At 41.1% G+C, this 144,179-nt stretch overlaps 6 protein-coding genes across 15 annotated transcripts; 3 read left to right on the top strand and 3 right to left on the bottom strand.

Annotated features, from left to right (window-relative positions):
* Positions 1-5,368: 5,368 nt before the first annotated feature.
* Positions 5,369-13,491, top strand: pnn (pinin, desmosome associated protein). Its single transcript, XM_037746682.1, has 9 exons — positions 5,369-5,526; positions 5,950-6,027; positions 8,008-8,079; positions 8,963-9,038; positions 9,252-9,346; positions 9,477-9,552; positions 10,087-10,242; positions 11,192-11,330; positions 11,499-13,491. The coding sequence occupies exons 1-9, from the start codon at positions 5,414-5,416 to the stop codon at positions 12,806-12,808; spliced, it is 2,115 nt and encodes a 704-aa protein (XP_037602610.1). The 5' UTR covers positions 5,369-5,413; the 3' UTR covers positions 12,809-13,491.
* Positions 13,492-14,060: 569 nt separating this feature from the next.
* gemin2 (gem (nuclear organelle) associated protein 2) lies at positions 14,061-19,051 on the bottom strand. Its single transcript, XM_037796785.1, has 10 exons — positions 18,729-19,051; positions 18,314-18,398; positions 17,077-17,166; positions 16,668-16,727; positions 16,337-16,453; positions 16,085-16,129; positions 15,912-15,980; positions 15,428-15,538; positions 14,719-14,777; positions 14,061-14,499 (listed from the first exon to the last, which is right to left on the bottom strand). Exons 1-10 carry the CDS (start codon positions 18,851-18,853, stop codon positions 14,460-14,462), a joined length of 801 nt encoding a protein of 266 aa, XP_037652713.1. The 5' UTR covers positions 18,854-19,051; the 3' UTR covers positions 14,061-14,459.
* A 315-nt stretch (positions 19,052-19,366) lies between these two features.
* On the top strand, positions 19,367-44,495 carry ctage5 (CTAGE family, member 5). 5 transcript variants are annotated; one of them, XM_037796784.1, is made up of 30 exons: positions 19,369-19,582; positions 19,760-19,893; positions 21,012-21,098; positions 22,131-23,636; positions 23,688-23,765; positions 23,883-26,853; positions 27,057-27,302; positions 27,577-27,677; positions 31,068-31,199; positions 31,384-31,405; positions 31,595-31,683; positions 31,988-32,059; positions 32,814-32,924; positions 33,083-33,154; positions 33,273-33,377; positions 33,650-33,772; positions 34,885-35,073; positions 35,766-35,856; positions 36,003-36,070; positions 36,169-36,239; positions 36,324-36,425; positions 36,553-36,649; positions 36,902-36,969; positions 38,074-38,159; positions 38,296-38,409; positions 39,574-39,732; positions 41,849-41,995; positions 42,213-42,265; positions 42,352-42,535; positions 43,245-44,495. In XM_037796784.1, the coding sequence occupies exons 1-30, from the start codon at positions 19,471-19,473 to the stop codon at positions 43,454-43,456; spliced, it is 7,602 nt and encodes a 2,533-aa protein (XP_037652712.1). In that variant the 5' UTR covers positions 19,369-19,470; the 3' UTR covers positions 43,457-44,495. The 5 variants fall into 5 exon arrangements, with proteins under 5 accessions (XP_037652709.1, XP_037652710.1, XP_037652711.1 ...); XM_037796781.1 differs by having other exon boundaries at positions 19,367-19,582; positions 22,131-26,853; positions 43,245-43,460; positions 43,783-44,495; XM_037796782.1 differs by having other exon boundaries at positions 19,368-19,582; positions 23,688-26,853.
* Positions 44,496-47,416: 2,921 nt separating this feature from the next.
* On the bottom strand, positions 47,417-53,515 carry brms1la (BRMS1 like transcriptional repressor a). Its single transcript, XM_037747110.1, has 9 exons — positions 53,364-53,515; positions 52,007-52,165; positions 51,622-51,712; positions 51,373-51,500; positions 51,194-51,273; positions 50,831-50,927; positions 50,599-50,688; positions 50,403-50,467; positions 47,417-50,305 (listed from the first exon to the last, which is right to left on the bottom strand). Exons 2-9 carry the CDS (start codon positions 52,143-52,145, stop codon positions 50,207-50,209), a joined length of 789 nt encoding a protein of 262 aa, XP_037603038.1. The 5' UTR covers positions 52,146-52,165; positions 53,364-53,515; the 3' UTR covers positions 47,417-50,206.
* A 1,530-nt stretch (positions 53,516-55,045) lies between these two features.
* Positions 55,046-138,328, top strand: ralgapa1 (Ral GTPase activating protein catalytic subunit alpha 1). Of its 6 annotated transcripts, none has more exons than XM_037747297.1 (47): positions 55,046-55,250; positions 56,054-56,161; positions 60,899-61,009; positions 61,152-61,201; positions 62,442-62,499; positions 62,945-62,988; positions 63,155-63,332; positions 63,563-63,678; positions 64,841-64,979; positions 65,059-65,267; positions 65,453-65,776; positions 66,026-66,199; positions 67,151-67,222; positions 67,382-67,530; positions 67,694-67,817; positions 68,549-68,695; positions 69,170-69,260; positions 69,574-69,738; positions 71,891-72,037; positions 73,740-75,611; positions 79,077-79,201; positions 79,335-79,569; positions 79,773-79,958; positions 80,955-81,119; positions 81,206-81,399; positions 81,502-81,600; positions 81,830-81,985; positions 82,776-82,904; positions 83,073-83,198; positions 84,974-85,032; positions 85,820-85,928; positions 88,556-88,666; positions 89,056-89,124; positions 89,898-90,035; positions 90,263-90,446; positions 91,804-91,922; positions 92,075-92,194; positions 92,967-93,603; positions 94,671-94,786; positions 95,244-95,368; positions 99,931-100,002; positions 100,814-100,937; positions 101,771-101,926; positions 105,984-106,142; positions 109,409-109,536; positions 129,459-129,583; positions 135,229-138,328. In XM_037747297.1, the coding sequence occupies exons 1-47, from the start codon at positions 55,208-55,210 to the stop codon at positions 135,372-135,374; spliced, it is 8,433 nt and encodes a 2,810-aa protein (XP_037603225.1). In that variant the 5' UTR covers positions 55,046-55,207; the 3' UTR covers positions 135,375-138,328. The 6 variants fall into 6 exon arrangements, with proteins under 6 accessions (XP_037603225.1, XP_037603227.1, XP_037603228.1 ...); XM_037747300.1 differs by having other exon boundaries at positions 55,051-55,250; positions 73,740-73,943; XM_037747298.1 differs by lacking the exon at positions 55,046-55,250 and adding an exon at positions 55,676-55,828.
* A 1,491-nt stretch (positions 138,329-139,819) lies between these two features.
* LOC119504277 (insulinoma-associated protein 2) lies at positions 139,820-143,789 on the bottom strand. The gene has a single exon (XM_037796328.1). It carries the CDS (start codon positions 143,028-143,030, stop codon positions 141,102-141,104), a length of 1,929 nt encoding a protein of 642 aa, XP_037652256.1. The 5' UTR covers positions 143,031-143,789; the 3' UTR covers positions 139,820-141,101.
* Between the last annotated feature and the right edge of the window lie 390 nt (positions 143,790-144,179).

Raw genomic sequence — 144,179 nt, 5'->3', positions numbered from 1 at the left:
AATGCTCCCTGCTAATTTTAGTTTGTTCCCTGCTTTGTTCAGAGCTCAGACAAAGAGCTTGTTCACGTCTGGGTAATGAGATTATCATGTTAGTGTTATGCAAGTTGAAAAAAAAACAAATCTTTGTGTGTCCCACAGTTACCATGGAGGTGACAAAAAAACAACATGCGGGGTGACGTTCAATTATTTCCCAGCACCGTGTTGATTAAAGGGCACCTATTATGCTTTTGTGCTTTTTTCCTTTTCTTTAGTGTGTTATATAGTTTTTTGTGCATGTAAAAGGTCTGCAAAGTTACAAAGCCCACACCAAAGAAAGTTACTCTCCCCCACAGAAACACTGCTCCTGAACTGCCTGAAACACCTTGCTTGAAGTCCCGCCTTTTCTTCTGTAACGTGATGATGTCACAAAAATAAAACATTTGCATAACGGCTGGTTTGGCACACTCTCAAACAAAGCTAGTTAGAGCGGAGTTGGAGCTGAGTCCAAAGAGTTTGGTTCAGTTGACCAATCACAATAGTGGGCCAGCTGACCAATCAGAGCAGACTGGGCTTGTCGGGGGGCGGGGCAGGAGCTCAAACTGCGTTTCAGACAGAAGGTGAAAAGAGGTGCTGCAGCACAGCTGGTATGAGAAAAATAAAGTGTTTTTTGATAATTATATCATGTAAACATGTTCTAGTAGAAACCGAAAATACGTAGTATTAAGTAAGTATGCACCTGAAAATGAGCATGATAGGTCCTCTTTAATGCCAAAGACTTAATCAACTTCACTGAGGTGTGTCAGACACTGGAATAGGAGAAATTATTAATATATCATTCAGTATTTTTATATTGTTGCAACTCCTACTAGTCTTATAGATGACTTAAAGACAAGTTATTTTTAATGTATAATTTTTTTTGACAAATTGTTGAAACTGATCGTGCTTTTGAATGAATCCCTTTCTTTAAAAAAAAAACCTACACATTCCATTTTTTTCTACATTAACTTAAACATTTTGAATAAAACAAAACATCTGACATAGGCTATGATAAAAGTTATGTTTTCAAATGTAGCAAACAAGGAGAAAGTTAAGTGAGTTCACAAACAACTACAATGGTAGCAACACACACACTGCCACAGTATGTCGTAATGTTGCAATGCCCTCTACACACAAGGCAATCAGCAGTGAAACAGCAGAAATCCAACAGTGCCACATGCAGACATGACCCAGGAAATGAAATGCTGTTTGATGGTTGGTTCCCACTTTGATATGCAAGAGATGCAAGAGCCGGATTCAAAAGGGTTTTTATTTTCAATCTCGGACTCTCAATTTAGAGCGGGTGTTCTCGGCTCACTGCTGTTTGTGATGCAGTACGAAAGAGACGGGCAGACGAACAGAACCTGGCTGCCAAGAGAGGAGAGTACGCCTTTACGCTGTGACTCAGGAGAAATAAAACAACATGAGGAACACTTTGCTCTATTCTACTCTAAATATGAGCTAAACACAAACATACTTTACAAATCTCTGAAAACAGAGATAAGTTTCCAGATTGAAGTTCGGTATAAAATTGTGTATTCTCTTTGTGGGAAAAATCACAATGTAGTGTCACACTATGTATAAACATAAACATGTATTTTAGCTTTGTCTAGTAAATGCATGTGCCATAACTACTTTGATTGGTTTTTACAATCCCCAATTATTACAAGTTGTTGGTTGTTTGTCTATAGGTAAACATTCATAAATGATGAGTTCACTGACTGCTATAGTACAAGTTATGGTACTATAATTCCTGGGGATCTTGTGACTTCTGACAGCGGGAGCACTCCTAGAAACACTTCACACATGACACCATCCAGCTCCAGGAGAGAGTCATAATTAAAGATTTCCTGTATCAGTGATTCTCAAAGTGGGGTCCGCTGACCCCCAGGGGTCCGTGGCATTCTGTCAGGGGGTCCACGGAATAATTTGCCATAAATTATAAAATTGTGATGTCACAAATATACAATATTTAGACCATTTCAAAGTTTTAAAACTAAACATTCTAAATGGGTCCCAGTTTATTTCCTGTTGCAGTGAATGTCATCAGCCTACATAAAGTAAACATGGACCCAAGCTGTTGCCTAGCAACACAATTCTGTTGCAATTCGATTGAAATGTACTAAAACGGAGCGTTTCAGACAGATACAGGTATATTCAGGCCGACAGTATGAGGAAAATAAAGGTTTTTTTTAACATTAAAGTATGTAAACATGTTCTAGTAGAGACACAAAATACAAATATGAACCTGAAAATGAGCACGATATGTCCCCTTTAAGGCAAATGTTATTTTTAATGACCATATTGTTACATTAAAACATGTTTTAGCTAAAATTAATTTAAAATTATACATAGAATACATATATCCCCTAATCGCAGGCGTTCTTTTGACCCCTCACTTTCTCCTCTGTGTCTCAAATGCAAAACCAAAATAGGTACCGTAACCCATTGCCTTTGGTCGTGTCATAAATTACAGAAGTACTGGTCTGAAATATTATGTGAAATGGAAAAGATATTTGATAAGGATTTAGAAATGAATCCAATGTCTTTGGACATTGCACAATTTTAGGAATCCCAAGTACAAATATGAACTACTGCAGCCAACAAAAGGTTATGTAACATTCTTACATTTGCTGCTAGAAAAAATATATTACTACAGTGGATTAGTGATAAGAAACCCTCTGTTCAAGGCTGGCGTAAAGTCATATTTGAGATGGTCCCTTTGGAAATATCTTACAAATATTCTACATGCCAAAGTAGATCAGTTCCACTCATATTTGGCAGCCCTATCTGAATTATATTGGACCTGATCTCTCCTCCATTATCTCACAAGGAGTCTCTTGAACATGAACTCATATATCCTGTGACTTCCCTGCACTATGGACTATTTCCTATGACCTCCTATATACAGACGTAGGCAAAGTTGTTGGTAACGTTCCGTTAAAGAGAGAAAAACCCACAATGGTCACTGAAATAACTTGAAACTGACAAAAGTAATAATAAATAAAAATTTACTGAAAATTAACTAATGAAAATCAGACATTGTTTTTGAATTGTGGTTCAACAGAATCATTTTAAAAAACAAACTGATGAAACTGGCCTAGACAAAAATGATGGTAGCCCTAGAAAAGATGTAAAATAATGTGACCATAGGGACATATTAAACTAAGGTGTGTCCTGTAAATAGCATCACAGGTGTCTTCAAACTTGTAATCAGTCAGTCTGCCTATTTAAAGGGTGAAAAGTAGTCACTGTGCTGTTTGGCATCATGGTGTGTACCACACTGAACATGGACCACAGAAAGCTAAGGAGAGAGTTGTCTCAGGAGATCAGAAAGAACATTATAAACCTTCATGTTAAAGGTAAAGGCTATAAGACCATCTCCAAGCAGCTTGATGTTCCTGTGACTACAGCTGCACATATTATTCAGAAGTTTAAGGTCCATGGGACTGTAGCCAACCTCCCTGGACGTGGCCGCAAGAGGAAAATTGATGACATATTGAAGAGACGGATAATACGAATGGTAACCAAAGAGCCCAGAACAACTTCCAAAGAGATTAGAGGTGAACTCCAAGGTCAAGGTACATCAGTGTCAGATCGCACCATCCGTCACTGTTTGAGCCAAAGTGGACTTAATGGAAGACAACCGAGGAGGACACCAAATCATAAAAAAGCGAGACTGGAATTTTCCAAAATGCATATTGACAAGCCACAAAGCTTCTGGGAGAATGTCCTTTGGACAGATGAGACAAAACTGGAGCTTTTTGGCAAGTCACATCAGCTCTATGTTCACAGACGAAGAGATGAAGCATCCAAAGAAAAGAACACTGTACCTAATGTGAAACATGGAGGAAGCTCGGTTATGTTATGGGGCTGCTTTGTTGCATCTGGCACAGGGTGTCTTGAATCTGTGCAGGGTACAATGAAATCTCAAGACTATCAAGGCATTCTGGAGCGAAATGTGCTGCCCAGTGTCAGAAAGCTTGGTCTCAGTTGCAGGTCATGGGTCCTCAAACAGGATAATGACCCAAAACACAGCTAAAAACACCCAAGAATGGCTAAGAACAAAACATTGGACTATTCTGAAGTGGCCTTCTATGAGCCCTGATCTAAATCCTATTGAACATCTGTGGAAGGAGCTGAAACATGCTGTCTGGAGAAGGCACCCTTCAAACCTGAGACAGCTGGAGCAGTTTGCTCACGAGGAGTGGGCCAACATACCTGTCGACAGGTGCAGAAGTCTCATTGAGAGTTACAGAAATCACTTGATTGCAGTGATTGCCTCAAAAGGTTGTGCAACAAAATATTAAGTTAATGTTACCATCATTTTTGTCTAGGCCAGTTTCATTAGTTTGTTTTTTTAAATGATTCTGCTGAACCATAATTCAAAAACAATATCTGATTTTCATTAGTTAATTTTCAGTGAATTTTTATTTATTATTACTTTTGTCAGTTTCAAGTTATTTCAGTGACCATTGTGGGTTTTTCTCTCTTTAACGGAACGTTACCAACAACTTTGCCTACGTCTGTACACTCACCGGCCACTTTATTAGGCACACCTGTTCAATTGCTTGTTAACACAAATAGCTGATCAGCCAATCACATGACAGCAACTCAATGCATTTAGGCATCTAGAGGTGGTGAAGACGACTTGCTGAAGTTCAAACCGAGCATCAGAATGGGGAAGAAAGGGGATTTAAGTGACTTTCAACGTGGCATGGTTGTTGGTGCCAGACGGGCTGGTATGAGTATTTCAAAAACTGTTGATCTACTGGGATTTACACGCACAACCATCTCTAGGGTTTACAGAGAATGGTCCGAAAAAGAGAAAATATCCAGTGAGCGTGGACGAAAATGCCTTGTTGATGTCAGAGGTCAGAGGAGAATGGGCAGAGTGGTTCGAGATGATAGAAAGGCAACAGTATCTTAAATAACCACTCGTTACAACCAAGGTATGCAGAATACCATCTCCAAACGCACAACACGTCCAACCTTGAAGCAGATGGGCTACAACAGCAGAAGACCACCCGGTACTAGCACCGTCCACTTTATTAGGTACACCTTGTACCTAATAAAGTTGCCGGTGAGTGTATATGTTTTTGATCTGAGCTGTACCAGTGTTTATTTGTTGTTGTTTTTTTTTAATTATTATTATTATTCTTATTGTGTTTGTCAAAATAAGAAAAAACAATAAAAAAAAACAACTAGAAAAACAAACATGTTTGAGCTATCTCTTTGGGATATATACAAACTGAGCAGCAGATGGCGGTAACGCGCTACAACCTCGCATCCAGTCTGCTGCTGGTTGGTAAAACCACGAAGAAGAAGAAAGCGAGCAGGCGAAGATAGAAGAAGAAGAAGAAGAAGAAACACGTGATTCGCGCTAACCGAAAGCAAGATGGCGGTGGTGGTGCGGAGCTTGCAGGACCAGCTCGAGAAAGCGAAGGAAAGCCTGAAGAATGTGGACGATAACATCCGCAAACTAACGGGACGTGATCCTAATGAATCCAGGTAAAAGAAAGCACCGAGTGGTTATTTAGTTTTAGTTGTATTTGCTAGTGATAAAGCGAAACCAACCTGCTAGCATGGAAACGACTAGCCGATATGCTACTAGCATGAGTCTGTTAGCTAGATAGCAAACATTAGGTTGGTTTATGCGAGCTGGAGCTACACAAGGTCGCAGTAGCTGTTCCTAAACTGATAAATAAGACACATACATGTAGTAAATATGAACTGCTCTTAACATTGTGGTGAACATCAAACCCAGTCGGTTAACTGCTGCGAGGCCCTGCAGGCGTCGTCACGGTGTCTCTCCAGATGTACCTGTTTAGCGCGCTAGTATCACATGGCTCTGCTTCTAACGAACTAACCACATCAGTACCGAGAAAACAAGACCATTTAGTTTCATTGTGTTTCTCTCTGTGTTTCCTGCAGACCGGGTCAGATCCGTCGGCTCAGCGGCCCCATGGCAGGCCCTGGTGGAGGTAGAGGCAGAGGAATGAACCTGCTCAGGTAAAGCTGGGCTCCACAAAGCTGTGTACAGAAAGCTAGGCATATATGACGACTTAGATAGTGGTAGATATCGGGAGGTGCAAGCTAAGGCAGCTTTATTTGAATAGCACATTTCAGCAACAGGGCAATTCAAAGTGCAAAAGAACATCAAGACATATTAAAACAGTTATAAAAACATTAAAGATTAGAACATAAAAACAAGCTTAGGATAGAAGCTAAAATAGAATATAACACACAAGAGTGAAAGCTGTAGTGCAGTATATAAGATCATTGTCTGGTTTCATAAAAGGCAGCAGCAAACAGGAAAGTTTGAAGCTTTGATTTAAAAGCTTCAAACTTTTTCCTGGCCTTGGAAGTTAATTTTTCAGTGCATAATAAGTTTATATATTGTAATTTTAGTCGTATATTGTTTTTCTTCAAATGGCGTGCAAGCCATGTAAAATATAAATTATAAAGCAAGCTGTGGAGATTAGATCCATGCCTAACCGTAAAATACACATCTTTTCAAACCACATTTGTGAATTTGGCTAATGAATGAGCCACCAACTGGCATTTACTTGATTGATTGGTTGGTTTATTAGTAGATGGAGTATTAATCCTTAGATAGATAGATAGATAGTTACTTTATTGATCCCGAGGGAAAGTTTCCAGCATCACAGTTCCATAGTGCAAAAACATGTTAGTAAAAGGGCAGTAAAAAAGTTAGTAGTGCAAAGTACAAAAAAATAGTCCAGATATAGAAATACAAGGAGATGAAGAAAAACTGTTAAAAGTGAATATAGGTCAGGGTAACAGCTGTGATACACGACTATTAAAAAAGTGAATATAGTGCAGAAGAGACAGTTAAAAATGAGTATAGTGCAGGGTAACTCCAGTAGCTTAGTCTATGAAAGTGCACTGTGTGCATTATTATCTGTCCTGCAGACCGTCCTCCTTTGGGAGGGGGGACAAAGATGATAGATGGAGTATTAATCTGTAGCATTGCTTCACCTGATTACTATCATACAACAGCAGGTGTACTTAGTGGGAAGAGGCTGAGGAGTTGAAAAGCACAACAGGTTTTAGATTGTAGATTTTGTTTTCTGCTGTTTGGTAGATTTATATGAATTAAAACATGTTTATATGAATGTGAGTATACTAAATAGTAAGATGGTAAACTGAACACACTAATATATCACTATATAATTCCACTGCACCACAAACTACAACTTCCAAAGGGACCATGAAATTGAATCACCTCTCTAAAACAGTTTAAACTAAAACTGGACATTATTGGTGCCTTCAAATGGGGTCGTGTTTACGAGTTGTGACGTGCTTGTTGACTTTGTGAGAAATGGCGGAGGCCGTGGAAGTAAATTTTTCAGTTCATAAGTAAATATATTGTAATTTTAGTCGTATATTGTTTTTCTTCATGATTACATACTATGTCTGAGGAAAATCTTGATATTCCCAACGGCCTCGTCTTTTTTCTCTGTCATTATGCCTTTGCATTTACTGCATAATGTTACCCACTTGCTAGCTTGCTAAATTGTTAGCCTCTGTGGCTTCTAGTCGCCGATAGTAATGTTAATATTTCTGTTGCTTATCAGAGGTGTTCTCATGACTTAACCACTTTAACGCCGAGCACATGTGTGCACGACTTCCCATGTTGTAAACACAAGCTCACGAGTTTCATTTGAAGGCACCATATAGCCTACATGAAGGTAGGATGTATTGCAGGACCGTTGCTGCATTAGTTTTAGATTGGTGTACCTAATATATTGGCCTCTGAGTGTAATATACATTCAGTAAGTATTTGCACAATGATTGCCCTATATTGGTTTGTGAAACAAATAAACTATAATAGAAATAAGAGAATAATATATCTGACAAAACATGCAAAGACCATTGATTTGTTCTTACCAGCATGGAAATCCATCAGAGTTGATTGTTTTAAAGTGCCTGCTTACGTCTAACCACCGTCTGTTTGTCCTTTCCCAGGCGTAGTCTCTCAGACATGGGAAGCGGCGGCCCCCCTGCCAAGCAAAGGGACATAGAAGGAGCCCTGCTGAGGTGAGGTTTTAATTTTTTTATATGCTTATGCATCTAACTGTTATACTAGCAGCAGATCTGCACACAATTTATGATGATAAAACATCCCAATATAGCTATGTATAGAGTACGGTCTAAGACCTGCTCTATATATAAAGCGTCTCGAGTTAACTTCTGTTATGATTTGACGCTATATAAAATAAATTGAATTGAATTGAATACCATACTAAGTATAGAATCATGACTGTTTAGCTTTTAGAATTAGAGAGTAGATTAGTAACAAATAATAATAATCAATTGTCAACAAAATGTAACCAGTTTTATTAATTGAGTTTAATGCTGATATTGGGAAATATACTATTTGCTGGTATAACCGTTTTTTAACAGTTTAATTTTAACGTAGCCCCTGGACGGCCTCAGGCCGAACAGCAATCAGAAAATATGATGGCATTTACTCTTCGTTTTGTGCCAGTCTTGCTGTCTTTCAGTTATTTTGTACCTCTTTCTTGTGTTAAGATCATACCCCCGGAGTAAGTAATTGAATCACTTTGGCCCTGTTCAGACCTGGCACTAACATGCGTCTTGGGTTATCCAATCACAAGTGGACCGCTCAGAGTATGTCTGTTCACACCTGGCATTAGAATGCGATCGGATCTCAATGCGTCCTCAATGTGTTTTGAGTGCATTCACACCTGTACTTGGAGGTCCACTAGTGATCACATCACCCAGGATGCATGTTAATGCCAGGTCTGAACAGGGCCTTTGATTACTCATGTTCTGACAGATGTGAGGCTTCAATTAGCAGAGCTGACAGCTGTGAGAGCAGCAGTTGCTATATTTACATAGACTGTGAAGTGTCTGTCTATTACAGGCGTCTTATCTTTTTGTGTGTGTGTCTCTGCAGGCTGGCGGGGGACCAGAGGGCCAGGAGAGACGCGCGTCACGACAGCGACGCCGAGGATGATGACGATGTCAAAAAGGTAAGAATAAAGAGTTAATCTCCTGTGTGTTGGTAGAGCTGTTCATACATGCAGCCTGTGGGGGTGAAAGTTTAGCATTTGATGTGTTTTGGGTAGAGCAGCCTCTGACAAGGCTGACAATTAATCGCAAATATTAGGAGAAGCTAAGACATGCAGTGTTTTGAAAGACAAACGCCTAACAATTTGCTCTTTCATGTTTTCTTCTTCCCCCAGCCGGCGTTGCAGTCGTCTGTGGTAGCTACCTCCAAGGAGAGAACACGCAGAGACCTCATTCAAGATCAAACCATGGATGAGAGGGGCAAACAGAGGTAAGGCCAACATGAGCTACGAGCTCGCTGTCGTGATCTTTATGATCACATTTGTTAAATTGCACCAGCAAACAGAAAATGCTGAACATTTCAGCTGTGTGTGATGTTGGGTTTGCGCTTTTTTGTTCAGGAATCGGCGTATGTTCGGCCTGCTGATGGGGACCCTGCAAAAATTCAAACAAGAGTCCAACGTCTCCACAGAGAAGGTGAGGAAAATCTATCCGGTTTATTAGTGAACTGTTGAGCTGACTGCCATCGAGGAGGTCAGGCAAAGCAAATATTCAGACTTCCGTCATTCATATTAGCTAATGTCATCCAACAAGGCAATGACAACAAAATGCCCCTGAAATATTTTAATCCAATCATGCTTTCATTAAGTTACTAAATTAAATGGTGGTTTTTTAGCTAATCTGTCACTGAAACAAGAATTTGGTTAATTCATGTGCTCTGATTTCAGAAATGAAAAGTAATGTATGTGAAGCAGGGTCATGGTGTTTCAGTGTATTGTCTCTGTGTTTTGTTAAGTACTTAGTAATTTTTTTAATATATATGTTTTATTTAAAATGTGTGATTTCCATTCACTTCCCAATAGCATCCACTGAAATGTTGGGGAAACCCAACTGCTGACACATTATTTATACAATACGTTGGCTAATAACTTGATGCTTGTGCACTACAACTGTGTTTATCGTCCTCTCCGTAACCCTGTCTCTGTCCACCTTCTGCTGGTGTCCCCACAGCAAAAGCGGCGTACAGAGATTGAGGCGAAGCTCGAGGTTCAGGCTGAGGCTGAGAAGAAGAAGGTGGAGAGTGATAAGAGGGAGCTGTTCGAAGAGAGGAGAGCCAAACAGACTGAGCTGAGACTGCTGGAACAGAAAGTGGAATTAGCTCAGCTGGTAAGAAAATACCTCTTACAGTGCGTTCACACCAAGCGCAAAGCGAACTTTTCGTGCGGCGCAATTACAATCAAGGTCGATTTTGCGAACACACAAAATTTGCGTCATTTGTCTATTCGCGCAAGTTGAAATTTTTGAACTGGAGCGAGACCCTATCAGCGTCGAGATTCTTCTGCTGTCATCACCGACAACCTGATGTAGTGTAATCAGAGATGGAATGGAGGACAAACTTACTGTTGCCATTTACAGGCACACAGAGCTACGATAGTACATATCTGTACAAAGACCGGACAAAACTGTGTATGAATGTATGTGTATAAACCACAGACTGTCTATGGTATAAACAACAACGTCGCTGCCGTATTTATGCCTAGATGACGTTATGCTGTGTTACGAGTGTTGATAGAGCAGCTACAATGTTAGCATAGCCTGGCACTGATCGTTCCGAACTCCATTCAGAAAACAGGCATTTTAAAAGTTGTTTGCTTGTCGTCTTGCGGACAGACCTGACCAAGCATGAATTCAGACTTTTTACAAATCAACATCATTGTGTAGTTATTTCGGCATCCTTTTGATCCGTTTATTGCAATTAAATCACAGCAATATCTGTTTGTTTTGGGTTCGTACCGCAGTAGTGACGCGTGGCTTGCTAGGTACAGTCAGTGCAATGGCACTGTATGTGGATACAGCTCGCCCAGATGCAACGGCGTTTTGTTTTCTGACATATCTGGGACTTCCACATTGTGTACAAAGCAGCAACAGTGGTTATTTCTTCCATGGTTGATGGTGGAAAGAAAAATTGTTGGCGGAAATTTGCTTCGCTCTTGGTGCAATGCCGTTTTGGAGCCAGTAGAAACAAGAGACATTGAAAACTGAAAATAAAAGGATCAGAGAGTTTGTACTTTCTTTGCCAGAACTGTATTTAACCTTCTCTTTCCTCCATCGACAGCAAGAGGAGTGGACCAGCCACAATAACCGTCTGGTGAAATACATTCGTACCAAGACCAAGCCTCATATCTTCTACGTACCTGGTAAAATGTGCTCCGCCACACAGAAACTCCTCGACGACTCCACCAAGAAACTAAATGGTTAGTAGGGTTCTTCTTTTGTCCATGCTTTTAAGAGATGAAGAAGTTTCTTGTACTTTTGAAAGACTTTAGATCTTTACGCTATCCAGTCACCCAGAGAAAACAAGTTTGTGTGTGTTTATCGCGTTGTAACCTCTCTGGATCTTTGGTTTTGTTTTTTCTGGACAGTTGTGTTTGAGGAGAGGCGTGAGGCTTTTGCCGAACACCTCAGCAAGATGGAGTCCCGCCCCCGGCGACAGCCGAACCGCGACCAGGACGGCAACACGGCAGCAACAGGGATGGACCACTCGGCGGAGGGTAAGCCAGCAGGTCAGGTAGTTAAGGTGGCAGGTAACAAGGGGGATGCAGAGATAGAGGAGGAGGAGGAAGAGGAGGAGGAGGAGATGGAAAGGGAAAGGGAAAAGGAGAGGGATAGAAATGACAGACAGACAGAGAAGGACAAGGGGGAGGAAGGGGTGAAGGAAGTGTTGAAGATTGTGGAGGAAGAGGTGGAGGGGATGGAGTTGAGTGAGGAGGTGAGCGAGGAGAAGAAGGTAGGAGAGGAGGGGGTTAAAGACGTAGAGGGGAGGGGGGAGAAGGGAGAGAAGGAGGCGAGTCCAGGGTCAGAGGAGATGGAGATGGAGGTGGGGGGCGGGCCAGAGCAGGGGGACGGCAGGAAGGGAGAGGGAGAGAAGGGAAAAACAGACAGGAAACAGGAGCCCACAGACCTCCAAAACGAAGAGACCCAGGACTACCAGTCCTCTGAACCACCAGCCGTAACCAGCCAAGAAACACCAAACACAAGTCACCAGCCCCAGCTCAGCCACGCTGCAGGGGAACCAGCAGTAAAGTCCTCTGAGACCAAGAGATCCTCTCCAACCCCAGAACCCCAAACAGGTGCCGAACAGCTGCCTGGGCACGATTTCACCATCCCCGGCCTCGAGGTCCAGAACTCAGCAACTGAGAACCAGACGGTGGAAGAGAAACCAGGGGACGAAGCACCCCAAGAACTGCCCGCGACCCAGGAGGCCCCCAGCGTTCCCCCCGCACCCTCTAAGGAGGGAGAGGACGCTGGGAGAGGGAGGAAGAAGGTTAAGGAGCCAAAGAAGGGCCGCACTCACAGCAAGAGCTCCTCCTCTTCCACCTCGGGCTCCTCCTCCAGCGGAAGCTCCTCCTCCTCCTCCGGATCCAGCCGCTCCTCTTCGTCGTCCTCCTCCTCCTCGTCCTCGTCGTCCAAAAGCAGCAGCCGAAGTCGCAGCCGAGACAGCGGCAAGCGCAAGAGGAGGCCGTCGGACAGGGCCAGGGACAGGAAGAAAGGAGGAGAGGAGAAAAGCCACTGCAAGAGAGGAGGGAGCAGCGGAGGAGGAGGAGGAGGAGGAGGGAGGGACTCAAAGGGAACCAAGGAGAGGAAGAAGAGGAGGAGCGAAGAAGGGAGGAGCAGGTCGTCCAGGAGCGATAGGGAGCATAAAGATAGAGACAGGAAGGACAAGAGACGCTAATCTGGTTTCTCATTTAGCTGCCGTATGGTAAAGCTGGCAAACGCTGAGGGAAAATCAACTATTTACTTAATGACATGACAAGAGTTTTTAAACTAGCTTTTTCCCCTTGAAAACGCCACATAATGGCTTTTTGAGGTTTTAACATACGACGACATATTTTCTCAGTGTAGGGATTTATAAGTCGATTTCATAAAAGAAATTGAAAACTGGTTATAATTTTTCCTCCGTTTTCCCTTTACTTGGCAAAAGAAATGTAAACTGGACTCTTAGTCTCTAATTGGACCGCTTACTAAACAGGTTCGAGACTATTCGAGACTCCATTTTTTAGTCCTGCCATTTTTATCTTCGGCTTGACAATGTTTTAAAAAAAGGTCTTTGTGGCGCTACAATGAAAAGCTGGTGTTGAATGTTTGTTTATTCATCCTAATCATAACGCCATAGGCCGGGGCATGGGTGGTTATGGTAGCAGTAACCATTAATGTACAGTAGTTGTGTTTTCAAATTGATGTGACAACGCTGTTAATCCTCATTTATTTCCACTATTTGATCAATGTCAAAGCCCTTGTATCTCCACCACGTGGGTACATGTGTGATTTGCTCAAATGCTGGTTTTTGAAAGTTTTCTTCCATTTTTTTGTACCGACTGAAAATCTGCTTCAAATTAAAGGTGAGGTAATAGTGAACATGTGTTGTGTGGTATTTTTTTTTCAGTCATTAAGGCTGCAACTGTTTTCAACTTTATCATTTCAATAAATCAGTTGATTTCCCATTAATTGTTTGGTCTGTTAAATGCCAAAATACAGAAAAAAAACCTTTATTGTATTTTAGCCACCTAAAAAAAAAATCAATATAAGTATGTGTATGCTATATTTAGAATATTTTCATCACTTTACTTTGCTGTCAGACAGCCCTTTCCAACAGGGAACTGAAGTCGTTATCTATGCTCTCTTCAAAGCCACGATTGATAAAAACAGTAATTTTACCTTGCAGAAGTTGGAGTTGGTCTACTGCTGCATTGATTGATTGGTTAGTTTGTGACTTTGGTGAATCCAAACTAAAATACCAAAGTCACGCAAATGTTAACCAATCATTCAGATTCATTCTCTAATATATTACATTTGATTGTTGGTAATCTGTGCAGTACTGGTGTATTTGAAGTGTTGGACCTTGCCATTTGTCTAGCTAAAAAGTATTTATATTTGCAATATAAGGGCTGTAACATTTATGACCATCAAAAATATCCACATAAGTATTTATCCTACAAATCAGTTTAATAGAAAACTTTTGCTTTACATCCATAAATCTCAGAACTAAATTCACAAATAAACAAAAACGATAATCATCTTATGCTTTGGTTGCTGTCCAGTTAAATCAGCAAAGATCCAAATGACTTGAAATAATCCATGTTGTGAGTTCATGATCCAGTCCCTTTAGTTCTGTCATCAACTTTCATCACGACGTGCAGAATCGCCACAGCTCCCTGAACGGTTGTTTGCACTGCTGCGTTCCTGGAAAGTTCTCTCCGCTGAGTCGCCGTAAGTGTCTCATTGCTTCGCTGTGCAGCCTGCCGCCTGAACGCTGCATCGGTAACAGGTCATACAACATACTCCTCCTTAATGTCTTAATATTGGTCAACAGTTCAACCCTGTGCTCACTCCGGCTGGTCTGCCAGGTCATTCTGCTCAAAGTATCTGCAAGAAAGATCAAGATAAAATGAGCATAATTGCATGCATACAGTGTTTAGCACACACATTATATATCATTAAAATTGTAATATGTTGGTATAATCACTCTAAACAAATTAGATATTGGTAGTTGGGACCACAAACTCTTTAAAACCTCTTACTCTCTTTGTTGATATATGAAATGTTATGAGACCAGACAAATGTTAACTACTCAGTGGTAGATACCTGGCAACAAGACAGATGAGCAGGTTGAGGGCAGGCAGTTTCTCATCCTCCTGACTCTCCTGTGGAATCATAAAAGCAAAAAAACAAATGTTAAATAAAAAATAAATAAGAAAACAGTTAAATTGTCCATTTGTAGATGGTAAAGTTTATCAGCCTATTTTATCTGTAGTTTGGGATTTATCCAATAGTTATCATTACTGTCAATACGTACTTTATTTTTTAATATTTATTTAAATGTATTTTATTTTACTTTGTTTTTTATTCTTTAGCCTTTTTGCATCGGTAATGGGTGAGGGTGGTTTGGGGGAAAAAAATACCAAAATATGAAAACAATTTTTTACATTTGTGCTCCATTTGTACATTACAAATGGAGCACAAATGTACACCTGTTGTTACTCCCAATAAATTATTACGGAAAAAAGAATAGATTTTATTGAGTGTGTTTGGGAGAGTCAAATCGTGTGCGTGTGAAAAAAAATTGCGAAATACATCAAAAATCCACAGAGTCCTTTAGCACATTAGGCAATGCCTATGTCCTAGCTGTTAAAACTAAACAAAAATGTAATCACAAACAAAGCAGTCACAATAATCACTCAAAATCAATCAATCTTCTGCAGGGTGGTTTTAGCACCAAAGATAGACAAAAGGAAGCAAAAAATAGCAACTTTTAGAAAATAGGAGCAAAGCAGTGGTAGAAGCTAGATCCTACCAGCGTGCTGCGGAGCTGAGCACATCTCCTGGCCAGCTGTCTGATGGAGGAGTGGGCTTCAGGCAGCAGAGGCTTCTCCAGGCAGGCCAACAAAGCATACAACCAGCGACCCTATGACATACAAACACAGGAGAATCAGAACAAGTTCGCGATTATTCAGTAAAAACGTAATAACATTGAGTGAACCACCACCTTTCATATTTCAAACGGAAAGGATTAGAATGGACAAGCTTAAAAAATGTAGAAGTATTTCTTCTCCACATTGGGTGGTCAATTGAAGAAGAAAAAAGCAGATACACAGTGTGGCTGTAACCCTTTTACTGGACATGCTGACATCCTGTTTATCTCAATATTATACCAAAAAAATATTTTTGTCATGTTCTGTGTGTAAACTCCTTTGAAAACACTTCAGAACAATTACAGTCATTCTTGTATTGAAAACAATGAGCATAGTGTGTGGAGCAACTTAATAAACTAAACTCACCAACTGTGGAACAAACTCGTGTTCCTCACACCAACAGATGAGAATGTCCAACACCATCAGCACTGTGGACTGCAGACACACAGAGAGAGATGGTTCAAAACTAATACTTAATCAGAGTGTTGAGCTGGTTCAGCGTGGGAGCTGAATGTGTAAACCGGGAGGTTATTATTTACCTGGTTCAGTCTGCTGACTATGGTGAGGAAGGGAGGGAAGCCCACCTGAGCACAGACACATGCTTTGATTATTATATTATATTATATTACATGCTCTTATATGATTAAAAAAAAACTTTATACGTTTCAATAGTTATTACTGGGATCAGTTTAGATTTTAAAGTGACAGTTGAAAATTTCACAGATTTTTTAAAATAACAATATCTCAATAAATGAGTCTTGATCCTTCACACAGACACACAGTCATACTACCTTGCTATAGTCCAGTGCTGGCTCTGGTTCAGCATCTGTGTGGCAGGACGAAGTGCCCAGATAGACCGTCTCTCCTAAACAAAATCTCTTCCAGCCCTCCTCATCTGTTAGCTTTGGCTGTAGGACACACATACAAAAATATGAATTTATAATAAATGCAAAAAATTTCTTCAGTTTGCCCCGTCTTATATGCATATCTATTTCAAATTTCTAGTGATCAGCATTCTGCTCAAACTCAGAAACAGATGCTCTCGTGGTGACACCTCAAATGTGACGGTAATCAATTGTACACTTTTTAAACTATTGAATGAACTCCACGGCATCTCCTCACCATCAGTACGTTGTCATCCAGGGTGTGGCTGCTCCAGTGATCCCTGTTCTTTGTGATGCTCTGAAGGCAAAACAGTTTGACTGTGAAAACAGATCATGTAGTGCTCTAGAGTTTGCATGCCTTTAACAGAACACAACTCTGCCTTTTTTTTTTTTTATTCCTGCCTAAAAGCATCATTGCAACACATTTGAAAACAGGCAAGTAATATTTCTTTTATTATCCTATGACATTGATTTTCAGCAGTGAATTGCTGCTTTCCTTTGTTTCATATTCTAAATCAAATAAAAAAAATGTTTTCCAGTTCAACAAAAGATTTGAAGACATTGCTTCAGGTTTTGGTCCTTTGTAATATACATGTGATACATTTTTTGAACTCTAGTAAATAAGAAAGGCCTGGAAATTGTTTTACCTGTCTGACATCTGAGAAGTTACTGACTTGGCGCTGCTGCCAACTGAGGCTGGGGGAGAAACCCACTGGGGCAGCATGGCAACCTGCCACCTGAAACACACAAGACAATGAATAGAATACATTTTTCTCGTCCCACCTCATCTCATACATGCTAACATTATCCAAGTGTCCCACTGTAGCTCATTTTATACTTTATGTAAGCAGTAGGGCTATCCCGAATACTACTTCTTTGGGTGAGAAATATTCTAAGCTATTCAAAGCTTTGCAGAGCAGCGTGGCGCAGGAGGCTGACATGTTCTTCTGGCTGTTTGTCTCCATCTCCCCCGTCTCAGTGCCCGGGACAGTGCCGCTGCCGCACTCTTGTACACACACGCACCTCTACACAAAACAAACAGTGATATCCGTCTGAGAATAACTAATAATAATTCATGTTGAATATAAATAATGAATAATGTTGTGGTATTATTCCTTATTTCATGGGTTATTTTGGGATTTATACATCATTATTACATACAAGCATTCGGATCAGCCCAAGTAAGCAGCCTGACTACTAATAAAATAGTGATTGGATTGGATTTGTATATTTAAAAACAAAATACTTCAATAGATGATTAATTCATACCTTAAAGGTCCCCTATTATAAAAAAGTGAGATTTTCATGTTTTTTTATTATAAAGCAGGCTTAAGTCCTATAAAAATACTGTGAAAGTATCGAAAAGCTCAATTCACAGGGAAATACAAACAGTCCGTATTCAGAAACTCTGCATTTGAAACAAGCTGTCAGGATTTCTGTCCATTTGTGATGTCACAAATATACAATATTTAGACCCTTTACACAGATTTAAACGTAAACATTCTAAATGTGTCCCAGTTTATTCCTGGTTGCAGTGTATGTGTGTCATCAGCTGACAGGAAGTACACATGGACCCAAGCTGTTGCCTAGCAACGCAATTCTGTTGCAATTCCGTCGAAATGGCTAAAACGGAGCATTTCAGACAGAGGGTAAATACAGGCATATTCAGGCCGTCAGTATGAGGAAAATAAACATGTTCTAGTAGAAACAAAATACACGTATGAACCTGAAAATGAGCATAATATGGGACCTTTAACTCAAATGCAGTTACTCAAATATAGAACAGCACAAATGGCATCAAAAGGATCATTCAGGTAGATACTGCACTCCCATGTTTATGCATTAATTTGTTCATTTGAAATGACATAGTGTGCATTCACTCACAGAGGCATTCACTGTTTGTTTCTTCTTCAGTTTCTTGGGGTCAATCTGAGCAACCACCACCTCTGGACACAGCGACGCCTCCAACCTGAGGAAAAGCACACACACACACCGTTCAAGCACATCTGATACTAGTTACTCTACTCACAATCATTGAAACAAAAAGTAACATTTTACAGTCATGGTATTTTTTTGTGAGTAGAGTTGAGCAAAGCGTGGAAATGATACGTATTGTAACACTGGCTTTCACAGTAAAAGTCTACTCTCTGATACATGAACCTGAAGCTGACTGATGAGACCTCCACTAGCTACACTATATCCGGTGGCAGCAGCAGCAGCAGAGTAGCAGGCTAATGAAGTCACACTAATTCTCCACTGTCCAACCGGACAAAGAAGGAGTTATTGGAGCTGAACTTACTGGACTTGTCTGAGGTACTCCCGGGGGTTTCTCGGCGGTCCCTTCAGGTCCAGCTCCTCAGCAGCACCGGCTCCGTACTCAACGGGCAGCAGCCTCGGCATCAACTCCTCCACGTCCGACTTCATTTTCAACCAAATACAAGCTAATTTCTACCAAAACATATGCGGTAAAATGTTGCCAAGTATGCCAACTAATGAAGTGCCCACTTACAACACCAAAACAAATCCTCTAGCGACCGAAAACAATGTGTTTATTCACAGCTGGTAAAACTACTCACTAACTAGGTAGCCATCTTTATTGGTAACGCGGAGTAATGACGTCGTCTTTGTGCGCGCGGCGTTGGTTGTTATGGTGCCACCACGTGCGAGTTGTCATCTTTTTAGATAAAAGGCCAAAGTCCATAAAATGAGCACAATGTGGCCTGCCAAAACAATTATACTTGTTTATTTATTTCACAGTGAAATGTCAGCTTATACTTTCTACTTTCTACTATTTAAATAAAATAAAAACCTTTGACCAGTCACCAGGCAGATAATGTTTTGTAATGCAGCTCTGGGATATGTTAATGATTATCCTCACACTAGCCCCTATATCTTATCTCAGCTCTCTCATTTACTTTTCTGTATTCATGACAGCAACAGTTTTAGAGGCAATGTCCACATGCCAGCACGACTGGTCGGAGGTATTTTTGGAGTTATTATGGACATTTTCTCTCTAACACACTCCTGTTAAAACAACAAGAATGGCTTTTAACACAATCCTGTGGGGTGCAGGCATAGTTTTGGGGATTTTACCTCAATTAAATCTGGGATTGCTGTCTGACTACAAGATCTGTGGAGATCCTGAGTGTGAAAGTAAGTTTAAAACTGCTAGAATATCATTCTGGTTCATGATATACATACACTTTATATGTAATTATGTTTGTTTTCAAAGCTTTCTTTGTGATGATAATTGTTCTGTTTTCATTTATACATTTAATCCATCCAGCCATTCCAATCTCTTTTTGCCATTGTGTGTGTGTGTGTGTGTAGGCATGATGAGCAGAGTGCAGGCCGTCAGGGACCACCATGGTGCGGACTGCCGTTTCCTGAGCTTCAGACGAGGAAACACCATTTTGGTTTACCACAAACTGACCGGGAAGAGGGAAGACCTCTGGGCAGGCAGTGTGAGTGATATCTCCATCTCGTTCTCTGTCTCTCTCTCTTTAAAAGAGAATGTAATGAACCCAAAACAATCCCTCGTCTCAGGTTCTTGGTTAAAGAGATTAGCCTTGATTATAATACAGATAGTTTAGGTTCTCAGCACTGATTGGCTGAGTCATGGTAAATACAAACTTCTGTGAGAGCACTCCAGTTTGTTTATAGAATGATTTAATTATGTACTATGACAGAACAAATGAGTGAATAATCGGAAACACTGACATATTAATGTGCTGACCCCAACATCACCACTACCTGTGTGTCTTTTATTTTGGTAATCACTTTACTTACTGTATATAAACATAACATAACATTTCATTATTGATTAAGATGGAAAATTATTTTCTTAAAATGATGATACACATGACACAGTTCCTCACAATGATTTTTGAACCTTGGTGATTCAAATTTCGCTGCAAAATCCGCTGCTGCTTTGAATGGCTTTTGGCTTTAAGCAAAGACTGAATCAATGTAAATGTCTATGTTATTTCTTTAACTGTGGAGTGTTTAACAAAAATGCACATCTGAATACATACAAATCTTTGTTAGGAATCTGTAGAAACATAGGAATGAGTTGGATAGACTGTAAGTAGTTCTGAAGGTGGGAAATTGTCAGGATAATGGAGTACACAATTATAGTTAACTCAAAGGATTTAGGATTTAAAAATAACAGCAATAAACAGTCAACAACATTGAGCTAAAGTGATTGTGTGTGTTTTGTGTACAAATATCTTCACATACAGTAAGCTCACATATACAGCAGATACAGATATTTGGTATAATGTTAAAACAGATATAACCACTGTGATACAAAATTCACACTGCATCAAGAGTCACCTTTTTTACAGTCAAATATTGTATTTCTATTGAGTTCTTGTACAATGTCTTTGTGTGCTTTGGGGAAATCAGGCTCACACTTATAGCCTCTTTTCTGATGGGATTACAGCTGTTAACAACATCAGGATTTTTTTCATTTGCGTCACTTAGCTATTCTTCTTATCTTCCTGATTGTCGTGTGCTCCCTCTGTCCTTTCTTCCCCAAAGACAGAACTATGATGGCTGCTTTGCTTCCTTTTGATTTCAGATTGACAGACAGTTTGGCTATTTCCCAAAGGATGCAGTGCAAGAGGAGCAGGTTTATGCTACGATGGAGAGAGCAGTGGAAACACAGGTAACTAGGCTTTCACTTCAGTAGCTCTTCAGATTAGAGGCTTTCAACAAAGCACCCTCTTTCATAATAACTTATAGCAGGTAAATAGCACTGTAAATAAATAGAATAAACTGGTGTACTGTCATATGGTATAGTATTTACCAGAGGTGGGACCAAGTTATTGTTTTGCAAGTCACAAGTAAGTCTTAAGTCTTTGCACTCAAGTCCCAAGACTGACAAGTCCCAAGTCCATTCCCAATCAAGTCCCAAGACTGACAAGTCCCAAGTCCATTCCCAATCAAGTCCCAAGTCAAGTCCCAAGACTGACAAGTCCCAAGTCCAGACATGCTAGTCCAAGTCAAGTCACAAAACTGACAAGTCACAAATCAAGACTCAAGTAAAGACATGCCAGTCCCGAGTCAAATCTCAAGTCAGGTCCCAAGACTGAGAAGTCCCAAGTCAAGTTCCAAGACATTCTAGTCCTGAGTCAAGTCCCAACTCCTAAACTTTGAGTTTCGAGTCTTAAACAGGTCATAATGCAATCTTCACCAAATGTAATGCTATTTGCGTCTCCATCTGTCATTTTCGACCCGCACGTTTTGCATACTGCAATTAATTTATTTGTTGATCACCACATAGTTTTTGTATACAAACATAATTATCTTGGTATAATTTTTTTCAACTGGCACTCAGTAACATTAGATCTTCCTGGTTCTGTCCTGCAACTTGATTGGATGCGGTCGGATTGGTTCAAACAAAGTGGGTCTGGGGAATTAACTAAATTAAATAAGTTAATGATTCAGGAAATGAAGGGAAATTAATTCATTTGTGGAGTATTTTCAAATCAAAAGGCTCAAGTCCAAGCAAAGTCACGAGTCATTGGTGTTAAAGTCCAAGTCGAGTTGCAAGTCCTTTTTGATTTTGTGAAGTCTGAGTCTGACTCGAGTCCAAGCTTTGTGACGAGTCCACACCTCTGGTATTTACTCCGGAGTTAGTAGTTGTTGAATCTCTACAAAATAAAAGCCTTATTCCTCATTTCCTCTTTTCATTCAGAAATCTGATTTCTTCTGTATGGATGAGTCTGGTTACCCCATTGACTCCAGTCATCTGGACGATGATGATGATGATGATGATGATCAGAAAATCCAGAACCAGGGGTCAGAAACCACCCAAACTGCTCCATACACCGATGACACAAACGCTGAAGGTCCTTCAACATCTGAAGATCCCTCTACAGAATCTCCAGTTTCAGCACAGGAAGCTGACGGCATATCGGCAGAAGAGGACGAAAACAAAAATGTTGGTGACGCTCTCAAGGAACCACAGGAGATTCCCGCGGCTCCGAACGAACAAGGTGGGTCTGCCCCCTCTACCTGGCTTGGTTCTTCAGTGACAGGATGGTTAGGTCTAGCTAAAGAGGAAGAGGCTGGCAGTTTGGCAGAAGGAGAGAAAAAAGATGAGAGGAAAGAGATGCAGGCCGAAGCTTCTGTCGCTTCTTCAGTGACGGGATGGCTGGGGTTTGGAAGAGAAGCAAAACCTGATGATGCTGTGAAAAGCAGAGAAGAAGAAGGAGAAACTGCTGATTCTTACGTTTCAACCATGACTGGGTGGCTTGGCTATGGAGGGGAGAAAAAAACAGATAATTCGGCAGAGAAAGGGCAAGATGAAGAGAGAGAAGATGACGAAGAACCAGCAGAGACATTCAGGAGCAGGAGGATGTCTCTGGACCTAGAAGGCAGCCAATTACATGAAGAGGAGAAGAAAGAGATGGGGACATTGGATTGGCTAGGAAACGGATTGTCAAGCACGCTGGGGTTTGGCCTGACCAATCAGGAGTCGGGGCATGAGACAACACCTGAAAGACAGGCCAAGGAGACAATCCAGGAGGAGGAAGGACAGCCAGCATCTGGTTCTTGGTTGGATATGGGGATCGGGGACATGTTAGGCTTCGGGAAAGACAAGAGTGAAGTTGAGGAGAGTGAAGGAAGTGGTTTTAAGGAGACAGAAGAGGACAAAACCTTAGAAGAACTGACAGGTTCAGAGAATGATACCAGTCAATCTCAACCAGTACTGATAGAGGAGGTGAGGACAGAAACTAGCAATGAATCAAAGGTGGATGAAACTCCAAAAGACCAGAATGCTGACAGTAATAATAGTGATATAGGTACTTCAGACAGTAGGAGGGATAGTGTCTTACCTGAAGACGCAGCATACAAGGTCGATCTAAAAGATATTTCTCAGGCTGTAGGTGGAATGTCTTCAATGCTCAACAGCAGTAAGGAGGAAGAGGAATATAATGTTTCAGATGATCACAAGAAAGAGAAAAAGGTCCTAGATGAGGGAAGATCTGCTGAAATGGAGGGTCAAGATCATCAGATGCCCAAAACAGCAGAAAATGAAGGTGAGGATAATAACAGAGAGCCAGGAGAAGACAAAATGAAAACTGAAAGAGACATGGATCAGGATTTTTTTACACAATTTGACAACAATTTAGGGCCTGACTTAAGTTCTGTAGGCAAGGTTGAGGAGGACAAAACCGAGGACGTGGATGTAGGCGAGGTTGAGGAGGACAAAACCAAGGGCGTGGATGTAGGCGTGGATGTAGGCGAGGTTGAGGCGGACAAAACCGAGGACGTGAATGTAGGTGAGGTTGAGGAGGACAAAACAGAGGACGTGGATGTAGGCAAGGTTGAGGAGGACAAAACAGAGGACGTGGATGAAGGCGAGGTTGAGGAGGACAAAACCGAGGACGTGGATGTAGGCGAGGTTGAGGAGGACAAAACAGAGGACGTGGATGTAGGCGAGGTTGAGGAGGACAAAACGGAGGACGTGGTTGAGGAAGGTGCCCAGATCCTAAATCAGATCAATTACACAGAAGAATCCACCGATACATCTGTTGCAACTGGTGCTAGTAGTGATGATCGTGAAGGTGAAGGGAATAATGCAGGGACAGAATTTTCCACGACTCAGACTGATGACTCAGCAGGAGAGAGCGGTCAGTCTTTGTTGTCATCGGGCACAGCTGTGGAGAGAAATGAACCGATCTCCAATGAGGATGACATTTTACCTGCTCACAGTGTAGAAACCAGTGTTGATCACTCAGATTCAGTAGCTGTGATTGACGATAACACAGAAACAGGGACACGTCAGGGACAGTTAGGACAGCAGGGGGAGGGCAGCTCTCAGGAGTTTGGAGCATCCCATTCTACCAATAGAAGTACTGAATCTATGTCTGAAAATGCCTCAGAGGAGGACAGAAGAACGTTTTCCACTAGTGAGAGCACAACACAGATAGAAAACAATGCAGATCAGGACTCAACCGTGTCTCAACGGGAGGCCACACAAAAGGATGGTGATGGACACGAGCTAACGGAAGCTGTTAAAGACACTGAGAAAGATAGCGACGAAATCAGCCTCCAGCCCGTCCAAACTGAGACAACAGGGTTTGGGAAATATATTGTGAATGAAAACGGTCTAAAGTCAGCTATAGGCTCTGAAACTGAGACTCAGACTGATGAAGTGGAAGAGTCAAAGGACGAGGAAAAGCAGGGGGAGATAGAAGAGTTAAAAGAGGAGGGGAAACAGCAGGAGGTGGAGGACTTAAAAGAGGAGATGGAAGAGGAGAAACAGCAGCAAATGAGGGTGATAAAGGAAGAGGGGAAACAGGAGGAGGTGCAGGAGTTAAAGGAGGAGAAGAAGCAGGAGGAGATGGAAGAGTTAAAGGAACAGGAGAAACAACAGGAAATGAGGGAGATAAAGGAAGAGGGGAGACAGGAGGGGGTGGAGGAGTTAAAGGAGGAGGAGATGGAAAAGTTAAAGGAAGAGGAGATAGAAGAGGAGATGGAGGAGGTAAATGAGGGGACGAAACAGCAGGAAGAGTTAAAGGAAGAGGACAAACAGGACAAAGTGAAGGAATTAAAGAAGGAGGAGAAACAGGAGGGAGTGAAGGAGTTAAAGGAAGAGGGGAAACAGGAGGATGTGGAGGAGTTAAAGGAGGAGGAGATGGAAAAGTCAAAGGAAGAGGAGATAAAAGAGGAGATGGAGGAGGTAAATGAGGGGACGAAACAGCAGGAAGAGTTAAAGGAAGAGGAGAAGCAGGAGGAAGTGAAGCAGTTAAAGGCAGAGGAGATAAAGGATGAGATGGAGGAGATAAATGAGGGGACGAAACAGCAGGAAGAGTTAAAGGAAGAGAAGAAAGAGGAGGAAGTGAAGGAGTTAAAGAAAGAGGAGAAAGTGGAGGAAGTGAAGGAGTTAAAGGAAGAGGAGATAAAGGATGAGATGGAGGAGATAAAGGAGGAGAAGAAGCAGCAGGATGAGTTAAAGGAAGAGGAGAAGCAGGAGGAAGTGAAGCAGCTAAAGGCAGAGGAGATAAAAGATGAGATGGACGAGATAAATGAGGGGACGAAACAGCAGGAAGAGTTAAAGGAAGAGAAGACAGAGGAAGTGAAGGAGTTAAAAGAAGAAGAGAAAAAGGAGGAAGTGAAGGAGTTGAAGGAAGAGGAGAAGCAGCAGGAGATAGAAGAGTTAAAAGAGGAAAACAGCCTCCACTATTTATCTCAGAAAGACACTGACAGTCCAGAGTCAGAGAGCAACGAGATAGAGACACAAGATGAGAGCAGCTCAGAATCTGTGTTCTCTGAAAAGTCCACGCAGACTCAAAAGAGTCAGACTGAAAACCCACAGATGGAAGAAAATAATAAACAGGAGGAGGTGGAAGATGAAATGAAACAGGAGGTTGAGGAAAAGCAGGAGATGGAGAATGTGGAGGGTGAGAGGAGGAACAAAGAGGAGGAGAGGAGCATTAATAAATGTTCAAACGAACTCTGTCCTCAAGCTAGCGAAGACAGACTTATGAGGGACGGAGAGGGAAATGATTCTGCTGATAGGTTGAGCTCAATAGATGAAGGGACAGGAAAGCAAGATGCAGTGGCTGTCAAGGATCAGATGTTAGCAGATAGGACAGGAGTGGGTCAGACAGTACCAGTTGAAAGCATGGAGAAAGATGAGGATGGAATACAGGAGGAAGAAAAGGATGAAGGAGGGACAGAGGGAGGAATGGAGGATTCAATTTCCTCTAGTGACCTCGTTGAAAGCCAGGCTGTGATATCTGAGCAAACTCTTCTGTCTGGTGGCGACAATAAAGGGAGAGCAGAGAGTGAAAGCGGAGGAACATTCGGCCTTTTCCAAAGCGCCTTTAGCTATTTCAGATCGCCCATCACCGAAACTGAGGCGTCCACAGAACCTACCCAAAGTTTGGACTGTAACACAGGCGAGACATCTCAGGCCTCTCTCCCTCCTGAGCAAGAACTGGATTCAACCACTGATTCAAGTCAGGTTTACGTGCAAGATTTGCACACAGACTCTCCCGTCACCGTGTCACAACAGCAGCCTTCCTTTACAGACACCCAGACATCATCTCCGTCCCCAACGCAGACCCATTCGGAACCAAAACACCTCACTAAACACTACAAGAACCTCCTCGCCCACATGAACGCGGACGAGACGGACGTTTTGACGGAGCTCTTAGGGCGACACAAGCTGCAGTTTTTGGATTACATTTTAGGAAGCTCAGAAACCACGACCCGCGACCCCGATAATGACAAGTTAATATTGTTGGACATAGAAAGACTTCTGCGTTATCACAGGGAGACGCTGGTCGCTCCCAGCATGAAGCTCTCGGATGCACCGCGGGAGGACAAAGACAAGACCAGAGCGCTCATCGCACTCCAGAAGCTAGAAATGCTGCTGGAAAGAGTGAGAGAGACGTTCAACACAGGTGAATCACCACCAGACACCAGCAACACAACGTCTGCATGGCACTCAAAGATCATTCATTTAATATTCAAATTTTGGTTTGACTTGATCTCAATCAGAGTGCAACACAACGTCTGCATGGCCTCATAGATCATTCATTTAATATTCAAATTTTGGTTTGACTTGATCTCAATCAGAGTGCATGTGTTCCCCTGTTCAATACAGCTGAGGCCAGCTGTGTTGGTGAATCCTGTTCAACTCACGGCGAAGATCAGGGAACGGACACTGAGGAAGATTCCTCTGTAGGCAACGACACTCCAAGAGATGAGTGGATGGGGGAGGATAAAGAGAAAGACAGAGTGACTGAGGAGGAGAGAAAAGGAGAAAAGGGAAAAAGAAGTGAAGAAGAAGAGAGAGCGTCCTCTGAATCCCATCCTCACATTCAGCCAGGATCACCACGGCCACCGGAAGGTATGAAGTATAATCAAGAAGGATTACAAGATGATTCAAAAGATATTAAGCGATAAGATTTGAGGAGGAGAGCTACTCGGCCTGCTGCATCCTCATTCCTGCTGCGACACACAACATGGAACATTATGGCATGGCCACAACATGATTTACATTTTTGTTTAACACTAACACATTAAAGATAAAAGCTTTGTGTTGAACTTTAATAATATATCATTGTGATAAAGGTCGAAAGCTAACATTTTAAATTCCATTATGTTTGTGACTCTAATTCCAGGGGTGGTGAAGCAGATTCTGGACTTTGTACATCAGATCGCTGAAGAGACGACCACTCATGTTCATGCAGTGCGAGAGCTCCTCATATGGCTTACTGTACAGGTGAGATCTATCTCCATGGAAGCTGAATGTTGGTTCAATTATTGGACAAAAAATGGTCAAAGTCATAAGTGCAGTTCATTTGTAATATGACATCCAACTACACAGCTGCAACTCATTTAGTTTTTCTTCTAATATTTTTGGCATCATTGGGCAAAAATAACCTTTCCATAATAACCTTTCAGCATTTTATAATTCAAGTGTTCTGAGAGATAACTAGACTTCTTCACCTCCTCATGGCTCTGTTTTCAGGCTTTAGAAAAATCTAGCCCGTGACGGGAGACTTTGGCCAATCACAAGTCATTTCAGAGAGAGCGTTCCTATTGGCTGTTCATTCAACGAGGCAGCTGTCAATCACTCGCGAACACCGATCAAACGGTCAAACTAGGCAGCAATGATCAAATATGAAGAAAGTTTGTGACCCGGCAGCAACGTTGAGATAAATTGAGGAAATACCAAGCATTTTCTCATTTTACAGCTAAACAGTACACTACAAGATGTTTCTGAAAACATTTGAGGCGAGAAATAGACATTACAGTAACAGAATGTTAATTCATATTTGATCACCGCTGTCTAGTTTGACAGTTTGATCGGACTTTGCGAGTGATTGACAGCTGCTCAGAGACGGCAAGGCTCCAGCTCGGCTCTGATTGGTTGTTTTCCTCTGGTCTGTGAAGTCTTGCAGATGCCATTGGGAGTACTGGAAGACACAGAGGCACATGTTTTTTTTTAACCAGATTACCTGTCTCATGCACTACTGTCAGGATATAGTGACCGTTTTATAAAGATAACTATTTTTAAACATATTTGCTCTAATTCTACCTACTGTTGCTTTAATGTTCAAAAAACGCTTAATTTTTCTCATACCGGCTGTGCTGCAGCACCTCTTTTCACCCACTCGCTGAAACGCTCTGCCTGAGCTCCTGCCCCTGCCCCCTCTCCCGAAAAGCCCAGTCTGCTCTGACTGGTCAGCTGGCCCACTCTGTTTTGATTGATCAACCGAACCACGATTTCTGCCCATTCGTGAAAGGTCCCCTATTATAAAAAAGTGAGATTTTCATGTTTTTTATTATAAAGCAGGCTTAAGTCCTATAAAAATACTGAGAAAGTATCGAAAAGCTCAATCCACAGGGAAATACACACAGTCCGTATTCAGAAACTCTGCATTTGAAACAAGCTGTCAGGATTTCTGTCCATTTGTGATGTCACAAATATACAATATTTAGACCCTTGACAGTTTTAAACGTAAACATTCTAAATGTGTCCCAGTTTATTCCTGTTGCAGTGTGTGTGAATGTCATCAGCTGACAGGAAGAACACATGGACCCAAGCTGTTGCCTAGAAACGCAATTCTGTTGCAATTCCGTCAAAATGCGCTAAAACGGAGTGTTTCAGACAGAGAGTAAATACAGGCATATTCAGGCTGACAGTTTGAGGTAAATAAATGTTTTTTTGAACATTACAGCATGTAAACATGTTCTAGTAGAAACACAAAATACAAGTATGAACCTGAAAATGAGCATGATATGGGACCTTTAAGACACTGAACTTGTGACATGTTGATCCGACTGTCCCTCTGGACATTCAGCTTTGGCATCTACGTCTCAGCTGTCAAGCTGGCTTGGCTCCTTCACCATCACTCACATTCTCCCTGAGTGCTGCTGGTGGGTCTATTACACAAGTTGAGCCAGCTGGCAACCCACCTGCTCTAAAGGCAAACTGTATCTAATGGTTTGAGAGAACTAGGCTTGTGATTAATTTGGTTTTAAATGGACGAAAATGAAGCCAGCTCGGTGAGTAAGCTACTTTTTGAAACATCTGGTGACTGAGTGGAGTCTTCACCTATGTCCTACTTACTTTGACCAGCTTGTTATTATACAGCCTATGGTTATTATTACCCTGCTGCCATAACTCAACACAGCTGACACATAGGTAGTGAACTGCTTGAGAAAGAAGGCTTTTGTGTAAAAACAGTACGTGTTAAATTTTAAATAATCGTGTTAGTTATTCAGGAGATTATTAAAGACGACATTGAGATTTCTGCGTTTACTTTAGTGACACCTGTTTCTTTTGGTGTCACTTTAAAAGTGCTCCGATGTGCCAGTGTGGCATTTTACAATTGGTGACGTTGCGAGTGAACCATTGTGTACACTGGCGGGGGTGTACGCATATCTGCATGAACCTGAGTGCTCAAATAAATGTATACGTACTAATTAATTCTTCAGATATATAATACTATTAATTGTTTTATCATATTCTGAAGCAATATTAGTCGAGTAGAATCTTGACGAAGAGTTTGAAGAGATAATCCAACATCCTGCCACCCCTACGACGTGCAACGTGACGTGGTGGTCCACTCCTGAGCGTCGGTGTTGTGAAGAGGATGTGAAGTCGCCGATAGCTTCAGTTTCTAGTTCCCTAATGTCAGTTTATTAAATGACAGATATCACTCAAATAACAACTAAATGGAGGAACATACGGTAGGCGACCAGTTGGCCAGCAAAGCGGTGGACTTCCAGACGACGGCCGAGGTTTACTACAGTATCGCCGTGGAGAGAGTGAAGGATGTACGTTATGTGGCAGGTCTCGTTAGCATCTCCTCACTAGCCGACAACCAGCTGACCTAACGTAACAACGGGTTGTCAAGCTGTCGTAAACAGCTCAGTACTGTCGCTGAGGGCATCTCTTGATTGTTTACAGCTCATGTTTGACTGCTTGTGTGTCGTGTGAGTCCTGTTAACCAGCTGTCAGGTCTACATGGAGACTTTAAGTCGCTTTTCAGACGTGTTTGTAATTCTCCACAGAGTTACCTAGTTATGCTTTTCTGCTGTTTGTGATATTTGACCTAATATATGGTAGTTTTTTTTATTTTCCATGTAGCAGATAACTATGTTACTGCTCTCTATAAGTTACTATCTAACTAGCTGTGTAGTAAACTGTTAAGGCTGAATAGTCAAGGCTTACTACTTACAATGCCAGCTAATATGACATACATTCAGTGGTTAATTGTAAGAACAGTAAAACTACTTAAAGATGAAATAAGCCTGTTGTTTGACTCCTTTTACAATTGTAAGAAGCCCTACCTACTGATGCAAACAGCTGTATTGTGGGTCTCTTCACTGCCAGGCTGCATGAAACCATCTCTAATGTAAATTGAGTGCCTGGTAGAAATTTTCAGTGACCTGCCACAGTGGCAGGTAAGGAAGAAACTTAATTTCAGACCCTGCATGCAGCACTTAGAAGCTGATCCTTATGTCCACAACAGTGTACCATTGTGTATGTGTACAATCCATTAAGTCAAATAGAGGGAACCAAATATTGTTCCCCGTCTTACAAGGAGCCCATTCATTAAAACCAGATACTAAAATAAACAGATCTCTCCTCTTGGTTCAGGTTGTGTCGTCACTGCCGGATGACATCAGACCCGGGCCGGACCTCTACGGCGTGCCATGGGAACCAGTCATCTTCTCCAGTGTGGTGGGGCTCGTGACGATGCTGCTGTTCACCTGTAGATGTTATAGCTCTGTGAGTACACAGCCGTGTATATTATACACATCAACAACACAAAGATTTTATATGCAATATATGAATTTGGTTTAAACATAGACACAAAGAGACCACACTTGTTCGTTTGGCAATCAACACATTTATCAACCGATATATCCCTTTATTATTTGTTCATTGTTGTTTTCTTTTTATTTCTTCACAGGTCAAAAGCAGAATGTATAGCAGTAAGTTCTCACTAATCCTTAATATCCCACTTCTATGACTTGGCAGAAATAAATCTAATACATCACTAATCACTGCCAATTTAACCTCTCTCTGACCACTGCATATTAACCCATTAAGCAGAAATATGTTAGAAATAACTGAACAAATAATTTGAATGTGTTTATAAACTTTGTATTCCCTGTTTTCAGGTAAAGAGCGGTGGATGGCTGAGCAGGTTGCGCAGCTGCTGGATGAGAAGTGTAAAGTTCTTGAGACTCTCAGCAAATGTCAACAAGAGGTTGGTACTGCTGACTAACTGGTGGCAGAGCCTGTCAGACACACAACATTGTTTTTCAACTGAGGCCAAATTTATATAATATGTGTTGATTTCCATGGCGTGTAAAACGTCTGAATTGGAAAATGGGAGAGACTTACGCATGTTGTCTGAGGTGCAATCAAGAAGCAGAACGTCTCTCATTGCAAAATCATTGCAGACAATTATGAACATAAGTTTAAATCCTGATTAATTGTATTTTTGTCATGGCTACCTTGCCCATATTTACTCATACAAACTTTGTTTCCTCATTATGTTTCATTTGCAGCATGATGACCTGGAGAACTCGCTGAGGGACAGCGGTGTCTTGGCCCAAACTCAAAAGACAGAACAACTGGAGGTAAGGCAGAGGGGGAAAAAAAGAATTAAAGGGAGATTAAGAAATGTCGAACTACTAGGAAACCAAAGCCAGACTGTTAAACTACAGACTTCTGCATAGTGATTTGCTAAAAAAAGTCTGTTACTGTTCATAAGATGTAACTTCAGTCATTTAGTCATCCCAACAAAAGGTATTTTATTGTGTGTGCCTTTTCCACAGTTGGCCAGATGGTGTAATTTAAGTTAAACCTGCAATCATTTTTTTTTGCCACAGTGGAAACCAGTTGTGAACACAACATTGACATATCATCACCTGTCCAAGTTTATATAACAGTTGCTTATTTACACATCCAGCAGTTAAGGAGCAATATTATCTTTTTTTTAGTTGTGTTTTTGGCAACCACCTTGCTAATGAAATGGTGTGTTTTTGACCTCCATCAACTCCTGAGGGAAATATCTGTCTCTTTAGCTGCTAAATGCTCCACTATGTTCAACAGCTAGTCTCAAACTGTATCCTTCTGCTGTTTGATGCTGAGCAGGTGGTGAACAGTGGAGTTTTTTGGCGCTATTTTGCTGAAAACAGCAACCTGCTGCGGCCGTAAACGTCACTATGAGAGTGGTTTAAATTACATTTTTTTTAATTAAAAAAATTAAACTGCCTCACCAAATTTGGAAGAGTCACATTTTGACACTGTGACCTGACTCTTCATGTTCACTCCACCCTCTCTCACTCTTTTGCTCTCACTTGACCACATGTTGTTTTCTTGCTCCTTCAGGTCAAAGCAAGACAGTTGGGACATGCCAAAAGAGAGATGGATAGGGATTTGGAACAACTGAAGGATCAACTTGACCAGCAGAGAGAATACAGGACAGAGCAGGAAAACAGGGTAGGAGCACACACACACTACTATCAATAATACCAAACTGTTGAAGTCTAGTTAACTGTGTAACATCTACAAGAATGGCATTTGAATAGGAATGGGAATCCATTGCATTCGTGTGATATTGATAGAGTGGATTATTTTTTTGTTGGTTATCCTTCCAGATAGCGGGGCTAGAAGAAAGCATGAAAACATTTGAAGAAGAAACCAAAGACCTCCAGTCACAGGAAGAGCAGGTAACATTACCTAACCTTTCATCTCTGCACTTTTAAATTCCTGTCCTCTCCTATTTGCTGCTTCATCTTTCCCTCCTCTGCTCTGTCCCTCCATGATCACTGCCTCTATTGTTTCTAGGCACAAACCACCCTGAAAGTGTACAATATGAACTGTGACAGACTACAGAGGAATCTGGAAACAGCTGGAGAGGAGAACACACTGCTGCAGGAGAGCAACGCTCAGGTAGGATGCTGTACACACACCTGCAATTACTATACATGGTAGTAAGTGAGGTGGTTTTGCTCTTGTATGGTTGAAATGGAAGTTTTAAAGTACTACTTAGCCAGTTTGTTCCACTCAGTCCATCCAATCACATACTGTACTAGATTCATGGTTTTCTAAGTAAACTCTTTACAACCTATGTACACTAAATGATAAAACAAAATCTGATCTGTTCTTGGTATATTTTGTATCTCTGACCCACCCACCCTTGTTCTGTCTCCTTCTCCCTGTAGTTGAGGCAGCAGGTGGAGGGATGGGCAGAAAGAGTGAGTGAGTTGGAGGCAGAGATGAGCCGGTGTGAAATCTCCCACAGCGGGATGCTGCAGGATGTGGCCAACAAGGATGAGCGTATAACGGTATGGTTAATTCTAGCATTAATTGTAGTATATTGTAGCTAGTTACTGTATAATATACCTTGAATTGTCTATTAAAAACTATGTTTCAATTCATGAAAAATGTCGAGAACCAACGCAGAAGAAGACTGCAAACTGATGTAAAAGATTATCATCATTTTCAGATACAATTAAATCATGGTATAACTTTAATGATCATATAATCATGTTTAAAAACTAACTTAAAATAAGAAAGATTACATTTAAACCTCTATTTTAATGTCAGCTTAGTTTTTACTCTACAGCTAGATTCAATTAAATTTTGTTGCATCAAAACTTTAAACTCCAATTCAAAAATTTTATCCAGTATTAACTTTAAACTTACACTTGAAGAGGTTTAGTGGCTGCTTTTTGAGATGGATTGAGCAAAATAATCAAGTTCCTCAGAGAAAGTTAAGGACAGAATCACCCCAATTGATTTATATGAGATTTTCCTTTGATGGATAACTCCTGTCTTACACTTGCTGCATCCTTTTTTGCCTTTTGATTTTATGTTTTCCAAAAAGATTTAAGTTGAGCAGCAACGTCTCTTCTTTCTTCACTCCAGTTGATCTATTAAAACAGTCTGCCAGTTGCTGCCAGGCAGTCTTTTTGTTTCTGGGCTGTTGTCTGTTGTTTCCTCTATTATTTTTGCCATATTGCTCCATTAATTCGGCCAACAAGTTTTTCTCAAAGGAGGAGAAATTAGAGCTTCTCTGCTGAGTCATCATGCATAACGTTTTAGCTAGCTAGCGAACAATGTAACGTTTTGTTAAGGAGTAGAGCAGCCAAAATGCAATCACCCCTTTTTTATAGCCTAATTACTAAGTCCTGACAGCACACAATTTTATTTATTTGTTTATTTATTTTTGATAAGCAAGCATCTCCTTATACACAATTTAATTTTGGTTTACATCAATAAACTTGGATTTACTAAACAGAGCAACAGAGCTCTGCTTAATTTTAAATCTGGATTTACTCATTTTAAACCTAGTTTTGCTGATTAGAACTAATCTTAGATTAAATTCTTGTTTGTGCAACCCGGCCTTAGTGTTGTTAGAAATGAGTTTGACACTAAATGATGTGTATTCTTCCAGTCCTTGACAGACCGACTGCTGAGGATGAAAGCTTGGGATTCAGACCTAGAGGAGGAGGGAGGTGAGGAAGGAGGAGAGAAGGAGACGTCTAATGGTACAGCAGGGAGAGGAGAGGCGAATGGAAGAGGAGACATTATGGACACACAAGGCCATCTTCAGAAAGTCCAGAAACTTATCTATGCTGCTAAGGTATTTCACTAAAATGGACACAGGCATTCATTGTTAAAGAGGACCTATTAGGCTTTTAGGCTTCTCCCCTTTCCTTTAGTGTGTTGTATAGTTTTTTATGCATGTAAAAGGTCTGCAAAGTTACAAAGTCCACGCCAAAGGGAGTTCCTCTCCCCCACAGAAACACTGCTCCTGAACTGCCTGGAACGCCTCGCTTCACGTCCTGCCTTTTCTTCCGTAACGTGGTGATGTCACCAAGTAACACATTTGCATAATACCTGCCTAGCGGCTAACTTGACACTCCCTCAAACAAAGCTAGTTAGAGCGGAGCTGGAGTGGAGTCAGAAGAGTTTGGTTCGGTTGACCAATCACAACAGAGTGGGCCAGCTGACCAATCAGAGCGAACTGGGCTTTTCGGGAGAGGGGGCAGGAGCTCAAACAGAGCGTTTCAGACAGAGGGTGAAAAGAGGTGCTGCAGCACAGACAGTAGAAGAAAAGTAAAGTGTTTTTTGAACATTAAAGCATGTAAATATGTTCTACTAGAAACCCAAAATTCAAGTATGCACCTGAAAATAAAATAAATAATTGGTCCTCTTTAATGATATTGAAATGTTTGGAAACTCTCTGGAGAGCTAAAAACCTCATTCATATTAAACACCTCTTTAAACTTTACTGAAAGCCTGCTAATATGTTGAGTTTGTATTTGTTTGCAGCTGAATGCAGACCTCAAATCAGTAGATGAAGACAAGGATAGATTATTCGCAAAACTGAACGATGAAGTCAAAGCTAAAGAAGACCTGCAAGGTGAGTCAACTGTGCACTGAGGTTGTCATTAAGTTGTCTGATATAGAAACAATCTAATTGCACAAAGTTATAATTAAAACTCAATTCTATCAGTTTAGAGACTAGACATGTCACTGATGTAACTGTGTGTTTGTTTTCCCCTCTAGTGAGCATTAAGGAGATGGATAATGAGAAAGTATCTCTGCAGTCGGACACTGAGCAATACGCAGATCAGGTAGCTGCCCTCAACCATGTATTAATGGTGATATTTTATTATATTGTTGTTCCACATTAATTTTCTTTTGGATAAATTTCTCTTCTTGACGCGTACAGGTCCAAAGATTACAACAGAAACTCCACATTATGACAGAAATGTACCAGGAGAATGAGCTCAAACTACACAGGTATAGACACAAGGATAAATGTCGGAAGAGCAAATGCAAGTTATAGTAGTTGTACAGGATGTTGATGAACGTGTGCGTTCGCAGGCTGCTGACAGTGGAGGAGAAGGAGCGCATTCAGAAAGAAGAGAAGTTAAATAAAGCTGACAAAAACATTGCGTTGGCCATGGAAGAACTCAGCAACTACAGGTAAGCTGCTCCCTCAAAGTATCACCAAACACATTATGACAGTATGCAATATGCAGGGGACATTCGTGAGCCTCCCATGCACTGACACACCTGTAGAGACTCACCTGTACATCGCTTTTTTCCTCAGACAACGAGCAGGAGAGATGGAGGAAGAGCTCGAGAAGACCAAACAGTCTTACCAGACTCAAATATCTGCACACGAGAAGAAAGCACACAATAATTGGGTTAGTAAAACACCTCAAAAACATGCGAAAAATATTGAGATTATTTTTTATTTAGTCAGTCAGTGTGGCTGTGATGGTTTGCTCCTATTTTCCTGTCACTGGAGCACACTAACGCAGCTACTCTGACGTTAGATCTGGGACTGAAGTGCTGTATTCAAATGACTTAGCTTAATGGTGTACACTGATCTTGACTGTATCTGTATCTATGTACATATGTCATGTCATATTACTGAGCGTGGCTTGATTTTCCAGCTGGCAGCCCGAGCAGCAGAAAGAGACCTAGCAGACATCAGGAGAGAGAACGCCCTCTTCAGACAGAAGTAAGCATACAGTAACTGAACTTAAATTAACAAAAGGTCAAAGAGATAGTTTGGATATTTTAAAGTTTTATTAGGTTCTTATGCATAGTCAGTGTAATACATACAGTGGTTGACAGTCAACACCCTAGTTTGGAGAAGCAGACAGGCATTACCGACACGGAAGCAAAGCAATGTACTGCAGTGGACAGGGGCAGCAGCAAATCTTATTTTAGACACCTAAAAAAATCAATATCAGTTTAAGTGTACTATATATTAAGAACATTTTCACTGCTTTACCTTGCCATCAGACAGCCCTTTCCGACAGGGAACTGAAGCTGTTATGCTCTCTTCAAAGCCACCAGACTCCTTTGACAAAAACAGTAATTTTACTTTGCAGAGCACAGACAAGTTGCTGGTCTACCGCTGCATCGATCGATTAGCTTGTTTATGTTATTGTGTGACTTTGGGGAATCCGAATAAGCCCTTTAAAACACCAAAGTCACACAATTATACAAACAAGCTAACCGATCAAAACAGCAGTAGACCAGCAGGTCCTGTGCTCTGCGAGGTAAAATTACTGTTTTTGTCAATGGAGTCTGGTGGCTTTGAAGAGAGCATAGATGGATGTAACAGCTTCAGTTCCCCGTCGGAAAGTGCTGTCAAAATATTCTCACTATAGCGTACACTCAAACTGATATAGATTGTTTTTTAGGTGGCCCTTTCTTTTAGTTGGCTAAAATTCCTTTTGATGCTGCCCCCGTCAACATTGCTTTGCTTCTGTTTCTGTACTCCTGTCTGTTTCTTCAAGCTGGATGCATGCCGGCCGCCGTCTACTGTAGGTAATACACTGACTATGAATAAGTACCTCATTCAACCCCACTTCAAAAAATCCGAACCATCCATTTAAGTTGTACTCATTTTTAAGAGCACTCAGAACCTATTTATTTTCGTGGCTCACAAATCCAACTGTGGTACAATTTCAAAAAATATACTGTATTCTGAATTCCATAGAAATGTTTTAGATATTATCATCTGTTGTTTTTTTATATACTTTATGTATACATTACATAGTCAGGTCCAGAAACTGTTTGTCATTATGTTGACTCCAGTTGTGTTTGTTTACAGGCTGACAGACACGCAGTTTAAACTAGACGCCCTGGACAAAGATCCCTACGCCTTGGACAGCCTGGCTAGACCACTGCCTTTCAGAGGTTAGTACACACATATAAACCAAAACATGCGTTATTGAGCCTTCATCAAATTCTGTGGTTAATAGACCCCAGCGTGGAAGCAGTAGGCCACAGATTCCCTTGACTTTGCACTCACCAAACTGTCCTTCACCTCCAGCTGAAAGGTCACCATACGGTCCATCTCCTCTGGGTCGACCTGCATCTGAAACCAGAGCCTTCCTGTCTCCTCCTACATTAATGGATGGACCACCTGCTAGACTGTCTCCTAGAGGTACACACACACACACACACTCACACACACACAGAAAGCCACATATATAGAGACAGCTGCAGCTGCACACCGATCCATATAAGACCCCCTAGAATTATGCACAAACGCAACCACTACAAACATAAATATAGTAGAGCTGCAACAATTAATCGATTAACGTCAACTATTAAATTAATCGGCAACAATTCTGATAACTGATTAATAGGTTTGAGTCATTTTTAAAGAAAGAAAAGTAAAAATTCTCTGATTCCAGCTTCTTAAAAATGCATATTTTCTGGTTTCTTTACTCATTTATGACAGTAAACTGAATATATTTGAGTTGTGAACAAAACGAGACATTTGAGGACGTCATCTCGGGCTTTGGGAAACACTGATCTCCATTTTTCACCATTTTCTGACATTTTATAGACCAAACAACTAATCGATTAATCGAGAATGTAATCGACAGATTAATCGACAGCGAAAAAAATCATTAGTTGCAGCCCTAGAATATAGTTTTCCTCCTTTTCATTCATATACTTTCAGGACACTCTCCCAATATCTTCTAGTGTTGTAGTTGCGTGTTGAGTTATCTTTAGTACAGCCGTGTCCTCTGTTATGATTCATAAGCCATTTTCTGTATCACTAGGTTTTGCAGATTTGAATTACAAAACTTTCATCTTACATCTTACTTTCATTTGTAATTCAGTTTCACACTTTCATCACAAAAAACACTGGCAGCATGTTGGAGATGGTCAGCTGGCTGTAGCATGATCAACTGCAGATGCTTAAACATGTGCAGTAGCATGGTCTGTATGCTAGCATGCTGTTAGCGCTCTGAAAAGTTAATGGGAAAAATAGTGTGATGTGATGTTATGATATGATATGTCATATAGTTCATTCTGATTGACATGACACTTTCTCTTTGTCTCCGGCTTGCAGTCACACTCATTCTGGTCTAACTGTCTGATATTTTGTCTGTGGCCGATCCTGGTTCTGCTTCTTCCCTTCCCTCTTTCCCCATCTCTCTCTCTCTCTCTCTCTCTCTCTCTCTCTCTCTCTCTCTCTCTCTCTTTCTCTCTCTCTTTCTCTTTCTCTCACATTCATCAACATCTTCAATTATCTCTCCTTCCTTCCTTTTCTCTCGTACTTTCTGTCTCTTTCCTCCGGTCCTTTCCTCCACAGTGTCTCGTGGTCCAATGGAGCCCCCAGGTGGCCAAGGAGAGCTGGAGCGGAGTGGAGGTCCTCATTCAGACAGTGGCTCAATCTCTCCAACATGGGAGAGAGATCGCAGGGGCCCTCCACCAGGACCGCCCGGGCCCCCCGGGCCCCTAGGACATCCAGGTGTGTGTACGAGAGAGGCAAAGAGAAAGTGAATCAGTAATGTCCGGTGGGTCGTCAACCTGTAGTAGTACGCCTCTGCTCGACTCGACTCACTTTTGGTACCAGGTGCTTTCCTCTAGCCGTGTTTCCACTGCAGATAGTACCCGGTCAGTGTAGGCGGGATTCTCAGCTGATCGTCGTAGCGACTGCGCGTGAAACTGCTGTGACTAGGGATGGGTATCGTTAACATTTTAACGGTACTACTACTCTTACTGATACTGCTTATCAATCTGGTACTTTTAACGGTTCTTTTTATTGTTTTTTAAGAGAACAAATTAAACAAATTCATAACAGAATTAACATTGCTTTATTTTGTCATATATACTGTATGTAAATTAACATTCAAGTAGCAACTGCAACAGCATTGTTTTGAACAAAACACCTATAATGTGATGATTAAAATGTAAAATAAATCAAATAAACAATTATTTATAGTATAAGAAACGGTCATGTTTTGAACAAATCACTATTCTAAACTATAATGTGATGATGGTGGATGGAGCAACGAGGGATGAACTACGAGCTAGTCTGTCGAAAACGGTGCATTTCTCCACCTGTATCTGATGTACTTTCGCCAGATGTTTTCATAGATTGCTCGTGTTTCCGCCCTTACAAGCAAAAGGTGTGTTGCACATTTGGCAACGAGCATTGTCTAAGTCTAAGTATAAGTATGAGCACACTTGGGACAGTTTTGTTCTCTCCACCATTGTGGCTAAGATCAGGATCTCCAGTCTCTGTGTGTCTGTGTGTGTGTGGAAGAGAGACGCACACAGATGACAGGCTGAGAGAGAGATCTCGGAGCTTATCGACACTACCGTCTTGAAAAAATCTGCCCCATTTAGTACCGTGTCTTGGTACCCATCCCTAGCCGTGACACCATCTTCAACGGGACACTCGCTGAATCATTTCAACGGCAACCAAACAGAGGATCTGCACTTTGTCAATTGAACAGTGTAGTTTACATAGTGTATGGCGTAGTTTTGCAAGCTGCCATTTTTAAAAATATGGGTTGAGTGAATTAAAAATTGTGGTGTCTATTGACAGTAGCTTGGCTATTTAAAAATGAGGGGTTTGTGCAGGATGTCTTGTGTCACGCTAGTGACCATTCTCTCTGACCAATCAGTGGTCTGTAGTGGTTTAACTCCACCTTCTAGTATCGACTCGGCTCACTTGGAACCTCGACCGAGGTGGTACCAAGAATGGGGTGGTTCTATTGGATCTATCCACAACTTTTGCTCATGGAAACGTGAAAATAACCGTTCTAATGTGTAACAAACTGAACTGACCTGGTGGAAACGTGGCTATAGAAAGGCCTGGTGACGCTCACGCATTTATTTTACTGTGGTGCGATGTTGGAAAAAAAACATCTTGTCTACTCAATGTGACCTGAATGAAATACAATTGTACTGTGTTCTGTTCCTGCTCCTGCATATCAAAGTGAGAATCAGTCTTCAGGCTTGAGCAAGGAACATTTCTTTTTATATGTCCTCACGCTCATGGAGAGATATTTTGCATGTGGCACTGCTGGATTTCTTCTGTGTCATCAAACATTCATTCATAATTACATTATTCATACATGTGTAAAGAATTCAGCCTGAGGCACCACGTGCACATGGATTTTGTTCAGGCCCAGTATTTCATGTCTGTTCTAAAGGCATCGTGTTGTTGTGTCTGCAACAAATTTGGATTACAGCAGTCAATGCACAGGTGTAGCTCATAACATGAATTAAAATGGAATGCAGCCATCCACCGTTAAGGTTATTAGTTGCACCTGTGTTTGGAAAGTCAACAGCAAAAGTGTGCATGTGCATGGTAAAATGCATGTTGACAGTGAATGTGTATTGTGTTTAACGCATTTTGAGTTTTGACACTGGAAGCTACAGTCGTCTCTGAAGCTCTGTGATAAAAGTGTTTACATCAGATCATTTATCACATGATCCCGAGAGGGGAAGCAACCGCCAGAAATATCAACATGACGCTACGGATTAGAGCTGATTTACTGCAGCTTTGAAAATAGAGAGCTGTTGATATAATATTGAGACATATCTTTCTCTCTCACTGTGTGTCTGTCTCTTAGGCTACATGTTCCCAGAACCAGGAGGTCCGATGTACAGGAGACCTCCTCCTGGACCTCTGGGCCACTTGCCTCCTGGCTCCCTCCCACCCGGCCCTCTCCATCCTAGGGGTCTCCCCCCAGGACCCCCTCACCCTGCAGACATGGCGGGTGAGTCTGTATAGCTGCTTGTCATGTTCTCATCTATACTGTCTCGCTATCTTTAACTCTGGACTGTAAATAGGTGAACATATGGAAAGCAGAATGCAAACTTTTGTGAATATCTAGACGTGTTGGAATGCAACACACAAACAACAAAAAACACACACATGGACCATCTAGTTCAGGATTGCTCTTTTACTCCATTCGTTCATTCATTTCAATGCAGATGGCTCATATAGAGAAAACAACCTTGGGCCCGGTGAACAGGAACTCAGAGAGGTAAGTGATGTATTTGTGTGTGTTTGAGTAGCATGTGTGTGTTTTAGATCTGTGGTCCAGCCTCTGTAACCTTTCTGTGTCACCAGTCTGGACCTGGTGATCGAAGGACTCCCCCTGAAAGTGATCCAAGGATGGGGGGCGGACCCCCGATGGGCCCAATGGGCCCCATGGGCCCCATGGACGGTCCCTTTCCTCGTAGAGCCCCCTATGGACCACCACCTCCCGATTTCTACGGTCCCAGGGGACCTGGCGGTCCTCCCATGATGCCTAGTAAGCAGTCACATCTATCTTCACAACTTTCAAGTACCACATTATCTCTAAATGTCATCAGAGTTAAAGGAACAGTGTGTAACATTTCGGGGGATCTATTAGCAGAAATGGAATATGTAAGGGTTAATGTACAGCGAGCCGATGCTCCGCGTCGGGGCCCTGCATCGCCCTGTCGGGGTTTATTTCGCAACAATGACCCACTAGCTGTACATTATCCCGCTTATCACACAGCTACTTACTTAAGAAATCAATAATTTGACACAAAAACGGTCCTCCAGAGTCCGACATCAGAGCTGCGTCCATAGCAACGGTCTGTTATGCATAGCAGTGGTCTGTTATGCATAGCAGTGGTCTGCTATAAAAAAAATAACAGACCGTAGAATGCCATAATCGACCAATCAGGATTGAGTTTTCAACAAAGCCGTGTAATGAAATATTCATAACTATGTTTTCATTAGTGTAAAATCACCTGAAACTAAGAATTGTTGTGTTTTCATTAGCTTAGAATGAGTCCTTCATATCTGCAGAGGGAGCTGGTCCTCTTCACAGAGTCCGCCATGTTGCTCCGCCATGTTTCTGCAGTAGCCCTGTTTTGCAAGAAAGGAGTGAGCGGAGGGTTACTCGGTTGGTTGCAATCTGCAACCTCACTCCTAGATGTCGCCACTGTACCTTTAACCGAACGCTCTCTTTCCATTTCCTCTTTCTCCAGTGTGGGCCCCTCCACCTCCAGGGATGATGTTCCCTCCTCGTTTCCCTTCCGGCGGACCTTCTCTTCCTCCTCACTACGGTCCCCCCATGCGGCACCCTCTGCCCGACGGCCACCCACATCGTCACATGGGTCCTCCTCAGCAGTCCCTCCCCTTCCCACCACACAGCCGGTCGCCAGAGGAGCACACACCCTCGCCCGAGGACGCCATTTGACCAGGTTTTCCACTTGAGCTGTGACATGACGGGTATTCTAAAAGTTTAACTCAGCGGTAGATGGATGGTTGGGCGGTTCAATTTTTCTGTAACATCTACATATTAAACAGGAGGATGTGTTTAATGAAGGGGGAAACCATGAGCCACTTTGTTCCTGTCTGTCTGCTCTCCCCTCTCTTTCCTCTCTCTTTCCTCTGCCTTTTTTTTTCTTCTTTCTGTTACTCTCGCTCTGCCCTATCATCATCCAGCTATAGTCCCTGTGAAGTAGTTCCTGTTGTTGTGGAGTCGCAGTGACAGCGGTTATGTTCTGTTGTGTAATTTCACAGGCAGGATCACGGCAGCTTAATCTGTACGTCTGTGTTTGTGACGGGGGGGATGTTTCCACGTGAACCAGAAACAGCTGCTTGTTTGCTTGACAATGCCAGAAAAGTTTTTTAAAGGCACTTATGTTGAAATGTGTGCATGTGGCAGAGAATGGAGTGATTTACACATTGGCATCAGTCAACATTTCATCCCGATGGCACAGAAAGAGAAATCTAAAAGATCAGACTATCAGGGAAGAAATACACCTTTTAGGCCTAATAAAATATATTTTATTATACCAACGCTCTCACTACTGTCACCATCATTTAGCAAATAGACAAATTTTAGCATCTGCATTTTTGTTAACCTGGATTCATCTACAAATGAGACAGTTTCTTTAATATGATTAAAGTTTCATAACTGGATTTCACTGGCTTCCCTGTGGGATTTGTAAGACTTCTCCTTCATCAACAAAGCTATTATTTCAAACAGCAAGCAAGCGAACAATGCTTTTGATTATGTTACATGTGGCCTCAGCTTGAAAAAAGTGGCTCATAGTAGCTGCTTGTATTTTGCCGAAGTACGCTGCCTGTGACTCATCCCAGCAGTCGCAGAGAGGTGAATGAAATGGACTGATTGGAAGAGAGGCTTCTTTCACAGCCAGAAAGAGATGACACCCATGTGAATTTTGTAAAAAGTGATTATTAATAGATGAATAAAGAGTGTCAAATTGTCAGTGTCTCCATATTTCACAAATTTGTTGTGCATGGAGAAGTAAACCGCAAACTCATCGGTGGCCACCGAGAGTAACGGAGCATTGGAATGTAATTGGAAAGTTATCAGTGTTTTCTATGATAATACTGTACATACGACATGTACAGTACAGCAATGTTTAAATATGTAATTGCAAAGTATTCCAAAATATACTTTAATTTATTGTAACCTTGATTGTACAGCACAATTCGTATGTAATTAACTGCCTGACCAAACTCTTATGATGTGTAAACATTTACAGAACTTTTACTTGAAGGTGGAAAAACATTTACAAAATAAATTTGCATATATGCGATTTTAATTACAAGACTTGTACACTGTATATGATTTTGTAGAATTTGTTTTGAAGTATCATCCCTGTTAAATTCAGAACAAATACTCAGCTGTTGATTTGCCTAATCCATGGAAATACAAATAATATATATTGACTTGGAGAATATTTACTACTAGTACTTCATGCCATATGTGTTAGTAGCATTTGTATTATGGTAAGGCTAATTAGCAGATAATATACCTTTCATAGAAATGTGTCCTGCAATGCAGTGACAACAGACCTTTTTTCACAGCAGACATGTCAAAGCAGGATAACCATGGGTGTAACTAATAATAATGATGGCGCCATTCTACTTGGGTAAACCAGTTCCCTGGTCCTGGTATTCTACATGCTGGCAAACAGTGGGACGCTTAACATCATTAATGCTATTAGTTACACAAACACAAAGTCTGCTGTGAGTCAGGTCTATTAACACTTCTGCGTCACCAAGTTTTTTCTTATGTCCCTTTATCCCTGTGTGATCGCTTTCTATTTTGCAGGGCAGGGCCTCTAGACAAGGAGTGGCTAGTAAAATGAGACACACCTGTCTTTTCTCATGCATAGTATAGAAACTTGTATGGCATTAACATACTTGGAAGTTGCAACTGTCATTTCAATTCACTGATGTGGTGGAAAATTCTCCTAATTATTCTTCAGAGGTCAAATAAGGCCGTTAGTCAAACTGATTATTGTAGTTTTCACCGCTCGGTGGATCATAACTTAATCTCACTAGCGTTCCTGTGGACTTTGCAAGTTTTTCATCGTTAAAGCTATTAATTTATACTTCTGAAAATTATATATTTGTCTCTCGCGTAAAGAAAGTAGCTTGTTATAGCAACTTGTGTTCTGTCTCTATAGAGAAGGACTCGTTAGTCAGATGAGACACGCCTGGGCTCGTGCTCAGTATATATAGGGTGTGATGTCACGGTCACTCTCCACTGTGTTGCAAACATTGGGAGCAAGCTGTTATACGATGGACTGCGCAAACTAATTTAGAGAGAAATTCAGTAGACTTTATTTTTTTTTACAGACTGCTGATGGTTGAAAAGAACAGAGGCAAAATTAGGCAACATTTTGTGGCTGTGTGGCATTAACTAACCAAGCACACAGTTTTCTTAAAGAGGACCTATTATGTGCTTTTTCTCTTTCCTTTAGTGTGTTATATAGTTTTTTGTGCATGTAAAAGTTTGCAAGGTTACAAAGCCCAAAGTCCACGCCAAAGAAACACTGCTCCTGAAACGCCTCGCTTGAAGTCCCGTGGTGATGTCACCAAGTAACACATTTGCATAACACCTGCCTAAGGTCTAAGAAGATTAATGTTTTTTTTCAGGGAAAAAGTGCTTTTATTTTACATTTTTCCCGGGTGGGTAATTATTTTCTCAATGACTAATTTGTGCTCAGCAGCATAAGCGAGTCAAGGAAAAATAGCAGTCACCTACAAATCATTTTTAAAATGTTTTTTATATAGCTTGTCTTACACACACGCATCATTTTATTTCTACACTTATGAGGACCTTTAGTCTAGAGGGCTAGTTTGGCACGCCCTCAAACAAAGCTAGTTAGAGAGGAGCTGTAGCAGAGTCTGAAGAGTTTGGTTCAGTTGACCAATCACAACAGTGAGACAGTGGGCCAGCTGACCAATCAGGTGGGCAGGAGCTCAAACAGAGCGTTTCAGACAGAGGATGAAAAGAGGAGCTGCAGCACAGCCGGCATGAGAAAAGTAAATTGTTTTTTCGAACATTAAAGCATTTAAACATGTTCTAGTAGAAACCCCAAATACAAGTATGCTCCTGAAAATGAGCATAATAGGTCCTCTTTAATGCAATCTAAATATTTTTACAAACCACAGTGTCTGTTGAGGTCATTGTGGTTTCCACCAGGCTGACAAATCCTGTTTATAACGGCCTTATATGATTAAGAGATTTACCCGAGACTAAACTAAAGGACTCAGTTACGTTAAGCGGTGTGTGCAAAGATTTAAGTGATTATTCATTTTTTAAGTTGACTCTTTCATGCATGTAACTTAAATAGTTCTGTTTTACTAGGGAGAGTGGAAAAGGCAGTGAAGGTGCAAACTATACTTCCTACAGTGCTTCCTACAGCCTTGAGTGCACTAATGAGATGATAAGTGATGTGCCATTACATCATTCATCACTGCTGAGTGATTTTATACACTGTGGTCAGTGAGATGTGCTATGATAAAGCAAAAAATGCTCTGAAGTGTGATCAATAGTAATTTTATTAGGAGAATATATACTTGACGTTAAGTCCTCTCCCATCCAGGCAGGTTTGGCCTCCTCATTAGTTCCTGCATCAGCCACTACCTCCTTTTTATACGTTGTCTTTAGGCCCTGTAAAGCACTCTGTAAACACTCTTATGGAAAGCTGTTAAATATTTAATTCTTATTAGTGAGGTTATCGCTAATATATATATATATATATATAATATATAAATACAGAGGATCCCCTTGGTCTGGCAGCACTTTTACTGTAATGTAAACCATCAAAGTGCTCACCTAAGCCTTTCTATCTTTATCACTAAGAATACAGTTAACAGAGACACCACAAAGTACTTATAAAACAACTTTTAATTTTAAAACCAGCCCACATCATCAACAAGAAAGACACAACTGTACCTGACACAGTATTTAACATTAACTGTCAAAAAAATATTGATTTGAATCTCTAACATCCCCACCACCTTTATCTTCAATAACCTCTGTTTATAAAAATCAATACTATTAAATGGCAGTTTGTTCATCATCCTTTATAAACAGAAGAAGATTCAATGGTGGGGTTTTGATTAGAAGGACGCGGTTTGGTTCCTTCCCTGTCTGTACAATTACATCATCACAGTAGACTTTAAAAAAAAAAAAAAATCTGCATATAAACCAGTAATAGACTGAATCAACTGTTGTCGGGATGGTCGTAAAGATGGAAGCATTTTCATGTTCAGGAGTAATAACGCAAACGTGGATTGTTCTTTAAAGAGCGAGCGACAGACAGAAGAGGTAGATGCGTAAAAAGAGAATGTAACAGTGATACCTGCTTTAAAGGGATACCTTGGTATTTTAACTTTTCATATGCTGTTACTCAGTTATTATAAAATAAATGTGTTATATGGTGGTTACCATGACTCATTGCGTTATTGACGCTGGTTTGCAATTGCCGTGATGTAGTGGTAATTTAAGACTTTAGGTGATGATCCACGTGAAAATAACCAGCTACGTTAACAAACATATAGGGTTTTATAAAAGTGTTTGGTGAGGAAAAAAAGATTCAAAATGCCCAGGTATCCCTTAAACACTGTAAATGGTCTAGAAGAGGATCTACTGAAAAATCCCCATTTTTGCTACGCTCCACTGGTGGTTTGAAAAGAGTGAGTTAAAGCCTAAAATGTCAGTGTCCACCTCCTTGAATTTGGATGATAGATTATATTTAGATTGCTAAATCTAAGAAGTATTATTTCAGAAAAATCTAAGTATTATTCCTTTCTGAATGTGATGACCAGGTCCGTCTTATATGCACACACGATCTTGAAATAACTTTTGCCTAATCTTGCATTTTAATCACTGCTATCACTCAGTTTGTCTCAACCACAATCACTGCAACCAAACTGTAACTCTTAAAAATGCAAGATGCACCACTAAAATGACACAACGTGACCATGAAATTACTTCAAAAGTAAAGTAGGCACTGTGGATGCTCTCTGAAACAACAAAACTGTCATATGATCACCATCTAACTATTAAAAAACACCATAACAAAAAGTAATTATTAGCCTCATACAAGACAATTTAAACCGATCAACGTAAAAAAAGTACAAAAATTTAAAATATTTCATGGCACAATCGACCAGGTTCATACTGTATATAAACCAGTATTTCCCCATATATCATTGGAAGCTTTGTCAATAACCCTCTAGGATTAAGATTAAAAATCTCAATGCTTACAATTACACTCAATCATTTTGTTCTCCTTGACCTTGTCACAGAGCATGTAACTTCCTGGTTTCAATACTCCATGAAAGAAAGCCTTCTAAAAGCTCCAGTATCGCCACATAAAACTCAAACGTAAATGTTTGCAAAGGCTCTTGAACTGTTGGTGAATGCAGCGCTGCTAACAATTGCTAAAAACTCTCCATGTGACTTTGTTAAATGGTATCCATGTCAGATAACGGAGTTTGCTAGTTGTAAAACGTGTAATATAAAATCTAGGCAAGTGTACTTGGCGTGTTGTTAACTATGTTGTACAAAAATGTAAAGTTCAGCTGGAAGTCCTGCCGACAATGCCAAAAGCAAAGCCAAACGCAATGCTTGATGTTGGTCACATTCACGCTCATTTTAGCTTTGTGAATACATCAAATAAATCCAGTTAGACCACACTGTCGGACTACCTTAATGTGTAACGACAATGGCACTCTCACCAAATACTAAATTCTAGGAGGCGACAATTTCAAACGTTTCAATCTAAAATGTGGCACCTGTAGTACACATGTAAACAGGATTTAAAGGTCCAGTGTGTAGGATCTGGCAGTATCTAGCGCTGAGGAGAGGAGATTGCAACCAACTGAAGCCTCTCCCGTGTTGAAGAGCTACGGTGGCCGATGCGATATGAGACTAGATATTGTCTTGATTTTGGATACCGGAATATCGTAATATTGCATAAGTGTGGTCTTTTCCTTGTTTTAAAGGCTGCTTTACTTTAGTTTAGCCTTACCAGACTGTTCTAGCTTAGTCATTATATCCACATTACTGATGATTAGTAATCAAAAATCTAATTTTGTAAATATTTTGTGAAAATAGTTAACCCCTACAATTTCGTCTCAATATCAATATTGAGGTATTTGGTCAAAAATACCATGATTTTCTCCATATCGCCCAGCCCTAGTGTCCAGTGATACATCTGTGTTTTTACACAACACAAATCTGGGGCATGCAGTAATTTCCAAAAAATTAACTTCTAACAAGAAAATGAAATGTAATGAATACTGGAATGAGTTTCAGTGGTTTCAGCAGACATCAGTCTGGGTATCATTTTTCCTCCATAGAAAGTCCTGGTAACTAACTGCTGTCAGAGGAAATTATGCTTCTATTCCTGTTGTCGTTTAAAGGGATTCAAACCCGCGAGTCCTTATAGTGTGTGCCTGCTGGCACGAGAGGCAGCTTACCGACTGGTGTCGCCGTTAGCAGAGGAGTGTAGTGGATAGTGGGAAGATTCAGAGATAAATGTTCGTGCATGCGGAAGTGAATGCTACCATGCGTGTCAATATATGTGTTTGGTGTCAATATATGTGTTTGCGGTCCTTGTGTGTGTGTTTTGAGTGTGCTTCGTAATATGTGACTGTGTGTGTGTTTTCCTCAGCAGTTGAGAATTGGCCTGCTTCTGTCTTGTCTGAATGGGAACACGGGGCTGTCCGAGTCGGCCTTCCCTCTGTGAGGACCCAGTGTGGCCACAGCCTGGAAGACAACACACACATATGGTTGTCAAAAGATGCCTATATACATCAAGGGGACAAAGACACAGCTCTGAATATCAACAGACACATTTGCACACCTTTCTGATAGCCGTCCAGTCCTCCAGGATATCCAGGTCAGGCAGCATGTAAACAATATATGGACGTGAGCGGAGTTAAGGTCGGTACCACAGGGAGAGACACATCTGGATAACAGCATTTGGGATTTATAGAAGCAGCAGTATAAATACTAAGTAGTATCCATGTGCAACAGAGGTATTAACAGCAGAAGGATATCAGACACCACCGAAGGCCGTCTCCTCTTCTTATCTGGACTCAAAGCGTCTCTCCTCTTCTTCCTTCCTGATAACTCGTCATTCCACAGCTCTGATAGAGAGAGAGACAGATTCAAATGTTTTTGCGCATGCATCGAATATAATATAAATGCTGGATGCATGTAGTGTGCTCTTATTACTGTAATTAAAATGTATTTCTTTATAATTTATGGACTGTGTTCTGTGTGCGTCACCTGATGTAATATCTATGCTGTGTCTGTCTTCTTCCAGTCTTCTGATTTTCTCCTCCAGTTCACTCTGTACCGTGTCAAACAGCAGCAGCTTCTCACTCTGCACACACACACACACACACACACACACACACACACACACACACACACACACACACACTATATTAGAAAAAACAATCAATTCTAACACACAAGCATACATCTGAATATGTACATAAAGCACCAAGCACATAGATTAAATAACACATCAAATTCTGAATTCTTAATGACTCGAAGAGCCAAGGACTCAAAAGAAAATGCAACGCCTCTGTATACTTTTTTATAAAACAGAAGGTAATTAAATGTGTGTGTGTGTGTGTGTCTGACCTCCCAGTGCTGGCATGCTGCCTGGATCTCACACTCATACTTGTTCTTCACAGACTCCAGACACAACTCTCTGTAGATACCTGACAAAGGCAGAGGGAAACACACACTGAGAGAGTGAATAAAGAGACCAGAGTGTGTGTAAGACTTCATGAGTGTGTCTGTGTGTTGTTGATGTTTACCTGCCACCTTGGTGCGGACCTGCATGTTCTCCAGCAGCACAGCCAGAGGCTCCAGGTACTCTGCTGCCCTGCCAGCCTCCACCTCTGTCAGCTTGCTGTTCACCTGACTGAGACGCTCGTGATACAGCCTGCACACAAAACACAGGTGGAACTACGGCCATAACTAATTCCTATGAATGACTTTTTGTAACATTTTCAAATTTCAAAATCACAAAGATAAACTCGACAAAAATCTATTTCAGCACTCACTGGTCTTTGAGATCCGTGAACTGTTTCTCCAGGTTGCACATTTCATCCAGACACTCGATCCTCCTCCGCTCACAGTCCTCCTCATCCATTTCTGGAACATGATAAAGACAGACACACAAACACCTCGGGATTATAAAGTGGAGTTGTGATGGAAGAAGGAAAGCTCTCTCAGGAGCTGATATGGAAGCAAAACCTGGTATTTCTGCTAGGTTATGTGTCTGCCAGCTATACAAGATTTGTAAATATACAGTGTCTCAAGGATGAGCAACTCATTGAGTGGGGATGTCCAGTCAACATTTGACAGCAACTACTTTTATCAGAATGTTTCTTTCAATTTGAATAAGAATGTTGTGCTCATTTTCCCCTTGTTTCAGGTCTTTCTCACCAGAGCTGTCTCCATCGTCGGAGACGGAGGAGGTATCAGAATCCTCCTCCTCTGAGCTGGACGCCTCTTGCTCCTGCTCCTCCACCTCCATCTCCTCTGCTGTGCTCTCCTTCTTCTCCCGGTCACGGTGCACCGGCATGGTGGCAAGTCAGCTCCAGACTGGTAGTGTTGGATAGAGAGAGACAATGTCAGGCTCTTTCTGCAGTTTTACCTACAACAGATACAGCTGCATGCTTATTAACATATTGCTTGATTCCATTTGTTTAGATTCAGGCGTGACGACTGAAACGACTTGGTAGTTCAAAGTAATTAAAAAATAATTACAAATTACTTGCTTAACACATTAATTTAGTTTCTTTCCACCAAATATGATTATATATAATTTCTGAAAAATAATCTCAGGGTTGTAGGATGACTGCAGTAGCAACAAACAAAAAGCAAACCCATCCTTCAAGTATCAGTTTATCACTTAGATTAATTATTTATTAAATATTTCTCCATTTCTGTGTTTTTCCATCCATTTGATTGTGTAATATCCCCATTGTCATTTACCAAATGCTGGTAGTGATGTGGGGTAGCCTCTGAAATTATATTCCCACTGAACCATGTTTTATACATATGTATTTCTTCACTCATCTTTATTGTTATGGTGGTTCAAATTGGAAAATGATATCTGAACTACTGTGGGAAATACTATGTTACGTCACAACCTGTGCAATATTAATACACTGAATGTGAAATACATTTGACTGTGCAATATATCCTTAATGCAATATACACCTCAAGTGCAACTACCTTTGTTTACATTTGATTTATTACATCTACTCTACCTATTTTACAAGTGCAATTACCTCTGTTTACATTACATCTATTTTATATTTTATACCTCTAGTGTAACACTTCTGTTTATATTCATTTATTACATCTACTTTACCTGTTTTATTTGCTTTATAACTGTGTGTGTTTTTACCTGTTATATGTTTTATCTGCCTCGTTTAGTCTTGTCTGTTTTAAAGCACTGATCAGAAGTGGCTACTGTGAATCTCGTTGTATTTAACACAATGACAATAAAGCTTTCTATTCTATTCTTTCTATCTAACAAGGTTGAACCTCTCTAGGTGGCTTTATTATAACGTTATTACTTGAGATTTGCTATTGAATGTTATTCACGCAAACCATTTAAAAAAAGATCTAGTTGTTTACATGTTTAATCACTACACAAGACAAATAAACAACAACAATACATCTAGTTAGCATCACGTTAGCATGTTAGCATAGTTAAATAGCAAAGCAAGATTAGCTCGACTTGTTACAACATTTATTAACAAGGAAGCTTCAAATTAAAACCATAACTCACCAGACGGGGAGGCGCAGGACGTTTGAGAGAATGTTTAAAGAAAAGCAAAAGAAGCTTGAACTTATGTTTCCCTCGGTTACAGTTTAACTCGTGTCTCCCAGCTAAGCTAAAAACAAATCAGAGTGGGCGCTCTTATTACTGCTGGGAGTTGTAGTTCCCTGTAGCATCTTCTTCTTCTTCTTCTTCTTTGGTGTTTATTGGCGGTTGGCAAACCATCTTAGAGGTGCATTACCGCCACCATCTGGACTACTGGAGTGTGGAACAGGAGATTGTGCAGAAACTAAATAAAATAATAAAATAATAAATACAATTTAAAAAAAATAATAATAATACAAAAAAATAATAATAATAATATTAATAATAATGTGGAAAACTTTAGATTTGTTTAACTAAATCAGTTTCTCATAAAAACTGAATCATTTCACAGTATATGTTATCTGCTGTATTCCCCAATATCAGAATCAGAATCAGAATCAGAAAGGTGTTTATTGCCAGGTGTAAGGGGTACACACGAGGAATTTTCTTTGGCTTTTTGGTGCGAGACAAACAGTATAATAACAAAGAATAGATAAAACGTTAGAATAAAATAAGAATAAAATAAGAATAGACCTGACAATGAAAAGTCCTGATGTTTTGCCTTCCTTAGTGACTGTAAAAGGTGATTCCTCTGGATACTGTAATTCCTGCAGTGTATCAGTACATGTTCGACAGTTTCTGGTTGATTACAATATGTGTGCATTTCCCAGTTCGGTGCTTGCCTATTCTATAAAATGTATGGTTTAGACCCGTATGTCCGGTTCTCAGTCAAGTGATGACATTTTCTTTTCCTTCTTTTCCAGCCCACCTTTCTCCCTGCTCCAACATGTTTTTGTATAATGTACAGATGCCTTCCAGTTTCCTGATCATCCCAGTACTCCTGCCATACTGTTTGTGCATATGTCTTGATGAATGGTTTAGCCTCAGCTTTACTTAATGGAACTTGTAATTCAATATTCTTAATTCTGAGTGTTTGTTTGGCCAGAATATCTAGCTGCTCATTTCCCTCCACACCAACATGAGCAGGAACCCAGATTCAAGATTCAAGAGTTTTATTTGCCATTTGCACCTAAGTACATTGGAATTCTGAGCAGTTTACACCGAGTCAGCTTTAAGAAAAGAAAAAAGGTAGAAAAGGCACAAGGTAATTACAGTACAAAATAAGTAGCACATTCAACTCAACACAATAAATAAATAAATTATTAAAATATAAAACACCCTCAGTGTAGTCAATAAATAAACTAAACTACCCTCTGCATAGGAACAATACCCCCAGAATACAAATATACAGTATATATATATGCTCCATGACCATGTTAAAAGAACTTGTAGGATTCACAAAAATATTTTAAAAAATAAATAATTAATATATTTCAGACAATTACACAGTGGAAAGCAGCATCGTGTACCTGTGCCTTTCATTTCCATCCTATACATTATGAGGAATATTTCATTGATTATATCTGTTCTGATTGATGACCTACCAGATCCTATGCTTGTGAGTGCTGAAAAACTAGTTTTCTGTATCACCAGTGTTCACAGGCTAAAGGTCCAACAACCAGCTGTAAACTACATTACCCATCAGCCCTTTAGATTGAGGTTGAGAGCTCGAGCAGAACTGTTGAAACGCGTTCTAAACTTTAACGGCAGTAACGCTGGAAACGCTGTTGGAGTCAGGAGTTTATTACAGTTATGTAACAGTCTTATATGATATATTTCACACTGGATAGCCAAAGTTAGCTTAATGTTCAACTATGTTGAATGTCTCTGGTATCCATTAGTTTGTTTTCCCTCCTCCCTCCTCCGCCATGATGTTTTCTAGTGAGCAGCAGAGCTCAAGGCATATTAAAGGTGACGGGCGGACATCCGGGTCCTGGGGTGGGGGTATGACGCATGCGCAGTGTAACTGGCTCAATTTACATTTACATTTACATTACAATTATAATGAGGAAATACTTTGTACAAGGGTATATTAAAAACATATACAGGGGTATGTATGCAATATCTTTAACGTTTTAAGTGAAATTATTGTCATACTCTTGCGTGGTCTTTTTATTATTATTATTTATTTACTTATTTATTTATTTTTATTGTGTTTTTTTATTAGTATTATTTTATGTTGGTATTGTTTCATTTCTGTTGTCCTTTTATGTTTGTTACAGCTCTTTGTTTATGTTTCCGCTATGCTTCTTTTGTATGTAAATGTTTTTAATGTTTTCTGCTGTTACTATGGATACTGTCATTTTGAAATAATAATAAAATAAAAAAATAAATAAAAAGATTGGCACAATTTCCGCAGATTTTACTGCGCATGCGTCAACCCCCCGAAGATTTGACGCGTGTCCTAGCCTCCTTCAATAGGCCGTGGTGGAGCTACAGCTAGCTTTGGCCGTCAGGCTGCGGAGGACTGTTGTGGAAGAAGGGAGGAGGTGCGATGGATGGATGCTTCGCTCCGCTACGTTTTACATATTTATCTTAGTTTAAACACAATGCTCCGACTACATTTACCCACTGATATATCCCGTGCTGTTGCGGAGCGTTAGTAAATGATCCAGGAGCAGCAGTCTGTCGTTATAGATTAAAGATTAACGCTGTTTAACACAGCTAACGTTAGCTCCTCCTCGCTGTCTATCTTGTGTCTTCTCCTGCTCCAGGAATGTTCTCCAAAAAACCTCATGGGGACGTCAAGAAATCAACACAGAAAGTGTTGGACCCAAAGAAGGACGTGTTGACGAGGTTGAAACATCTCAGAATAGTCATAGGTAAGTTAAAAACACAATGATTGAGCAGCTAACAGGTTAGCTTATACGTGCCAGTCTGTCACACCAAACTCCAGCTAGAAAATCACCAATTTAAGGGCTTCCTCGCATGTAAACAGAGACGCAGCCTTTTTATAACTAACTTTAAGACCATTTCAGATTGTTTTGCATCTACTCATCAATTCGGCACCTCACCTGTAGTCAGTTGCACAGCATTTGATCAGTTGTTCTCCTTTTTCACCTTTGTTATCACTATTATTTCTCCCTCAGAATGACTATGATGGGCAGTAATGAGCCTTGTGTGTATAGGAAAGCTGTTTAAATGTACATGATGCTAGCTGTAGCTGCTGTCATCATAATCTATCGAGGTAGAAAAGGGTTTAAAGACGTGCTTTACACTGTGTAAGTGGCAGGTCCATTACATTGTCAGGTATTTGCATAGAGGAGAATCGGATGTACTGTTCATGTTTTATTACCTGTGTGATAACATGTGTATGAAGCAGTCTGCATACAATCTCGGTTCTGGTATTCTCTGCTAGTGAGGCTGTTGTGATTTCTGTAGGGGTGTGTCTCAGTGCTGGAGAAAGACTTTGTATGTGAGAAAAGCTGAGTGTTTTCTTTTTAAAACATGTGTTAAGATGTGTTACACACACAATAGCAGTTTTAGTGTTTTGAATGTGTTGGAGAATAGGGAGGATGGTTGGGTAATGGGTATGAATAAGTGATGGATTTGTGAGTGCCTCTGTGATTTGTGTGTGTGTGTGTGTGTAAGAGAGAGAGTGTAAAAATGCTCTTCAAGTTTATTTGTCATATGCATTTAAAAGTACAGTGTACAGTGAAATGCAATGAAATGGATTTTACCCTGGCTCTCTCTCAGCCCTTAAAATCTATAAATGGTACACTAGATAAATACTACAATAAATAAGACAATACCTGAGAATAAAATTATCTGCACTGCATTCATTTAATGCTACTGTTCAGTAGTCTGACCGCCTAAGGGTATAAACTGTCGGCAACTGTGTGTGTGTGTGTGTGTGTATGTGTGTGTGTGTGTGTCTTTCACTGGCACACACTTGCTCTCACACATGTAAACACCCACAAACACACAAAGGTCACTGACCTGAGAGGGAAACAGCCTCTACTATTTCCTCTCTATGTCCAGTACAGTAGCTCAACTTCCTGTTTCTATTGTAAGAGCTACAAACTGGGCTGTGTGTGTGTGTGTGTGTGTGTGCGTGTGTGTGTGTGTGTGTGTGTGCGCGCCAGACATAGAAGGAAAGGGGTGTGCCCATCTCTGCTCTCCATGGGGAATACAGGACCTTGATAACAAATCACAGAGACGCACACATAAACACACTTGCAGTCACATTGTTTGAGAAGGACTACTCAGACAGCTGAACAATAGCTAACCACGCAGTTTTCACAATCATGGTGCCAGATGACCACCACTTGAAGAAAATCCTTACGGGCACTATTAGTTGCAGCACTGATAAGAACTAGAGCAATGCCACTAACTTTAGAGAGCATGCAGGCTAAATAGCATACCCCACACAACATGAATCACTTGTTGCTGATGTTGTTTGTGTAGTGGTCATTCTCATAAAAAACTGACTGACCAGCTTTCTTTACCCTAAAACAAGACTCAAAAATGTTTACCTTTGCCATAGTAGGAATCGGAGAGTGAGCATGAAGAGTGTTGGATACTTTTTTTAAAGTTTCGTAATAGAATAGTTCATAACTTATCTGCAAGAATGATTCAACAAGAAGCAATTTCATCGCTTTGCAATCCCTTTGATGCAATCAGGTTATTAAGTAACTGATTCCGAGGACTGTTTGGCCCTGTGGTTGATGCCGTAACAAATAGCTGGCCCCACAGTTATGTTTAGGGTAATAACTAAACCTTGACTACATTTATATTGAAGTTAATAATCTAGCCATCGTCTAAACAAGATTAGGGATGCACCGATACGACTGTTTCAGTCCCGATACCGATAGCGGTACCTGGGCTTTGGATATCGGCCGATACAGAGATCCGATCCGATACCAGTGTTTAATGAATAAGCTGTATGCCTCACTGTGTGGAAGTGAGTGGAATCATTCTGTTATGTGTTGGGCAACATCAGGCTTGACTTAAACATTGCTTTCGTAACTTTGTAAAGCAAAATGTGACCAATAAATACTTAGCTATAAATGTATTTAATTGTTCTTTGTTATTAAAATGAAAAATCATACACCAGCAACTTGGTAAAAAATCTTCTAAATTAATAGGGATTACAATTCGATTTGTAAACCTTTTTAATGCAGCAACAAATTGGTATAAACTTAAATAGGAATACAACTTCCAGTATTTAATGTATATAGTATATAAACATAGAATTGCATTGAATAGATCGGCCCCGTTGTCACAGATACCCGATCCAGCTATTTGAGTCAGTATCGGCCCGATATCCATTCCGGTATCGGTGCATCCCTAAACTAGATGGTATTGTGTTTACAAGCTATTAAGCTCAGTCTATAATGACAGAAGATGCCACCTCTATATCAAATTACAAGGTCAGAATTTCCTTCCATTATTAAAAGTCTGGTCCTCAAACTGGTCCTACCATGACGATTCCTTAAGGAACTTGTTTCACTTAAAAGTTTGCAAAAGCACTTATTCAAGTAAGGTAATCGGAAAATACTGTTTTAAGGGCATTTTCTTATTCACAGTGTAGTTGTAGTCTGGGTAAAAACAGAAACCAGACCATTATGGAAACCTCAGAGTAAAGCAGGTCATTTTATAGATTGCTGGTTCACACTTGTTGACTGTGATATAGAACAGTAGGTAAATGTAGCTCTGGTTATCGTGGACTCAAACATCTGAGGTCTGAACCAGTGCCAGTACCCAATATTGCAATGTCAATGAAGGACTGGGCAATGTGATGATATATATTGTCAAAACGATACAAAAATGTGTATCGATTATATTTTTTCTATATAGTTTATATCGCGATATAGGCTAGGCCTATATTTATTTATTCATTTATTCTCTATAATTTCACTCAAAACTGTTATGTTCTTAAAATGAGAAAACATTTGTCAATAAGTATTTAATTCACACAGGAGTATACAAAAATAGACTTTAACATGTGGTTATTTCATATCGATTTTATTTATTGAATTACCAGAAAACATGCTATATCATGATATAATACTGTATATCGTAAATCAAGATATGAAATTATTACTTATATTGTGATAGAAGATTTTGGCCATATTGCCCAGCCTTATGTCAGTGCATGTGAAGGGTGACTTAATAATTGTCAACTCAATTATGTCAAACTTATGTCAAATAATGGATTTTGTCAAAAAAAAAAGCACCTATAGAGGTGGCATGTGCAATCAGGTACGGAGAAATGTGGTGTTAAAAATGTCAGTGCCCTGAGGACAAGATAGAAAACCACTCAGCTGGGCCACCAGGACCTTACAAGGGCAACCACTATGGCATCGACACAGACCGCCTCAGTGTGTGTGTGTGTGTGTGTGAGGAGTTCAGCTTCCAGACTTCATATAAACAAAGCCAGAGGCTCTTCTGAGTGTGCGTATGTGTACTTGTGCATGTGCGTAGCATAGCCTAATGTCCTCCTTGCTTGTGTATTTTCTTTCACTTTTGACCTTGAACTATAGTGGTGGTTGTATTCTCAGTATGAGCGCGTGTTTTGTCTCTGTGTCTGAGTCAGTGTGTGTCCTTCCTGGGGTGTTGACGTAGAGATTGAGTCCAGGACACATAAAGATAAACATCCCATCCTTCAGATTCAGTACATCTGAAACTGTAGCTGGCTACCCAGACTGGGCTGTGTGTCTCTTTTACTGCAGTATGACATGTCACAAGTGTATTTAGAGAACCTAGATGCTGCGGTGAGGTTGCTCATATGCATTTCCTGTGATGAAAAGTCCGAAATGTGGGGTCTTCACAACACTCTGACAGATGTGTTAAGACTTCTAACTCAAAAACACCTTGACTAAAGATAGATAGAGAAGAACCTATAACTGGTTTAATTGTTTATTTTAAAATCAGATTACTTAGATATTTACTGTGAAGTTGTCTCCCTTTCCTCTGATGTTTTTATTGCTATAATTTATTTAATTTTTCTGTTTTTCTCTGACTTATGAGAGTGAACAGAGTGATATGTGGGGGTCAAGTTCAGAAGTACATTTGATGTTTTCGTATGGCTAATGGGGGCTGCTAGCTTAGAGAGAACGTATGATGTGAGGAATGAAAATAAAGATGGTTATGGAACCGAGTGTTGAACGCTGTTGTCAGGACTGGGAATGTTTACATTTCTGGAGAAATCGAGGACAATTTTGTGGACAGTTTTGAGTTAACCTTTATGTTCTTCTCCTGAGTGTGTGTGTGTGTTTGTGTTGTCAAAAATATCAAAGCATTGATACATATCAATACTGAATATTTGAAACAGTTTCAATACACATTTCCTGCGGTATCGATACACAGGTACCAGCTGCGTTTTCTGCTCTCTCAGCGAGTTGAAACACACGCACGCCGCTATTTATCTTTTAATAAATAACTACAATTTTCTGCCCTCATAATGTTGTGTAAATTTCTCCCCATGGTATCAAAAATGGTATCAAATATCAATATTTTTTAAGGTGTTGTATCAGAGTTAGAAATTTCAGTATAGTCTCGTCACTCGTGTGTACGTAAGTTAATTGTCAGCTTCATTTCCCCGTCTCATTTTCCAGAAAACGCAGAGCCGTCTGAGCTGAAACAGTTCTTCGACGTGAACTACTCCCATATCTACTATGTCTTCTTTGAGAACTTTGTCACCATTGAGGTCAGCCTCAAGCAGAAAGGTACGTTTTACTCACTGTCGTCCAAACACTGAAGATGAGTTCTGATTGGTCAGCTTTCACATGGTGGAAATAAAGCAACGTATCATTGCTATTTAGCCACATCATTGTGCCTTTTTTTCAAGCTAGTCTGTGTGTGTTTCAGGTCACAAGTCTCAGAGGGAGGAGCTGGACTCGATTCTCTTCATCTTCGAGGTATTAAAATATCATCGCAAATTTCCAGTTAACACAGAAAACTCTTGTTAAAAGAAGCTTGATGCAGCATGACTCCAGTTCTGACATTATGTGAAACTGAACACTGTGTTTGTGATTCCATGAGCTCTAACTTTGTGTAGGTGGTCTTGGTCAGTACCACAGCACCAGCTGGCATTGACCTCAGAGTCCGACCACTGGCATTCAGCAACAATGAACTGGGTGGCGGTGCTTAGAGGAGCCAGGATGAGATAGCAGAGCCAGTGTGTGTGTGTGTGTGTTACTGACCTCCATTTGGCCCCACACACTTTAAATTCAGAACAAGGCTGAGCACAAGTCCAGCGAGTACTTGGACAAAAGAATGTGCTTGATATAGGTTTTCCCTGGGAGGTATTAGTTAGAATAAGGATGGACAATAAACTATTCAGAGTTCATAGAATTATTGATTACTTCTGAATGTCATACTGACTTTAATGTATACATATAGCAGTTTTTTTCCATCATGATGACAAATTTTCTCAAATTTTCCCTTAATCCCAAAATATGAGAATGAGATAGTAAGTCATTATTTTGCAATTCTAAATTATTTACAGATACTAAGTCGTTATTTTGTGATATGAAGTCAATATTTATAGATACTAAGTCATTATATTGCGATCCTAAGTCATTATTTATAGATACTAAGTCATTATTTTGCCATACTAAGTCATTATTTTGATATACTCAGTCATTATTTTGTGATATTAAGTTAATTTTTCGAGATACTAAGTCATTATTTTGCCTTACTAAGTCATTATTATAACCATACTAAGTCATCATATTGCAATCCTAAGTAATTTTTTATGGATACTAAATAATTTGTTGTGGTATTAAGTCAATATTTTGAGATACTAAGACATTTAGATATATTAAGTCATTATTTTGAGATACTAAGTCTTTATTCTTTTGATTCTAACTAATTATTTTGAGAAAGTTTATCATTTTAATGACTTTCAGGATATTTCTTTTTTCATCACGAGGCTAAGTTTATTTCTTTTCTTTTTTTTTTCTTTTACTGGCGGAAATAGGCTTCCACAGCATGCAGTGAATCACCCAACCAGTGAAACCTTACTCATTAATTGTCACAAAGATAAATGGGACAGTGGCAAATATATAAAACCCGCTCCTAACACATGACGTACCGTAACAATTCTTATGGCAAAAAATGGTCCCGAATATCTGAATCTTTTTTTTTTTTCTCCAGAAAATCCTCCAGCTCCTGCCAGATAGAATCCAGAGCCGATGGCAGTTCCACAGCATCGGTAACTCACACAAAACCACACTCAACAAGCAGATCAGATCATCCCAGCAAACCATGTGTTGAATCCAGTTCAAATAGTTTTAGACAGTGTGGCCATTCACATGATTAATTTTCATGTAAAGTCAGCAACAAATCTTTGCAAGAGAAGACTGCGCGGCATGGTGCAGTGCAGCTGTTGTTGTCCTCTCATCCTGCATGTGTGTTACGTTAGTGCTGGGGTTATCAAACTGTTTAACTTCACTGACACCCCAAAGGATAAGTAGGGCCTGTATCTGCTTATATTTTCCTTAGAATGTCTTTACTGCAGTTTGGCAACTCATTTTTCTAACCAATACAAAAGTATCTAAAATCAACTTTTAATGTTATTGGAGCTGGCTAACCTTACGTTATATTCACTGTGCACTGTTGGTTTGAAATGACTAGACTGACATGTGTTTCTCTCTCAGGGTTGATCCTCAAAAAGCTGTTGCACACTGGGAATTCTCTGAAGGTACTGCTCTGATCCATTGTTAGCCCCTAGATCCTAATCATCCCCGCCTCCTAAAAGGACGTGTACAGCCTCTTCCTAAATTTAAGGTCTTACTAAATGCTGCAAGTAACGTGAACTTATTTGGATTCTCCTCATACCTCTTCTCCATCTCTCATCTACATCGTAGATCCGTCGTGAAGGCGTGCGCTTGTTCTTGCTGTGGATGCAGGCATTGCAGAGTAATGCAGAGCGCGAGCAGCTCTGCATGTTTGCCTGTTTGATTCCTGGCTTCCCAGCTCCACTCTGCCACGGGACCCCACGCACCCTGGACACGCTGATCAACCCACCGCTGAGTTTAACAGAGAGTTAGTAGAAGAAACACACTCGCACACAGCCTGTCACACTGATAAATGGGCTCAACATTCATCTATTGAGCCGTTCACTGCACCTGATAATATCTAAAACCTTGGATAAGATTTGTAACCCTATACATTTTTTTTACAACGTATACAGAGATCAGACAAATGGCAACATATTAGCAGTATTGCAGTATTTGTTGTAATATAAACATGACCCTGCTTTCCCCCCCTTACAGCTCAGGTTACCCCAGAAGAGATCACTCCACTGGTTCCTCCCCAGTCAGGTGACAAGAACCAGGAAGACCTCACTGCTTACTTTTTAGAAGCACTACTTAAATACATGGTAAACCAGGTATTATCATCATTCCTTACTAACACTTTTGCACATGTTGTGTTGCCTCACTAATGCCAATAATGCATAAACAAACATATGGGAGAAACCAGGTATTAGGTCTGTTATTTACTGACATCTTGTATAGAAGCTAGGGCTGTCAAAGTTAACGTGTTAACACAAATTCGTTTTAACTCATTTCTTTAAAACATTAATGCAAACTTGCGTTTTTTAAGTAGTAGCGGGCTCAGTTTAAAAGCTAGAGGGAAGCTACTGACATCATATGAAACTAGAAAACAGAAGGAATCCATTGGTACCAACCATGTCATACCAGCTTGAAGAAGGAGACTAAATAACGCTCCAAATTTACGCTAAAGTTTGGTGAGGAAAAACTGGCATGGCCATTTTCAAAGGGGTCCCTTGACCTCTGACCTCAAGATATGTGAATGAAAATGGGTTCTATGGGTACCCACGAGTCTCCCCTTTACAGACATGCACACTTTATGATAATCACATGCAGTTTGGGGCAAGTCATAGTCAAGTCAGCACACTGACACACTGACAGCTGTTGTTGCCTGTTGGGCTGCAGTTTGCCATGTTATGATTTGAGCATATTTTTAATGCTAAATGCAGTACCTTTTGAGGGTTTCTGGACAATATTTGTCATTGTTTTGTGTTGTTAATTGATGTCCAATTATAAATATATTACATACATTTGCATAAAGCAAGCATATTTGCCCACTCCCATGTTGATATGAGTATTGAATACTTGACAAATCTCCCTTTACGGTACATTTAGAACAGATAAAAAATGCGCGATTCATTTTGCATTAATCGCAATTAGCTATGGACAATCATGCGATTAATTGCGATTAATTATTTTAATCGTTTGACAGTCCTAATAGAAACTTGTTGGTAGATTAAGTATTCATCTAATCCCTCACTGGAATCACTAACAAATACAAATGTCATCCCTTATTGACACATACAGACTTTGTTCTTGTATTTCCTCTTCTTGCTGCTATCACACACACAAACACACACATGCAGTCATCCACACACTGATAACATTCTCCCCTAAAACAATGGTGCTCTTCTCCGTTTTGCCCTATTCTGTGTGCGTCATGCTCTCTTTATAACACAAGCTTGTTTGTCTTTGTGTGTGTGTGTGTTTGTCCATCAGGCCAAGTCTCTTGAGTGGCGTTATAAAGAGAACCACGAACGTGGCTTCAGCTTCCTCTTTGGTCACTTCAGGAAGTTTTACCTTCCTCACATCTTTCCCAACTTCGCCATGGAAACCAGTCTCTACAACCCAATACTGGGTCAGTTACATTAGATCTTCTATAGCTACTGGTAATGTTGTAGACAAACATAGATGAAGATTTTCCTCTCTCCCCGCAGACGTGCCTCCGATGCGTTCTAAGCCCTACTACAGTGTGGTGCGCAGGGAGCAAGACGGGGGTGAGACCGTGTACTGCACCAAGGAGAGCTTCCTCCAGGCCCGAGTCATCTTCATCCGCTGGCTGGTTTCCTTCTGGCTCGAGCCACGGCCCAACACGAACGCACACATCCCAGGAACAGAGGGAGAGATCGTCCCCAAGAACATACAGGTTAACACATACATAGTTTGCAATTAGACAGCATGTGCCAAGTATGGTTCAAGTTCCTGGAAAGTTCCTTGTCACTTCATTATATTAACATTAATCAAGTAATTAATAGATGACAAAACTCTCCATAAATATTTACATGGGACATTATATTCAGATTTCTCTAACGCGCAAATTTCCCCCTCCAGCGAGCAGCAGCCGGACTGGCCGCTCGCTCTGCAGGCAGCTCAGACGACAGCGGCGGAGGCGGGATTCGGTCCGACAGCCACCTCGAAGGCAGCGGGTGCTCATCTGGATCGGGCGGAGGCAGCCTGGGGCTGTCTGGGAGTCTGGGGGCCGGTAATGAGCCTGAACAAAGCCACTCCAACACATCCACGCTGACAGAGAGGGAGCCCAGCTCCTCCTCGCTCTGCTCCATGGATGAAGAGCAGCTCACGGACATGGAGGTGGTGAGGAGAGTACTGACCTGCTCCAGAACCAACGTCAACTTCATCACTGAGATCTTTAGACAGGTGAAGGATAAATAGCTTTTTTTAGGGAGTGGGGGTCGTTCTGTAACTGACAGCTCCAGTGTGTTAAACCTTTAATGTAAGAGTTGTGTCTACAGTTGGAGTGGATCTAGGTGGTGTTTTTCTAATATTAAATTTAATGTGCAGTGTCATATGTCCACCTGTTTTTCTGTTCTTAATACAATATGTCCATGTACAAGTCACTTGATCTTTTACAACTAGCTTTTTATCTATCTATCTATCTATCTATAGGCATTTCTCCTTCCCATGTGCGAAGCTGCTGCGATGCGTAAAGTGGTGCGTGTTTACCAGGAGTGGATCGCCATGGAGGACAGGCCAGTGTTTATGAAGGAGCCAGAGGAGGGCCCCTATCCCACAACCGGCAGCCTGGATTCAGGCTCTCAGCTCGGAGACAAGGAGGATGAGGTGAGGAATTACGTGAAGTCAGTAATATAATCCTGAAATGTTTAAAGTAAAGGTAGGCCGGACAGATCAGAACAGATCTATTATGTAGGGATTAACTATGTCTGACCTGCCCTCTAACAGAGGGGGCTTTGACTTTGTCTCAAAATAAAAGAAAGGCTGATTTAATTTACTGGGTAGGGCAGCAGACTTCTAGATGGGACTTCATATTATGAATCCTGGCCTTGGAAAACTGTAGTCTGTGTCTGTACTGTGCTGTACAGTCAAGTAAAGTAAACATTTATTTTGATTGGAAACAGCAAATACTCAATTTGTGTCAGCCTAGTTTTAAGAGAAGAGACCGTGTGCATTTGCCTATATATGTTTAGATTATTTTTAGTGACAAATTGCTTTATGAAAACGTTTATATTTATTTTTGGAAGTCCATTACCAACACAGTCAATGACAAATATTGTCCAGAAACCCCTCACAGGTACTGCATTTAGCATAAAAATAACGTCAAATCATAACATGGTAAACTGCAGCCCAACAGGCAACAACAGCTGTCAGTGTGTCAGTGTGCTGACTTGACTATGACTTGCCCCAAACTGCATGTGATTATCATAAAGTGGGCATGTCTGGAAAGGGGAGACTGGTGGGTACCCAGAGAACCCATTTTCACATATCTTGAGGTCAGAGGTCAAGGGACCCCTTTGAAAATGGCCATGCCAGTTTTTCCTCGCCAAAATGTAGCCTAGTTTGGAATGTAATTTAGGCTCTTTTGTGACAAGCTAGTATGACATGGTTGGTACCAATGATTTTTTTTTTAGTTTCATAAGATATCAGAATTGTCACTCTAGCTTTAAAACTGAACCCGCCACAACCTCTGAAAGATTGATTGCGTTAATGCGTTAAAGAAATTAGCCCTAGTTATTTTACTTAACTTTAACTGTGTGTTTCTTCTCTGATCCTCAGGGAATGAACAGGGGGATTGACAGTGAATTGCTGGAGTACAGCGTTCATGCCGGAGTTCAGACGACACTACAGGTAATGGTCCTCACACGCTGTCTGTCCATTTCATACATACGCACAATCGTCTCCTTGTTGCAGTTGTCTTGATGCTGTTTTTTCTTCACCTTCTAGCATCGTCCAGTAGAAATAACTTGTGGACCCATTTTACATCCCAACTTCTTTTCTCCTTTTCAGGTATTTATCACCCACTCCTCCAACGTTTTCCTGTTGGAGCCAGCCAACGACATCAAGATCCTTTTGGAGGAGCACGTCGACATGTGCAAGCGAGTCCTGAACATCTACCGCAGCCTTGTCATGCATGAGACCATGGACCAGAAAACATGGTAAAAAAAAAAAGAAGTTGCAAAGACACCAGAGACACAATAAATCACACTTGTAACTGTGGACTGGGAGACACTATGTAACGCAATCTAAATACACTTCAGTAGAATCATGTTGTTGAATGTTCCGTCACATCTGCTTGCTTTTTAATGTATTTGTTTGTAGGGAGCAGGTCTTGCTGGTTCTGCTGAGGGTGACGGAGTCGGTGATGAAAAGACCTCCATCCATCATGCCCCAGGGCAAGAAGAACTTCACACTGTCAGGCAGACTGGCTGGACCTATCTTTCAGGTACATTGGTATCACTATATCAAACTGGTCAGATATTTCTTCCTGCGTACCAAATATAAAGGTTTTTTTTGTGGTAGATGGAGACAGAGTTGTCTCTGTGGTACATAAATGAAGAATGAATGAATAGGAACACTGTTGCAGTCATGAGAAGATTGCTATTGTTTACAGCAACACAGCTTCTGGGAGACAAACTGGCATATGGTGCTCTAAATACTTAACAAAGACAGATTTAATAAAGATGTACTCTGTCTATTATTAGTCTGTATTATGTAAAAGCACGGGATGCCTTCATGCAGATGTTGTAATCACCTAATGAAGGAGTTGTTTATATGATCTTGGGCTCTCAAGTATTCAGCTGCCTTCATCTTTTCAATTTCTATGTCTAACATGCTTGTTATTATGCTTGGGATTGTATTATTTACCAAAAATGATTTTTCGGAACACCTTAAAGGGATAATTTGGATGTTTTGAATTGAGTTGGGTTGTATGAGGTACTTATCCATACTGTTTCTCCAAACTGGGGGTGTGCCGATCGTCATCTACTGTACTGTAGGTAATACACCAACTATGGATAAGCACCTCATACAACCCCACTTCAAAATATGCAAACTATCCCTTTAATGAAGTTTAATAGTGTCCAGGTATGACCCAGCTGACTAGTATTTAGATTCAATGAGAAGAGAGCTTCTAATATAGCTGTCTGTCATGTCATTCCCCCTCTTTCTGCACAGACACTGATAGTGGCCTGGATTAAGGGGAACTTAAACGTCTACATCAGCAGAGAACTGTGGGACGACCTCCTCTGCGTCCTCTCCTCTCTTACCTGCTGGGATGAACTGGTCACTGAGTGGTCACTCACCATGGAGACCCTCACCAAGGTACTGGAAGTTATTTCAATCATTCTATCGTCCAGGCATTATATTCCCCACTGTGTATAGATATGAATTAGTCAACTTCATTTAATGTTTTAACACAAATGATTTCTTTTAATTTGGGCATTTATGAACATTTTGTCACTTCAGTTACTGACTATGACATCAAAAATGGTCATTAGAGAAGTAGAGGAGGACTTTAATGAAGGAAGCAGTAGTTTAATTCAGCCATGCATGTTAATATTTCCTCTTTGTTCACTTTAATTCAATTTCTCACATGCTCATGTCAACATTAATGTTGACTGGATTACATTGAGACTTAACATACGCATATATCCATTCTCCCTCTGCATATGAAAAATCAGCTGAAGAATTTTGCCTTAAGCATTAGTTTAAGGCCTAACAGTTATGTTGCTGTCATCTTAATCAGTCTGGTAACACAAACATTGTTAAAGCAGTGTGTTTGTCTTTGTGTCTCAGGTGTTGGCCAGGAACCTGTACAGTGTTGACCTGAATGAGCTGCCTCTGGACAAACTCAGTGAACAAAAACAGAAGAAACATAAAGGAAAAGGTTGGTCAGTCACGAGAGAGAGTCTTATATAAAAACATATCCTGCCAGCGGATCTGAAAGACAGACAAGCTATTTTTGACATTATGTGATTCGGAGCCAACTGCAACTATTGAAGAAGAATTACATTCTATCTACGCAACACAAGCCTTAGTTTCATATCTAATGCGCTAAAAGTCGAAAGACGCATTGAAGACACAAAAGCCTACACTTTCTACAATTAATTCCACAATATTAACATGTCCAGAAATATGAAATATTAGTGCCATTAAATGTGCATCGAGAACTGATGTCCCACTCCATCCATCCACACCAGGTATAGGTTCGGAGGGCCAGCGGCAGATTGTGGATCGTTCCTTCTCTAAAGGCTGGAGCAGAGACCAACCAGGCCAGGCGGCAGCCATGAGGCAGCGAAGCGCCACCACCGCCGGCTCACCAGGCATCGAAAAGGCCAGAAGTATTGTCCGCCAGAAGACTGTAGGTCAGTATCCCTCCTCTTACACGACTGTCCTCCTCCTGAGTGTGTGTGTGTGGGAGTTACAAGTTTAAAGGCCAGAGAATGCTGCCATTAGTCATGTTGATAGCACAAACTCCAAGGTACTGTTCTGTGTATTCGTTTTAAACTGGCTGGTGTATGTGTATGTGAGGGTTGAAGAGGAAACGTTACTGGAAAAAACAAGTGCCCTGTCTTTCCTCAACGTAGTTAAGATGGCTTTGTTCCCTTCCTGCCTGTCTGTCTGACAGGAAGTTGTGGTGTATGCTTACTGTCATTCCTCCTCCTCAGTACAGTCTTGTTTATGCGAAGCCTTCAACTGTGGCCATTGGGGTGAAAGAAGTGGTCATAACACCACAGTGCACTGGAATACCAGTACGAGCTTAGAGCAAGATGATGACAACTGATGCATGTGTTTTCTGAAATTGCTTAAAGGGGCTCTATGTAAGAATCTCAAATTTGCTTGTTAACAGTGACACCTGTGGTCGTTAAGTCAACAACAGTCAGCGTCCTGCTGCTCACGCTCGTGCTCGTACTACGTAGACACGAGCGAGCGTCGTCAAAACAGTGAGGCGATACACACCAGACTGAACGTGATAGACGGCTGAAACCACAATATCACTATACAGTATATTTCACATGCTTGGCCGTAATGTTAGCTTTAGCTGTCCAATAGGAATTTTGCCAGATAAAGGGTCCGTTTTGATACCCAAAACCAAACTAAGGTCCCTCTATGAATAGAAGGCCCAGCCGATGTTGATCCTAGTTTTCCCCCGATGTCGGTCACATTTCTGTTTTGCAAGAGAGTCTTCACTAGTCACAACTTTTGTTTTTTTTGTGCTTCCGTTTGTAGTGGGGGATGTACGTTTGTTGGCGTTAGCGGACTCCATTTCTAACCGAACGTTAGCTGTCTTTGCACACTGTTAGCCTTGTAGCGGAGCTGAAGAGCCTAAAGAAACTCGCTAGCGTGCATGGCGTCACATCCGTTACATTTTCCCAGAAAAATACATCCTGCATTCTTCATATTAAAAGCAGTCTACAGGCTGATAGAGGAAACCCAGAAAGTCGCGGAACGTCTAATTTTTTAGGTTAGGTTACAACCTGCTCACACATTGGCAATAAAGAAAACGATTAAAGCACGTTTATACGTGTACACATTTACATACAGTCCCTTTTTAAAAAGCATGAATCAACAAAGATCTTTCAAACTACAATATGCAAAACTAAATGTATTGTTATTCTCCTGCCACTAGCTGTTTGCCTTTCATCAATCACAGTATGTTGTATGTTTCAATAAATGAGGTTCTGCTGTAAGTGGGGGTAAAAAAAAAAGATATTCTTTTTGTGGATACCTTGTGGACTCTTAAGAAGCAACCACATAAAGGAATATGGTGATTGCAGGGTATCTTTAGGATGTAGAAGGTCTAAAAAAATGTCCACATAATCTATTTAATACCCCTAAATAAAAAGACCATTGCTGAGATTAACAGCTCTTCTGGGCCTGTCAGCTGCACTTTTGATGTGGTTTAGCAGCTCCACTTGTAACAAGTTGTAAAATGTCTAGCTGTACTTTTGTAAGAAGTGAGTCCACACATGCTAACCAACATTCTTGCAGTTGTTTTGTCACATTTAGACCTGGTCAAACATGCAGACAACTTGTTGTGACTGCAAGTAAACAGTGGATCTGACTAGCATTAACAAATGTAGTGCTCCTGTGTGTCGGGTTCTTAAGAGGAGATTTGATCTGTCTCTCGCCAGCCTCTCACTGTCTCAGTCTTTCCTCCAGAGCTGCTAACCCTGTCTCACTCCTCCTTCACCTTCCCTGTCTCTTTCCCCTCTACGTCCGCCCTTTAAACCTTCCTCTTTTCTACGCTGTCCTGTCGTCTCTCTATGCTTTGCCTCTAACCCCATTAATCATTCTTCTTAATCGTTATTTTTTCCGGTCTTACCTTTGATAATTTATTGTTTCGATACCTCTCTCTTCAACTCATCTCTTCACCTTACTTGTCACTTCAACAATACCTTCTTTTCCCTTCTTGCTTCCTTCTTTTCCTTGCCTTCTTTTTCCTTCCTTTTCTGTCTCACACTCTTGCCCCCCTTTATTCTGTCTCTCTTCTACCTGTTCTTCCCACCTCTTCAGCCCTGCGTAGCTGCTCTACGGGGGACTCTCTGCTGTCCTCAGCCTTTATCCGCAGTGCTAAGAGTGCTCCCGCTCTGGCTCCGCCTCTTCCTGTCCTCCTCCACCACCACCACCCTTTACTACCCCCCCTTGCCGACCAGCTGGCAGGTACACACTCTTTGCACTACCTGTCTGCCTGCCTGCCTGGAAACTTTACTTGTCTCCACGTCCGTCAGAATCTTTATGCCTGTCCTCTCGTCTCTATCAATTCTTCTCTTTGGCATGACTGAAGCAACAGTTTGCATGTGGTCCATCAGGAATCATACAGCCCTTCCCTTTTAGACCTGTAACTGGGATGATCAGTGTGATTTTTGAGAAATGCTTGAACATCAAAGATGCATCATTCTCCCGAAGCCGTGCAATAATCCGGTCGGCATTGCTTGACATTTTTGCATGTGACAAATGGATGATCAAAGTTGAGGTATTTTGTCCATGTTGGCTCGTTGTCTCAACACAGTCTATAACTTATTTCCTCCACAATCTCCCACAATTATTATGGTTATTGTTTTGGACATTTGGTGGTTTGTTTGAATTTTGCCCAGTGAGAGAATGAAATGTTGGCCAAGCCAATACCTAAGAACGACAGCCGTCATTTTGACGCTGTTCTACAAGTATTTCACTATTTGTTGTAAATTAAAGGGTTTTTATTTACAGGTAGTTGGAGACAGCTTATGTCTCTGTTTCTGTTGACATATCTGCATGAAACTTGACCTCCCAGTTTTCCTGTCTGCTTGCTCGTTTCTCTGCTTGTTAACGTGCACCTGTTACTCATCTGCCTGCCTGCACACATGCACGTCCCTCCGTCAGTTCTTTAACTCCTTCTCTCTGCACTATTTTACAAGCATTTATTGTTTCTATGCCCTCGTCCTTGACCTCCCTATCATCATTTGATGCCATGTAGTCCTGATGGCATTTCATTTGACTCCTCCCCTTCTTTTCTGTAGGCCGTGGTGATGATTTTACTTTATCATATCCTCTGCTAGAGTGATTCTCCTTACTATTGTTTTTGTTTACTTGTGTGTTTACTTTTGGTGTGTGTCTTATACATGATTACAGGCTCGCTAAAAGCTGCCATTTATTTTACAGTTTGACATCTGATCAAAGTGCAAACTGCTGAGTTCCTCATCTCTCACTAGGGATGAGGAACTTACCAAGTGTAACAGATGTGGTTTTCATACAATTCGAAAATATGTGATTGAGGCTAACCGACAAGGAACAAGGAGTTAGTGCACGCCCTTTGTGGTGTGACTTTGCCTGCTTCGACTAATCTGTCTTTTGTTACTCAGTATGTAACCACAAGTCAGTTATTATTAGAATGACCGCACCCCTGAATGAGCTCAAGTTGTGAATTCTGTTAAAGCAGACATTTAAAGGCGAAGGCGGTCTAGGTAGACGGTGTTTGCTGGTTGAGGTTGATGTAGTTGTTACAAATTTTCTCAGCCACCTGCTCTGAATCCAGTTTATATTTTATCTCATTAGGCTAAGTCAAATAATGACCAGGATGTGGTGACTTGATTAAGGGACACAGGTTAGATTACTTCAGCACTGGCTCCTTTAGGCAACTAATAATAAAATAAATAATACAATAATATCACTGTATTTTTTTTATTTTTCAGAACTTTGGAAAATTTGTTTAGTAAAACTATGGATGTATAATAAGTGCACTTAATAACTAAGCATTTTAGGTATCTTTTGTTCATTTAGAAGTGTGTGTATGTCTGCATACTGTATGTGCTTTTACATGTACCCGCTCCCATTTACCTCTCCACTAACCTCACTCCCCCTTCCTTAATCTCCCCCCAATTACCAGACCTCGAGGACCCGCCAATCACACGGACATCCCGCTCCTCTCGGATGCGCCACTCTTCCCAAAGCGACGAGGCCCCTACAACCTCCTGCTCCGAGGTCTTCCAGGCAGGGTCATGTGACCTGGATAGCCCCGCCCCTTCCTCCCTCGCACGGAGCAGCAGCGCCTCTGACATCATGGAGCCTTTCATCGCTGAGCGGGTCAAAGGTGAAGACCCCCAGAGGGATCCCGCTTCGATCCCGAACCCCCCCCACCACCACCACCACTCCACAACTTCTTCCTTACTTGCAGTCAATAGCCACGCAGCTCAACCACTCCCACACCCCCTCACCTCCTCTTCTCCCACCCCTTTAACCAATGTCTCCAATGGTGTTGTGTCCTCGTCCTCAGAGGGACAAGATGATGGTCGTGTTTATGACCGGTTCTGGCACCAGATTGGCTCTCGAAGCCGGGTATCTAGTGCGGATTGGGTAAGCGACTGGGATTCGGCGTTCGCCGTTGCGTCCGAAAAGGAAATTGATGTAGAGGAGGGTGAAATGGGGGCTGGGGCAGAGGAAGATGATTTATTCTCCTCTATTAGGGACTACCTCACTAACAAAGGAGGCGAGAGGAAGGAGGATGCAGGAGGGAGAGATAGTCCTGGTCATGTACTAGAAAACAGTGTTGCACCTGTCACTGTGCAAACAGGGATAGCGAGAACACAAATGGAATACACAGGACAGGTAGGAGAGGCGAGACAGGTGGTGAGAGAGGACAGGCAGACGTGTAAAGAGGACAGACAGGTAAGTAATCCAGTGAGACATAGCAGTGTGGATTCAGCAGAGGAGAACGAAGCAGAGCAGCGAAGCATCTACGAGTGCCTGGAGTTGCAGTGTGAGTGGCCGTCGCCCAATGCTAGGGGGAGCTTAGAAAGACACACTGGGGAGAAAAAGGGAGCTGGAAGTACAGGAAAGGAAGAAGGACGGGAAGGGAAATGTGATGCATTGAGGGAAATAGGAGAAGAGAAACAGGGTGATAAAGAAGCAGCAGCAAATGAGAGGTCCATTTTATTCAAACAAGAGACTAGTTCAGTAGAATCTAGCACTGAATCAAATCAAACTTCAGACTCAACTAAAGCCAAGACGTCCCGTATCACCAAGAGGCATTCCGGGGGTGTTCATGTCAGCTTCCGGCCCTCGACCGAGTCAGTGCAGTTCCACAACCCCCTCGAGAGTAAAGAGGCCCACTGGAAAGCCAGGCTGCGGCGCCTCAGTCACTTCCACACACACAGCCACTCAGCTGGGGAGAGGCTTGGGGCCGGAGCTGGAGCAGGCTCCGGGGCGAAGCCGGGAGCAGGAGGCGCAGGTAAGTTTGGCTCTGCTGCTGGGATTAGCCACCGAGCAGGGGCACACGAGAAATCCGCCTCAGGGACTGTCACGGATAGCAGCGGGGCAGGGAACACAGCAACCGCCGGAGGCCTGGACAACAGGGCCGGGACCGGAGGGGACAAGGACAAGCAGCATCCCGGATCCTGTGCGGGATCCAACCTGGGCTCTGAGGCTCACTCGGAGGGCTTATCAAGCAGCTCAGGGTTCGCCGGCGTGTCGTCGGGCGTGCGCGGCCGTTTGGGACGCTCCGCCTTGCGGTCCCGAGCCTCCCGCTCGCGGTCCCAGGAGCCCGGCAGCACCGCCTCGCGACACCACCAGGGGGCTCTCCTCGGTGGCGTCTATAAGACTGTCGTTCACGCTCTGTCTTCGAAGCCACGGCCCCGAGGCCAGGGGTCATCCCAGGGCTCGTCGCCACAGCGGCAGGGCCGGGCCGCCATGGGCGACGCATCGCTCAGAGACCTCTACTCCCACGTCCTGGGCTACTTTGGGCGAAAGACGGCAACGCCAGGTGAGGATCGCAACGAACGAAGCGCTCACAAAAAGGACACAACAGATAAAAACAACAACTTTGGAAAGAAATACTCATCAGCACACAAACATCAACAACTCTCTTTTCCTTTTTTGGCTGTTTTTAACTGGTTTGTTATGATGGAATGATATTTTTTGGCTGACACTCATCATCTTGCTGCTGGACTGAAATTCAAACTCCCTGTTGATGTGTTTCCTCTTGAACGTAGCCCCTCCTCCAGCCTGCCTCCTGTCAAGGACCCCACCCTCCTCCCATACCTTCCCACCATACTGTTCCTCTACCTCGGAAGCCCCCCTCCCTCCTCCTCCTGTCCTCTTCCCTCTAAGGGCTTTGGGGATTTTAACCTTCTCTTCTCCTTCCCTTCTTCTCCACCTCCTCCTCCCTCTCCTCGATGTTGCATGCGGCCTCCTCGTGCCTCCTCCGCCTCCTCCCCGGACTCCGGCCCCTCTTCAGCTGCACAGGAGGAAACGACAATCCACCGAAAAACACACAATAGCAGCACAGATAAAAAAGAAATCCGACTATGCTTTACGTAATACCTCACAGAAAGCCCGCAAATGTTTTGTGGCATTTTACCATCAGAGCTTTGTTACATTTAGATTTACGTGTTTAGATATGGAAGTGGAGTTCATATAGGTAAATCAGTTACCACTAGTTAATATGTTAAATATTGCTGTAGTTCATTCTCAGACCACTAGAATGCAGCATAAGACCTTCTGTGAGAAAAGCCATCTTGATGATAACACAGAATTTGAATGGATATGAAAAGGTCTGCACTTTCAAAATCAACAATCTTGAATGGTTATTTGCCTTGCACACTGCCATAAGATAATATCAAACATGATAACTGCACCTTTGAATCAGCAGTACAAATGTTTCTATTCATTCTAATTCTCAGGCTGCAGAACTGAGTTTAATTGATTTTGTCCTGAGGATCAGGATGTTCGATACGAGCGCAGTGATTCATCACCTGAATCGGTCTTGATGTGGAATTACTGTTGCGCAGCCAAGTTCTTTTTTAACCTTTTTCTTATTTTATTCGAGTGTGTTGCTTGCCAACTACTGCCTACTAACTGTAAGTTTGGCTCGCCTAATTGTGCCAGATGTGTGGAATTTGCCACATACGATAATACAGTAGAGGCAAGAATTATTTTGACATGATAGTTCATTTTTTAAAATAACTCTTCCCTGGATCAAGAATATATATACAGTATATATATATATATATGTGTGTATATATATATATTTGTAAAGATTTTTTTGGGGGGCTTTTTTTGCCTTTATTAGATAAAAGCAAAGAGCCGTGGGTCGGGTTTGAACCCGGGCCGCTGCAGTAAAGACTCAGCTTTAGTACATGGGGCGCCCCTGGATCAACAATATCGACAGCAATGTTACTTTTACATGTTTACAATTACAGTGAATTAAGTCTACCCTGATCATCTGGTACTCCATGCAGACTAAAACCAGATATCTGGCTGCCTGGTTGTCTGTCTGGCTGTGTGTTGAACTACTTGGAACTGGATGATTGCTGATGGTTATGCCTAATCGTTGTTCTATGAACACAGGTGGAGTCCTCTGATCAGGGCTTTGTAAGCTCATAGCACTTAAAATGTGCACGTCTATGCTCAGCCAATTAGAATGAGCTTGCACAACCACATGGGTTCTGCCCCATATGAAAGGAAGCCCTGTACCTATTGGAGAGCGTTGAGGAGTCATCGTCCAGCACGCAACTCCATAGGAGGACAGGCTGAGCACATACCGAACATGCACAGTTCTGCAGATCCAGTCTGTAAAGCCATGTTGGAGGGAAATAGAACTAGAGTCAGCTAACGTCCCAGCCTAGCATTTCTGTAGTGCTGCAACGTCAACCCTTTAATGCTGTAGTGTGAAATATAATGTATATGTATGCATGAGTATTTATTTATTAGACTTTTATTGGTACAATAATATAATTGAGAAACGGATTGGGATCTTATTTTATTGTACCGTATACGTCTCATTCCTGTTGTTGGTGATGTCATGGCAAATAACCATAACAGTCGAATAGTCTGCCGGTAGACAACGTTATTTTCATGGTATTTAACATCTAGGCTAGAAGAAGTATCTGAATAACATGAATTGTAAGCGGGGATATACATAATCCATACATAATGTTATAAGGTTGATGCTTGAAGAACAGTATCAGAACAATATTCAATTTTGTTTGTTTAGTTAAGTTGGTTTGCTGCTAACTTCAGGTGCCTCCATGTGATTACCACAGCAAGATACTGTTTCTTCTAATGCGCAGCTAAAACTAAAATGACAGAAAGAAATGTTTGCACTGGCCTCTGTGGTTTTAAAGTTTCAACTTTGTTGCACATCTGACCACATCTGGGACAGACGAGGTCCTGCCCTGAGTGATGTAAAATGCACTTGCAGGACTTAACCGTTGGCCATGCTGTTAAGTGGAGGTTTCCGGTCTTAAATCTTGGAAGGAAAAATGTGCAGCAAAGGTGAAACTTTCATCAGCTAGGTGGCAGCAACGTGTAGATTTTCATTCTGTGTTGAATAACTCTTAAGCTTTATTGATCAAAGTCCTGGTGTTGGGGTCTGGATGAGACCAGGATCTGTCAGCTCTTATCAGCCACAAGTTCAGAAATTACAGATCAGTTGGCAGCGTATTTGCTCTCGTCTGATCTGGGACTGATGGATGCTCTCTGCTCTCCGAGTTCACAAACTCACACTGACCGCTGTCATTGCTACCAAGCTAACAACAACATAGTAACATAGTAACATAATTGCACTAATGTAGGCCTCTGACATGCTGCCTGTTTGGACCTAACAAGGTGATAACTCGCTCTCTGTGCATGGTGTGAATTAACTCCTGCATTGCTTTTCTGGTGGGTTTGCCTGCTGTGTTGTGGCTTTTGTTTTTTAACGATCAGTCTTTTGCTAACTTCAGGGCCTACAGTACATACACATCAGGATGTCTCTAACAATTCAGACAGAAGCCCCAGTTTGTTGTATGGATATTGTAACATTTTTAATGAGTATCAGCAGCATTAATTTAGATACTCCAAAGGCTGCTAATGGTGCTACAGGAGTTATCAACAGTCTCTGACTGCTCAAAGAAGCTAGATTAAAGTAAATGTCACCATATCCCTAATAGACTAGTACAAATAATCTACTTTAATGCACTTAGTCAGCAAGTCAGACTTGATTATATTATGTATTACAAACTCCTAAAGGTTATTACTCAGTTGTGTGTCTTTGAGGTGTTTGCGGAGGTATGGATCTACCACTGTCTATCATTGTGTTTGTGTTCGTCTCATCTGTCTGCGTGTCCACCTGTGAATCATCCCTTTTTCCATCATTTCTGTGTGTGTGTGTGTGTGTGTGTGTGTGTGTGTGTGTGTGGGAGGGTACTCTACTCTCGGTATTTGACTATCATATATCTGCCTCCAGCCAACAAAGAGGAGGTGGTCCAGAAGGCTCGTCCAGTCTCCAGCGACGTGGGAAGCACCAACCCGAACTTCTCTGACCTCATGGATGAGTTTATCCAGGAGAGGCTGAGGGCCAAAGGAACCGCGGTGAGTATGACACACATGCACACAGACACACACTGATTTAAAGATTCTGTGTCAGAAAAAGAGCTACAGGCTACAAGAATTAATGAAGCTCAACGAGATGACATTTAAACCCTGCTTTTTTCTCGATACACAGGGCCGCCGTGGCAGCAGCCCGGGAAGTCTGGAGGTTCCCAGGGACCTGCCGGAGCTCCTGGAGGCAGGTCAGAGTCCTGGATCACGACCCTCAGATGATCCCCGTCCCATTGACGATCCGGGGGTTCCCTCGGAATGGACGTCACCCGCAAGTGCCAGCGGTTCTGACGTCGTCAGCTCAGACAGCCAGTCAGACTCCTTTAATGCCTTTCAGTACTCCAACTGCAAGTTTGATAGTAAGGAACAAAACACCAGTTGTTTGACACATTTTTACATAACGATTACCATAATTTGAATTTGCCGTTCATGTTTTATCTTGTCAAAATGAAAAGAAATTATCCTTGTAAGTTCATGTTATCCATGAGTTTACTTGATTTGGAAACCCATGCAAATATGTTAGCCCTGAAAAATGTATAATGATCAACATTTTTTTTTGTAGATTTCACTTTCAGTTCAGAATCTTGTGGTGGAGGAGTTGGGTCTGGGGGAGGAGGTCGAGGCAGCTCACTGGACCAGGACAGCCTGGGAGGAGGCGTGGCCTGTGATGAACATGAAGTAGCCAGTTTGACAACTCTTCACATCGACTCAGAGACCAGCAGCCTCAGCCACACTGTCACTGTTACTGGTATGCGCTTAACATAAAGATCTCTCTAGCTACTGTATTATTTCAGCAGATCTAAATATACAAACCAACAGCCTAAATATTACATATCATACCACATAGATAGTTACATACCAATAATGTCAGTTTTGCTGCATAGCAAACATAATTGGAATGTAAATTTATACATAATTCTTTAAACATTTGTACACATCTAAACACATTTCTTAATGGTCTTTTAAATATGTGTGCTGGTAAACGGCCTATACATATTATTATTTATTACTTTTCTTCTTCATCAGCTATGGCGGCGTATTAGGGCCATTGTAGTTTAAAAAAAACAACTTAATTTTCCATGAATTTTTTTTTTTTTTCGAGTTTAAGGTGATACATTTACGAGAATATTATCTGATATTATAAAGTCATACATTTTCAATAAAAAAATCAGAAATTCTCTGAGATTAAAGTCACAAATTTACGGGAAAAATCAGTCGGATTGAGCAATAAGGAAATACTTGTGATTTTAGACTAGAATCACCATATTATCATAAGCATCTGGACTTGGAGAGTCATCGCCATGAATTGGGCTCATTCAGAGGAAAACAACATACTGATCTGAGTTTTTCTCTCGTAAATTTACCACTTAAATCTCGGAAATTCGTAATTTTTTCTCGGAATATTACCCACCCTTCCCTGGCTCTGTAATTTATTTATTTTTTACCTACAATGGTCCTAATATGCCGTTGTAATCCGCTTCCTTACAGGTGTGATGTACATTTCACATGAAATTTTAGAGTGTGTAATCTGGTGGATTTGATTTCTTTTCTTTTGAAATCTCTTCCTGGCATGTGACAAAACTGCAGAGTGTTACTTCAACAAGCAGCTTTACATTTTGGCTGATAACTCCTGAACTCTTCGAATTAGCAAAAACTTCTGTCTCTTGGACCACCAAGTTTTCATTTAGTTTTTCAAATGTCTTTTTTTCTCCTCCTTTTGTGTACTGTACACATCTTTGTCCAGGTTCTGAGAGTGCATCTCCTATGCATTCCCTTGGGGGCTCTCGCTCCCAGACGCCCTCCCCTGCCACACTGACAGCAGAGCACCCTGATCACACACACTCGCACACACACCTACAGCTGGACCAGAAGCTCCACAACTCCGTCCTGCAGACTCCAGATGACCTGGGTACTACAAACATGTACCTTTATGTTATTTTTTTTTCTCTCAGCTGTGAATGAGAGGTTACTGATTGACTCATTGATTGATTCTAGAAACCAGCGAGTTCCCCAGCGAGGACTGTAGTGTCATGGCGGGCGGCTCTCTAACTGGATGGCACGCAGATGTTGCCACGGTAATGTGGCGGAGGATGCTGGGTATCCTGGGGGATGTCAATAGCATCAAAGACCCAGAGATCCATGCTCAGGTCTTCGACTATCTGTGTGAACTGTGGCAAAACCTGGCCAAGGTGTGTACTAACACACACACAATTATTACATTACTAACTAGGAGATGACACTTTCTATAAAGATTGTTGAGGTTTGTGTAAAAATGACACTTTTCATTTCAGATAAGAGATAATTTGGGCATTTCTCTGGACAACCAGTCGTCTCCCCCGCCACCCGTTCTCATCCCACCCCTGAGAATCCTCACCCCCTGGCTTTTTAAGGTAGGTGTAACTGAGGGATCACTGTAGGACCTCTGACATTCATTACATTGAGATCTATTTACACATGAGAATCAGAACCATCTGTTTTTCACTTGTAGCTTATAATATATTCATCTTATTCAGGAATTGCCATGTTTTGATTGATTTCCTTTAAAAACTTAACACCTTAACGTGCTTGTATATGTATGTTTATTCTCATATGTACATATATGTGCGTGTTATCCTCCAGGCCACCATGCTGACAGAGCGTTACAAGCAGGGGAAGCTTCACGCCTACAAGCTGATCTGCAGGATCATGAAGAGACGGCAAGATGTTTCCCCAAACTCCGACTTTCTCACACACTTCTACAACATCATGCACCAAGGACTGCTGCACCAAGACCAGGTAGAGCGTGTGTGGGTGTCTGAGTGTGTGTGTGCAAGTATGGAAGCCCACAAAGGCAAGTGAGGAAAAAAATGTGATGATCCATTTTCTAAGTCTGATCTAAATTGTTTTCTCTCCTGAGTTTATGACTTAAGAACAGGTGGAAAAAAACAAAGTTCCTTTCCTTTTTTTTCATCTGTGAAAAGTTATGGTAGGCGTTTTTTTTTTTGTGACAAGAAGTGTTTGTTGTTGTAATACTCATTTCATAATAAATCAGGATCACTTTTCTAAATTAGCCAATTAAAAATTGCAAAAAAGAAAGACTTGACATCAATGTTGCATAACTTGCTAACGCAAATTATATGTACCTTGTGTTTAGAGTGCACGGAGAAATTCAAACTCACCTGGAAGAAAACATGAATGCTTTTAGTCCTATTTCGAACATGGGGTAGTGGTGCACTTCAGCCTCTTGTGGCCAAAATGAGTATTACAACAACAAACAAAAAATGATCCTGATAAAAACAAAATCCCCTGACAAAAACTTTTCACCTGTTTTCACAGATTAAAAAAAAATGTAAGGAACTTAGAAAGATTATCCTATTTTTTCACTCGTTCTTAAGTCATAAACACGAGAGAAAACTATTTAGATCAGACTTGTATGCAAGTGTTTTGAAGGTGACAAAGATAATAATGTAGAGCTATCTTTATTCAGATTAAAGGATGCAATATGGGCTTTTTTTACAAATGTGCTCTAGCTGTGACTGCTATAGCTATAGGAGTGTGTTTAAAAACAACTTTGTGGTGTCTACAGGACATTGTGAATACCATCATAAAACACTGCAGTCCCAGGTTCTTCAGTATCGGTCTCCCTGGAGGCACCATGTTGATCCTGGACTTCATCATCGCAGCTTCTAGAGTCACCGCCTGCTCATCACTCAATGTAAGAAACACACTTGTGCGCAGTGTTATTTGCAATTATTGAGACACACCTGTACAGTACAAACAGGCACATATGTAGATGTGCTATTTTTTTTATTTCATTTGAATTTCCTCTGTCCTTCTCTCTACTGTCTTTTTGTCTCTATCCCTCCCCCGTCCTCTTGTCCAGGCTCCAAGAGTGGAGGCCCAGATCCTGCTGGGATCTCTGGTGTGTTTTCCCAACTTATATGAGGAGCTTCCAGCCCTCCATCCCACCACAGCCGACGTGGTGCTAACCAAGTTCCCTGATGTCAAGGTAGATGGAAGCGATAATAAGTTTGAGTTTGAGGGCCTGAGACAAGTCATCATGCCCCCGTGCTTGGGCAGTATCATTATTCTTTTATGATAGAATGAGAGAAAACCACAGTAGAATAGGGAGTAACATAGATTGTACCATAAAACTGTCATCTCTGTCATAGATACACTGATGTGCGGAATCCAAACATGTCGGTATACTTTAAAACGGACATCCACCAAAGCATTGGGTCAAACACTTAAACAAAGCTCTATCTACTTTGTGTGTCAAGTCAGTCCAAACCTTGTTACGCACATGTCTGCTGTCCACAGGGGGGTCTCAGAACCGAAACTAATAGGTTAATGTCTCATTGGTCATTCGTGTAACAGTCCAGAGCTATAATGGGAGTAATGTTGTTGTTGTTGTTGCTGCCGTGTAAACAGTTAATGCCATGCGTGGCAGCACCTCAGGCCCGCTCACTGGTTCCTTACAAGACAGAAACTTGTTTTGAATCACTAAGCGGCCATTAACACTGACCGGAGGGACGGGACCAGTGAGTGTGTGAAGGTGTGTGGGTGTGTGTGTGTGGATAAGTCTGGACTGTGCCTGTGTGTCCAGATTGCAGCTTGTGTGTGTGTATGATATATATTAACACCGACCTCATCATGTAATCCCTTGGATCACTTTTCTGGAAAAACTAGAAAAACAGTGCAAGTGTGTGAGCACTCAGTCAATGTCTTTGTTATACACACCTGGAGGAAAGGTTCACTTTGTGTGTGGGACCAGAGGCCTGTAGCGTTAGCGAGGTAACTTCAGGGTTAACCCTTCAGGGTTTTCCGTCCTACGAAGGTGGTTCACTTCTTACCGGTGTAGATCGCCATGGTAACTTATGATGAACAGCTAACCTGCTCCGGAGCAGGTTATGTTCCAGATAAGAGATCAACTCGTATAAAAGCACCTCCTACTGATCAATCAGAGCTCAGTGCGGTGATCGTATGATAATATTACACACATATGAAGAAGTTTAAGTCATAATCCAGGCTATAAACAACACAGTTTAAACTGACAAATGCAGGAAGGACAGCTGGATTTATGCTGTGAGTGTTTACCGCTTTGAATTATATTTTTATATTTATTTTTTTTAACTTGCTCTTGAGTCCGTTTCACACCACCGGGGAGGAGGGGCGCAGATGAAAGCAGGTTGAAATAGTCATAGACGCCACTTTATAATCACAGGATTAAAAGAAGTGTAATCCATTCATCCATTACACTCTTAAAAGCTATTTATATTTAGACGACTATACCTGACTTCTGAGTGTTCCGTTAAATTAATAAGTCTGTTAATTTACGCACTCACACATCGGGAGTTTTTTCTTTTGCCAGTTGTCCTTCCTGCATTTGGCAGCTTCAACTATGTTACTTTTAGCCTGGATTATGTGTTTAACTTCTTCGTATCTGTCTATAATAGTTTGCTCTTCTTTTGTTAAATGTGCTGCTCTGCCTGTCTGTGGACTTGTCAATGTCTGTGATTGGTCAGATACTGCAAACACCTCACAGCCAGACTGAGAAACCCTGAGTTGATTTACCGAGTTGATAACCACCTTCGTAGGACCGTTTAGCGTGATCTCGGTTGTTCGGGTTAGTGAAGCCAGATAACGAGAAGATACACTGGGTATGTTGAACTCGCTTCGTAGTACAGGCCTCTGGACAAGATGTAGGTATTTACAACACATAACTAATGCCTTGTATTGTGTTAGGCTGATGAACTGTCTTTGTCTGGATCCTTTGGTTTTTAGGAGCACATTATCAAAACCATCCTGACCTCTGCCAGGGACGAACCCTCTGCTCCTGCTAGGTAAGTTAACACATTTTTGAGATCATAGTTTGTGGTGGTGGTTACAGGTGTAGGGGACACGTCCCCTTCAATGTTCAGAACATGTGGGTAAGGAGGAGTCCTGGGGATGGACTGGAGTAAACACAGCAAAAGCTGCTCTAATACAGCCGCACATTAGTGAGAGAATAATATAAACCAAAAGGTTGAATTCTAGTCTGTTAACTATGATGGAGTACTAGAGCCACTGTTAGAAAGAAATAACAGTAGGAGGTTTTGAGAATTAAGTAATAACATATTACGAGAAAAATGCTGCGATATTTCGAGAATGAAGTCATAATAGAAAAGGTTGTTTTGAGTCATATGTGCATATTTTAGCATTTCCTGACAGTCCATAGGCTATTGCAGCCTACTGTTATTTTGACTTTTAAAAAGTTTGGACTACAGCGTGACGTCTTTCCTCTGACCGGTAGCTCTGTGTTGCTGTTTTTTAAAAATACTGTGACTTTATTCTCATTAAATTATGACTTTATTGTCGACTTCTCAGAGAGCACAGATAGTGGGATATGTTTTGAATGTTTTGAATCATGCCTACATGTGTGCTGACTCAACAGGGATAACATTTGACTATTTATGTTCAGTGCTTGCCTTTGTAGTTTTATTTTCTGTTAGTTGGTGTGTTTATAGATACATACATGTGTAAAGTGTTTGCTTGTCCAATATACAGAATTTGTGTGGATCTTTTGTATGTGTATCTATTTCTATTTATGTACGTGTATAACAGCTGCTCCTGCTATATTTGCTTTGTTAGGTGTGTGGCTCTGTGTAGTCTGGGTATCTGGCTGTGCGAGGAGTTGGCTCATGGGACTCAACATCCACAGATTAAAGATGCTCTCAACGTCATCTGCGTTACTCTGAAGGTCAGTGACAACTCTGTGCTGCTTTATGTTGATTTGTCCTTGAAATACAAATCGAATCTATAAGGGTCACATGAGATTATCTCATACAGCCTTTGGCCGTTCTCAAACGTTTGTCCCTGCTGACCGTGGTACGGTCTCTGTCTCTGACCATGATCCAGTACCATCAGACCAAAGCAGTGAATCTGCATCAAACAGGCTGCTGATTGGCCGCTCGTAACACTGTAGTGTCTAAACATCTGTTCCTCTTCTCCCTGGATGTTTGATTAGGCCTGCTTTAGTTAAAAGAACACATTAAACCCATAAGGCTAAGAACTAGATTAACTGTAATAATATGACCCATTGAATAAATAAAGAAGTTTAAAGTAGTAAATTCAGCATGTTTCTGTTTGGACATTTTCACAGCAACTGTTTTTATTCCTCCGTGCCTGCGAAAGCCGTGGCCGGAGGCTTTATGTTTTCGGATTGTCTGTCCGTCTGTTCGTACGTCCGGTCCATTCTCGTCAACGTGATATCTCAAGAACGCCTGGAGGGGATTTCTTGTAATTTGGCACAAACATCCACTGGGACTCAAGGATGAACTGATTCGATTTTAGTAGTTAAATGTCAAGGTCACTGGAACCTCACGTCCGCCCCATTCTTGTAATATCTCAGGAACGCCTTGATTGAATTCCTTCAAATTCGGCACAAACATCCACTTGGACTCAAGGATGAACTGATTTGGATTTGGTGGTCAAAGGTCACTGTGACCTCACATTTTTGGCCACAACTAAATAATTCATATGCTAATTATGACAGATTCACAGAAATGTCTAATAGGATAAAATGAGGACATTTTGTACAGACATGGATGTAAACTGCAACTTGACTGGTTTGGTGGAGGCTAACAACCGCGAGGTGGTAATTCTAGTTTAAATGAAAGTTCACTGTCCTCTATTTACATATTTATATGGAGTTTGATATCACACAATGAGACCTGAATTGTTGTGTGGTTTCCCTAACATGGCGGGCTCCAAAGTGTGACGGAAAACATTGTTGGAGATGATTGTTGGTGTTGGGGAAATTGCCTCAGTTGGTATTGTCTGTTTCAGGCCACAAGACTGGGAGGCCTGTGGATCAGAATAATACTGTCCAACATTTACTGTCTCATCTATGGCCAAGTGGCTCTAGATGGACACAAACACACACGCACACATACCTTTTCCACCTTGGAATCCCTAGCTTGTGTATCGGCAGCCAATGGCCTGCTAAGACATTACAGCAACACACACACACACACACTTGCATTCACTTACTCCTGGGAGCAAACCCTGGACAGTCAATATGTTTGGTCCTCCTTCAGATAGGAGACTAATCCAGGGGGAATGCTGCAAGCTGTGACACACACACATACACACACAGTATCACACATATTGTCCACTTGGATCTCTTGCCTTCATACCAGCAGCCAGTAGCCTCAGACATGGGCCCGGTGATATGCACACACAATCACACACACATACACAAAGCTGTAGGGATCGGCATATTTCCATGCAGAGCCACTTCTTCCTGTTGTCCTCCTCATCCCACTACTCCTCCGATCTAGAAGCATTTTTTGGGTAGTAGTGGTGATCCTCATTAGAGCCTGACTTTTAAAAAAAAAATCATATACAAGTATTTAATATAAAGCAATTACAAGTAAACATATTCAGAATACTTTGTTTAATACGTTGTCTGTGACATTTAATATAAACATAAAGAGGACCCACCCCATGTTGGTCACACGAAAGAGAAAAAAGAAAGAAAAATAAATAATTAAATAAATAAATAAAATAATAATAAAAAATGTAATTAATAAAGAAAGAGAAAGAAATGTCATTAAATAATAGATTTAGCTAAAAAAAGAAAAAAAAAAGAAATTAAATTAAGTTAAGCGTAATGTTAAGTAAGACTATATAAAGACAATAGTATTGGTTGGAATTAAGGAGACAGACATATTAGTAGTAGTAATAGGCCATAATTACAGAGTAGGAAAGGAGTAGTGAAGATCCCTCTCTCTTCTCTGTCCCTGCCCCGCAAGCTCCACTCAACAACTACTGTATTTTGATAATCGATTAATCGTTAAAAGTATTTTTCCATGCACAAAATGCTGTTTTCAGCCTCTCAAATGTGGAGATTTCCTGCTTTTCTCTGTTTTATATCATATTAAACTGAATATCTTTGGGTTTTGGTTGGACTGCAAAAAAACAAGACATTTAGAGACTTCACCTCAGACTTTGAGAAACTGGAATGTACATTTTACACTATTTTCTAACATTTATGGACCAAACAATTAATCAATTGATCTAGAAAACATTTCGTCAAATTAATCGATTAATGAAAATAATCTTTAGTTGCAGCCCTAATGACGATCCAAGAAGCTCATAGTATCAGGATGTGAGTAAAATGAGTTCAAATACTGCCTCATACTGTCAGATCCTATAGCATTTCCTCATTTAACGGTAAAAAGATGGATCCATCTAACCCTAAAATATCTGTTTAATTAACTGCAATTTTTGGTTAAGTATGTTGGTTTATACTAGCAGGTTGGCTTATATATATAAATGTACTCGCAGAACTTATGAATTAACACAAATACTTTGTTTTACCAGTACTCCAATAAGAACGTAGCACTGGTGGCGTCAGACATCCTTCACCTACTGATCAGTCATGTGGATCATCTTCAGAAATTCCCCCCTGACACTCCAAAGAAGATCGTAGAGGTGAGACATTCTTATTATACACTTCTGAAATATTGGTTTCATTTGTTATTCATCAAGTCACCATCAGCATGTTCACACGCCCTGATGGAGTAAATCATATTGTGTAAAGCTATTTAAATAAACATAACACTGTCAAATTTCCATTTAGAGTTCTAAATGGAAAAATGTTGCTGCTTCTTGGTGGGTAGATTTTCTGGTGAGACATCAACTCAGATGCTCCCACTCTTACCGCTTACCATGGTGTTCTTAAGTCTTGTTTCATTTACAAATGTAATGTCATATTTTCCTCTAGTTGGCCTTAATTTTCTTTTTATATCTCTACTTTTTTCACACTAGTGGTAGTAAAAGTTTAAACAGACAACAATTTTGTTTGATTTTATTTCTCTTAGATTTTGATCGCCACCATCACACACTTGCTGCCTAATACCGAGTCTTCTCCTCATGAACTGGATAAGAGGGTAACACACACACACACACACACACACACACATCTTCATTCCCTTTCACATTTTCTCACGACAGAGAGGCGAAGTCCCGCCCCTTCCGGTGGATCACCATGGGACCTTATTTTGGAAAAATATGAACGGTAGTCAACGGCGAGAGACTAATAATTTTTGATCCTGTTTAAATTGCACCATGAAATACACATATGATGTTTGTCAATTTAAAAGATCATTTTGCAAGTCAAAATTGTTGTAAAACTGTTGAAGTATAAGACTGTGAAAATACATAATTAGAAAGACTACACACCCAAAAGTCACGTAGTGGCGTCTCTCTCTCTGAAGCTACGATGCGATGTGTGTTTCGTACTGGGATGTACTCACACCAGCAACGGGTCTGGCTCGTTCTTTCACTTCCCGGCTAATAAAAAGACCAGGAGTCGCTGGATAAAACACATCAGGTAAGATAACGTCACATTTGTGCGTGGAACGTGGAACAGTTCACTCAAAGATTTCACACAAAACTAAAAGATACCACAACAAACTGTGACTTTCTTGACTTGCAAAATTATGTTTTAAATTGACAAACATCATATGTGTGTTTCATGGTGCAATTCAAACAGGATCAAAAAATATTTGCCTCTCGTCGTTGACTACCGTACATGTTTTTTCCGAAATAAGGAACCATGGGGGACACCAGAAGGGGAGGAACTTCGCCTCTCTATATTACTCATTTTGCTTAGAATGTAACCTTATACCTGTGCATGCCTGTGTGTGTGTGTGTGTCACAGCTGGTAGTGTCCCTCCTGCTGTGTCTGTTGGACTGGGTGATGGCTCTGCCTCCAACGACTCTTCTTCAACCCGTTCAAACACGAAGCCCTCCAGACAGGGACCAGCCTACCAAGACTCTGCTCAGCTGTATTTATAAGGTATTCATGTGTGACTGTGTCATCATTACACAGCCCTTAACACACACACACACACACAGTCACTTATTCACTCAAATCTTTTATTCCCCCAAAACATGACCCATATCGAAAATACGTGCTTTTATCATTTGAAGTATAAGCATCAGTGCAGTAAAGCTGCACATGGGCTATAAATGAGGCATAATGGAATTCAATCTGAAACCCCCTTTTCTTTTTAAACTGTCCAGGTGCTACATGGTTGCGTGTATGGAGCCCAGTCTTTCAACAGTCCCAAGTATTACCCGCTGCAGCTGTCTGACCTGCTGAGTGCAGACTACGACCCGTTCCTGCCGTTAGAGAGCCTCCGAGAACCAGAACCACTGCACAGCCCGGACTCTGAGCGCTCCAGCAAACTACAGCCCGTCACTGAAGGTATTTTATCCGACGTCAGGGACACACTACATCACTGTTAGACCCATCATTCGGTATCTTCACTGATTTTCAAGAGATAGAAATTAGTCTGAGCATGTGAATATGTATTTTGCGATTCACATGGTCAGAAATATATTACAGACATACAAGACCGCACCCAGTACATATCTACATCTAGTCCGTAATTCTCCTATGCATGTAAAGTGGCGCACACCCACACACACACACACACACACACACACACACACACACACATGCTCAGTGACCCCCAAACCTCTACCAATCACTAAAGATGGAAAAAGTTTGGTGTGTGTGTGTGTGTGTATGCATGTGAGTGCACCTGTCTGCATCCGTGTGAGAGTGTGTATTGTCCCCTGCTGTGACCCACCAGGACACAGTGTCTAGTCTAATGACTGGAGCACCATGATAGACCATGCTTCTCTCCTTTTCTCTCCTCTCGTTATTTGTATCTTCTCATCTTCACTGCTTCACTTCCTTTCTTCTATTATTGTTTTAACATTATTCTCTGCTAATATTCTTTTTACTTATATTTTTTTTCCACCATTTTTTTCTACTATGTTCATTTGTCCTTTCTTTTTTTTCTTTTTCCCCCTCCTCCTCCTGAGCTCTCGTGAGGTCTAGGGAGTCGTCGAGAATGTCTGGTCAATACATATCTGTACTCTACACACAGCCCTGTCAATAAGGAGCTGCTGGAAAGTGTCGCAGTGTGTGTGTAATGATGTTGATTAGCCAGGATCTGCTGGCAGCACAGTGTGTGTGATGGCATTGGCTTCTGCTCAGCGTGGGGCAAACTATGTACAAGCTGAACGTGCGTTTGGACCTCTTCCTAGTCTTCACTGAAGTTTTGTTGTAACTTGGAACCTAAAGCCGGGTTTCCACCAAAAGTTCCCGTGACTTTTAGTCCCCCGGAAGTACTTTTCAAGGAACTAAAAAGTTCCTTCAGCCCACTGCTGTCTGCGTTTCCACCGCAGTCTAAAGACCCGTGAAGATTAGGCAAATTAGTCCGTCGACGTATGAAAAATGCAAACTCCACCCAGAATGTTCCCGTTCTTTTAGAGTCTTTTTGGGGGGTAAAAAGGCCCCATAAAATGTCCCTAGAACTTAATTTAGACCCTGGTCCCTGCAGTCGAAACGCAAGTTCCTCAAAAGGTTTTTAGCTCCCGGGGGAAAGTTCCTGTGGTGGAAACAGGGCATAAATATCAAGTCGCAATAGCGGTTGCACCTTTTTAGCCTACTAAACAATAACATCTGTAAATGGACTGTAAACTTAATATCTGGTACTCTAAATGTTTTGCTCTGTATGTCCTCTGTGTGTGTTTTCCTTCTCTCTCTGCAGTCCGCAGCCGTATTCAGCAGGGCCTGGTTTCCATCGCAGCCAGAACAGTTATCACACACTTGGTCAACCATCTAGGACATTATCCAATGTCTGGAGGGCCTGCTACTCTGTCTAGTCAGGTACTGTGTGTTGGTGGTAATAATGGCAGTATATGATGTACTGTATATGGTGATGTTTACTTGTTTGTCCAAAGGGGAATACAGTACATTTAATAGTTTTCAATACTTTTATATTTAGATCTTTGCATTTTGCTATGGCCCTTGTCTTCTAGGTGTGTGAAAACCAAGACAACCCCTTCTGTGAGAGTGCAGATCTTGGACCAGAGCTTTTCCATTCACCAAACCTGCAGTTTCTGGTTCTGAACGGCTCCACACTGCTCTCCGTGTATCAGGTAATCACAATTGAAAGAACTTTTCCCTGACAAAATTTTAAGCTTTATACGTTTCTAACTATAACCAAGATCACACTACATGACTTTTAGACCAGTTTATAATATATAAACTGTTCTATATATATAGGTTATATATTTGTCATCATGACTGATGATGACCAGCTGATTTCAAACCTAAAAGGAACTAGTTTGTTGTTTTATCTTAAAGGACCAGTGTGTAACCATTAGGGGGATCTATTGGCAGAAATGGAATATAATATTAATACGTATGATATATCTAGTGTAAAATCATCTGAAAATGAGATTGTGTTTTCGTTACCTTAGAATGAGCCGTTTATATCTACATAAGGAGCGAATCCCCTCTCCACTGAGTCCGCCATGTTGCACTGCCGTGTTTCAACAGTAACCAAGAGCAGACAATGCAATGGTATCATTAAGACTGGCTCAGGCTGACAAAGTAAATTATAACACAACAGATTATGATGCTTTTCAGTGTAACGTGAGTTAGAATATATTGAATTATTTAATACTAAGCACACTTACTTTTCCTTGAAGTATGCTGATGAAGTCAAAATGGATTATAATTTATTGATTTTCCTGTTGCTAAAAGGAAGCAAATGAGTGAATAAAAGGTTTTTAAGAAGGTTTACATTTAAGGCAGTTGAGATGTGGATTGTGTGAAAGATGCTGCAACTCATCATCAGAATGATTTCTTTAATATTTGGTACATTTAGAGTTTAACCATTGTCCCTGGTCCTCCTCTATTTCCCAGATCCGATCAGAGTCTGGTGTACCAGGAGGCGGAATGACAGCTGGTTTGTCCTCTGCTCCCGCGTGCGTTCGTGTCATCATCCGAGATGTTGCCGGAAAACACTCCTGGGACTCTGCCGTTCTCTACGGGCCTCCGCCGTGCACCCCGAGCAGCCCAGCACACACATTCATATCACACACACAATCGCCTCACAGTGCGAACCTTCAGTTACGCACTCCACCAGGGGGTCCGCCGAAAAAGATGGGAGAGACGCGAGAAGACAGCGAAGAGGAGGGGCAGGAGGAGAACGAGTCAGAAGAGGAGGGGGGAGGGATGGAGGGTGAAAGGCAAGTTTTTCAAGGAGAGGGGGAGGAGGAAGAGGAGGAGAGGAAAGCCGCCGAGGAGGGGACAGGAGAACGAAGAGGAGGTGAAGGAGAAGAGGAGGAGCAGGAGGATGAGGAGAGGAACAGGCATAGGATGGATGGGGAGGAGGATGGAGGGGAGTCGGGCTTGGAGCTGCTCCTAGCTCCTCCATTGGCTAAACGTGTGTGTCGGGAGGCAGTGCCAGCCTGGGATTCACTGAGGGAGGAAGACGACGCACTGGATGAAATGCTGCAGTACCTGGGATACTCGAGTCCTGAGTGTCTACAGAGAGCAGGTATACACACACTCACACACACTGCGAGTACATATTGTATTTGTGTCCTGAATTGTCATAACAGTCATTCAATCTGTAGTACAGTTTATAAAACATTAAATACATACTGTTCAAACATAAACAGATGTCAAAGTTAACGCAATAATATTTTAAAGCCACTAATTTCTGTAACGCATACTACTTACGAAGGAGGCTAAATAACGCTCCAAACTTAGGCAAGATTTTGGCGAAGAAAAACGGGCATGGCCATATTCAAAGGGGTCCCTTGACCTCTGACCTCAAGATATGTGAATGTAAATGGGTTCTATGGGTACCCACGAGTCTCCCCTTTACAGACATGCCCACTTTATGATAATCACATGCAGTTTGAGGTAAGTCATAGTCAAGTCAGCACACTGACACACTGACAGCTGTTGTTGCCTTGAGTTTGCCATGTTAAGGTTGAGCATATTTTATGCTAAATGCAGTACCTGTGAGGGTTTCTGGACAATATTTGTCATTGTTTTGTGTTGTTAATTAATTTCCAATAATAAATATATGCTTACATTTGCATAAAGCAGCATATTTGCCCACTCCCATGTTGATAACAGTATTGAATACTTGACAAATCTCCCTTTGAGGTACATTTTGAACAGATAAAAAATGTGCAATTAATTTACGATTAATCGCGATTAATCATGGACAATCATGCGATTATCACAATTAAATATTTTATTCGATTGACAGCCATATTAAAAACCTGTGTCAAATCAAAGATGGACACGGGGCGCTGCGGTAGCTCACCTGGCAGAGCGGGCACCCCATGTACGAAGGCTGAGTCCTTACCGCAGCGGCCCAGGGTTTGAAACCGATCTGTGGCCCTCGGCTGCATCTTTTTCCTCATTTCATAACTATCTCTGTCACTATCACTAAAGGCAATCAAAATAATAATAATAATGATCTTTAAAAAAAAAAAAAAATCAAAGGTGGACACTTACTAACCAAGGTTTCCCTGAAGCTCTAAAGAGAACAAAACACAATTTCTGACAAGAACACAGCTAACTTTGTCTCCTGATTGGTCCCCTCAGGCATGCCGCTCAACATCCCAGCCGCTCCTCCAGCCTGTGTTTCAGAAAAGCAGGAGAACGATGTGATCAACGCCATCCTGAAGCAGAGCGCTGCTGAGAGAGAGTTCGTCCTTCATGTACGTATTGTCCAGATTCATCTGAATAAAATGAGTTTGAATCCGTAACTCCCAGATGAGGTGGATACTCAAATACTGGTGGGTCATAAGTGCAGCACTAGGCATTATATAGTCTGGCTAATACTGCTTCACAATAATATTAGGTTTCAGGAAGTAGAAGATACATCACAAGTTATTATCCTGACAAAGGTCTGGTTGTTGTGATATTTTGGAAATGATCACAAAAACGGCTTTCTGTTGTTGGTTTCTCTGTTCTGATCGTAATTGTATATGATTTGTTCATATTGGCATGAAAATGTTTTAATTTAATGTAACTAAAATCACTGAAAAAGAACCATCCAATCTTTTTCTAAGTCATGGCTCTCACACAATATTGATTTCTGTTTAATTTCCATGATATTCATTTTTTTTACCCTTTACATTTTTTTGCATGACACTGAATTGTTGAATGTTTCAGAGAGGCGAGGAGCTGAACTTTAGGGCTGTGCAGCAGACTGAACCAGAGACGGAGACACCACAGTCAGCCTTCTACTACTGCAGACTACTGATCAACATACTGGGGCTCAACTCCTGGGAGAAGAGGTGAGACCAGACACAGACATACATATACGAGAAACCATATTCAAGGGGGGGTTTTATGTTTGAAAAACAATAACAGTAATGTAACAATATGAATATACACCGATCAGCCATCGCATTAAGATCACTGGGAGGTGAAGTGAATAACATTGGTTATCTCGTCACAATGGCACCAGGCAGTGGGTGGGATATATTAGGCAGCAAGTGAACATTTTGAACTTTGAACTTTGTGTTGGAAGCAGAAAAAATGGACTAGTGTAAGGATGTGAGCGACTTTGATAAGGGCCAAATTGTGATGGCTAGACGACTGGGTCAGAGCATCTCCAGAACTCCAGCTCTTGTGGGATGTTCCCGGTCTGCAGTGGTCAGGATCTACCAAAAGTGGTCCAAGGAAGGAACCCGGTGAACCGGCGACAGGGTCAGACCCAAGGCTCATTGATGCACATGGGGAGTGAAGGCTGGCCCGTATTGTCCGATCCAATAGAAGAGCTACTGGAGCTCAAACTGCTGAAAAAGTTAATGCGGGTTCTGATAGAAAGGTGTCAGAACACACAATGCAGCGCAGTTTGTTGTGTATGGGGCTGCGTAGCCGCAGACCGGTCAGGGTGCCCATGTTGTCCTAATGTGATGGCTGATCGGTGTATATAAGACAGTGTGTTTGGTTATGGTCTTTTTACATCTTTCTTTTGACTTTGTATTCATAGTATCGTAAGTATTACTTTGTGTTTTAAAATGCAACTGAACAGAAGCATTCACCACATATGCGGCCCGGACCATTATGAATGTGGTCTGAGCGATCGGATCTCAATGCGTCTTGAGTAGGTTCACACCTGTACTTAGAGCTGTCTACCTGTGACCCCATCACTCAGGAAGCATGTTAAGGCCAGGTCTGAACAGGGCCTAGTTCATCTATAGACTGATCTGACATCAGCTAATTCATCCAGACTGATCTGGCTGGTAAATTGGTTATTTTGCCATTTGCAAATTACTAAAACCGCTAACATTACAAAGCAACCAATGCCAGATCCATGCAGTGTAACTAAGTTAGGATAGGTCGTCAGGCAGCGAGTCTCACAAGAGTTTTTTCTCGTGTCTCGTTTCTTGTATGTTCGTAATGTATGGTAATGTTACATCACTCTTTTGTTCGACTCTTGCTTGCGCCTGCGGAGCATGAGCAACAGGATGCTGACTGCAATATGCTACTAAGAGGTTGTTTTTCAGGTTGCTGTAATACATGTGTGTAAAGTCTTTTACAATTTTCTGTCTCCCCTAGAACAAACCAAATGGCTGTTGAATGCAAATGAGACAAAAATTTCACATTCAAAAAAAAGTATTTTGTGCTAATTAGACACCACGTTTTTCCCCCACTCACATGGCCCAGCATTTCATCTTCTCAATGACTCTGGGCTAAAATACACAATGTCAAGGTATCACTTTAAATGTATCTGGCCAGCTAATGGACACTCATCATTCTTTATACTTCATCCAGGGAATTACACCGTCTGCATTCAGCCTGCACAATGGACTTCTTCTTAACACACGGCGCGTGTGCGTATGTGAGTGTGTGTGGAAGAGAGAGTGTGATAATGAGTATAGTACTCTATTGATCAAACTCAACCCATTTGGAGTTAGAATAAAAGGCAGTAGTTGAAGAGGAGAATGATGGCGGGAGAAGTGGCAAATCAGAAAACAGGAACGTGTAGATGAAGAGCGAAAATATAAAAACCAAAAAACGAAATGGAGCCAAAATAAGTGAGGGAATATGGAAAAAAAATGAGAAAATAAGGAGGCTAAAGAAGCTTTGATTTTGGGGGGAGGGAGGGGAAGAGGTTAGACAGATGAGGAAAAATAATAAGATCGTCTAATCATGTATTATTGTCCCCTTATGTCTCTCCAGGTATTCATATGGGACACCACAGACACTAAGATACTGACAGTCACCCGTGTGCATGCGTGCGTGCGTGCGTGCACGTGTCCCCTTTTATGCTTTTCCCTATAATCCAGGGTGTAAATGGAGTCTTTGAGAGCAGAGAATGAGGCCATTACCAAGTATCAGTTTAATAAAGAGCAAATTGCTGTCTCTCTCTCTCTCTCTTTATCTCCCGCTCTTTCACTCTTTTTCTCTCTCTCTCTCTTTCTAAGAGTGAAAAGAATGACGTGTCATTATCAGTCCACTCCGAGCCTCACTGCTCAAGTCTTGGTTTTTATATCAGCGGTGCGGAGGTTGGTGGCTGGGACATTTTGAACGGCCCCTGGACTTGTCAGTTGGTATAAAAGGCTTTTGTTTTGACTAAAGAATACGGTCCCGTCCTTTTCAATGTGGAGCCTGAAAGTGGTGATGTCACTAGCCATGGTCAGCACGAGCTACTTTTGCGTTTGCTCATTTATAGCAAAGTAATAATTATGCGCAGTAATCTATATTTTGATGGTTGGAGGCACCAGTATGCAAACAGAGGTGCTTTTCGGCTGGTCAAACAGCATCTAAACTAGTTACAGGAAGAGTAATGGTGTGTGAAGAGCTACATCTTCTTGTTGCAGTTCAACTTTTTTTATAATTAAATTTAGTATTTTATTGATTTTTTTTACATGAACATTGTCACGTTTTGGTCAACAAATCAAATTACTCCTATATGCAATATAATAATAATAATATAAAATATCTACAAAATCATAATAAAATACAAAAAGAAACACAAATCAAATACATATTCCTACATTCATCTGCATCATGATCTGTTTATGTGAGTATTGTGTGATCGTGTGTGCTCTACTTCAAGATCTGTCTACATTAACCATTTATTCCAAGTAGTCTACCCACTTCGCCGCATATTTCTCAGTCCTGTCCTTCGAGCTGAAAGAAATGTGTTTGTATGATGCCACTTTGGTGAACCACTCCTGAAAAGAGGGCTCACCTGGATTCCTCTGGTTTCTCATAATAAATAATAATGTGCTTTCTCACCATTATACTGGTCTGAATACATATAGCATATAGCCTCAGGCAGAGCTCAAAGTTGCTCCGGGGTTCATGTTTTTTGAAGCTTAAAGAGACAGTTCACCCCAAAATCAAAAATACATATTCTTCCTCTTACCTGTAGCGCTATTTATCAATCTAGATTGTTATGGTGTGAGTTGCTGAGTTTTGGAGATATTGGCCGTTGAGATGTCTGCTTTCTTTCGAATATAATAGAATGCGAGAGGCCCGTGTTTATGATTTATAGCTAACCGATATTGCCAGCTCACCCAGCACCACTGAGCTAGCTAATGTTACAGCTCAACCGAAGAGGACGCCGTTAATGTTTACATCTCACGCTGTCACAAGCACGAGCCTCTCATCCATGAGTAGATGCACGCTTCTTTCTGCGCGGTGATATGGTTGGCGGGTGTAGTTCGGTAGAATGAAAATAGTTCCTACGTGAAACTGCTCACAAGGTCATTATTTCTGGAAAGAGACATCGCTGTTGAGTTTATCAAATGTATTTTTTTGGGTGCTGCTTTGAGCCGAGTGTCTTCTATTGTAGCCGAGTGCCAACCTGTTGTAACAATTGAATAATCGTTAAAAATATAAAGATTCAACAGCAAATTCAAATAGTGATTTTTGCTTTTGAAGAGAATGTATGTCTAATATACTGATAAACTTAAACTCATGTTATACAGACATAATCTAAAGTGTGTATAAAACTAGGGCATGCTCAGTTTGGATTAGACACGGCATCACTCTTATAAATACACAAAATGAATTTATTCAAATTAGCTTCTGTTATAATGGGTTATTTAGTGACACATACTTCCTTTTTTACCATCGCTTTCCAATGTAAAAGAGCATCATTTATTATCATCATGAGTGCAGTAGTGGCTGTGGAAAGGGTAAAGTTTACATTTATCATGCTGGAAGATTCAAAATTGAAAAAGGAACAAGCAAATAAACCTTATATTTAAACTAACATACAGGCAATTTTCTATGTGACTGAAATCTACTGAATTAGACTACTCTTCAGTGTCTTGGAGTCTGATATAAGGGAACGTTTTTCTTAGTACCAATCCATCCAAATGATTGGGGACTGATGTTTTGAGAATTTACTGTCAGGCTTTTTATTTGGCTATGGATGAAGTCTTGTTGGTACTGGTTTGTTTTTCTTTTCTTCTGTTTTTTTAGTCTTGAGCTTTTCTGGTGTTTTTCACAAGAAGTCCTGCCAGCTCCACTTGATGTCTTATTAGTTGGCACGGGATTTGTCGAAACAGTGACAAAAACAAGCAACCGGCCAATTAAGGGAGACGACAGTGGTAGCCAGATAATGGTAGAGAGGCAGGTTTAGCCGTTACTCCACAGGTTCTTTTTTGAAGCTGCCGTTGTTGTCAATGTCAAATGTATAGTCAAAAGTCTTATGTTTTAAGATGTTTGCACGTTGTTTTTGTGATGTTTTCTATGTAAAGCAACAAACTGTAGCACTGTGCCCAGAAAGAATTTCCCCTCGAGGACAATAAAGTTTACTCTCCTCTACTGTCCTCTGCTTTGCTACTACTTTGGATAATGATTCCTAATTTGTGCACTGGTCTGTGTTTTACAGGAGTAACTTTCATTTGTTGAGGAAGAATGAGAAGTTACTGAGAGAGCTGAAGAACCTGGACTCACGGCAGTGGTGAGAAAATATGAAAAGTCGACCACCTTGTGTCGTTTACTGCATTCTACCACTCCCTCCCTCTTTTTGATCTTTTCACTCAGGTTTTAGTGAGTTATTAGTTTGAATCATCTCTAGTTGTTCACAATTCTTTCTTTTATTGTCTCAATATCTGCTTTAGATAGGATTCAGCAAATTACATTGTCCTAAAGAATTGTGACATTAAAGGTTCTTAAAATATTGATAGAAATACAGTTAAAAACTCAGACATGTGTACTGTAGGGTTATATACGGAAGCCCTGAGAGGCAAGTGAGAAAAAAAATTTTCTCTGTCTGATCCAAATTGTTTCTCTCCTTTTATTGAAGACATAAGAACAGGCAGAGAGAAAACATTTTGACAGGTGAAAACATTGTGTTTGTCATTTGTTGTAATACTCATTTTGGCAACAAGAGGCTGACCTATTCTTCAGTCCTAAACACAGGAGAGAAAACTATTTAGATCAGGCTTAGAAATTGGATCACCAGAATTGTATTTTTCTCACTCGTGTCTCAGGGCTTCCATAGCTCTGAGATTCAATAACAGTTATGCTTTGCTCTATTTCATCCCTTTTGCTCTTAACCCTTACCTGATCACAACCTGATTAATCTGTTCTACTCTGCTACTGAAAAGTGCAAAACATGAGTGGCATCCCATTTCATGGTGGAGTTATTATATCACTACCCCTATTGCTTTCTTTGAGGGAAATTCTGAAACAAACAGAAGTTTAAGGGTTTATGTGCTTTTCAGTAGTTGTCGTGTCGGTCATTATTGATTTCCTTCTCTCTCTTCTAGCCGTGAGACTCATAAAATAGCAGTATTTTATGTGGCTGAGGGCCAAGAGGACAAACACTCCATACTTACCAACACAGCGGGCAGCCAGGATTATGAAGACTTTGTGTCTGGATTGGGCTGGGAGGTAAGAACACATTTATTCACACGTTGTTTGCCTTCTTCGATACATTCAGATTGCACATTCATCTTTGCATTGTTTCCCGAATTAAATTTAGAACTGCATCTAATTATATGGGCAGTGGTTAGCACTGTCGCCGCACAGCAAGAGGGTCGCAGGTGCGAGGGGCCCTTCTGTGTGGAGTTTGCATGTTCTCCCCGTGTTAGCGTGGGTTTTCTCCGGGTTCTCTGGCTTCCTCCCACAGTCCAAAGACATGCAGGTTAATTGTTGACTCTAAACAACCCCGAACGGGATAAGCGGTTACAGATGATTGATCTAATTCTATGATCTGGATCTAATAATTGAATAATTGTCATGAAATTGATTGTTTAACTGATTTAAGATTTCTAAGAAAACTGTTTTGTAGGTCCAGTGGTTAAAATAAGCCACCGCCAATGTGTCATGATGTTTCAGCAGCCTGATGGTGGAGAAACAGTGATATACTGAACCATTTTGAAATACAATGCATGCAGATTATTTTCATTTCATAAAGAGCTTTGTGCAAAGGCGTAATCCTGACACAAGTAGCTGGCAAAAATAAAACCTAAGAACTGCAGAAAACTGAATAAAATGGTCCTCAAAGCAGTTTTCACTGAATGGTGAAACCACGTTTTCCTTTTTTTTTTAAATGTCAACATTTTATCTTTATTTGCTGGTTAAAGAGTTAAAGGAGACTGACGTTAGTCGGATTTGATTATTTTTTATTCTAGGCTTTAAGGCAGTAAAATGCTATAAAGGGAGATCATATTTTGTATATGTCTTGCATGTCATGGTGTGTGTGTGTGTGTTTTGTTCCTTAGGTGGACCTCACTACTCACTGTGGCTTCATGGGAGGTCTCCAGAGGAATCGCAGCACAGGCCAGACTACACCTTACTACGCCACCTCCACTACTGAGGTCATCTACCACGTCTCCACCCGCATGCCCCACGACCAGGACCACAACCTCACCAAGAAGGTTAGCACACGCCTATCTGATCTACAGTATCTACATGTATCTCTTTTTGTTGTTTTTGTTACTGGGTGAATTCACACACTGTGACGTTACAACATTTTTTGATTCGCTTGACCGTTGGATGGAAACTACGGCTGTCAACTTGAATGCGTTTTAATGGCACTAATTTCTTTAACGCATTAACGCAACTTGGGATTTTTAAGTTGTAGTGGGGTCAGTGTTAAAGCTAGAGTGAAGGCACAGGTAGCATATGAAACTAGAAAAACCTAAGGAATCCAATGGTACCAACCATGTCATACTAGCTTGTCGCCAAGGAGGCTAAATAACACTCCAAACTGAAGAAAGGAAAAGGAAAACCTCTGACCTCAAGATCTGTGAATGAAAATGGGTTCTATGGGTTCTAACGAGTCTCTCCTTTACAGACATGTCAACTTTATGATAATCACATGCAGTTTGGGGCAAGTCATAGTCAAGTCAGCACACTGACACACTGACAGCTGTTGTTGCCTGTTGGGCTGCAGTTTACCATGTTATGATTTGAGCATATTTTTATGCTAAATGCAGTACCTGTGAGGGTTGCTTAACATATATATATATATATACATACATTTACATAAAGCAAGCATATTTGCCCACTCCCATGTTATAAGAGTATTAAATACTTGACAAATCTCCCTTTAAGGTACATTTTGAACAGATAAAAACATATGATTAATTTTTGATTAATCGCGATTAAATATTTGAATGAATTGACAGCCCTAATGGAAACATATATTCTTCTTGTTAAGCACTCTGCATCTGTCTATTCCATGATCTACTGCATTGTCCTCTCTCAAACTGCAGTCGAGTGTGTCTGTGAGGTGAGAGAGATGGGGTAATTAGTAATAATAAGCATACTTATTGTTGTTTCTCTAATTTCACTCCTTTTATTTAATGAGGGGAGATGTGCAGTGAGAGGAGAGGAGGAGAAAAAATCCCCTATACTCTATAGGGGAAAACTCTATACCCTCTCTCTTTTCCTCCTTCCCAATCTCTTTATTCGCCTGGAACGACATTGCAAATGAACATAGGTTGCTGCACACACACACACACACACACACACACACACACACACACACACACACACACACACACACCTACACACCTATCTGTTGATGTCAGTGTTTCTAAAGCCCACCAATGTTTCCAATAATTCTTAGTAGCAATCACGTCTGTGTTTGTGCGTGGTGTGGGCTCGTATCAGTGTCTAGGCAGGCAGGTTTATTGTGTATTTGTGTGCATTTGTGAGTGTGTGTGTGTGTGTGTATGTGTGTGTATACACCTGTCAACCCCCAGGCTCTGGGCGCTCTGCACATGGCCATAATGTCCCTTTAATCAGATCATACTTCCTGCTTCTCGGCCTATCACATCGCTGCAGGCTCCTGATTGGATTATCAGCGCCTGGTCCGACACCATCCGTCTCCCTGATCAGCTGATGGCCCCATCAAACACGCATACTCGCATACATACACACGAGTGCGCGCAGACACACTCACACACACACTATAAACCTGTTTAACTTGACACAAACACACATCCACTAAGGGCTTTATTCACATCAGCCCGCGCAAATAACCACACGACTATAAATTTGTGTTAACGTTGGACACAGAAGCGCACACACACTTACACACACACGCACATGTTAGCGAGCACACGCAGGCTTACAGACGCATACACTCACAGTTTGACAAATGTGTCCACAAAGAGGTTAAACTGACAGACATACACATGTTCATACTGGCAGGCATTTATCACCCATCCTGCTGCCACACACATGTACACACACACACACACACACACACAATGCAGTGTGATTTCAGTCCATTGCAGGGCATTTGTCCAGCTCTCACTCTTTGCTGTGTGTTCTGCTCCCTCTCATACCACATCTGCTTGAAACACGATTAAAAGGATTAAAGCTGCATTACACCAACTGTTTGTGGCATCAGACATGACATCACTCTGATCTTCATCGTTGAAATATTTAAAAATAATGATACGGATCAGAGACGCACATCAGACGGTAAGACTCCACTTTGCCGCCTAATTTGTTCTGACACCCAAAACTACAGCTTGAAGGTCATAATTCTAACGCTCCAAATGTGATAATGGCAGAGCACTTCAGCATCACTGAGAGTTGTGTGCCTTACTGACACTTTGAATTGCAAGCATCGTCAGAGAGAAGAGCCTCTAAAAGATTTATTTTAAGAAGAACTTGATAAATGCATATCTATTCCTGGGGTGTTTTCCAGACTCTGCTTAATATATCAACTTAATGTATAACTAGCCAAGAAATTGTCAGGTTAATTAAACCTATAATTAAAATTTAAGTAGTCGTTATGGCAAGTGGGTGAAGTCACTTCCAATCAAGATGAATAACTTGTTCACAAGTCTAAGGGCTTCTATGGCAGTTGAGTGAGATGTGTGATTGTAAAGATAAAATTACATTTCAGTAAACTGTGCATCCTGATACCAGGAATTCACGATAACGATATTATCGAGATATCTATAGAAAATTTGAAAAATAGTAAGTAATGCTATCAGTCAAATTCATCTTTAACTTTGTGTACTGTTTGTTTTGCCTCTTTTTTGGCAAATGAATTACACTCAAAATACAAGTGTAGGGAGTTGAAGAGAGAGTCTGTAACCATAACTGTATATATATAAAATGATTTAAGAGGTGCTGGATTATTTACACGATATTGTCATATGTGTATAAATATCATCGGAATATCGCGACACACCTCATTCTGATACCAGGGCTCTGACTTAACTTTTTTTTTTCACCGTCCAAACTATTAATTAAAAATATTTTTTTTTTGAGAAAAGATACAGTATCACAAAACATAATATCACGATATTGAAGTGTATCGATATTTTCTTTCACCCCTGGTGTGCGCATGTGTGTGCGCACATGAGAGAGAGAGAGACAGAGACAGAGACAGAGACAGAGAGACAGAGCGTGGTTAGCGGTTGTCCCCGTCTTTGTCTATGTCTCTTCCGCGGTACGTTTTGCCAGTGATACCAGAAAGCGCAAAATCTCACCACAGCTTCGTAACACCATTGTAACTGCCTGACAGCTGCAGTTCATCTTCTCGCTGTGTGTGTGTTTTATTGTGTGGGCGCACTCTTGAATCATGTACTCTAGCAATTTCTAAATTGACAATTTTGTCAGAGATTGATGTTATGGTTTAATCACAGCTGTATTTTTTATTTTTTAGGCTAGGTCTACTTTCCGGCCCGCGACCGTCTTAAAATGTATTTTTTTTATTGTCCCTGGTTATTTTTTTCCGTCCCTGGGACGATAGGACGCCTTTAAGAGCTCTACTGATATCCAATGAAATGTGGAGCTTTTTGGGTTTACAAATCCCTTCCAGTTATGCGGGAGAATCGTACTTCTTTAAAAATCTTGACAAAATACACAACCGATTCTAGTTAAACAAATATTTAAAAGAGAATGTGTTTGTCTCAGGGCCAAGGCGAAGAACGGCACACAACTGAAGGTGTGTGACACACACCAGACAAGCAGTGAGGTGTGAGTGTGTGTGTCTGTTTGTGTGTGTGTGTGTGTGTGTGTGTGTGTGTGTGTGTGTGTGTGTGTGTGTATTTTGGCAGGCATCAAGGTTAATGACAGAGCTGTCACCAGCCCTGACTATAGCCCACTGAGTGAATGTGAACTCACCACACACACACACACACACACACAGAATCGCTCAACATCACACTTGATCCCATCTGTCTTCCAGCCCATACTCCATCTTTCCGGAGCTTCACTCGGTCTTCGTGTCCACTCTCCATCTTCACACTCTCACTCCATCACCCCCAGGGCCACCTTTAACACGTACACGCACAAAATCAAAAGCCTTGCGTTTACGATGGATACACTATCTAGCTCACTGTGTGTGTGTGTGTGTGTGTGTGTGTGTGTGTGTGTGTGTGTGTGTGTGTGTGTGTGTGTGTGTGTGTGTGTGTGTGTGGTTGGCATTGACTTACTTTGTGTTGTTTATGCTCCCCCCTCCAGCTCAGACACCTGGGTAACGACGAGGTCCACATTGTTTGGTCGGAACATTCCAGAGACTACCGGCGAGGCATCATCCCCACTGAGTTTGGAGACGTGCTAATCATCATCTACCCCATGAAGAACCACATGTACTCCATCCATATACTCAAAAAACCCGAGGTAAAAACAATGTTCAGCATTTTGGACTCAAACTGTCAGTTGTCAATATTTTGTGCAATTTTTCGGTATCTTTGTGTCTCAGTGTTCCAAAGAATCCGTTATCATTGGGTGAGAATACCTCTGAAACAGCAGGACATTTAAATTCTTCATTAAAACCCAGGATGATAATTCAGTCCCCCTCTGGGCTAATCAGTAACAACTATACATGTCACCTGTTGCAGCACTGTAATTGTCGTGTGACTCATTGGCCAATCAGTGTAATCTTTGCCATCATAGTGGCACGACTGGAACTATTTCATGGCTTTTCATGAAACTTGGTACAAACATTAATTATGAGTTCATTCATGAGTTTGACATTTATGGTCTTCACTGAAATATCTCAACGACTTATTGGATGGATTTCCACAGAATTTAGGACACACATTAATCTCCCCTTCGGGATGAATTGTGATAACTTGGGTGATCCTTTAAAGGCACGGTGTGTAGCATTTCGGGGGCGATCTATTAGCAGAAATGGAATATTATATTCAAAACTATGTTTTCATTAGTGTATAATCACATGAAACTAAGAATCGTGTTTTCGTTAGCTACATAGGGAGCGGATCCTCTTCACGGAGTCCGCCATGTTGAATCACCTTGTTTCTACCGTAGCCCAGAACGGACAAACCAAACAACGTTTATACATTACCTGAAGGCTATCGTAGTTCTCCTATAAGCTTTTGAAACTGTGGTAACGTGAGCCACAGAGTGCAAAACCGCCGTACCGCCAGCTGTCGTCCGACTTCCGTTGCTCCTAAAGTAGTGTTATTATGGTAAGGATGAAAACTGTAGCAGAAGGTCCGCACACTGTAGCTCCCTTTTAAGTGCAATTTATTGGCACATCTTAGTTAGTGACGTTTCGAGCAGAAGCTCTTCTTCAGACTTAATAAATCTGCACAGAGACGCCATCTAAAAAGGTAAACACTCTGGTCACGTGATAGCGCCAGTGACCCAAATATCCCATATATAATCACAGGTAATGTTACATGTATATTAAAAAAAAAAACACATACTGTTTATACATAATATTCAACAATATATACAAAAATCTCATAAGAATAACATCAAGCCCATGGCTGTCTTACTTCCTAATTGGCTATAATTAAAAGAGAGACCCCTCTATATCAAAAAATAGGATGTACCTCAAACACATATAGCGACAGGAATCTACACACATGAGCCCGGGGTTATAAAATATTATGTTAAGGATGGCCTTTGAGCGAGTTCAATGCCGTTATCATGATTTTGCACTTGGCGACTCACGTTACCGCAGTCTTGGAAAGAGAGGAGTGCGCGGAGGGGTACTCAGTTGGTTGCAATCACTCCAATAGATGCCGCCAAATCCTACACACTGTACCTTTAACAGGTCACAATTTAAATGTGTCCAAGACTTTGGTTTATGATCAAATACCTCCAAAACTAAACTTCTCATCAGCCTCAGCTGTACTTGTGTTAATTAGCAAATATTGACATGCTAACGCTCTAAAACTAAGAAGGTGAACATGGCAAACATTATACCTGCTAAACATCAACATGTTGGCATTGTCAGTGTAAGCATGTTAGCATGATGACATTAACATTTAGCTCAAAGCATTGCTGTAGACTCTTGAGTGCATGAGAGTGGGTGAGACAATTATTATTATCTGATAAAAAGCCAGTTGTTAGGGCTACTATGTGTAATAAACAGATGTAGAGACACCAAACAGTCATCCTAATGAACAAGTTAACAGTCACACTTAAACACTTGTAGATTAACATGGATATTATAGGATTGATTGAGCCTTTATATTGTATGGATATTATGGAGTTGGTTAGGAGTAAAATTGTGAACATGCACAGTGTTTTGTTCCATAATTTTATGTTTCCTACCAGACAATACAGATATGCATCCAGATGACTAACAATCCTAGAGTCTTGTCCTAAGTCTTGCTGCTCTGGTTAATGTATCAGTCTAAAACACACAGACATTAATACCACAGCACTGATAGCATAATTCTATTTCAAACGAGACCTAACACAATAAAATGCCGCTTTTTTTCTGTATGACATAGATACCACAGCACTAATAACATAACCTCATTCTGTTTCATTCATTCTACAAAGCAAAAATATTGAATTATCATGAATCCAAAAACAAGTTAGATAAGATATTCTCTGTGTTGTCGTCCTGAAAGCACTGTATTCAGTCATAGAGTGCATGGCTTGGAGACCTGGTCTACAAATAAATTCAATAAAAAAAGCCTGACATTATTCTCTTTGGTGGATTCCACAAGCAAAGTATGGAATTAGATTTGACTCACTAATACCCAATGGCTCCCAGAGATTATTCTGTTTCATAAAAATATCAAGAATCGTACGTCTTTGAGAGGCTTCCATCGGCAGTAGATGCATTATTAACTATAAAAATAGAAAAAAATAACTTTCTATGGCCCCATATATATAATACATTATAAACATACTTATAATGTATTATACTTTGCTTATAGCACTGTATAATCATAGTTATAAGCACTCAGAAATATTCATAATGCTCTATATCAATAATCATAACACATTATAAAGCATTGTATAATGACTCATAAGGTCAAGTATCATAATACTTTATAATTTTTGGTCATTCACTGACTTTTTTTTAAAAAGATAATAATGTATTATAATTCCCATAGTTGTAATACGTTCTAATCTTTTTATAATGCATTATAATTGTTATAATAACAATGTTATAATGTGATTAGTTACTACTTTAAGTAAAATGAAAAAAAAATTTAATCTTTGCAAGAACATAAAATTATTTCTTACTTTTCTTAAAGCAAACGATTACCACTTAGAGTAACTTATAATCAAAACACTATAATGCATTATAACAGTTATTATAATGTATTATACAAATATTATAATGTAATACAACTATGGAAATCATAACACATTATGATCCTTGCAAAAAAAATGTCAGTGAGTGACCAGCAATTAGGAAATATGATGATACTTAAACTTATAAGTCATATTAAAATGCTTTATAATGTGTGATATGATTATTGTTATAAAGCATTATGAATATGGATGAGTGCTTATAACTATAGTTCTACAGTGCTCTGAGCAGATTAGAACACATTCTGAGTATGTTTATAATGCATGATAGACATGGGCACCATAAAAAGTGTTACCAAAAATGTGATTTATTGTTTCTGCTTTAATGCCTGTTCTACTGCTTGTCTTGGTGTCTGCAGGTGCCGTTCTTTGGTCCGCTGTTTGACGGCGCCATAGTGGACATGAACATTTTACCCACCATGGTCAGAGCTACAGCAATCAATGCCAGTCGAGCTCTCAAATCCCTCATTCCACTGTACCAGAACTTGTATCCTTTTGAAAGCCATACTCAGAATATGCAAAAACGGGATCAGAAGCCAAAGGTAGGCCACTCGTTTTTGTTCATTGCCCTCATTTCTGTTTCCATGCTATCAGCTTTTTAAAAGTTTTGTAGGCTCACCTGAGCTACATAAACTTTTTCGAATATACCTGCACGGTCGTTGTGTTGGCCGTTGAAATCCTTGTGCATCTACGTGTGAGCGAGAATGTCAGTTCTCACTCAGCTCAAGTGTTAAGAATAGCAAATCAATGTCCAGTGGTGTTTGGCTTTCAGAGTATAAGTGCTAGTGTGATAGAGCTGTATTTAGTTGGCTCTGAAGTGCCATATATCAAGTGTGTGTGCGGGAGAGAAAGAGAAACCGACAGACAGGTGTGTGTGTGCGTGTGTACAGTCTGCCTGCTTGATCCGATGCGATGGTAGTTTGGTTGGAACAAGCCCCCGGCGGTCAATACTTATCGATGACTCTCCTCTCTAACGCTGCTTCCAAATGAGGGGGCTTTGCTCTCTGGTCTCACACGCAGACATGCACACTCGCGCTCACACTAATACAGACATGTGTCCACACTTATACACACTCTTTGATTCTAACAGACACGGACAGACTGTTACGCTCGCATGGACACATGCTCCACAGAGGCACAGTGATGCAAGTACATCCACAGTTAGATTCACGCAGTGTTGGTTGAGAAGTGTACGCACACACACACACACACACACACACACACACACACACACACAAACACACACAGCATTGTGAGGTGACAGTGTCCCCTGTTGAGGCGAGCTCAGCTACTGACTGATCATTGGAATTTCTTCTAAGCAGCACTTAAAGCAATTTGATTCCCTAATGATACTTTCTTCCTGTCTGCCTGCTTGTCTGCCTGGTCTTTTCTTCTTTCCCTTAATTTCTGCCCCCTCGTATCCAAACGCATCACGTGCATGTGCATCCTTGTGCGTGTGCACGGTATGAACAAAACAGGGACCCACTCATAAAAACATTGGACATTGGGGAAAGGGGGAGAACAGGGAAAAGTAATAAACTACTAAACTAAACTAAACTAAACTTTAATTCAGTTTCAAGTTGAAAGCGGCTACACTGCTGTGCTCGCCACTGGATTGCACTGCTGGTGTAGCAGCACAGGCTACCCCATAAGCCAGTGTGACAGCTGCTTACAAAGATTGATAGCTGCCGGTGACATACCAGTACCATAACAGTCTGAGGAGCATCTTTTATGCATAGCATCCGGAAGGGCAAGGCCTTTTTTAAAAAAGAATGGCTCTGTGGTTAGACATCTCTAGTCAAGGATAAGGCATCAGCTGTAACAGGTAGCCATGCAATGATAACTAAAGTAGCCCAGGCTAACTCTAGGAGACACACTATGGATGAACAGGTAAGACCCTGCTCGCCTACAATCCATAATGCAAACCATAATAAACCCACCGTCCTAAAGGAAAAAGGCTCCCTCAGCACAATGAGGCTAATACATGCACCATTCTGATGCAAAGATAGCAATCTCTGGTCCATTTTTTCAAACTTTATCTAGCCCAATCTAACATTCTGAACAGTTTTGTGTTTTTGTTTCTTTTCTAACTTAAGTGCCATGTCTCATAGACTGCATTCACTCCAGATCAGGCATTGTGCGGAGGTCTGGGCGAGTCACTTTAATTGGCCCATTAATGCTGCAGTGCATAGAATTGGAGCAAATATGATTTTAAAAAAAGTTAAAAATGTTTTCAGAAACATCTTGTAGTGTTACTGTTTAGCTGTAAAATGAGAAAGTTTGTGACTCGGCAGCCATGTTGAGATCAGTTGAAGAATAACCAGCACCACCCACCAACCGGAGCAAACTTTCTCATTTTACAGCTAAACAGTACACTACAAGATGTTTCTGAAAACATTTGAGGCGAGAAATAGGCATTACAGTAACAGAGCATTGATTCATATTTGATCAGCGCTGCCTAGTTTGACCGTTTGATCAGAGTTTGCGAGGGATTGACAGCTGCCTCCGTTGAATGGACAGCCAATAGGAACGCTCTCTCGCTGAAATGACCTGTGATTGGCAAAAGTCTCCCGTCACGGGCTTTTCTAAAGCCTGAACTCAGAGCCATGAGGTGCAGAAGTCTACTTATATCTCACAACACAAAAAACATTCTGCCTATTGCAGATTTAACTGCGACGAATAACGTCTTTTGTTTCCTCATGGCTGGGTTGTAGACAGCTTACATGATTGGCCGCCTCAGCGTGACGTCGGGTTGCCTTTCTCCAAAAGTTGATTCTGTTTCTACTTTTCTATTTCTGCCGGGGGGGTTCGGCACCCCCTGCGGCCGCCGCAGCCCGAACGCACTACCCCCATTCCAAATGAATGGAAAAATCAGACCCCCTGAAATCGTGTGAATGCAGCCTTACCCTTGACTCCCCCCTTTTTCTGTCATTATTTCCTTTGTATCTCATCTTAATTCTCTTGTTGTCCTGCCTCTCTCTCCTTCTTTACTTTGTCTTTCATCCCTTTCTCCCACTTCTTCTCTTTCACTATCTCTTACTTCTTCACTTGCCTCTTGTCCTTCATCTCTACGTTCTCTTTCTCCCCTCTTGTCCAACTTTGTCCCCTCTATTTTTCCCCTCCTTCTCTTTCTCCTCCCTCCCCCTGTCTCCTCTTTTCAGAGAGATAATATAAGTGGTGGAGGTGATTCTAGCCAAGAAGGTGGACGGGGTGTGGGGAGGGGTGAAGGAGCCATTTTGCTCTGCCGCGTCCACCCGGCGAGACAGAGACGGAGAGATTGTTAGGCTCGGCGTGGGGTTTGTGGCTAACACCCCCAGACCCCATTGTGTTGGTGTGTGTGTGTGTGTGTGTGTGTGCACCTTCATGCACATATTAGACTGTATCAGTGTGTTGTGTGTTCTTTTTGTGTGCAACCATGTAGACATCTTTACAATTGTGTTTGTGTGTGTGTTTGCTACATTTTTGTGTGAGGCTGTGTGTATCCATACACCTACTGTGTGTGTGTGTGTGTGTGTGTGTGTTGTGTGTGTGCCCGATGACACATGTGTCGCGCATGCTTGTTTCGAGGTGTTTGTGTGTCTGCGAGTGTCCTGGTGTGTATTGATTGGTAGTAGCAGCAGGTCGATGTCTCTGACAGGCTGAATTACAGTAATCAGTCATTATTGACTCCCCATCTCTGTGCTACACACACCTCTCTCCTCTCCTGTCTCTCCACCTCTCTCCCTCCCGTCTCTGCCCTCTACTTCTGTCACTTCTTGCTTTTTTCCTTTTCTCTCTCTTCGGTCTCTCTAGTTCTGCATCTCTTGTCTTAGCATCCCTCCATGTTTTGTTGTGCTCTATTTTTTTTTTTTTTTTTTACTGCTGTCTTGTATCACTCTGTCACCCTTATCATTTATTTTCTCTGTAATTCTGTCCCTGTATGTCCTCTGTCCTCTCTGTAACTCTCTTATCTCAGTGCATCTCTGCTTCTCCTTCTATCTCTGTCTGTTTTTCCTCTTTTTCAGATTTCTTGACATTTCAGAGGTTTTTTTTTACTCCCCATTGTCCTAAACTATGAGAAACTCTGACATCATGATGTCATAACAACCTTTAACAATTGTGGTTTAACTTAGAAGAGTTCATGAATGTTTAGGCAGGGCTCCAGGCTAACTTTTAACATTGGTTGCACTGGTGTGCCTAACTTTTTCATTTAGGTGCACCAGCACATAATTTAAGTGAACCCAAAATTTTCACTGCGCCTTTTGGCGCCGCAATAATACATTTTAAGCGTTACCTTTTTTGTCAGTTCCCATACACGTTGGAAATTTCTTAACACGTTATGCAAATGATTGTTAACAAGAATAAAGCTGCAGATAAATGTTTTTTGAGTCAGATGAGGCCACCAAAGATCTTGGATTAGAAGGGCACACACACTTTTGCTATATTTATGCACTATATTTAGGCTGTACAGTAACAGGAGCGTAATGTATGCGTGAGTATGTAGTTGAGCGACGGAGAGAGATACCGCTAAGGCTCAGAGGTAGAGCGGGTCACCACTTGGACGATTATCCACTCAATCCCAGGCTCTTCTAGTCCGCATGTCGAAGTGTACTTGATCAAGACTCTTAATCTCAAATTGCTCCCGAAGGCTGTGCCATCGGTGTGTGAATGAGGATTTAGATTACATCCTGATTGGCAAAGTTGGCACCTTGCATGGCAGCCTCTGCCATCAGTGTATGAATGTGTGTGTGAATGGGTGAATGCTGACATGTAGTATAAAGTGCTTTGAATGATCGGAAGACTAGAAAGGCGCTGTATAAAAGCAATATATACAGTAGGTATGAGGTACAGGAGCAGCAACAGATGATGTAAATATAATGTATAGCTTTTACCAGTTTCTTATAAAATAAAATAAACCAGACATTCCTGGAGATCAGCGCACACGCTGCACATTAGATGACCTTGTGTGGCCCTCAAGTCCTGCATCAAGCTGTGTGTGATTCTGAGTGCCGCACTGTGACATCTAGTATCCTCATAGAAGGGGCCGACAACGAGGCAAATGGGGGAAGAGAGATGGAAAGAAGGCTGGCAGGACTAAGTGTGTCAGTGGTTAACTGGCATTTTTCTCTTCTTTCTTTTTCTGTCTATCTCTGTCTGTCTTCCTCCCTCCCTCTCTCTCTGTCTCCTGGCCCTCAGGGCGGTCCATCTGCCTTCTCTCTCTCTCTGATCTTTCATTCACCATGACTAGAGCCATCCAGCAGCACACACACACACACACACACACACATACAGAGTGCCAGGCTGCTGGGGCAGCTGTGTGTGAGCACAGCTCTATCTCACATATCAGCTCATTGCAGCAAGAAAAAGCAATCCAAGACTCCCCAACACACACATGCATACACACACATTACTGCCCGTCTCCATACAGGGCCTCACCATATTCACAATGAAATGCAATACACACCAGGTTTTAAAACTTCTCTACCCTCTGATGACTCGTATACACAGCAGCAGTAAATCTGTGGTCAGTGTAAAGAAAGGTGGGTTCTTCCTGTAGCCCACCACACAGTGGAATCAATCCCTCTAAACTCATAGATAGGAGCAGACTGCTGAGTGATATTTTGGTGTCACCTCAGCAGAGTCCCTGAACCTATCGCCGCATATGTTGAATATGTTGAATTCCAAATTGATACCTCAAAAAGTGCAACAAAGGGGCTCCAAAAGGTGAATTTTAAGACCAAAACACTCTGCACAAACACTCAGTCAGATGAGAAAACCTTGGAACCTTGAAACATTGATTTGACTAACTTGACTAAACTGATATGTTTTCTTCCTCTGTGTCATAGAGCTCCATTGTTGTCCTGAATCAGTGAGCCATGGTATTGCACTGTCCCCAACAAAGGCACTTTTTTTTTTTACTCCTTACTAGATTTTCGAGCCGTTTTTTAAAGACTTGAGTTCTAATTACGAGAGTCACAGAAAAGAAATCAGGAAGTAAAAAAAAAAGTATTGAGAGATGGCTTAACACATTTAGAAAATGGACTGACAATGCACAGTTGATAACATAATAAGCTAATTATAAGAAGTAAATGATGAATGATATGATTAAATAAGCATCAGGTAAAAAAAAAAGCAGTGTTTTCAATATATATTGGATCACGATAAATACAGCATTGATTGAAATTGGTCCTTAAAGGTTCAGTGTGTAGGATGTAGTGGCATACAGTGGAGAGTGAATACCGCTCCGCTCACTCCTCCCTTTCCAAACATGTTGGAGAACTACGGTGGCCTTCAGGTAACAAAAAAACACGAAAGGCCCTCTCTAAGACCAGAGTTTGGTTTGTCTGTTCTGGGCTACTGTAGAAACATGGCGGAGCAACATGCCAGACTCCGTGAAGAGGACCGACACACTGGACCTTTAATGTGAACATAAATCTATTTAAAAAAAAATCTACTATTTACTCCGAATCAGAGCATTGTGACCATGAGTTCTTTGAGCAGAGCTTCTGTGAACTGATTGGCGGCTTTGGCCAAGATTCACCTGTAAATCTCCTACAGCTGCTCTATCATCTGATAACACTAAGTGTGTATGTGTGTGTGTGAGAGAGAGAGAGAGTATGTGATAGGTGTTGGTGTGTGTGTGTGAGGGTATACATGTTAGTTGGTGTTTAGTCTACGAGTGTGTGTGTGTGTGTGTGTGTGTGTGAGTGAAAGAGCAAGCTGTGGCCGTCCTCCATCTGCTCCTGGGTGATTGTGGTTCTGGGGAACAATGTTGGAGAGACACTAAGCTGCTACACACACACACACACACACACACACACAGACACACACATACACACACACACAAGTTCCAGCAAGTATGTGTGTTTGTGTGCATGAATTTTCAAATGTATATCACTCCATTTGCACTTGTGTATTTCATGGTGTTTATGTTGCATGTGTATATATTTCACTCTCAGGATTAGAGCTATTGTTTGTGTGTGTGTGTGTGTGTGTGTGTGTGTGTGTGTGTGTGTGTGTGTGTGTGTGTGTGTGTGTGTGTGTGTGTGTGTGTGTGTGTGTGTGTGTGTGTGTGTGTGTGTGTGTGTGTGTGTGTGTGTGTGTTTGTGCGTGTGTGTGTGTGCGCGTCTGTGTGTGTGGGACATCCCCTCTAGTAGTTGATTGGCAGAGATAGCTGCACTGAGGCTGGGGTCAGCATATGGCTCAGTGTGATAGCGATGCTGTGTTTGTGTGTGTGTGTTTTCTGCGCATGTGTGTGTGTGTGTCACTGCCTTTCCCTCTTTTTCACACTCTGTTCCCAGTGAAATGATGGCAGCTCTGGGCATGTAGCGCTATTATCCCCCATATCCACACACACACACACACACACACACACACACACACGCACACACACACACACACACTCTCACACACACGCACCGAGAGCAGCCAAACGCCTAGCGGCCTGCCAGCTCCCACAATAGAGCCTATTGTCCCACTAAGGCTACAATCTGCTGCGTGTGACAAGGAGTGTGTGTTCCTCACCATGGCGGAAAGGTGAGGGCAAAACCTTACAAATTGAAGACATTTTGCGATTTGCTGATGCTGAAATGGGGTCATGTTATCCTTAACCTCCGCTGAGCTCCACTCCACCCGTCAGCCATGGAAGGAGCTCTCTATTTGACACCAAAAAAAGCTGTACTGCTGCCTGTCTTCAGCTCGCATCCTGCTGCATTGGATGGAATTGTGCAAATTGGTGAGATATTAATTATAACTGCTAATGCAGATGCACTGAAATCTCTGATTTCATGACAAATATTTTTTTTAGAATAATGAAGAAACATATATTCACATAAGACCACTACTGCATCCTTTTCATGTGAGAAGTAAAGCTTCTGCATATTGTAAATCAAGGATGACTATAAATATATTTTTACCCGTCCGTTTCTTTATTAATAACACAGTGTTCTATGAGCAGCCATTTCGGCAAATTGACAGCAAATCAACACCTCACGCTGAGTGGTATTTGATGCTTTAAGATACAATTAGGATTAGGTTAAGGGTCTGTGTATTAGCGAGGGTAAGGAAATGAATGTGTGCAGAGGGGGAGGTGATTGTGGTTAATTGTTTCCCGTCGGGCAGCTAGAGGAAATGAAAAGAAAAGGGTGAAGAGGAGGGGTCACGGCTAATCTCTCCCACCTCTCCTTGGGGAAATGTGTGTTTGTGTGTGTGTGAGATGCTTTCAGGATCTCAGTCTGTTTCACAAGCACATTTTAGCGCTAGGTTGTTTGACGCTTTGTAACATCTGCATAATGTAGATCAACATGATGGTTTCAAAAATATCATCAGAAAAATTAAATAAAAATAAAAAAAGCTTGAATTTTGCTTGAAGGGATAGTTCAGAACTTCAGATTTTTTGAAGTGGGTTTGTATGAGGTACTTATCCATAGTCATTGTCTGAAATCTTTTCCACTGACTGCCACTGTTGCAGGCAAGTTTTTTTTTTGTCTGCCTGCCATTTTTTTTAATCTACGCGATAAATTAAGGAAAAACATTTTAGATCTGATGATATTCAATGTTCAATATATTTAACACAAAAAAGCATTATATGCAAGGTAAATTACAGTGTTAGAATTACACCGTAGCTTCCGGGGAGCCCCTATTATTCGGGGCTGGGAGGGTGCTGTACACAGCACTGTGCTGTACTTTGTTATCGTCACCTATAGTGTTTATTTGCATAAAAAAATAATTGAAATGATTATGATTATTTAAATATTTGCTTTGATTAAAAGAATCTTGGCATCATTAGTTTCAATTATATATTAGAAGCTGTTTAGAGCTAGTGTTAGGAAGTTAAACAGGTCATAATTCCCTCTCTAATAGCAAGCTATTTCTGTGAAAGCATCTCCTTCAAACAACTGGATTTATTCAAGTTTCTCTCCCAAAAACTACATTTTACGAGATTACATTTGAACACATCATGATAAAGTTAGAATTTACTTTCGCCCAAAACACATTTTTACTGAACAGAGCTTGAACGCACCATAATGTAACTCAATATAGTGCTGTAGACGGTGGGTTAGTTTGAATTGATCAAAGTCACACAATAACACAAACAAACTAACAATCGAGGCAGCGGTAGACCAGCAACTCCTGTGTTCTGCGAGTTAAAATTACTGTTTTTGTCAATGGAGTTTGGTGGCTTTGAAGAGAGTATAGATGGATGTAACGGCTTCAGTCCACAGTCAGAAAGGGCTGTCTGATGGCAAAGTGAAGCGGTGAAAATATTCTAAATATAGCGTACACTTCAACTGATATTTAATTTTTTATGTGGCTAAAATACATTTTGCTGCCGCCCCCGTCCACAGCAGTACATTGCTTTGTTCCCGTGCTAGTACTCCTGTCTGCTTCTCCAAACTGGGGCCGTTCTGACCGTCATCTACTGTAGGTAATACACTGACTACGGATAAGTACCTCATACAACCCCACTTCAAAACACCCAAACTATCCCTTTAACATTCACCTTCCCAGCTGACTTAAAGAAAGTGGATTTAATCCCTTGTGGGTTTACAGTAAAGCAGGTGTGTGCAGGCTGAAGTGTATGGATGGACAGAAGACCTACAGTATTAGGGTCTACAGGCTATTGATTACATTGATTGAAATATGTAACCACCAATAACACCTCACTTTTCAGCAAGAAATGTTCTTGTCAGAGCAAATCTTTAGACAATAGCCCTGGACTCACTACAACTACTGGCAGGAGTGTGTCTCACACAAGCAAAAAGCACTGATAAACTCAAAGATACATGTCTCTTTTAGGCATTCACCACCACGCACACCTGAGACCTGAATTATCAAAAAGAAAAAGGCAAATTGCTGGTTTGCGAGGAGTGTTACTTTAGATATTACTCATGTTCTACCCGAGGTTTTTTTTTGGTCTAATTTCCTAAATATATGATTCATGTAATGACCAGTGTGTCTCTGTGTGTGTGTGTTTGTGTGCATACGTACGCTCCTTGTCACCGAGAGCTGTGCAGACACATGAGTTGTAGCCATCAGTGGCTTGATCACGCCTTGTTGGAGCGGACCCCCCGCCGACTGGTAAACAAGCTAATCTGTAGTGTGTGTGTGGGGGTGTAAATGCATGAATGCACTTTGTGGCGGGGTGTGTGAATGTAAGTATTTTTATGTGACAAGGTGTTTAAGATTCAGGGTGGGATGTCACGGACGACCACGACCATGATAGAGTGCAGTACGGCAAACTGTGTGTCGTAAGCGCTAACAAACAGCCGTCTTCAATTTCAAAAAATCATGACCTATTCATATTGCTTTTTTCATCTAACCGAACCCCAAAAACTATTAAGTTCACTATCATTTAAGAAGGAAAAATGAAAAACAGTACATATTTAAGAAGCTGGAACCATGAAATGTTTGGCACTTGTGCTTGAATAATTATAATTAATTTTGACTATACGATTAATCAATCACTTGAGCTCTAATATACAGTATATATTCTGTTTTATTAAATGTTCCTAATTTGTGCTATAAAACTGATTACTTTTATGAACTCATTTTTTGGGGAATTGTCTTATTTTTACTTGCCCCAAGTTATTTTGAGTGTTAAAGGTGCTCAATATGAAATTCAGAGCATATCTATTGCCTCCACACAGCTCTCAACATGGAGACGGCTGAGCCGGTGGCTCGCAGCTAAAGGTGCTAACAAGCCCCCTGGAAGTGTGCGGGGCTGTGAGCCAAATTTGACATAGTGGCCAAACAATGGAATTACAACTTCCGTGTCCGTCACGTGATGCCATTGGGAAAGAGACGTCTGCAAATCAGTGGGTAATTTTTTCTGCGGGTATATGAACTTCCCAGTACGAACAATTGATTAGTCCTTATTTAAATCATTAGGTCCTAAAAGTTACAAAATGCACTAATAGCCAAATACAGAGTTATTTTCCTTCCTCCGTTCTTGTGAATGAGACCCAGACTGAGGCTGGACCGAGGGCTACTGCGCCTGCTCTGTGGGCCCAATGAACACGGAAGATTACTGGACGATCCGGGTGATTTTATTATCGGAAGTCAAGCTTTTTTTTGCTTCATGTGCCACTGAGCAACTTTCATAGAAGTGAATGGGACCCCGCCTCGAAAACTGTATTTAGTTCTCAATATACATCCATCGTTGCTTACATTGCAAACAACGACAACCGTGTAACTGCCGTATGAGTGCAGTGCAGAGTGGTGGCCATGAGCTAGCCAGTGGGGCACGCTCACATGCACTAGCATGCATACACAACCGGCCCGGCTATGTAAACAAAGCACAGGGAAGCTCAGTTTACAACACACACAGAGAGAAAGAGTGACTTCATTCTCTGCTCAGGTAGACATTACTCCTCTATATCTTTACATAGAAAATAGCTGTTTGCCGCTACATTAATGCTCTGGATATCGTAAAGAGTACCTTTAAGGTATATGAGTGGAAAGATGGAAAGTAAATTGTATTTAACTTTGAATTTAACATCTGTACAAAACAGCAGGGATGTGAGCAAATATTTTTTTATTTTTCGTGCCACCTCTCATATCCATATTAAGGATTCATATATATATATGTGTGTGTGTGAGTATATGGCTGTATGTATGTGTGGAGGATGAATATCGTCTAACTGTTGTTAGAGCCTGCAGATAAGAACAGGATCCATCTCCTTAATCAGAGAATTATTATCATGGCCTCTGTGACGTTCACCAACACCCATGCCGTGTGTGTGCAATGTGTGTGTGTTTGTGCGCTTTGCTGTGTGTGTGTCCGTTAAATAAAGCTTGTAATTGCGCTGGCAGCTTTAGGGCTCCCCAGTGGTGACAAGGAGGAGGGTGAGGATTCTGTGTGTGTGTGTGTGTGTCTTTATTTCACCCTGTGCGCACACACTCACATGTCAAAGGGTGAAATAGTAAGGTTACAAGGGGCCAATTAATGTATCACGTCTGTTTTTCTCCTCAGCCTCTGTTTCTGCATTGGGTTAAAGAGCAGATGAATAGGGGCTAAATCCGATTGCGTGTGTGTGCGTGGTTTTCATGCACATCGGCCGCTAACAATAAGTAGTGCATTAGACCAACCTATCTCTGTCCTCATCTTCGGCGTACGTGGACACACACACACTCTTAATGAAATCACAAAGCCTCCATATCATTGCTATCGCAGAAAGATATAAACCCATTAGCTTTTTCCTTTGGGCATGGACACACACACACACACACACACACACACACACACACACACACAGACAGACACGAACACACACAGGTTTATCATTACACGCTGTAAAGCTTTTCCAATTGTATTATCCCTCTGATGTCCTTCTCTCTGTTGTCTGTTCCAATGCCTGGGGTGGAGGGGACAGATAGGGTGTGTATGTGTTTGTGTGTGTGTGTGAGATGCAGAGTGAGATACTGTGTGTGTGTGTGTGTTTCTGAAGAGAGGTGTCTTGTAGACAAGCTTTAGGGAATGGACAGAAGTGGTGTTGTTGCTTTTAATATATATTGTTTTACCTTTTGGAAATCACAGTTGTTGCTACAACAGGATAGATTGTCTTATTTCACCACAATTGGTGTTTCACCCAGTTGAACTGTGGTGGGATTCGTTCACATGTCTGACCTAAGGAAATGATTCATAAAAACGTCACAGGGAGATCTAAATAGCAGTGAGTGAACATTGTTCAGAGAAAGCTGGACCCGTCAGTGTTGACTCCTCTAAACTCTTTATCGCTTTGGTATTTCTCAATATAAAGCAGACCAGCTGGGCTTGGGAGCATGAGAGGACTGTCTACATTCAACTGACGGGATAACATTCGGAGCCACATGCAGAGTTGCCTTGTGTGGCTTTAAATGTGTCATTGTCGGGTTCCTTTCCCTGTTTTGTTACTGCAACAACAATGGGTAAAGAATAAGGCAATACTCTTAATTGACTTCATCATACTAGCAAGCACTACCTGGGTATTTCAAAGTTGATTCATCTGTGCCATAGAGTTCCATCACCAGTGAAAAACCAGCGGTGAGCCACATCGTTGCACTGGGTGACTTGTTCCTTTTCCCTCCTTTATTACGATGAACACGGGAGCTGTAGTTTGTTTTGAGTCAATCTAATGTATACACCATTCTGCTGTCAAAAATATACTTTTCAATCACCAATTGTGTATTAGTTTGCACCTGAAAGTAGTCCTCAGCAAATGCAGTATTTATTCCTTTTTGAGTAACATGTGTTACTTACTTGTTGGTTTTGTGTGGGATAGTAAACAATTTGAAAGTAAGAAAAGTATACATCCGTCAAATATTGCCGCTTTGTATTTGACAGAGCTAAAGGGAGACTTGTGCCTCAGTATCAGAAGTCGAGGGTCGTGACAAAGCGGCGGTATTTGACGACCTGAACGGGCTGCACACCCTGCGCGCTCAGTCTATACATTGTTTTTTAGGAAACTCTTACATATTATGCCTCTGAGTTAAGTCTTTTTAGTCAGTTAGCTCTATTTCTCACCGAAAGGTTTAAACCATCTGTTATATTCATCAGCAGTACATTTAGTGAATAATAACCACGACTGGTGCTATTGAAAGTAATGTTAGACATTATCTGCTTCGCCTTTCACCAAGCAGCTCCACTTGAACAGTAAGAGAGGACTCTCACTCAAAGGCTATCGATCTGCTCTCACCAGCATTGCAGCTTCTGTCAATGATGTACAAAGTCCATACATGTCAGTGACCATAACTTGCATACGTGGCCGAATATTCTCCTCTGGGATTCCACTGCTCCATATTTACATCCAGAGAAACCTGCTGTATGGACGTTTTGAGACGTGTGTGTTTCAGACAGGGAGAGCCAGGATATTGAATTAATTTATTGAATTATTTTTCTGTTTTCTTCTCTGAAGTCCTGCCCTTAGTGAAAGCAAAACACTTGATAATAAAAGAATAAAGTAATGTTTGTATGGCAGCCTGTGCAACTAGGAGAGGTTCTGTCTCTTATACCCAATTCAGACCGACATAGCTTTAACCCTCATTAGTAGTCAACCTAGATGGGTGAACGTCATCCAGCCTTGTGAACAGGGAAGAATCCACACATATTTGAAATTACATTTAAAATATCTGATTTGAATACATGACATGCCCGAAGTACTTTTAGCATAGTTTAACAAGATGACCATCTCTAAAGAGTGCCTTGACATTTACATTTTTCCTTTTATTAAAATGTCCTTTCCTCCCAGATGATTCAGTCACTTTTGTGTTCTGGACTATTTATTGAAATGTTTTTTTTTCAAATCATAATCCAGTCGGCTGATACAGATCTGTATAAAGACTCCAGCTGAGCTTATGACGCATGTCATGGCAGTCCAAAGAAAGTTGGATGTTCCTTTACGCAAAACTGACACAGGAAAAGGCTTGAATCCTGACCACGTTTTAACATTTTTATTTTAATTTTAAAAATGCTTTGTTAGGGATGCCCCCGGTAGCCCATTGCTGTATGTCATCCCCTCTCTCTCTCTCCCCCTTTCAAATCTATCTCTCTGTCACTGTCAGTATAGGCAAAAAAAGCCCAAAAATAATCTTAAAAAAAATATACTTTGTATATAATATAAATATTATTATGTATATTATATAATATAAAATATAAACTAACCCATTTTGTTCATAAAAATCAGTGTGGTTGACATTTGTTTATATAAATGGACGACGCGTCTCCACTTCCTCCCATTGTACAAAAGTGAAGCCAAAATATCCCAGATACGGGAGCTGCCATATTGAGATTTTGACGTCATTTGGAGCCAGAGTCTGCGCAGTAGTAGTGTTCGGGGGGGTGGAGCTACTGTATCGAGGTCCCGCCCACGCACCCATCCGAGCCAATCACAAGCCGAGCACAGCCGCAGGTGTTTCGCACGTAGCTGCTACGTTAGCACCACAGTAGCTGTTTGGCTAGAAAGACACAACAACTAACGATAATATCTCTGTATCTACACTTCTGATCAAACTGACACATGTTCTATTACACAGACTCGTGATATGTGTTTCAGAAATGTCAGTCAGTGACTGTATGTACCATAGACTGTTAATAAAAATCTTTATTTACAATTACTCTGTATATAAAGATCTTCAAAATTAGTCTGTACATTGATCTTTTTGTTTGAAACAGACAATCACGGTTATGGAAAGTTAAAGTTACATCTCCTCAGGACGTTCCTACTCTACTGTATGTACATTCCCAAGCCTCCGGCTCTGCGTCGACTACTTCGCTCAGAGCAGCTGTCAATCATGACGTCTTACCCCCTTTTTATAGCAACAAATAACTAATTAAAACCAAAACTTATCAGAAAAATGAACACTTGAACATACATCAGCATGACAAGAACTGCCTAAAATGACAGAAATCATCTTTGGGAAAAATGTATTCGACATGTTCTTTGACTTTTTAGTTTGGCCCATGTCCCATTAGCTAACGTGGAGGGGGCGGGACTTATGACCTATACTGCAGCCAGCCACCAGGGGGGGGGGATCAAGATGCTTTGGCTTCACTTTTGGGGAGCTGTCACGTCGTCCATCTTTATATAGTCTTTGTATTGAACGCTCTCCGTAGGCCCTGTACATTCACAAGGAAATATACAACATATTCACACTATATTCTACGTACAGACACAATCCACCATACAGACACTGACACACACATACACACACACATACACACACATCCCAGCGGTAGGCCCAGCTCCTAATGGGCTAACAAGCTCCCTTTCTCCTCCCCTCTCCTCCTCCAGTCTCCCTCAGTCTCAAGTGATCGCAGGAGTCGAACAGCGTCACAATGAACTGCGCTGCGGGAGAGAGAGGGAGAGAAAAGGGCTGAAATAGAGAGAGAGAGAGAGCCGGAGAAGGCACGAACACTTCACTCTCTCCTCTCTTTTCAGCCATGCACAAGAAAATGAGTTTCTGACTCGATACAAAAGAGGCTTTTTGTCCGCCCCCTCTCTCCTCTATCTTTCTCCTGTCTGCCTTTCTCTGCTTTGCTTTCTCCCTTTTCTCCCTCACCAGCCCTTTTTCCCCTCTTCCTCCCCTTATAATTTTCCCTCTTTCTTTCCTTTTCTCTCTCTCCGAAAGACAGATATTTTTCTGCTAATGACTTAATAAGAGGAGCCATCTGAAATTCAATTACAGTAGATTTCATAGCGACGACTGCCATTTGGATGGAGGGATGGATGGATGGATGAAGGCAGAGATGTTTTAACGCGATGCAAGTCTATTTTCTTTGACCTCTCATTGGTTTTGGATAGTGATAATACATTTATGCAGAGATGCACCTCAAAAATGCTTCACAAATAGGATTAAAACTGGGAAACAAAGTTAAGCAAACTACAGGAACTCAGTTGAATGATAACAATAAAGAAAACGCGGCACGATCGAAAGCTCCAGACCTGCTGCTAAACGTGTTTCCAACGTCAACAATGAACTTTCAGTCTCAAATAGATCAAATATTTAGTAGCCATAAAACAGTAAAGACAAACAACACATCATTAAAAAGAAAGCTCTTTCATTTCTTTTGAAAACTAGCCAGTGTTGGGCTGTAACATTCCCCTCGCGTAAAAAAAGTGATGCAGTTTGTGTTTGTGCCAGCAGCCACAGCAGTTTGCTTTGAATGAATAGAAGAAGAAAGAAGTAAGGAGATCTCGAGTTACCACGATCGAAGACAAAAGTCAATATGATAGGATGTAAAACTAGGCTTTTCCTGACTATTTAAACAAGTAACCATGTTGACATGAATCATATACTCTGAGGAATGTAAAATATCCCAGGGTATTATGAGCTGGATATATACATTCTTATCATAAACTTATTAAGGCCTCTTCCAAGGTTATAATAGTTTTGAATTTTCAATTAGTTTAGTTTCCAGTTAGCCTACATTATTGTTTGTAATTCCTTTCATTTAATAAACAGGAAAACGCATCTGGACTTTTTGACTTTTTGGAACGAGTCAGACAGACAAGAGCCTACTTAAGCATCTTAGCCGCTTTTTAATTGATAGTAATCGCTACAAAAATGTTAAAATCTCTTAAGCTTGAGTTCACCACAGACCTTATTTCAGGCATCTATCTAAAATTCCTGCAGCACTCTATTAACCAGAGTAATTGAAAACACCCGTGTGGTTGCGCAGGGCCTTTTAATTATCCCAAATATGAATTTTTACTGCTCATGTCAAGGTTTTGCATCAAGAGAGCATCCATCTCTCTCTTGACGTTGCCCCCTTCCCGGTGGGGAGCCGGTGTTTGTGATACGGTGACGTAGGCAGAGTCCCACGCCGAGAGGAAGAAAGAGGGAGAGAGAGACATAACGGATGCAGACGGAGAAAGAGATAGAAAAGTAAAGTGATGTTTCTGTCATTTATCTCAGCAGTGGTACCATGCATCTGTCTTCTCCTTGTTCTGTCTTTCAGTTTCCACCTGCCACTGTAGACTTCCTTCTTTCCAGCAGGTGTCCTTTAAACCTTTTCACCGTCTTCTCAGAAATGACGAAACAGTGGCCTTTTTATCAGACAGTGCATTTCTAAGAAACCCGCAGGATACTGTTAACAGATTTTGTATTTCCTTCCTGAACGGCTTCCTTCATACAACCACACACTATTTCAACACGATGTAAAGATAATTATGTGTTGTTTGCAGCAATATTTAATAGCACTTGGTCTTAATTACATTACATCCACACATCTCTCACACACACACACACACACACACACATTCATTCACCTAAGGGGGGGAAGTGTGATGCAGGGGAGGCGGGAGGCAGGAAAAGGCAAACGGCGAGATCACATAGAGACTCGGCGTGAGAGACACTGGCTTGACGCTCTGTGTGTGACGGCTGCTCTTCTCTCAGCTCGATCCGGGAGACACACACACACACTCACGCACACACACACACACACACACACACACACATGATGTTGTTACTTAAATATCCTCTCTGCCCCGTCTCACCCGCCGTCCTCCCCTTTCACCTCCACTGTGACTTGCTGCGGGATTCTCACCCTCCTTCCTCTTCACCCTCGCTACTTCCTCCCCGTCTTTTTTACAAGTTCTCTTCCTCCCTCAGCATCTCGCTTTCTTTGCACCTCCAGCCTCCATCCCCTCCCGCCTTTGTTCCCTCTCTCCAACTTCATTTCTTTGCCTTTCTCAGTATAATTTAAGCGAGCATTTGTAAAGTATTTTTGAAAACAAGTACTGCTATTTTTAAATCTTAAAGTCCTCGAAGTTCCTATGAAATCAAGTATGGCGTCATCTGTCCAAAGTTTATTTAAGTTTCTTCCTCTCTGCTTTGCCAGCTTTTTTTTATTTTCCACTCATTCCCCTCCCCATCTCTACCCTCCTTCCTTTCTCTTTAATTCTGCCAGCGCAGTCTGTCCCTCCACTTTAAAGGAGCCATATTGTTGTTATTATCATTGTCTCTAACTGGATCAGTTACCATTAGACCTGAATCTTTCTCCTTCTGAGGCCCATAGACCAGCGCTCTAACCCAATAGAAAACCCATGGGAGCTATTACAGATGGCCGACCCATTCACAACGCACCCGCACACACACACACACACACACACACACCCACACACTGAGGTACAAACACACAGATTTCATTCTGAAGATTCATTGGCCTAATCCCATCACACACTCAAACAGGGACGCATGCACTTACATACACACATCGTGCCTGTTCACAACCACTCTCATCACACACACACACACACACTGCTCTCATTGAAAACCCGCGGTTGTTGGAGCTCACTGAGCAAATGGTAATACTATTTGGAGATGATGCGACCGAGTTGTGCCTGTGCGTGCGTGTGTGTCCAGGAGACTATAACGGCTGCATATGGCTGTCATTATGGCTGGATGTATGAGTAGCGTAAATGTCATTCTATCAATGAGGTTATCTCTAATAGATGGACAGTTGAAGTCCTGGTTTCCATTTACTCCGCTCTCTGCTGAAGCCCTGCGCCTCTCTCTTTGAATTCAATGCTGAAGGCTGTAATAGTAGGTGATAAAAGGGCTATGGTTTCCTTTTTTTTTTTTTTTTTACCGCACCATTCTCAATAGATTCACCTGGAAATCTACTGTAGGTATACTGTGTGTAGTTAACTGGCATGTGTTGTAAACAGTGTTTTTTATCAGAATAATGCTGCTTACTCATTTTATATCAGTATGTTTTATTTTATTCTTGTTTTTTTTTGTCTTTTCTTTTTACTTTTTATTAGGGATGCACCGATCCGACTTTCTCAGTCCTGATACTTATAGCGATACATGGGCTTAAGTTACTGGCCAATACCAAGTACAGATCCGATACCATACTTTAATTAATAAGCTGTATGCCTCACCGTGTGGAGGTCACTGGGATCATTCTTTAATGTGTAAGGCAACATCAGGCCTGACTTAAACATCGCTTTTCCTAACTTTGTAAAACTAAATGTGACCGATAAATCCATAGATATAAATTTATTTAATTGTTCTTTATTATTAAAATAATAAATCGTACACCAACAACTTGGTATAAATCTTCAAAATAAACAGGAATTTAAAATTGAAGTGTGCACCTTTTTAATGGAGTAACAAATTGGTCAAAATTTAAACAGGAATTAGAATTTCAGTATGTAATGTATATGGTGTCCAATTCAGTTTTGACACGGTATTTTATTTTATTTTCTATTCTTTTTCTGTTGTTTTGTTTTCTGCTCTATTCTTGTGAATATTTCTATTTATTTTCAGATATTTTTTTAATTTAGAGACCAACTAACCCTGCAACACGTACGAGGGGTACTCCAGCAATGTCAAATGAACAAGAGACAGAAGAAGCAGCTTTAAGTGATTAGTGTGAATATAATCCATGTTTTGTTTTCCTAAACTATTGGGTTAAAGAATTTTTAATTAATTTTCAAATGTGCAGATTAATGAAAGATACATTAAACTAGTGAATCTTCATTAAAACCTTACAGAATGCGTAAGATATTAAAGGGGCACTTCAGTGACTTAGTCTCCATAAAGTTTGGGGACTTTGAGATACAGATTTAAAAAAACATTATATGCAGCAGTGGCTGAGATATCCTGACTTTTAGACATTTAGTATGATTCACACTCCTAAAACACTAGGTCCTACATTTCCTATAATGCAACAGGATTGTCTTTCACTAAACCCTCCCTGTCTGGTAAACACCCACATCTTTTAAACTCCTCCAGTTTGTACGCAGACTAAACTGACATAACTCCGAGGACATCACTATGACATCATCAGGGTTATTTTGTCAGACTTGACAGAGCTCCTCCAGAGCCACAGAAGATTTAATCACCGTCCTCTTCCAGATTTCATATTGTTGCTCCTTTCGTGTTCTGTTCGTATCTGTTTCTTTTTTGTTATTGTTGTTGTTTGACCTTGACCTTTGACCTCAGCTATGAGGAGCGAGCCCGATACCTAGAAACCATCGTGCAGCACCACCAGGAACCGACTACATTTGAGGATTACGCTGCTCGAGTCTACAGTCCTGCTCCCTGCACACACCTGCCCTCTGACGCAGGTAAGACACAAACGTTTAGCTCTGTGAAACATTCAGTAACCAGAGAAATATTACTACTTACTGCTATTACTTTGACTTGGTAACCAGTCAAATATTATACCATAACATCAATTACACCTGTCAGTCAAAACCTTGGTGTCATGTCGTACATTTTGAATAGGTAAAAATGTGTGATTAATTTGCACTTAATCACAATTAACTCTGGACAACCATGCGAGTAATCGCGATTAAATATTTTAATCGATTGACAGCCCTAAAACATATATAATAAACTAACTAGATATAAAAATTTAGACTGAATACTTGATGTGTTATTGTGTGCCCTGACTATCCAAGGTTCTAATAATAATGAGATACTGATGAGAAAACCAAAACATACTTACATATTGTATCCCTTTGTTTTGGGATATTCCAATGATTTATTCTAAATAAATGTAGGGATTTAATCCTAAGAACAAAGTTAAGTAAAGTAAACTATAGAGTTTTTAAGTACTAATGCTGGATTGTAAACTACCAACCCTCCAGCATTTCTTTCTCTCTCTGTTTTTTTAACGACAGAGCTGCCACACACATACACACACACACACACACACACACACACACACACACACACACACACACACACACACACACACTGGCAGCTCACAGTCTCGTATCTGATGAGTTCTGTTTTCTGTCCAAAGCTGCGCTCAGCCTTCTTCTTTCTCCAGAGCATCTCTGAGGAATTAGCTGACATCTGATCAGCCGTAGAGATGCCAGGCATGCACATGGGAGTTATATTCTACTGTACGACTCTCATATGTATCCTGTTAAAGTTTATTAGACGGATACTGATAATTTTTTGTCTGTAATGTGTCCGGTTAAGTGTCATTTAAAACAGCGTACTGTCCTTTGACTCGCACACATAATCAAATTATAACGTGGCGGGTTATTCACAATAATTTAATTCTGCTACTAAGCTACACATATTCTTTATAAAGAGGTATACGAAGCATAGGGGAATACAACTGTGTGACTGTGTGTATTAATGTAACAGTTTGTAGAGATACAGTAACATGATGTTTGACTTTGTTTCTTACTGGTCAAGCGGATGTGTGACTGTGAGTGTTTGTCCAAATATGTGTATAATTGATCAATGTTGGGTTTTTTTGTCCAACTGCTCTTCTTCTCACCAGCTATTGTGTCAAAATATTAATAATTGTACAATAATAATCAACCTGCTTTGAGGCTGAACAACATTAAACACAACCTGGGGCGCTGTTATTTTCCCCAAATGTGAATCTAGAATATTGTATGATACTGAAAGTAGTATGTTTGTGTCTCTTTATTGGGTTGTCAGCGTGTTGTTCAGCCCCAAATGACATTTCAGAACACAGGATCAAAACGTTAGTCAGATAATAGGATATTAGGGCTTCTCGTAGCCACTCATTTCTTGTACGTCTCAATTTGCCTGATTCCTAATAATGTGCGTATCGTGTCCAAAGTTCAGAATTCAGCTCGTGTTTTTGCCAAAAACTGGACAGCATAATAATCCTGTGCTCTGAAATAAACCTTTACGAATTACTACACCCCCTTTTCCAATATCTCTCTATCTCCAATTCCCTATATTAACTTACAGGTTCCCCTCCCTTAACATCACAATGATCAAACATTCTTCTCTCTTTCTGTTTTTTTTTTTTTTTTTCACCTATTTTGTTCATTTATTTGATTTTTTTTTTCTGTTCTATTTCGTTTAATTTCCTTTTCCTTTTTTATTTGTTATTTTTTTCTATTTTTTTCCTTTTCTTTTTGTTCCCCCCCTCCTTTAGATCGTATTGTCTCACTTGCCTATAGCTAAAAAGGTAAGCCTGGTCACATGATTGACTCGCCCCGTTCTGATTGGCTCTTCGTACTGACGTTTTCAGCCTAACCTGTGCTCTCCTCCGATTCCTCCACCATATTGTGTTATCTCAATCTGTTTCTCTCCTCTGTGTTTTCCACAGTTTAAGCAGGTCTGCATGTGTTTTTACAGTTGTATACTATATAAAAGGACGTGTCATTTTCAGCTCATCTGTGAGTGTAGTTTGTGAGCAACATGAGCATTCATTTGGTGTTGTGTTTGTGTCCGCCTGAGGTCACAATATTCACTCTGTTTTTAGCTCCGTTTTGGTCTCCACCAACTCCTGAGGGTCTCTTTAGTCACTAACTTTGTCTGCCAGCTGTTTGCTGCTGGGCAGGTAGTGTAGAGTGAGGCATCTGGAAACAGCGCTGATGACATTCAGCTGGATTGCCTTACTGAAATATCTACAGTTTATTTAACACCGTGTGTGACTTTTATTCCTTAAAGGGACAGTTCACCCCAAAATCAAAAACTACATATTTTCCTCTTAACTGTAGTGCTATTTATCAATCTAGATTGTTTTGATGTGAGTTGCAGAGTGTTGGAGATATCGGAAATTTAGTTTTTCTAGTCACACTATATGTACTATTTGGGCACATGGGACTACTCTTTTTGCAATATTATATTTTAGGAAAAAAACAGTAGTCCCATGTGCCCAAATTCTAGATAAAGTATGATAAGAAAATGGTTGTATCTCATAAATTACAAGGAGCACAATCAAGTATTTGGTATCTATGAACTCATAACAAGTTGAATATCAAAGATATGCACACACATGCAATGTAAAAAATATTTAATATGGAAAACATTTAATAAACACAATGTTAGCGTTTTTCCTCATTTATCAAAAATCCTGAATTTGACTATTAAAGAAAGTGTTTTACTGCTAGATACTTAACCATACCCAAAGTATGTCCATGCCAAATTTCAAGACTTCAGAACAAATGTTGTGGCATTTTTCTTTACCGTACCAAATATAGTCTTTGGGCACAAATGAGTGGATGCACACTTCCTTCTGCGCGGTGATACGGTTGGCGGGTGTAGTTCGTTAGAAAGAAAATAGTTCCTACATGAAACTGCTCAGAACAAGGTCTGAGGATTATCCAAGTAACCGGGTCATGATTTCTGGAAAGAGACATCGCTGTTGAGTTTTTCAAATGAAGTTGTTTGGCGCTTTGAGGACCACAAGCCGAGTGCCATCTAGCTCCATTAAATTGGAGAGAAGGCAGACATCTCTAACTCACACCAAAACAATCTAGATTTATGAATAGCACTACAGGTAAGAGAACAAATACATAGTTTTGATTTTGGGGGTGAACTGTCCCGTTAAGCTCTAGATGTGCTTCATACCAAACTACACAGATGAAAGTGAGACATCCTTTTTATAACAATGTGAGATTTCTGCTCTGTTGTCTGCTCACTCACTCATTAATGTTCCTGTTTGTTCTGTTAACCTGCGACGTCACACTGACCTGGTGCAACTTTACCTCTAACCTTCTGTATGCTCCTCTCTTCCTGGTTTTGATATGATGTAGCACTGCACATTGAATGTGTAACTTTAAACTAACTTTAAAGTTGTGTTTCTTCTTCAGTAGACTTGTTTGTATTGTTACATTTGAAATAAGTTACTTAGTGGTGGGGATTAAGCAAAATGAGTCATACAGATAATATATTTAAAATGTTTTCTGTATCATCATAAATGTCTGTGTACATGTTGTCAGTCTGTTTGTCTTTATGTCTTATGTCTATGTCCATTCTGTCTGTTGAATGTATCGGGTTGTTTTTCTCTTTACGTGTGTGGCAACTTCTTATTCTTTGTTTTTATTCATTTTTTCTATTTTCTTTCTTTTCTCTGACCATCCCTCCTTTACTCTCCTAACTGCTCCTTCGTCCTCTCCTCTTTTTATGCCTTCTCTCTTCTCCCTTTTCCTCTCTCTCTCCTGTCTATTTCATTGTATTCCCTTTCCCTATATTTCATCTTTGTTTCACTCTTTTCTGTATCCTCATCGTTGCCTCTTTTTCTTACTTGTCCTCTTCTCCTTTCCTCTCCTCCTTTCCTCTCCTCTCCTTTCCTTTCTTTTGTTTCCTTTCCCCTCCACTCCTTTCCTTTTTTTCATCTTGTTTCTTTTCCTCTTCTCCTTTCCTTTTGTTTCCTTTCCTCTCCTTTCCTTTCCTCAACTTTTTTCCTCTCCTACCTCCTCCTCTCCCTTTCCTTCCTTTGTTTCCTTTCCTTTCCTCTCATTTCCTTTTTCATCTTGTTTGTTTTTCTGTCTTCTCCTTTCCTTTTGTTTCCTTTCCTCTCCTTTCCTTTCCTTTCCTCAACTTTCTTTCCTCTCCTGTCCTATCTTCACCTTCCTCCTCCTCCTCTTCCTCCTCCTCCTTTAGAGGAGCATAGTGTAATGTATATGATGGTCCCTAAACCAGTAGACAGCTTTAACCTGCTCAGGGTGAAGGGGAAGGGTCTGAAGCAGAAGGTTCTTCATGCTAGCTGTGAATGGTATGCTCTAGAGATAGAAAATCACTTACAGTCTTTTACCTCATGGACTTTAGACCCAATGTTCACATGTTTTTTTCTTTTTCTAGTCTAGTTTTCTGGTCTAGTTTCACAACAGCTCATGTGGAAATTAATCCAAATTTTCCAATTTAAAAAAAAGAAAAGAAAGTTTGATAAAAAAATAAATGAATTTGAACACCAATAATAGCCAACGAGAACTGAGCTCCAGAGACAAATCAGCTGATATTGGAAGTGTAGATAGGAAAGCATCAGCGCTTTGCCTAAACTAAATCCAAACAGCATATGTTGCCTCTACAGCTGATATATTTAGCAAAAGGCAGGTGTTAAACATTTGTTGTCAAGACAAGTTTATTTATGTATGATGTGTTTAATTACACATACGGTCTCAGAGGTCTCACAGGGAAGAAACATCTTAGAACAGAAAATCTGTTTTCCTAGGACGCCAGTAAGGTCTTTAGGGATTTGAGATGAACCCAGTATAGCAGGCCTATTGAATTGGCGTCCCGTGGGCCGAATTCGGCCCTTTAACAACCTCAGTCCAACCCTTTGATCATTTATATATATATGAAAAAAAGTATTTAACCCTCCAAGACCCTAAACTAAATTTTGGCAAGGGAAAACTGGCATGGCCATTTTCAAAGGGGTCCCTTGACCTCTGACCTCAAGATATGTGAATGAAAATGGGTTCTATGGGTACCCACGAGTCTCCCCTTTACAAACATAAAAAAGGCTGTTTAAGCAGAGGGAATTTAGGAGAGTCAAGCTGAATTTAGAAATGCAGCGTTGTTTATTAAAACAGCAACCAACTGAGGTTAAAAGGTTCATTGTTTTAAAATTTTTAATTCTTTGAAGATCAGACAGAAATGTAAATGGCACTTCACCTTTTGGCCCTTCTAAAAGAGTATTTGAATAGGTCTGCAGTACAAATAGAGCTTGTAAATTGACTGTTTTTCTAGTCTTGTCTGTCTGTTGTCCTGTCTGTTGTCCTGTCTGTTGTCCTGTCTGTGTCCGTCATGCTGTCTGTCCCGCCTGTGTGACTGTAGGAGTTTGTGCAGTCTGGCTCACTAGAACATCATGGGGCGTGATGACATTTTCTTATTGTCCCTTCTTCCCTTTTTCATTCTCTTATTTGCCTCCTTTATCCCTCCCTCCCCCATCAATCCATCCTCCTCACTTGCCCCCCCCCCTCGCCCCACACCACCACCACCACCTCCTCCTCCTCCTCCTCCTCCTCCTCCTCCTCCTCCTCAGGCTCCTGCCTAGAGATTCTTCGGGGAGAAAGTCCGGCTCTTGGGGAGGCCGGGAGCGACTCGGCGTCCCCCATGTCTCCTCGGACTAGCAAGAGCCGCATGTCCATGAAGCTGCGACGCTCCTCCGGATCGGCCAATAAGACTTAAGCTCTCTAGATCACACGGCCCAGTCGGAACTGATCAAGCAAGCAGACACTTAGTCCAAGAAAGATGTTACTTTAGGGGAAATTTGGTCCACAATTGTGCTTAAATGTGCAAGAAATGAAACAAAATGAACTGTTGAGACATAGATATTGATGGGTGGCGTTACCGGGAATGAGCGTTACCATCGGAGGTATCTGTAGAATTTTGACTTAATCTCAAAAACACATGTAATTAGCATTCTGTGGACTATATCACACTGTAACTTTATTTTGAAATTGCTCACAGCTGCTAAATATAACCTCGGCTTTGCTCTTTAAAAAAAACAACTCAGATACCAGTTGAACCAGTGCTGCAGCATGCTGGACTTTGCCACAGTAAAATCAGTATCAGCAGTGCAGTATTAGTTCATCATAATTATGTGCCACGTTATAAATTGCACAAACTCCAGTGTAACCGGGGGCTGCAAGAAGCTTAAGCGTGCCACATCATGCACTGTTCAATGAGATGAAAACCGCAGAACAAGGAGAGGTCGCTATGGGGGAATCTGTATATTTGTACTATAGTCAGTCCGTGTGTGTACAGACAGAAACACGAGTTTTGATATAAAAAAGAATGAATTCAGAATGATTGCACGTATAGCGTTGCATGGAGAAAGCAAGATAAAGGTATATTTTTGTTCTCAGTACATTAGGCCTATAAGAATAGAAGGTCAGAGGTCAGTTTCTATCAAGTCCTCATAAAATGTAAATAGAAACTCATTCATTTGTTAGCGATAAAACAAGAACATTGGTCGCGGATGTGGCAACGTCTCTCAGGCCAAAAAATGTGTTTGAATCCAGAAGAAAATCCCCTCTTAGAACTTCCAGTATGTGAGAATCAGTGTTAAAGTTAATGATGGAGGAATTGTTTGTTATTCATAAATGAGGAAAAAAAGGTGCTTTCTAGAAAATTAATGATCAAACAGGAAGCACTTGATACATAAGGTTTAGTTCTGACCTTTTTTCTGCTCATGCTGTAAAATGTGGACAAGCACTGATTGCATTTATTTTGTTTTTTATTTACTGTAAAATGTATTTTGACCCGAACAAGAATGTTGCTGTATTTTTAAGTTCAGTGTCACTCTGTCATCTGATACAATGGAACCACAGCTTTCCTTTCTTTGTTCCTTTATAACTATATATATATATTCTTTATATCTATATATGTATGAGTATAAATATATATATATATATGGTAGATATATGAATATCTATAAGGATGTGTACAGTGTGAGGAGGCTTGTTGTGTATATACTGTTATGTGAGAATAGCTGCCAAAGCCAAACTGGTTTAAACTCAGACCATATTATCTGCTTAAAGTGGGTTGAACACTACAAGATGTTACGCTTCAACGGTTGTTCCTTTTCATAACCAGTTTGTACTTCATTCTCAAGGAATTTAAAGGTGATATCATTTTAGCTCGTCTTTACTGTTGATATGCCAGTTTTTAGGCCATCATTTTCCTTGTTTTTCATTGTTGTCTTTTTATTTAGACTCATCCCCAGTTCCAGTTCTGGATGGAGGGGATCTGCATGTAATCACAATCCAGAAGATTTAACACTACAGTTCATGTATTTAACTTCCTCGTTTCAGCACTCCAGCCGAACTCGAATAAAAACTGACACGGTTTCAAATTACATAATTTATGTACTTCAGGTTTCTCTTTATAAATCAGCTGTGGTTCTTCGTTCTGCCATTTATTTTTACATGGTGGCTTGTTTGCCGCGTGTCTCCATTCATTTCCTTTTCCATGTCCTGATCCCTGATAGAGGAAACACACGTGGAAGATCCTTATTTGAAAATATAGATCGGAGTTAAAGGTTTTGCATCACTGCTTAACAGTATTCACAACTGTATTTTCTGTTACTGTTTTATTTTATTATTTCAGCCATAGATTCTCTGTAGAGAGGAAAGGGATTGTTCATTTTTTTTTTTTTTTTTTTTACCCCTCCGTGGGGTTGAAATTTGTAAAATGAGGTCAAATTCATGTTGTGTTACTTTGTGTGTGAATATTTGAAGTTCACTTCAGATTTGAGTTGTCCCTTTAAATTATTGCTGTTACAATTATTATTATTATTGCTGAGGTTGAAGAAGCACCATCGATTGGTTGCAACACGTGGTGCCCCACTGCACTCTGGGTCTGATCTGTACATGCTGTATGCAGCTCACCTGCGACTCACCGACTGCTTTGGTTACATCCTGTAAACACTTGGACAACCTGAACCTGTTCAGGCTACATCCCAGTACCTTTAACTCTTTAGATTAAAACACAATGTGATTACTGGAATCATAATGCTGCTTTTATAATCCCCTGGAAAAAATTGGAAATGAGTGTTTGACTTTAGTTTAAAACCCCTCGTTAGCAGCAACCAAAATGTATGGAAAACCTAGGTTACCCAAAGCCTTTCAGGATTTATCAATAATTCATATCAAACTCCCTGAGGATTGTCTGTCTGGAAGATTGTTCAGGTGGAAGTATTTTTCAGCCTTTTTCACCCACATCTTACATCTTGTTAGTTTAAATAGGAAGGTAAAAAAAGTCAGAGCCCTTTTTTTCTGCAGCCATATCAACCGCAGAAATTTCCCCTCATTTATAAAATTTGGAACTTCTTTTTGGCCGTGTCGATGGATGCTCTGAACACGAGGAGGGCTGTGATGGATTTGGGTTCATCAGTTTGGAGACAAAGCTGATGTATGTAACTACTGACTGTACATACTGCATGACGCCAGTTCAGTACTAACTGCATGTAACAGCTGTATCACAACACACACACACACACACGTGCACGCTCGCACTCCTCAAACTATGTTGCTGTCAGACCTGTAGTGTGTTAAACGTGTAATGTCTCTTTTGGACACAGAGAGAGCGTGCGGACGTGCGATGATGGAATTTGACAATAAATGATTCGTACCACTTGACTGCCGGACCCATTCATGTATTGGATGTGTGTGTGTATGTGTGTGTTTTGAAACCACATAAATAAGCTGACAGGGCAGGACTCCTCATTGATAACATTTATTGACAATAATTTAGATTAAATTTCACATTCAACTTCAGACATATCAAAATAGTACTGTATAGGCTTCATAGAACCACAATTACATGTTTAGCATCATGAAGGTATTTAGCAAATATTCCAACAGTGATATATAATCAATAAAGACGAAAAACTTCTTTTTTTTCTAGCAGTGCTAACATTAAATGTTCCATTTCTGTATGAAAATATTTTCTAGCTGAGAAGCTTACTGGCACATTTACTATAAAAGGCATATTATGGTCTATTTTCTCTTTTTATTTTATTGTTTTTTTTTATTGTTCACTGTACATAAAATAGGACATTGATTCTGTCTCCAGTTTGTGGGGGTAAGGAAGGTCACTTTCTAAATGTAATTACAGGTCACTACATATTATACCGGTAAGTAATGTAACACACTGGACTCCTCCAGAATAATCTGGTTACTTTGCCACAGAAATATGTTGAGCGTAAATGTAGAGAGGCCTGTGTCAATCATTGCTTCAGAAGATTCTGTGTTAAATGACCCCCTCTTGCACTTATTGGTCATAATCAAAATGTCAAACTGCAGTCTGTCCCGTTCTCTCAAGTGTTCACTAACTAGAACAGTTGAGTTAAATGTCAAATCATTTACAGAGTGCTGGGCATTATATGAGAAGAGATGGCTTCCTCTGTGCCAATACAGATAAGGAAAGATATAGAAACAATGATTATAATACTGGCTGTACAAATTAAATATTGAGACTAGGGTTGTCAAGGCTAACGCGATAATAATATAATTTGTTTTAACGCCAATTATTACTTAATTAACACAACTTGCAATTTTTAGGTTGTAGTGGACTCAGTGTAAAGCTAGAGTGGAGATACTGGCATCATATGAAACTAGAAAACAGAAGGAATCCATTACCAACCATGTCATACTAGCTTGTCAAGAAAGAGGTTAAATAACACTCCAAACTTATGCTAGATTTTTGCGAGGAAAAACTGATATTTTAAAGGGGTCCCTTGACTTCTGACCTCAAGATATGTGAATGTAAATGGGTTCTCTGGGTACCCACGAGTCTCCCCTTTACAGACATGCCCACTTTATGATAATCACATGCAGTTTGGGGGCAAGTAATAGTCAAGTCAGCACACTGACACACTGACAGCTGTTGTTGTCTGTTGGGCTGCAGTTTGCCATGTTATGATTTGAGCATATTTTTTATGCTAAATGCAGTACCTGTGAGGGTTTCTGGACAATATGTATCATTGTTTTGTGTTGGTAATTGATTTCCAGTAATAAATATATACATACATTTGCATAAAGCAAGCATATTTGTCCACTCCTATGGTGATAAGAGTATTAAATACTTGACACATCTCCCTTTAAGGTACATTTTGAACAGATAAAAAATGTGCGATTAATCACAATTAATCATGGACAATCATGCGATTAATCGCGATTAAATATCTTAATCGATTGACAGCCCTAGTTTTCACTCATCAGAATTTTTATTTTAGTCCTTTTTTTCTGGCAGAAACTGGCTTCCGTGTAATAAAATGTGGGGTGAAATGATTGAAATTAAACTGACTGAGGCTAACTTTAAGGTACATTTTTAACAGAAAAAAAAATGTGCGATTAATCACGATTAACTATGGACAATCATGCAATTAATTGCAATTCAATATTTGAATCAATTGACAGCCCTAATTGAGACATAATGTGTTTTGCTCTAAGGATTTCCACAGAAGAAATAGCCCCTTTGAATAAGGGTCACTTTAATTTGCCTCCGGTTTATTCTATCATAATATTCCTGTTGTAAGTTTATTAAATCATCTTAGATCTGTCACCTGCCCAATAAATGAAAATGTCCCTTTTTTTTCTTCAAAAAGCAAGATAGTTTCCCACTCATTATAATATTACACTCCTGCTTGTTGTAAAGACTGAACAACCTTTGGGAGATTACAGAAGTGTGTGTGCACACATGCTGTCAGCACCCTGGACAGGATGCAACATAAAGCAGGTTAAGTTTGATCTATCTGTCAATAATTTGGATTTACATGGATAATTACATAAGACGTTGTGGCACATGAGTTGTTTCTGAATGTTAGTTGTACATGTTTTATAATGTGTTTTATGTTTATTACCTTAATTTCCTTAATTTATGTACAATATAATTGTTGTTATGAGTTGTAAGAGATCTGTCTCCCTCATGTCTCATACAAAGTGCCTTAAGAAATCTGTATTTGCTGGTTTTATTTGTATCCTACAAGTTGGTGGTTTATTTAGTTTCAGCACCATGGACAGCTCCAGCTCCACTGACAGTGCTATATTGTCTAGTTTCAGTGACACAGCAAAGTGTTGTTAACATTTTGCTTTTGATTCATCTGATATGTCTGTGTCAGTGTATCGTATGTGGACATTTATGAAACAATTTAGAAGTCAAGATGCTTACTGACCTTTAAACAAAACAGTGATCCAGATCCTGTAACACACAGTGAGAAACGTTTTGCTTTTTGACAACAACTGAAGAACAAACAGGCCTCAGTCCCAGTCTACAGCAGAACCATGGCCTTACTTTATATATAAATATCTACTTCAATGTGAATGAAAACAACTAACAGTCACAGTTTTAATAAGTTCCCGTTCTGACAATCATTCTCCAGATAATCTGTTTGTTTGAGTCTGAGTCTCTTCACGGCCGCACGGTCATCTGCAGCAGCATCACCTGCCGGGTCTCTCCGGGATGAGTCTTGTTGATGTGTCTCGCGAGCCCCGGAGAGCTGAAGAAAGTGGACGGGCAGTGCTTGCACGTGAAGATCTGCTGCTGCTGCTGCTGCTGCTGCTGCTCGAGCTCCCCCACGCCGCTCTCCTCTCCATGCGCGTGGAACACGTCCGGTCTCAGTCCCGTTCCCGCCAGCAGCTCGTCCCGCATCGCGTGCCACAGACGGTGCTTGTCCCGGATTTCAACCGACGGGAAGCGCGCGCCGCACAGGTGACACAGGAACACCTGGCTCTGGGTCTCGCGCGCCGTATGGCCGTACGGGTTCGGAGACATCTCGTGCGCGGCCAGGTGTTTCTTCAGGTAAGCTTGTCGGCGGAACTTCTTCCCGCAGTACCGGCAATCGTACACCTCCTCCTCCTCCTCCTCCTCCGGTAAGGACTGCACGAACGGTAACGGAGGGAGCGACGGCGGCAGGTCCGCGCGCTGCTCCTCCGGGTTGAGCAGAAGGAGGCTCGAGGGCGGGCTGTTCCCGGTACCGGTCTGCAGGTCAAGACAGCTTTCTACCGGGTTCCGGTAATGGAGCGAGGAGTCATAGTGAGGAGGAGGAGGCGCGAGGATGCTGTCGGTGCTGTCCCGGGACCGAGCGTGCAGCAGCAGCAGCGAGGAGGGCTCGCGCCTCATCATGCGGGAGCTGTCCAGCGCGTGGTGCTGATTGGTGTTCACGCGCAGCAGCTCGTTCTCCTTCTCCTCCATCTCTACCGGCTGCACGAGCCCGCCTCGCGCCTCTTTTACCGGCTGGCTCTTGTTTGTCGGAGTCTCTCCCGCTTGTTGGTTGTTGTTCACCGGACGCGGTTTGTGCCACCGGCGGTGCGACGCCAGGTTGGCGGGACAGCTGAAGACCTTGTCGCACTCGGGACACCGGTACTCCACGCGCACTATGCGGGAGCACTTGTGCTGCGCGAGGGAGAACGGGTCCAGGTACTCCTCTTTGCACAGCTGGCAGATGAACTCACCGAGCGGCTGGTTCCCGTTGGAGGAGGCGCCGGACGACGAGGACTTCTCCCGCTGCAGCCTCCGCATCTCCGGACTCTCCTTCTTGATGCGCAGACCCAGAACCGGAGAAGTCGTGACCTCGTCCTCGAAGTTCAGCTTCCGGTGCACTTTGGGTTTCTTTACCGGAGACTGTTTGATGTGTCTGTGTTGATGAGTCGGTTCAAGGAACGAGCGCTTCAGCGTCGGCGGCGGGAACAGGTGCGCGTGACCCATGTCGGTGTGACCGTAGGACGGCGCGTGGCGGCTGAGGAGCCTCTCGATAGAAGCGGACACGGAGGTCTGCGTGGAGCTCACCAGGAACGGCAGCTCCGGTAACTCCGGTAACTTACCGGTGAACAGCTGCTGCTTCTCTCTGTCACCGGGGTGCTCCGGTAGTCTCGTGCCGACCGGTTTAACGGGGCTGCTTGTTAAAGTCAGGTCGCGTGGAGGTAGAGGAGGAGGAGGAGGTGTGAAGAAGCAGGAGAAGTCACTCTCCGGGGTCAGGACGTCCACCTCGCTCACCTGCTCCTCGGTCTCTGGTAATTGCGCGCGCCGGTCAGCCTCCGCCTCCAGCGCGGACTCCACGTGCTGGAGGCTCCACGCTTCTCTGCCTCTGACATTGGCGGAGTCCTCGCGGGACACCGGGAGCAGTCCGTCTGGGAACGGGAACACATTCAACACCACCGGCGCGTCGGTGGTCTCCTTTACCGGCTCCGGTGGAGTCTCCGGTGTGGTCACTCCTCCAGAGTTCTGCTCCCCGGTGCTCCGGTCACCGTAGTATGGTTCAGGTTTAGCGTTGGTGTTATTTCGTGCCCGGTATGACGCCGAACACCGCCGGTTCCTCTTCACCAGGAATCCTCGAGGCATGATGGTGATGACGAGGAGGCTCGGCGCGTGGAGCCACCAGGCGGAAAGAACAACAACTCTTGTCTCGAGCGCACTTTAGAGTCGAGCTTTGAAGAGAGAGAGAGAGAGAGAGAGACTAGAGAGAGAGAGAGGGAGAGAGAGAGAGAAAAGGGAGCGGAAGGGACCTCCTACAGCTCTGTCGAAGCCTCAGTCTGTACTTTGTCAACCGTAGGGTAAGGGGGGACAGCCTGGGTAGATTCACCTGTTGCTCACCTCTTGGCCACAGTACCATAGATTATATGATGACAGACATCGACCATTTCTCTCTCAGCTCATTCACAGTCAAACCACTAACCCCTCTGTCTGATCACAGTCAAATAACCCTGTTTATCAGAAGATCAGACATACAGATCATTCACACGCAACCCAGTAAGCTGTACAACATTAGAACCAAAAGGGACCAAAACAGTGCAGAACAATACCAGAAAGCAATCAATAACTCCAAAATCCAAACACTTTTAGATAACTTTCTGAACTCCACATACTCTTACAATAAAGAAGGCCTTAATCTAGCAGTGAAAAATATTAACAATATAATCAGGCAAACTGCAAAAACAGCTCAACTGAAGGTAACCATGAATAAACCAAAAACAAGAGTGAAAACAACTGGTTTGATACAGACTGTAGAACTATTAGGAAAAAGCTTCGGATGTTATCAAACCAAAAACACCCCAATAATACAATAATACTGATCTACGCCTTCATTATTGTGAGACCCTAAAACTCTACAAACGTACACTCAGACTCAAAAAAGAGCAATTCAACAAACAGCAACTGAAAATAATTGAGGAGGTCATCAACACAAATAACTTCTGGCAAAATTGGAAAAAATTGAATAAATCACAACATGAGGAATTGGCTATACAAAACAGTGACATATGGACAACTCATTTTAAAGCACTATACCATACCGTTCAAATTAATGCAAACACAGAACAATCACAAATTCATGAGAAGTTGACTAAATTGGAACTAGCTATAAAGGACAACCAAAATCCATTAGACTCCCCAATTACTGAGCAAGAGCTCCTTGAGAAACTACAGGCCCTCAAACCTAAAAAAGCGTGTATCAAGTGTGCCTGATGGCATCTTGAACGAAATGCTCAAACC

This window comes from Sebastes umbrosus, chromosome 16, assembly GCF_015220745.1.
Source record: "Sebastes umbrosus isolate fSebUmb1 chromosome 16, fSebUmb1.pri, whole genome shotgun sequence".
NCBI classification, from domain to species: Eukaryota; Metazoa; Chordata; class Actinopteri; order Perciformes; family Sebastidae; genus Sebastes; species Sebastes umbrosus.
This window is presented reverse-complemented; position numbering and strand designations above follow the sequence as displayed.

What these genes read in the sequence shown, in the direction of transcription:
- gemin2 (XM_037796785.1), bottom strand. Translation starts at nt 18,853, where the DNA reads ATGAAGTCGGACGTGGAGGAGTTGATGCCGAGGCTGCTGCCCGTTGAG. An exon ending in ACGAGTTTGTTCCACAGTTG is followed by an intron (nt 15,539 to 15,911) that starts GTGAGTTTAGTT and finishes TGTATGTCATAG; the next exon opens with GGTCGCTGGTTGTATGCTTT. An exon ending in CTCATCTGTCTTGTTGCCAG is followed by an intron (nt 14,500 to 14,718) that starts GTATCTACCACT and finishes TCTTTCTTGCAG; the next exon opens with ATACTTTGAGCAGAATGACC.
- ralgapa1 (XM_037747297.1), top strand. Translation starts at nt 55,208, where the DNA reads ATGATGTTTTCTAGTGAGCAGCAGAGCTCAAGGCATATTAAAG. An exon ending in CCAAGTTCCCTGATGTCAAG is followed by an intron (nt 83,199 to 84,973) that starts GTAGATGGAAGC and finishes TTTGGTTTTTAG; the next exon opens with GAGCACATTATCAAAACCAT. An exon ending in TGTCTGGATTGGGCTGGGAG is followed by an intron (nt 100,938 to 101,770) that starts GTAAGAACACAT and finishes TTTGTTCCTTAG; the next exon opens with GTGGACCTCACTACTCACTG.
- ctage5 (XM_037796781.1), top strand. Translation starts at nt 19,471, where the DNA reads ATGGCTTTTAACACAATCCTGTGGGGTGCAGGCATAGTTTTGGGGATT. An exon ending in TGGAGATCCTGAGTGTGAAA is followed by an intron (nt 19,583 to 19,759) that starts GTAAGTTTAAAA and finishes GTGTGTGTGTAG; the next exon opens with GCATGATGAGCAGAGTGCAG. An exon ending in CAAAAGCAGAATGTATAGCA is followed by an intron (nt 31,406 to 31,594) that starts GTAAGTTCTCAC and finishes CCCTGTTTTCAG; the next exon opens with GTAAAGAGCGGTGGATGGCT.
- pnn (XM_037746682.1), top strand. Translation starts at nt 5,414, where the DNA reads ATGGCGGTGGTGGTGCGGAGCTTGCAGGACCAGCTCGAGAAAGCGAAG. An exon ending in GATGAGAGGGGCAAACAGAG is followed by an intron (nt 9,347 to 9,476) that starts GTAAGGCCAACA and finishes TTTTTTGTTCAG; the next exon opens with GAATCGGCGTATGTTCGGCC. An exon ending in CCAACGTCTCCACAGAGAAG is followed by an intron (nt 9,553 to 10,086) that starts GTGAGGAAAATC and finishes GTGTCCCCACAG; the next exon opens with CAAAAGCGGCGTACAGAGAT.
- brms1la (XM_037747110.1), bottom strand. Translation starts at nt 52,145, where the DNA reads ATGCCGGTGCACCGTGACCGGGAGAAGAAGGAGAGCACAGCAGAGGAG. An exon ending in CGACGATGGAGACAGCTCTG is followed by an intron (nt 51,713 to 52,006) that starts GTGAGAAAGACC and finishes ATCATGTTCCAG; the next exon opens with AAATGGATGAGGAGGACTGT. An exon ending in CAGCATAGATATTACATCAG is followed by an intron (nt 50,689 to 50,830) that starts GTGACGCACACA and finishes TCTCTCTATCAG; the next exon opens with AGCTGTGGAATGACGAGTTA.
- LOC119504277 (XM_037796328.1), bottom strand. Translation starts at nt 143,030, where the DNA reads ATGCCTCGAGGATTCCTGGTGAAGAGGAACCGGCGGTGTTCGGCGTCA.